The sequence below is a fragment of the Carassius gibelio genome, chromosome B13 (assembly GCF_023724105.1).
Source record: "Carassius gibelio isolate Cgi1373 ecotype wild population from Czech Republic chromosome B13, carGib1.2-hapl.c, whole genome shotgun sequence".
Classification (NCBI taxonomy): domain Eukaryota; kingdom Metazoa; phylum Chordata; class Actinopteri; order Cypriniformes; family Cyprinidae; genus Carassius; species Carassius gibelio.
The window spans coordinates 28,760,293-28,904,471 of NC_068408.1; positions in this window are offsets into that span (position 1 = coordinate 28,760,293).

The window sequence follows — 144,179 nt, forward strand, 5'->3', positions numbered from 1 at the left end:
CAACAATCTCTAACTGAGAGAGATGGTTTTTAGCATATTTGGGCTTGTTTCCACTTCATTTCAACAGAAACACTATTTCAGCATTAGTGATCTCAGAATGCTGTGAACTGACAAACCTGAGCATTGAGGCTCTAACACAAGTTTATGTGCATAGGAATTCTAAGACATTGAAAACTGTCTTTCTGTCTTGCAAAAAGCATTTCATTTCACAAGACAAAGGAATCTTTCATTTTGGCAAGATTTGTATTTAACATGGAATGAAGCAACATTCTCTAACTGAGAGAGATGGTTTTTAGCATATTTGGGCTTGTTTCCACTTCATTTCAACAGAAACACTATTTCAGCATTAGTGATCTCAGAACGCTGTGAACTGACAAACCTGAGCATTGAGGCTCTAACACAAGTTTATGTGCATAGGAATTCTAAGACATTGAAAACTGTCTTTCTGTCTTGCAAAAAGCATTTCATTTCACAAGACAAAGGAATCTTTCATTTTGGCAAGATTTGTATTTAACATGGAATGAAACAACATTCTCTAATTGAGAGAGATGGTTTTTAGCATATTTGGGCTTGTTTCCACTTCATTTCAACAGAAACACCATTTCAGCATTAGTGATCTCAGAATACTGTGAACTGACAAACCTGAGCATTCAGGCTCTAACACAAGTTTATGTGCATAGGAATTCTAACACATTGAAAACTGTCTTTCTGTCTTGCGAAAAGCATTTCTAATCACAAGACAGAGGAATCTTTCATTTTGCCAAGATTTGTATTTAACATGGAATAAAACAACATTCTCTAATTGAGAGAGATGGTTTTTAGCATATTTGGGTTTGTTTCCACTTCATTTCAAAAGAAACACTATTTCAGCATTAGTGATCTCAGAATGCTGTGAACTGACAAACCTGAGCATTGAGGCTCTAACACAAGTTTACGTGCATAGGAATTCTAACACATTGAAAGCTGTCTTTCTGTCTTGCAAAAAGCATTTCAATACACAAGACAGAGGAATCTTTTATTTTGGCAAGATTTGGATTTAACATGGAATGAAGCAACATTCTCTAACTGAGAGAGATGGTTTTTAAGCATATTTGGGCTTGTTTCCACTTCATTTCAACAGAAACACTATTTCAGCATTAGTGATCTCAGAATGCTGTGAACTGACAAACCTGAGCATTGAGGCTCTAACACAAGTTTATGTGCATAGGAATTCTAACACATTGAAAACTGTCTTTCTGTCTTGCAAAAAGCATTTCTAATCACAAGACAGAGGAATCTTTCATTTTGGCAAGATTTGTATTTAACATGGAATGAAGCAACATTCTCTAACTGAGAAAGATGGTTTTTAGCATATTTGGGCTTGTTTCCACTTCATTTCAACAGAAACACTCTTTCAGCATTAGTGACCTCAAAATGCTGTGAACTGACAAACCTGAGCATTGAGGCTCTAACACAAGTTTATGTGCATAGGAATTCTAACACATTGAAAACTGTCTTTCTGTCTTGCAAAAAGCATTTCTAATCACAAGACAGAGGAATCTTTCATTTTGGCAAGATTTGTATTTAACATGGAATGAAGCAACATTCTCTAACTGAGAAAGATGGTTTTTAGCATATTTGGGCTTGTTTCCACTTCATTTCAACAGAAACACTATTTCAGCATTAGTGATCTCAGAATCCTGTGAACTGACAAACCTGAGCATTGAGGCTCTAACACAAGTTTATGTGCATAGGAATTCTAACACATTGAAAACTGTCTTTCTGTCTTGCAAAAAGCATTTCTAATCACAAGACAGAGGAATCTTTCATTTTGGCAAGATTTGTATTTAACATGGAATGAAGCAACATTCTCTAACTGAGAGAGATGGTTTTTAGCATATTTGGGCTTGTTTCCACTTCATTTCAACAGAAACACCATTTTCAGCAATAGTGATCTCAGAATGCTGTGAACTGACAAACCTGAGCATTGAGGCTCTAACACAAGTTTATGTGCATAGGAATTCTAACACATTGAAAACTGTCTTTCTGTCTTGCAAAAAGCATTTCTAATCACAAGACAGAGTCATCTATCATTTTGGCAAGATTTAACATGGAATGAAGCAACAATCTCTAACTGAGAGAGATGGTTTTTAGCATATTTGGGCTTGTTTCCACTTCATTTCAACAGAAACACTATTTCAGCATTAGTGATCTCAGAATGCTGTGAACTGACAAACCTGAGCATTGAGGCTCTAACACAAGTTTATGTGCATAGGAATTCTAAGACATTGAAAACTGTCTTTCTGTCTTGCAAAAAGCATTTCATTTCACAAGACAAAGGAATCTTTCATTTTGGCAAGATTTGTATTTAACATGGAATGAAGCAACATTCTCTAACTGAGAGAGATGGTTTTTAGCATATTTGGGCTTGTTTCCACTTCATTTCAACAGAAACACTATTTCAGCATTAGTGATCTCAGAATGCTGTGAACTGACAAACCTGAGCATTGAGGCTCTAACACAAGTTTATGTGCATAGGAATTCTAACACATTGAAAACTGTCTTTCTGTCTTGTAAAAAGCATTTCTAATCACAAGACAGAGGAATCTTTCATTTTGGCAAGATTTGTATTTAACATGGAATGAAGCAACATTCTCTAACTGAGAAAGATGGTTTTTAGCATATTTGGGCTTGTTTCCACTTCATTTCAACAGAAACACTCTTTCAGCATTAGTGACCTCAAAATGCTGTGTATTGACAAACCTGAGCATTGAGGCTCTAACACAAGTTTATGTGCATAGGAATTCTAACACATTGAAAACTGTCTTTCTGTCTTGCAAAAAAGCATTTCTAATCACAAGACAGAGGAATCTTTCATTTTGGCAAGATTTGTATTTAACATGGAATGAAGCAACATTCTCTAACTGAGAAAGATGGTTTTTAGCATATTTGGGCTTGTTTCCACTTCATTTCAACAGAAACACTATTTCAGCATTAGTGATCTAAGAATGCTGTGAACTGACAAACCTGAGCATTGAGGCTCTAACACAAGTTTATGTGCATAGGAATTCTAAGACATTGAAAACTGTCTTTCTGTCTTGCGAAAAGCATTTCTAATCACAAGACAGAAGAATCTTTCATTTTGCCAAGATTTGTATTTAACATGGAATGAAACAACATTCTCTAATTGAGAGAGATGGTTTTTAGCATATTTGGGTTTGTTTCCACTTCATTTCAAAAGAAACTCTATTTCAGCATTAGTGATCTCAGAATGCTGTGAACTGACAAACCTGAGCATTGAGGCTCTAACACAAGTTTACGTGCATAGGAATTCTAACACATTGAAAACTGTCTTTCTGTCTTGCAAAAAGCATTTCTAATCACAAGACAGAAGAATCTTTCATTTTGCCAAGATTTGTATTTAACATGGAATGAAACAACATTCTCTAACTGAGAGAGATGGTTTTTAAGCATATTTGGGCTTGTTTCCACTTCATTTCAACAGAAACACTATTTCAGCATTAGTGATCTCAGAATGCTGTGAACTGACAAACCTGAGCATTGAGGCTCTAACACAAGTTTATGTGCATAGGAATTCTAACACATTGAAAACTGTCTTTCTGTCTTGCAAAAAGCATTTCTAATCACAAGACAGAGGAATCTTTCATTTTGGCAAGATTTGTATTTAACATGGAATGAAGCAACATTCTCTAACTGAGAAAGATGGTTTTTAGCATATTTGGGCTTGTTTCCACTTCATTTCAACAGAAACACTATTTCAGCATTAGTGATCTCAGAATCCTGTGAACTGACAAACCTGAGCATTGAGGCTCTAACACAAGTTTATGTGCATAGGAATTCTAACACATTGAAAACTGTCTTTCTGTCTTGCAAAAAGCATTTCTAATCACAAGAAAGATTCATCTAACATTTTGGCAAGATTTGTATTTAACATGGAATGAAGCAACATTCTCTAACTGAGAGAGATGGTTTTTAGCATATTTGGGCTTGTTTCCACTTCATTTCAACAGAAACACCATTTTCAGCATTAGTGATCTCAGATTACTGTGAACTGACAAACCTGAGCATTGAGGCTCTAACACAAGTTTATGTGCATAAGGAATTCTAAGACATTGAAAACTGTCTTTCTGTCTTGCAAAAAGCATTTCTAATCACAAGACAGAGGAATCTTTCATTTTTGCAAGATTTGTATTTAACATGGAATGAAGCAACATTCTCTAACTGAGAAAGATGGTTTTTAGCATATTTGGGCTTGTTTCCACTTAATTTCAACAGAAACACTATTTCAGCATTAGTGATCTCAGAATGCTGTGAACTGACAAACCTGAGCATTGAGGCTCTAACACAAGTTTATGTGCATAGGAATTCTAACACATTGAAAACTGTCTTTCTGTCTTGCAAAAAGCATTTCTAATCACAAGACAGAGGAATCTTTCATTTTGGCAAAATTTATATTTAACATGGAATGAAGCAACATTCTCTAACTGAGAAAGATGGTTTTTAGCATATTTGGGCTTGTTTCCACTTCATTTCAACGGAAATACTATTTCAGCATTAGTGATCTCAGAATGCTGTGAACTGACAAACCTGAGCATTGAGGCTCTAACACAAGTTTATGTGCATAGGAATTCTAAAACATTAAAAAATGTCTTTCTGTCTTGCAAAAAGCATTTCAATTCACAAGACAGAGTCATCTATCATTTTGGCAAGATTTGTATTTAACATGGAATGAAGCAACATTCTCCAACTGTTAAAGATGGTTTTTAATATATTTGGGCTTGTTTCCACTTCATTTCAACAGAAACACTATTTCAGCATTAGCGATCTCAGAATGCTGTGAACTGACAAACCTGAGCATTGAGGCTCTAACACAAGTTTACGTGCATAGGAATTCTAACACATTGAAAACTGTCTTTCTGTCTTGCAAAAAAGCATTTCAATACACAAGACAGAGGAATCTTTCATTTTGGCAAGATTTGTATTTAACATGGAATGAAGCAACATTCTCTAACTGAGAGAGATGGTTTTTAATGTCAAATGCAGAAATGTTAATCCATGCATTTATGACTTCAAGGTTAGACTATTGTAATGCTTTATTGGGTGGTTGTTCTGCACGCTTGGTAAACAAACTACAGCTAGTCCAAAATGCAGCAGCAAGAGTTCTTACTAGAACCAGGAAGTATGACCATATTAGCCCGGTCCTGTCCACACTGCACTGGCTCCCTATCAAATATCGTATAGATTTTAAAATATTGCTTATTACTTATAAAGCCCTGAATGGTTTAGCACCTCAGTATTTGAATGAGCTCCTTTTACATTATACTCCTCTACGTCCGCTACGTTCTCAAAACTCAGGCAATTTGATAATACCTAGAATATCAAAATCAACTGCGGGCGGCAGATCCTTTTCCTATTTGGCGCCTAAACTCTGGAATAACCTGCCTAACATTGTTCGGGAGGCAGACACACTCTTGCAGTTTAAATCTAGATTAAAGACCCATCTCTTTAACCTGGCATACACATAACATACTAATATGCTTTTAATATCCAAATCCGTTAAAGGATTTTTAGGCTGCATTAATTAGGTAAACTGGAACCGGAACACTTCACATAACACCGTACTTTCTACATCATTAGAAGAATGGCAATCTACGCTAATATTTGTCTGTTTCTCTCTTGTTCCGAGGTCACCGTGGCCACCAGATCCAGTCTGTGTCCAGATCAGAGGGTCACTGCAGTCACCCGGATCCAGTACGTATCCAGACCAGATGGTGGATCAGCACCTAGAAAGGACCTCTACTGCCCTGAAAGACAGCGGAGACCAGGACAACTAGAGCCCAGATACAGATCCCCTGTAAAGACCTCGTCTCAGACGACCACCAGGACAAGACCACAGGAAACAGATGATTCTTCTGCACAATCTGACTTTGCTGCAGCCTGGAATTGAACTACTGGTTTCGTCTGGTCAGAGGAGAACTGGCCCCCCAACTGAGCCTGGTTTCTCCCAAGGTTTTTTTCTCCATTCTGTCACCGATGGAGTTTCGGTTCCTTGCCGCTGTCGCCTCTGGCTTGCTTAGTTGGGGTCACTTCATCTACAGCGATATCATTGACTTGATTGCAAATTAAAACAGACACTATTTCAACTGAACAGAGATGACATAACTAAATTCAATGATGAACTGCCTTTAACTATCATTTTGCATTATTGAGACACTGTTTTCCAAATGAATGTTGTTCAGTGCTTTGGGGCAATGTATTTTGTTTAAAGCACTATATAAATAAAGGTGATTGATTGATTGATTTAAGCATATTTGGGCTTGTTTCCACTTCATTTCAACAGAAACACTATTTCAGCATTAGTGATCTCAGAATGCTGTGAACTGACAAACCTGAGCATTGAGGCTCTAACACAAGTTTATGTGCATAGGAATTCTAACACATTGAAAACTGTCTTTCTGTCTTGCAAAAAGCATTTCTAATCACAAGACAGAGGAATCTTTCATTTTGGCAAGATTTGTATTTAACATGGAATGAAGCAACATTCTCTAACTGAGAAAGATGGTTTTTAGCATATTTGGGCTTGTTTCCACTTCATTTCAACAGAAACACTCTTTCAGCATTAGTGACCTCAAAATGCTGTGAACTGACAAACCTGAGCATTGAGGCTCTAACACAAGTTTATGTGCATAGGAATTCTAACACATTGGAAACTGTCTTTCTGTCTTGCAAAAAGCATTTCTAATCACAAGACAGAGGAATCTTTCATTTTGGCAAGATTTGTATTTAACATGGAATGAAGCAACATTCTCTAACTGAGAAAGATGGTTTTTAGCATATTTGGGCTTGTTTCCACTTCATTTCAACAGAAACACTATTTCAGCATTAGTGATCTCAGAATCCTGTGAACTGACAAACCTGAGCATTGAGGCTCTAACACAAGTTTATGTGCATAGGAATTCTAACACATTGAAAACTGTCTTTCTGTCTTGCAAAAAGCATTTCTAATCACAAGACAGAGGAATCTTTCATTTTGGCAAGATTTGTATTTAACATGGAATGAAGCAACATTCTCTAACTGAGAGAGATGGTTTTTAGCATATTTGGGCTTGTTTCCACTTCATTTCAACAGAAACACCATTTTCAGCAATAGTGATCTCAGAATGCTGTGAACTGACAAACCTGAGCATTGAGGCTCTAACACAAGTTTATGTGCATAGGAATTCTAACACATTGAAAACTGTCTTTCTGTCTTGCAAAAAGCATTTCTAATCACAAGACAAAGGAATCTTTCATTTTGGCAAGATTTGTATTTAACATGGAATGAAGCAACATTCTCTAACTGAGAGAGATGGTTTTTAGCATATTTGGGCTTGTTTCCACTTCATTTCAACAGAAACACTATTTCAGCATTAGTGATCTCAGAATGCTGTGAACTGACAAACCTGAGCATTGAGGCTCTAACACAAGTTTATGTGCATAGGAATTCTAAGACATTGAAAACTGTCTTTCTGTCTTGCAAAAAGCATTTCATTTCACAAGACAAAGGAATCTTTCATTTTGGCAAGATTTGTATTTAACATGGAATGAAACAACATTCTCTAATTGAGAGAGATGGTTTTTAGCATATTTGGGCTTGTTTCCACTTCATTTCAACAGAAACACCATTTCAGCATTAGTGATCTCAGAATACTGTGAACTGACAAACCTGAGCATTGAGGCTCTAACACAAGTTTATGTGCATAGGAATTCTAACACATTGAAAACTGTCTTTCTGTCTTGCAAAAAGCATTTCAATACACAAGACAGAGGAATCTTTTATTTTGGCAAGATTTGGATTTAACATGGAATGAAGCAACATTCTCTAACTGAGAGAGATGGTTTTTAGCATATTTGGGCTTGTTTCCACTTCATTTCAACAGAAACACTCTTTCAGCATTAGTGACCTCAAAATGCTGTGTATTGACAAACCTGAGCATTGAGGCTCTAACACAAGTTTATGTGCATAGGAATTCTAACACATTGAAAACTGTCTTTCTGTCTTGCAAAAAAGCATTTCTAATCACAAGACAGAGGAATCTTTCATTTTGGCAAGATTTGTATTTAACATGGAATGAAGCAACATTCTCTAACTGAGAAAGATGGTTTTTAGCATATTTGGGCTTGTTTCCACTTCATTTCAACAGAAACACTATTTTAGCATTAGTGATCTAAGAATGCTGTGAACTGACAAACCTGAGCATTGAGGCTCTAACACAAGTTTATGTGCATAGGAATTCTAAGACATTGAAAACTGTCTTTCTGTCTTGCGAAAAGCATTTCTAATCACAAGACAGAGGAATCTTTCATTTTGCCAAGATTTGTATTTAACATGGAATGAAACAACATTCTCTAACTGAGAGAGATGGTTTTTAGCATATTTGGGTTTGTTTCCACTTCATTTCAAAAGAAACACTATTTCAGCATTAGTGATCTCAGAATGCTGTGAACTGACAAACCTGAGCATTGAGGCTCTAACACAAGTTTACGTGCATAGGAATTCTAACACATTGAAAACTGTCTTTCTGTCTTGCAAAAAGCATTTCAATACACAAGACAGAGGAATCTTTTATTTTGGCAAGATTTGGATTTAACATGGAATGAAGCAACATTCTCTAACTGAGAGAGATGGTTTTTAAGCATATTTGGGCTTGTTTCCACTTCATTTCAACAGAAACACTATTTCAGCATTAGTGATCTCAGAATGCTGTGAACTGACAAACCTGAGCATTGAGGCTCTAACACAAGTTTATGTGCATAGGAATTCTAACACATTGAAAACTGTCTTTCTGTCTTGCAAAAAGCATTTCTAATCACAAGACAGAGGAATCTTTCATTTTGGCAAGATTTGTATTTAACATGGAATGAAGCAACATTCTCTAACTGAGAAAGATGGTTTTTAGCATATTTGGGCTTGTTTCCACTTCATTTCAACAGAAACACTATTTCAGCATTAGTGATCTCAGAATGCTGTGAACTGACAAACCTGAGCATTGAGGCTCTAACACAAGTTTATGTGCATAGGAATTCTAACACATTGAAAACTGTCTTTCTGTCTTGCAAAAAGCATTTCAATACACAAGACAGAGGAATGTTTTATTTTGGCAAGATTTGGATTTAACATGGAATGAAGCAACATTCTCTAACTGAGAGAGATGGTTTTTAAGCATATTTGGGCTTGTTTCCACTTCATTTCAACAGAAACACTATTTCAGCATTAGTGATCTCAGAATGCTGTGAACTGACAAACCTGAGCATTGAGGCTCTAACACAAGTTTATGTGCATAGGAATTCTAACACATTGAAAACTGTCTTTCTGTCTTGTAAAAAGCATTTCTAATCACAAGACAGAGGAATCTTTCATTTTGGCAAGATTTGTATTTAACATGGAATGAAGCAACATTCTCTAACTGAGAAAGATGGTTTTTAGCATATTTGGGCTTGTTTCCACTTCATTTCAACAGAAACACTCTTTCAGCATTAGTGACCTCAAAATGCTGTGTATTGACAAACCTGAGCATTGAGGCTCTAACACAAGTTTATGTGCATAGGAATTCCAACACATTGAAAACTGCCTTTCTGTCTTGCAAAAAAGCATTTCTAATCACAAGACAGAGGAATCTTTCATTTTGGCAAGATTTGTATTTAACATGGAATGAAGCAACATTCTCTAACTGAGAAAGATGGTTTTTAGCATATTTGGGCTTGTTTCCACTTCATTTCAACAGAAACACTATTTCAGCATTAGTTTTCTAAGAATGCTGTGAACTGACAAACCTGAGCATTGAGGCTCTAACACAAGTTTATGTGCATAGGAATTCTAAGACATTGAAAACTGTCTTTCTGTCTTGCAAAAAGCATTTCTAATCACAAGACAGATTAATCTAACATTTTGGCAAGATTTGTATTTAACATGGAATGAAGCAACATTCTCTAACTGAGAGAGATGGTTTTTAGCATATTTGGGCTTGTTTCCACTTCATTTCAACAGAAACACCATTTTCAGCATTAGTGATCTCAGATTACTGTGAACTGACAAACCTGAGCATTGAGGCTCTAACACAAGTTTATGTGCATAAGGAATTCTAAGACATTGAAAACTGTCTTTCTGTCTTGCAAAAAGCATTTCTAATCACAAGACAGAGGAATCTTTCATTTTTGCAAGATTTGTATTTAACATGGAATGAAGCAACATTCTCTAACTGAGAAAGATGGTTTTTAGCATATTTGGGCTTGTTTCCACTTCATTTCAACAGAAACACTATTTCAGCATTAGTGATCTCAGAATGCTGTGAACTGACAAACCTGAGCATTGAGGCTCTAACACAAGTTTATGTGCATAGGAATTCTAACACATTGAAAACTGTCTTTCTGTCTTGCAAAAAGCATTTCTAATCACAAGACAGAGGAATCTTTCATTTTGGCAAGATTTGTATTTAACATGGAATGAAGCAACATTCTCTAACTGAGAAAGATGGTTTTTAGCATATTTGGGCTTGTTTCCACTTCATTTCAACAGAAACACTATTTCAGCATTAGTGATCTCAGAATGCTGTGAACTGACAAACCTGAGCATTGAGGCTCTAACACAAGTTTATGTGCATAGGAATTCTAAAACATTAAAAACTGTCTTTCTGTCTTGCAAAAAGCATTTCAATTCACAAGACAGAGTCATCTATCATTTTGGCAAGATTTGTATTTAACATGGAATGAAGCAACATTCTCTAACTGAGAAAGATGGTTTTTAATATATTTGGGCTTGTTTCCACTTCATTTCAACAGAAACACTATTTCAGCATTAGCGATCTCAGAATGCTGTGAACTGACAAACCTGAGCATTGAGGCTCTAACACAAGTTTACGTGCATAGGAATTCTAACACATTGAAAACTGTCTTTCTGTCTTGCAAAAAGCATTTCAATACACAAGACAGAGGAATCTTTCATTTTGGCAAGATTTGTATTTAACATGGAATGAAGCAACATTCTCTAACTGAGAGAGATGGTTTTTAATGTCAAATGCAGAAATGTTAATCCATGCATTTATGACTTCAAGGTTAGACTATTGTAATGCTTTATTGGGTGGTTGTTCTGCACGCTTGGTAAACAAACTACAGCTAGTCCAAAATGCAGCAGCAAGAGTTCTTACTAGAACCAGGAAGTATGACCATATTAGCCCGGTCCTGTCCACACTGCACTGGCTCCCTATCAAATATCGTATAGATTTTAAAATATTGCTTATTACTTATAAAGCCCTGAATGGTTTAGCACCTCAGTATTTGAATGAGCTCCTTTTACATTATACTCCTCTACGTCCGCTACGTTCTCAAAACTCAGGCAATTTGATAATACCTAGAATATCAAAATCAACTGCGGGCGGCAGATCCTTTTCCTATTTGGCGCCTAAACTCTGGAATAACCTGCCTAACATTGTTCGGGAGGCAGACACACTCTTGCAGTTTAAATCTAGATTAAAGACCCATCTCTTTAACCTGGCATACACATAACATACTAATATGCTTTTAATATCCAAATCCGTTAAAGGATTTTTAGGCTGCATTAATTAGGTAAACTGGAACCGGAACACTTCACATAACACCGTACTTTCTACATCATTAGAAGAATGGCATCTACGCTAATATTTGTCTGTTTCTCTCTTGTTCCGAGGTCACCGTGGCCACCAGATCCAGTCTGTGTCCAGATCAGAGGGTCACTGCAGTCACCCGGATCCAGTACGTATCCAGACCAGATGGTGGATCAGCACCTAGAAAGGACCTCTACTGCCCTGAAAGACAGCGGAGACCAGGACAACTAGAGCCCAGATACAGATCCCCTGTAAAGACCTCGTCTCAGATGACCACCAGGACAAGACCACAGGAAACAGATGATTCTTCTGCACAATCTGACTTTGCTGCAGCCTGGAATTGAACTACTGGTTTCGTCTGGTCAGAGGAGAACTGGCCCCCCAACTGAGCCTGGTTTCTCCCAAGGTTTTTTTCTCCATTCTGTCACAGATGGAGTTTCGGTTCCTTGCCGCTGTCGCCTCTGGCTTGCTTAGTTGGGGTCACTTCATCTACAGCGATATCATTGACTTGATTGCAAATTAAAACAGACACTATTTCAACTGAACAGAGATGACATAACTAAATTCAATGATGAACTGCCTTTAACTATCATTTTGCATTATTGAGACACTGTTTTCCAAATGAATGTTGTTCAGTGCTTTGGGGCAATGTATTTTGTTTAAAGCACTATATAAATAAAGGTGATTGATTGATTGATTTAAGCATATTTGGGCTTGTTTCCACTTCATTTCAACAGAAACACTATTTCAGCATTAGTGATCTCAGAATGCTGTGAACTGACAAACCTGAGCATTGAGGCTCTAACACAAGTTTATGTGCATAGGAATTCTAACACATTGAAAACTGTCTTTCTGTCTTGCAAAAAGCATTTCTAATCACAAGACAGAGGAATCTTTCATTTTGGCAAGATTTGTATTTAACATGGAATGAAGCAACATTCTCTAACTGAGAAAGATGGTTTTTAGCATATTTGGGCTTGTTTCCACTTCATTTCAACAGAAACACTCTTTCAGCATTAGTGACCTCAAAATGCTGTGAATTGACAAACCTGAGCATTGAGGCTTTAACACAAGTTTATGTGCATAGGAATTCTAACACATTGAAAACTGTCTTTCTGTCTTGCAAAAAGCATTTCTAATCACAAGACAGAGGAATCTTTCATTTTGGCAAGATTTGTATTTAACATGGAATGAAGCAACATTCTCTAACTGAGAAAGATGGTTTTTAGCATATTTGGGCTTGTTTCCACTTCATTTCAACAGAAACACTCTTTCAGCATTAGTGACCTCAAAATGCTGTGAATTGACAAACCTGAGCATTGAGGCTCTAACACAAGTTTATGTGCATAGGAATTCTAACACATTGAAAACTGTCTTTCTGTCTTGCAAAAAGCATTTCTAATCACAAGACAGAGGAATCTTTCATTTTGGCAAGATTTGTATTTAACATGGAATGAAGCAACATTCTCTAACTGAGAAAGATGGTTTTTAGCATATTTGGGCTTGTTTCCACTTCATTTCAACAGAAACACTATTTCAGCATTAGTGATCTCAGAATGCTGTGAACTGACAAACCTGAGCATTGAGGCTCTAACACAAGTTTATGTGCATAGGAATTCTAACACATTGAAAACTGTCTTTCTGTCTTGCAAAAAGCATTTCTAATCACAAGACAGAGGTATCTTTCATTTTGGCGAGATTTGTATTTAACATGGAATGAAGCAACATTCTCTAACTGAGAAAGATGGTTTTTAGCATATTTGGGCTTGTTTCCACTTCATTTCAACAGAAACACTATTTCAGCATTAGTGATCTCAGAATCCTGTGAACTGACAAACCTGAGCATTGAGGCTCTAACACAAGTTTATGTGCATAAGAATTCTAACACATTGAAAACTGTCTTTCTGTCTTGCAAAAAGCATTTCTAATCACAAGACAGAGGAATCTTTCATTTTGGCAAGATTTGTATTTAACATGGAATGAAGCAACATTCTCTAACTGAGAGAGATGGTTTTTAGCATATTTGGGCTTGTTTCCACTTCATTTCAACAGAAACACCATTTTCAGCAATAGTGATCTCAGAATGCTGTGAACTGACAAACCTGAGCATTGAGGCTCTAACACAAGTTTATGTGCATAGGAATTCTAACACATTGAAAACTGTCTTTCTGTCTTGCAAAAAGCATTTCTAATCACAAGACAGAGTCATCTATCATTTTGGCAAGATTTAACATGGAATGAAGCAACAATCTCTAACTGAGAGAGATGGTTTTTAGCATATTTGGGCTTGTTTCCACTTCATTTCAACAGAAACACTATTTCAGCATTAGTGATCTCAGAATGCTGTGAACTGACAAACCTGAGCATTGAGGCTCTAACACAAGTTTATGTGCATAGGAATTCTAAGACATTGAAAACTGTCTTTCTGTCTTGCAAAAAGCATTTCATTTCACAAGACAAAGGAATCTTTCATTTTGGCAAGATTTGTATTTAACATGGAATGAAACAACATTCTCTAATTGAGAGAGATGGTTTTTAGCATATTTGGGCTTGTTTCCACTTCATTTCAACAGAAACACCATTTCAGCATTAGTGATCTCAGAATACTGTGAACTGACAAACCTGAGCATTGAGGCTCTAACACAAGTTTATGTGCATAGGAATTCTAACACATTGAAAACTGCCTTTCTGTCTTGCAAAAAAGCATTTCTAATCACAAGACAGAGGAATCTTTCATTTTGGCAAGATTTGTATTTAACATGGAATGAAGCAACATTCTCTAACTGAGAAAGATGGTTTTTAGCATATTTGGGCTTGTTTCCACTTCATTTCAACAGAAACACTATTTCAGCATTAGTTTTCTAAGAATGCTGTGAACTGACAAACCTGAGCATTGAGGCTCTAACACAAGTTTATGTGCATAGGAATTCTAAGACATTGAAAACTGTCTTTCTGTCTTGCAAAAAGCATTTCTAATCACAAGACAGATTAATCTAACATTTTGGCAAGATTTGTATTTAACATGGAATGAAGCAACATTCTCTAACTGAGAGAGATGGTTTTTAGCATATTTGGGCTTGTTTCCACTTCATTTCAACAGAAACACCATTTTCAGCATTAGTGATCTCAGATTACTGTGAACTGACAAACCTGAGCATTGAGGCTCTAACACAAGTTTATGTGCATAAGGAATTCTAAGACATTGAAAACTGTCTTTCTGTCTTGCAAAAAGCATTTCTAATCACAAGACAGAGGAATCTTTCATTTTTGCAAGATTTGTATTTAACATGGAATGAAGCAACATTCTCTAACTGAGAAAGATGGTTTTTAGCATATTTGGGCTTGTTTCCACTTCATTTCAACAGAAACACTATTTCAGCATTAGTGATCTCAGAATGCTGTGAACTGACAAACCTGAGCATTGAGGCTCTAACACAAGTTTATGTGCATAGGAATTCTAACACATTGAAAACTGTCTTTCTGTCTTGCAAAAAGCATTTCTAATCACAAGACAGAGGAATCTTTCATTTTGGCAAGATTTGTATTTAACATGGAATGAAGCAACATTCTCTAACTGAGAAAGATGGTTTTTAGCATATTTGGGCTTGTTTCCACTTCATTTCAACAGAAACACTATTTCAGCATTAGTGATCTCAGAATGCTGTGAACTGACAAACCTGAGCATTGAGGCTCTAACACAAGTTTATGTGCATAGGAATTCTAAAACATTAAAAACTGTCTTTCTGTCTTGCAAAAAGCATTTCAATTCACAAGACAGAGTCATCTATCATTTTGGCAAGATTTGTATTTAACATGGAATGAAGCAACATTCTCTAACTGAGAAAGATGGTTTTTAATATATTTGGGCTTGTTTCCACTTCATTTCAACAGAAACACTATTTCAGCATTAGCGATCTCAGAATGCTGTGAACTGACAAACCTGAGCATTGAGGCTCTAACACAAGTTTACGTGCATAGGAATTCTAACACATTGAAAACTGTCTTTCTGTCTTGCAAAAAGCATTTCAATACACAAGACAGAGGAATCTTTCATTTTGGCAAGATTTGTATTTAACATGGAATGAAGCAACATTCTCTAACTGAGAGAGATGGTTTTTAATGTCAAATGCAGAAATGTTAATCCATGCATTTATGACTTCAAGGTTAGACTATTGTAATGCTTTATTGGGTGGTTGTTCTGCACGCTTGGTAAACAAACTACAGCTAGTCCAAAATGCAGCAGCAAGAGTTCTTACTAGAACCAGGAAGTATGACCATATTAGCCCGGTCCTGTCCACACTGCACTGGCTCCCTATCAAATATCGTATAGATTTTAAAATATTGCTTATTACTTATAAAGCCCTGAATGGTTTAGCACCTCAGTATTTGAATGAGCTCCTTTTACATTATACTCCTCTACGTCCGCTACGTTCTCAAAACTCAGGCAATTTGATAATACCTAGAATATCAAAATCAACTGCGGGCGGCAGATCCTTTTCCTATTTGGCGCCTAAACTCTGGAATAACCTGCCTAACATTGTTCGGGAGGCAGACACACTCTTGCAGTTTAAATCTAGATTAAAGACCCATCTCTTTAACCTGGCATACACATAACATACTAATATGCTTTTAATATCCAAATCCGTTAAAGGATTTTTAGGCTGCATTAATTAGGTAAACTGGAACCGGAACACTTCACATAACACCGTACTTTCTACATCATTAGAAGAATGGCATCTACGCTAATATTTGTCTGTTTCTCTCTTGTTCCGAGGTCACCGTGGCCACCAGATCCAGTCTGTGTCCAGATCAGAGGGTCACTGCAGTCACCCGGATCCAGTACGTATCCAGACCAGATGGTGGATCAGCACCTAGAAAGGACCTCTACTGCCCTGAAAGACAGCGGAGACCAGGACAACTAGAGCCCAGATACAGATCCCCTGTAAAGACCTCGTCTCAGATGACCACCAGGACAAGACCACAGGAAACAGATGATTCTTCTGCACAATCTGACTTTGCTGCAGCCTGGAATTGAACTACTGGTTTCGTCTGGTCAGAGGAGAACTGGCCCCCCAACTGAGCCTGGTTTCTCCCAAGGTTTTTTTCTCCATTCTGTCACAGATGGAGTTTCGGTTCCTTGCCACTGTCGCCTCTGGCTTGCTTAGTTGGGGTCACTTCATCTACAGCGATATCATTGACTTGATTGCAAATTAAAACAGACACTATTTCAACTGAACAGAGATGACATAACTAAATTCAATGATGAACTGCCTTTAACTATCATTTTGCATTATTGAGACACTGTTTTCCAAATGAATGTTGTTCAGTGCTTTGGGGCAATGTATTTTGTTTAAAGCACTATATAAATAAAGGTGATTGATTGATTGATTTAAGCATATTTGGGCTTGTTTCCACTTCATTTCAACACAAACACTATTTCAGCATTAGTGATCTCAGAATGCTGTGAACTGACAAACCTGAGCATTGAGGCTCTAACACAAGTTTATGTGCATAGGAGTTCTAACACATTGAAAACTGTCTTTCTGTCTTGCAAAAAGCATTTCTAATCACAAGACAGAGGAATCTTTCATTTTGGCAAGATTTGTATTTAACATGGAATGAAGCAACATTCTCTAACTGAGAAAGATGGTTTTTAGCATATTTGGGCTTGTTTCCACTTCATTTCAACAGAAACACTCTTTCAGCATTAGTGACCTCAAAATGCTGTGAATTGACAAACCTGAGCATTGAGGCTTTAACACAAGTTTATGTGCATAGGAATTCTAACACATTGAAAACTGTCTTTCTGTCTTGCAAAAAGCATTTCTAATCACAAGACAGAGGAATCTTTCATTTTGGCAAGATTTGTATTTAACATGGAATGAAGCAACATTCTCTAACTGAGAAAGATGGTTTTTAGCATATTTGGGCTTGTTTCCACTTCATTTCAACAGAAACACTCTTTCAGCATTAGTGACCTCAAAATGCTGTGAATTGACAAACCTGAGCATTGAGGCTCTAACACAAGTTTATGTGCATAGGAATTCTAACACATTGAAAACTGTCTTTCTGTCTTGCAAAAAGCATTTCTAATCACAAGACAGAGGAATCTTTCATTTTGGCAAGATTTGTATTTAACATGGAATGAAGCAACATTCTCTAACTGAGAAAGATGGTTTTTAGCATATTTGGGCTTGTTTCCACTTCATTTCAACAGAAACACTATTTCAGCATTAGTGATCTCAGAATGCTGTGAACTGACAAACCTGAGCATTGAGGCTCTAACACAAGTTTATGTGCATAGGAATTCTAACACATTGAAAACTGTCTTTCTGTCTTGCAAAAAGCATTTCTAATCACAAGACAGAGGTATCTTTCATTTTGGCGAGATTTGTATTTAACATGGAATGAAGCAACATTCTCTAACTGAGAAAGATGGTTTTTAGCATATTTGGGCTTGTTTCCACTTCATTTCAACAGAAACACTATTTCAGCATTAGTGATCTCAGAATCTTGTGAACTGACAAACCTGAGCATTGAGGCTCTAACACAAGTTTATGTGCATAAGAATTCTAACACATTGAAAACTGTCTTTCTGTCTTGCAAAAAGCATTTCTAATCACAAGACAGAGGAATCTTTCATTTTGGCAAGATTTGTATTTAACATGGAATGAAGCAACATTCTCTAACTGAGAGAGATGGTTTTTAGCATATTTGGGCTTGTTTCCACTTCATTTCAACAGAAACACCATTTTCAGCAATAGTGATCTCAGAATGCTGTGAACTGACAAACCTGAGCATTGAGGCTCTAACACAAGTTTATGTGCATAGGAATTCTAACACATTGAAAACTGTCTTTCTGTCTTGCAAAAAGCATTTCTAATCACAAGACAGAGTCATCTATCATTTTGGCAAGATTTAACATGGAATGAAGCAACAATCTCTAACTGAGAGAGATGGTTTTTAGCATATTTGGGCTTGTTTCCACTTCATTTCAACAGAAACACTATTTCAGCATTAGTGATCTCAGAATGCTGTGAACTGACAAACCTGAGCATTGAGGCTCTAACACAAGTTTATGTGCATAGGAATTCTAAGACATTGAAAACTGTCTTTCTGTCTTGCAAAAAGCATTTCATTTCACAAGACAAAGGAATCTTTCATTTTGGCAAGATTTGTATTTAACATGGAATGAAGCAACATTCTCTAACTGAGAGAGATGGTTTTTAGCATATTTGGGCTTGTTTCCACTTCATTTCAACAGAAACACTATTTCAGCATTAGTGATCTCAGAATGCTGTGAACTGACAAACCTGAGCATTGAGGCTCTAACACAAGTTTATGTGCATAGGAATTCTAAGACATTGAAAACTGTCTTTCTGTCTTGCAAAAAGCATTTCATTTCACAAGACAAAGGAATCTTTCATTTTGGCAAGATTTGTATTTAACATGGAATGAAACAACATTCTCTAATTGAGAGAGATGGTTTTTAGCATATTTGGGCTTGTTTCCACTTCATTTCAACAGAAACACCATTTCAGCATTAGTGATCTCAGAATACTGTGAACTGACAAACCTGAGCATTGAGGCTCTAACACAAGTTTATGTGCATAGGAATTCTAACACATTGAAAACTGTCTTTCTGTCTTGCGAAAAGCATTTCTAATCACAAGACAGAGGAATCTTTCATTTTGCCAAGATTTGTATTTAACATGGAATAAAACAACATTCTCTAATTGAGAGAGATGGTTTTTAGCATATTTGGGTTTGTTTCCACTTCATTTCAAAAGAAACACTATTTCAGCATTAGTGATCTCAGAATGCTGTGAACTGACAAACCTGAGCATTGAGGCTCTAACACAAGTTTACGTGCATAGGAATTCTAACACATTGAAAGCTGTCTTTCTGTCTTGCAAAAAGCATTTCAATACACAAGACAGAGGAATCTTTTATTTTGGCAAGATTTGGATTTAACATGGAATGAAGCAACATTCTCTAACTGAGAGAGATGGTTTTTAAGCATATTTGGGCTTGTTTCCACTTCATTTCAACAGAAACACTATTTCAGCATTAGTGATCTCAGAATGCTGTGAACTGACAAACCTGAGCATTGAGGCTCTAACACAAGTTTATGTGCATAGGAATTCTAACACATTGAAAACTGTCTTTCTGTCTTGCAAAAAGCATTTCTAATCACAAGACAGAGGAATCTTTCATTTTGGCAAGATTTGTATTTAACATGGAATGAAGCAACATTCTCTAACTGAGAAAGATGGTTTTTAGCATATTTGGGCTTGTTTCCACTTCATTTCAACAGAAACACTCTTTCAGCATTAGTGACCTCAAAATGCTGTGAACTGACAAACCTGAGCATTGAGGCTCTAACACAAGTTTATGTGCATAGGAATTCTAACACATTGAAAACTGTCTTTCTGTCTTGCAAAAAGCATTTCAATACACAAGACAGAGGAATCTTTCATTTTGGCAAGATTTGTATTTAACATGGAATGAAGCAACATTCTCTAACTGAGAGAGATGGTTTTTAATGTCAAATGCAGAAATGTTAATCCATGCATTTATGACTTCAAGGTTAGACTATTGTAATGCTTTATTGGGTGGTTGTTCTGCACGCTTGGTAAACAAACTACAGCTAGTCCAAAATGCAGCAGCAAGAGTTCTTACTAGAACCAGGAAGTATGACCATATTAGCCCGGTCCTGTCCACACTGCACTGGCTCCCTATCAAATATCGTATAGATTTTAAAATATTGCTTATTACTTATAAAGCCCTGAATGGTTTAGCACCTCAGTATTTGAATGAGCTCCTTTTACATTATACTCCTCTACGTCCGCTACGTTCTCAAAACTCAGGCAATTTGATAATACCTAGAATATCAAAATCAACTGCGGGCGGCAGATCCTTTTCCTATTTGGCGCCTAAACTCTGGAATAACCTGCCTAACATTGTTCGGGAGGCAGACACACTCTTGCAGTTTAAATCTAGATAAAAGACCCATCTCTTTAACCTGGCATACACATAACATACTAATATGCTTTTAATATCCAAATCCGTTAAAGGATTTTTAGGCTGCATTAATTAGGTAAACTGGAACCGGAACACTTCACATAACACCGTACTTTCTACATCATTAGAAGAATGGCATCTACGCTAATATTTGTCTGTTTCTCTCTTGTTCCGAGGTCACCGTGGCCACCAGATCCAGTCTGTGTCCAGATCAGAGGGTCACTGCAGTCACCCGGATCCAGTACGTATCCAGACCAGATGGTGGATCAGCACCTAGAAAGGACCTCTACTGCCCTGAAAGACAGCGGAGACCAGGACAACTAGAGCCCAGATACAGATCCCCTGTAAAGACATCGTCTCAGATGACCACCAGGACAAGACCACAGGAAACAGATGATTCTTCTGCACAATCTGACTTTGCTGCAGCCTGGAATTGAACTACTGGTTTCGTCTGGTCAGAGGAGAACTGGCCCCCCAACTGAGCCTGGTTTCTCCCAAGGTTTTTTTCTCCATTCTGTCACCGATGGAGTTTCGGTTCCTTGCCGCTGTCGCCTCTGGCTTGCTTAGTTGGGGTCACTTCATCTACAGCGATATCATTGACTTGATTGCAAATTAAAACAGACACTATTTCAACTGAACAGAGATGACATAACTAAATTCAATGATGAACTGCCTTTAACTATCATTTTGCATTATTGAGACACTGTTTTCCAAATGAATGTTGTTCAGTGCTTTGGGGCAATGTATTTTGTTTAAAGCACTATATAAATAAAGGTGATTGATTGATTGATTTAAGCATATTTGGGCTTGTTTCCACTTCATTTCAACACAAACACTATTTCAGCATTAGTGATCTCAGAATGCTGTGAACTGACAAACCTGAGCATTGAGGCTCTAACACAAGTTTATGTGCATAGGAATTCTAACACATTGAAAACTGTCTTTCTGTCTTGCAAAAAGCATTTCTAATCACAAGACAGAGGAATCTTTCATTTTGGCAAGATTTGTATTTAACATGGAATGAAGCAACATTCTCTAACTGAGAAAGATGGTTTTTAGCATATTTGGGCTTGTTTCCACTTCATTTCAACAGAAACACTCTTTCAGCATTAGTGACCTCAAAATGCTGTGAATTGACAAACCTGAGCATTGAGGCTCTAACACAAGTTTATGTGCATAGGAATTCTAACACATTGAAAACTGTCTTTCTGTCTTGCAAAAAGCATTTCTAATCACAAGACAGAGGAATCTTTCATTTTGGCAAGATTTGTATTTAACATGGAATGAAACAACATTCTCTAACTGAGAAAGATGGTTTTTAGCATATTTGGGCTTGTTTCCACTTCATTTCAACAGAAACACTCTTTCAGCATTAGTGACCTCAAAATGCTGTGAATTGACAAACCTGAGCATTGAGGCTCTAACACAAGTTTATGTGCATAGGAATTCTAACACATTGAAAACTGTCTTTCTGTCTTGCAAAAAGCATTTCTAATCACAAGACAGAGGAATCTTTCATTTTGGCAAGATTTGTATTTAACATGGAATGAAGCAACATTCTCTAACTGAGAAAGATGGTTTTTAGCATATTTGGGCTTGTTTCCACTTCATTTCAACAGAAACACTATTTCAGCATTAGTGATCTCAGAATCCTGTGAACTGATAAACCTGAGCATTGAGGCTCTAACACAAGTTTATGTGCATAGGAATTCTAACACATTGAAAACTGTCTTTCTGTCTTGCAAAAAGCATTTCTAATCACAAGACAGAGGTATCTTTCATTTTGGCGAGATTTGTATTTAACATGGAATGAAGCAACATTCTCTAACTGAGAAAGATGGTTTTTAGCATATTTGGGCTTGTTTCCACTTCATTTCAACAGAAACACTATTTCAGCATTAGTGATCTCAGAATCCTGTGAACTGACAAACCTGAGCATTGAGGCTCTAACACAAGTTTATGTGCATAGGAATTCTAACACATTGAAAACTGTCTTTCTGTCTTGCAAAAAGCATTTCATTTCACAAGACAAAGGAATCTTTCATTTTGGCAAAATTTGTATTTAACATGGAATGAAGCAACATTCTCTAACTGAGAGAGATGGTTTTTAGCATATTTGGGCTTGTTTCCACTTCATTTCAACAGAAACACCATTTCAGCATTAGTGATCTCAGAATACTGTGAACTGACAAACCTGAGCATTGAGGCTCTAACACAAGTTTATGTGCATAGGAATTCTAACACATTGAAAACTGTCTTTCTGTCTTGCAAAAAGCATTTCTAATCACAAGACAGAGGAATCTTTCATTTTGCCAAGATTTGTATTTAACATGGAATGAAACAACATTCTCTAATTGAGAGAGATGGTTTTTAGCATATTTGGGTTAGTTTCCACTTCATTTCAAAAGAAACACTATTTCAGCATTAGTGATCTCAGAATGCTGTGAACTGACAAACCTGAGCATTGAGGCTCTAACACAAGTTTATGTGCATAGGAATTCTAACACATTGAAAACTGTCTTTCTGTCTTGCAAAAAGCATTTCTAATCACAAGACAGAGGAATCTTTCATTTTGGCAAGATTTGTATTTAACATGGAATGAAGCAACATTCTCTAACTGAGAAAGATGGTTTTTAGCATATTTGGGCTTGTTTCCTCTTCATTTCAACAGAAACACTCTTTCAGCATTAGTGACCTCAAAATGCTGTGTATTGACAAACCTGAGCATTGAGGCTCTAACACAAGTTTATGTGCATAGGAATTCTAACACATTGAAAACTGTCTTTCTGTCTTGCAAAAAGCATTTCTAATCACAAGACAGAGGAATCTTTCATTTTGGCAGGATTTGTATTTAACATGGAATGAAGCAACATTCTCTAACTGAGAAAGATGGTTTTTAGCATATTTGTGTTTGTTTCCACTTCATTTCAACAGAAACACTATTTCAGCATTAGTGATCTCAGAATGCTGTGAACTGACAAACCTGAGCATTGAGGCTCTAACACAAGTTTATGTGCATAGGAATTCTAAGACATTGAAAACTGTCTTTCTGTCTTGCAAAAAGCAATTCTAATCACAAGACAGATTCATCTAACATTTTGGCAAGATTTGTATTTAACATGGAATGAAGCAACATTCTCAAACTGAGAGAGATGGTTTTTAGCATATTTGGGCTTGTTTCCACTTCATTTCAACAGAAACACCATTTTCAGCATTAGTGATCTCAGATTACTTTGAACTGACAAACCTGAGCATTGAGGCTCTAACACAAGTTTATGTGCACAAGGAATTCTAAGACATTGAAAACTGTCTTTCTGTCTTGCAAAAAGCATTTCTAATCACAAGACAGAGGAATCTTTCATTTTTGCAAGATTTGTATTTAACATGGAATGAAGCAACATTCTCTAACTGAGAAAGATGGTTTTTATTATATTTGGGCTTGTTTCCACTTCATTTCAACAGAAACACTATTTCAGCATTAGTGATCTCAGAATGCTGTGAACTGACAAACCTGAGCATTGAGGCTCTAACACAAGTTTATGTGCATAGGAATTCTAACACATTGAAAACTGTCTTTCTGTCTTGCAAAAAGCAATTCTAATCACAAGACAGATTCATCTAACATTTTGGCAAGATTTGTATTTAACATGGAATGAAGCAACATTCTCTAACTGAGAAAGATGGTTTTTATTATATTTGGGCTTGTTTCCACTTCATTTCAACAGAAACACTATTTCAGCATTAGTGATCTCAGAATGCTGTGAACTGACAAACCTGAGCATTGAGGCTCTAACACAAGTTTATGTGCATAGGAATTCTAACACATTGAAAACTGTCTTTCTGTCTTGCAAAAAGCATTTCTAATCACAAGACAGAGGAATCTTTCATTTTGGCAAGATTTGTATTTAACATGGAATGAAGCAACATTCTCTAACTGAGAAAGATGGTTTTTAGCATATTTGGGCTTGTTTCCACTTCATTTCAACAGAAACACTATTTCAGCATTAGTGATCTCAGAATGCTGTGAACTGACAAACCTGAGCATTGAGGCTCTAACACAAGTTTATGTGCATAGGAATTCTAAAACATTAAAAACTGTCTTTCTGTCTTGCAAAAAGCATTTCAATTCACAAGACAGAGTCATCTATCATTTTGGCAACATTTGTATTTAACATGGAATGAAGCAACATTCTCTAACTGAGAAAGATGGTTTTTAATATATTTGGGCTTGTTTCCACTTCATTTCAACAGAAACACTATTTTAGCATTAGCGATCTCAGAATGCTGTGAACTGACAAACCTGAGCATTGAGGCTCTAACACAAGTTTACGTGCATAGGAATTCTAACACATTGAAAACTGTCGTTCTGTCTTGCAAAAAGCATTTCAATACACAAGACAGAGGAATCTTTCATTTTGGCAAGATTTGTATTTAACATGGAATGAAGCAACATTCTCTAACTGAGAGAGATGGTTTTTAATGTCAAATGCAGAAATGTTAATCCATGCATTTATGACTTCAAGGTTAGACTATTGTATTGCTTTATTGGGTGGTTGTTCTGCACGCTTGGTAAACAAACTACAGCTAGTCCAAAATGCAGCAGCAAGAGTTCTTACTAGAACCAGGAAGTATGACCATATTAGCCCGGTCCTGTCCACACTGCACTGGCTCCCTATCAAATATTGTATAGATTTTAAAATATTGCTTATTACTTATAAAGCCCTGAATGGTTTAGCACCTCAGTATTTGAATGAGCTCCTTTTACATTATACTCCTCTACGTCCGCTACGTTCTCAAAACTCAGGCAATTTGATAATACCTAGAATATCAAAATCAACTGCGGGCGGCAGATCCTTTTCCTATTTGGCGCCTAAACTCTGGAATAACCTGCCTAACATTGTTCGGGAGGCAGACACACTCTTGCAGTTTAAATCTAGATTAAAGACCCATCTCTTTAACCTGGCATACACATAACATAACATTAAATGCTTTTAATATCCAAATCCGTTAAAGGATTTTTAGGCTGCATTAATTAGGTAAACTGGAACCGGAACACTTCACATAACACCGTACTTTCTACATCATTAGAAGAATGGCATCTACGCTAATATTTGTCTGTTTCTCTCTTGTTCCGAGGTCACCGTGGCCACCAGATCCAGTCTGTGTCCAGATCAGAGGGTCACTGCAGTCACCCGGATCCAGTACGTATCCAGACCAGATGGTGGATCAGCACCTAGAAAGGACCTCTACTGCCCTGAAAGACAGCGGAGACCAGGACAACTAGAGCCCAGATACAGATCCCCTGTAAAGACCTCGTCTCAGACGACCACCAGGACAAGACCACAGGAAACAGATGATTCTTCTGCACAATCTGACTTTGCTGCAGCCTGGAATTGAACTACTGGTTTCGTCTGGTCAGAGGAGAACTGGCCCCCCAACTGAGCCTGGTTTCTCCCAAGGTTTTTTTCTCCATTCTGTCACCGATGGAGTTTCGGTTCCTTGCCGCTGTCGCCTCTGGCTTGCTTAGTTGGGGTCACTTCATCTACAGCGATATCATTGACTTGATTGCAAATTAAAACAGACACTATTTCAACTGAACAGAGATGACATAACTAAATTCAATGATGAACTGCCTTTAACTATCATTTTGCATTATTGAGACACTGTTTCCCAAATGAATGTTGTCCAGTGCTTTGGGGCAATGTATTTTGTTTAAAGCACTATATAAATAAAGGTGATTGATTGATTGATTTAAGCATATTTGGGCTTGTTTCCACTTCATTTCAACAGAAACACTATTTCAGCATTAGTGATCTCAGAATGCTGTGAACTGACAAACCTGAGCATTGAGGCTCTAACACAAGTTTATGTGCATAGGAATTCTAACACATTGAAAACTGTCTTTCTGTCTTGCAAAAAGCATTTCTAATCACAAGACAGAGGAATCTTTCATTTTGGCAAGATTTGTATTTAACATGGAATGAAGCAACATTCTCTAACTGAGAAAGATAGTTTTTAGCATATTTGGGCTTGTTTCCACTTCATTTCAACAGAAACACTCTTTCAGCATTAGTGACCTCAAAATGCTGTGAATTGACAAACCTGAGCATTGAGGCTCTAACACAAGTTTATGTGCATAGGAATTCTAACACATTGAAAACTGTCTTTCTGTCTTGCAAAAAGCATTTCTAATCACAAGACAGAGGAATCTTTCATTTTGGCAAGATTTGTATTTAACATGGAATGAAGCAACATTCTGTAACTGAGAAAGATGGTTTTTAGCATATTTGGGCTTGTTTCCACTTCATTTCAACAGAAACACTCTTTCAGCATTAGTGACCTCAAAATGCTGTGAATTGACAAACCTGAGCATTGAGGCTCTAACACAAGTTTATGTGCATAGGAATTCTAACACATTGAAAACTGTCTTTCTGTCTTGCAAAAAGCATTTCTAATCACAAGACAGAGGAATCTTTCATTTTGGCAAGATTTGTATTTAACATGGAATGAAGCAACATTCTCTAACTGAGAGAGATGGTTTTTAGCATATTTGGGCTTGTTTCCACTTCATTTCAACAGAAACACCATTTTCAGCAATAGTGATCTCAGAATACTGTGAACTGACAAACCTGAGCATTGAGGCTCTAACACAAGTTTATGTGCATAGGAATTCTAACACATTGAAAACTGTCTTTCTGTCTTGCAAAAAGCATTTCTAATCACAAGACAGAGTCATCTATCATTTTGGCAAGATTTAACATGGAATGAAGCAACAATCTCTAACTGAGAGAGATGGTTTTTAGCATATTTGGGCTTGTTTCCACTTCATTTCAACAGAAACACTATTTCAGCATTAGTGATCTCAGAATGCTGTGAACTGACAAACCTGAGCATTGAGGCTCTAACACAAGTTTATGTGCATAGGAATTCTAAGACATTGAAAACTGTCTTTCTGTCTTGCAAAAAGCATTTCATTTCACAAGACAAAGGAATCTTTCATTTTGGCAAGATTTGTATTTAACATGGAATGAAGCAACATTCTCTAACTGAGAGAGATGGTTTTTAGCATATTTGGGCTTGTTTCCACTTCATTTCAACAGAAACACTATTTCAGCATTAGTGATCTCAGAATGCTGTGAACTGACAAACCTGAGCATTGAGGCTCTAACACAAGTTTATGTGCATAGGAATTCTAAGACATTGAAAACTGTCTTTCTGTCTTGCAAAAAGCATTTCATTTCACAAGACAAAGGAATCTTTCATTTTGGCAAGATTTGTATTTAACATGGAATGAAACAACATTCTCTAATTGAGAGAGATGGTTTTTAGCATATTTGGGCTTGTTTCCACTTCATTTCAACAGAAACACCATTTCAGCATTAGTGATCTCAGAATACTGTGAACTGACAAACCTGAGCATTGAGGCTCTAACACAAGTTTATGTGCATAGGAATTCTAACACATTGAAAACTGTCTTTCTGTCTTGCGAAAAGCATTTCTAATCACAAGACAGAGGAATCTTTCATTTTGCCAAGATTTGTATTTAACATGGAATGAAACAACATTCTCTAATTGAGAGAGATGGTTTTTAGCATATTTGGGTTTGTTTCCACTTCATTTCAAAAGAAACACTATTTCAGCATTAGTGATCTCAGAATGCTGTGAACTGACAAACCTGAGCATTGAGGCTCTAACACAAGTTTACGTGCATAGGAATTCTAACACATTGAAAACTGTCTTTCTGTCTTGCAAAAAGCATTTCAATACACAAGACAGAGGAATCTTTTATTTTGGCAAGATTTGGATTTAACATGGAATGAAGCAACATTCTCTAACTGAGAGAGATGGTTTTTAAGCATATTTGGGCTTGTTTCCACTTCATTTCAACAGAAACACTATTTCAGCATTAGTGATCTCAGAATGCTGTGAACTGACAAACCTGAGCATTGAGGCTCTAACACAAGTTTATGTGCATAGGAATTCTAACACATTGAAAACTGTCTTTCTGTCTTGTAAAAAGCATTTCTAATCACAAGACAGAGGAATCTTTCATTTTGGCAAGATTTGTATTTAACATGGAATGAAGCAACATTCTCTAACTGAGAAAGATGGTTTTTAGCATATTTGGGCTTGTTTCCACTTCATTTCAACAGAAACACTCTTTCAGCATTAGTGACCTCAAAATGCTGTGTATTGACAAACCTGAGCATTGAGGCTCTAACACAAGTTTATGTGCATAGGAATTCTAACACATTGAAAACTGTCTTTCTGTCTTGCAAAAAAGCATTTCTAATCACAAGACAGAGGAATCTTTCATTTTGGCAAGATTTGTATTTAACATGGAATGAAGCAACATTCTCTAACTGAGAAAGATGGTTTTTAGCATATTTGGGCTTGTTTCCACTTCATTTCAACAGAAACACTATTTCAGCATTAGTGATCTAAGAATGCTGTGAACTGACAAACCTGAGCATTGAGGCTCTAACACAAGTTTATGTGCATAGGAATTCTAAGACATTGAAAACTGTCTTTCTGTCTTGCAAAAAGCATTTCTAATCACAAGACAGAGGAATCTTTCATTTTGGCGAGATTTGTATTTAACATGGAATGAAGCGACATTCTCTAACTGAGAAAGATGGTTTTTAGCATATTTGGGCTTGTTTCCACTTCATTTCAACAGAAACACTATTTCAGCATTAGTGATCTCAGAATCCTGTGAACTGACAAACCTGAGCATTGAGGCTCTAACACAAGTTTATGTGCATAGGAATTCTAACACATTGAAAACTGTCTTTCTGTCTTGCAAAAAGCATTTCTAATCACAAGACAGATTCATCTAACATTTTGGCAAGATTTGTATTTAACATGGAATGAAGCAACATTCTCTAACTGAGAGAGATGGTTTTTAGCATATTTGGGCTTGTTTCCACTTCATTTCAACAGAAACACCATTTTCAGCATTAGTGATCTCAGATTACTGTGAACTGACAAACCTGAGCATTGAGGCTCTAACACAAGTTTATGTGCATAAGGAATTCTAAGACATTGAAAACTGTCTTTCTGTCTTGCAAAAAGCATTTCTAATCACAAGACAGAGGAATCTTTCATTTTTGCAAGATTTGTATTTAACATGGAATGAAGCAACATTCTCTAACTGAGAAAGATGGTTTTTATTATATTTGGGCTTGTTTCCACTTCATTTCAACAGAAACACTATTTCAGCATTAGTGATCTCAGAATGCTGTGAACTGACAAACCTGAGCATTGAGGCTCTAACACAAGTTTATGTGCATAGGAATTCTAACACATTGAAAACTGTCTTTCTGTCTTGCAAAAAGCAATTCTAATCACAAGACAGATTCATCTAACATTTTGGCAAGATTTGTATTTAACATGGAATGAAGCAACATTCTCTAACTGAGAAAGATGGTTTTTATTATATTTGGGCTTGTTTCCACTTCATTTCAACAGAAACACTATTTCAGCATTAGTGATCTCAGAATGCTGTGAACTGACAAACCTGAGCATTGAGGCTCTAACACAAGTTTATGTGCATAGGAATTCTAACACATTGAAAACTGTCTTTCTGTCTTGCAAAAAGCATTTCTAATCACAAGACAGAGGAATCTTTCATTTTGGCAAGATTTGTATTTAACATGGAATGAAGCAACATTCTCTAACTGAGAAAGATGGTTTTTAGCATATTTGGGCTTGTTTCCACTTCATTTCAACAGAAACACTATTTCAGCATTAGTGATCTCAGAATGCTGTGAACTGACAAACCTGAGCATTGAGGCTCTAACACAAGTTTATGTGCATAGGAATTCTAAAACATTAAAAACTGTCTTTCTGTCTTGCAAAAAGCATTTCAATTCACAAGACAGAGTCATCTATCATTTTGGCAACATTTGTATTTAACATGGAATGAAGCAACATTCTCTAACTGAGAAAGATGGTTTTTAATATATTTGGGCTTGTTTCCACTTCATTTCAACAGAAACACTATTTTAGCATTAGCGATCTCAGAATGCTGTGAACTGACAAACCTGAGCATTGAGGCTCTAACACAAGTTTACGTGCATAGGAATTCTAACACATTGAAAACTGTCGTTCTGTCTTGCAAAAAGCATTTCAATACACAAGACAGAGGAATCTTTCATTTTGGCAAGATTTGTATTTAACATGGAATGAAGCAACATTCTCTAACTGAGAGAGATGGTTTTTAATGTCAAATGCAGAAATGTTAATCCATGCATTTATGACTTCAAGGTTAGACTATTGTATTGCTTTATTGGGTGGTTGTTCTGCACGCTTGGTAAACAAACTACAGCTAGTCCAAAATGCAGCAGCAAGAGTTCTTACTAGAACCAGGAAGTATGACCATATTAGCCCGGTCCTGTCCACACTGCACTGGCTCCCTATCAAATATTGTATAGATTTTAAAATATTGCTTATTACTTATAAAGCCCTGAATGGTTTAGCACCTCAGTATTTGAATGAGCTCCTTTTACATTATACTCCTCTACGTCCGCTACGTTCTCAAAACTCAGGCAATTTGATAATACCTAGAATATCAAAATCAACTGCGGGCGGCAGATCCTTTTCCTATTTGGCGCCTAAACTCTGGAATAACCTGCCTAACATTGTTCGGGAGGCAGACACACTCTTGCAGTTTAAATCTAGATTAAAGACCCATCTCTTTAACCTGGCATACACATAACATAACATTAAATGCTTTTAATATCCAAATCCGTTAAAGGATTTTTAGGCTGCATTAATTAGGTAAACTGGAACCGGAACACTTCACATAACACCGTACTTTCTACATCATTAGAAGAATGGCATCTACGCTAATATTTGTCTGTTTCTCTCTTGTTCCGAGGTCACCGTGGCCACCAGATCCAGTCTGTGTCCAGATCAGAGGGTCACTGCAGTCACCCGGATCCAGTACGTATCCAGACCAGATGGTGGATCAGCACCTAGAAAGGACCTCTACTGCCCTGAAAGACAGCGGAGACCAGGACAACTAGAGCCCAGATACAGATCCCCTGTAAAGACCTCGTCTCAGACGACCACCAGGACAAGACCACAGGAAACAGATGATTCTTCTGCACAATCTGACTTTGCTGCAGCCTGGAATTGAACTACTGGTTTCGTCTGGTCAGAGGAGAACTGGCCCCCCAACTGAGCCTGGTTTCTCCCAAGGTTTTTTTCTCCATTCTGTCACCGATGGAGTTTCGGTTCCTTGCCGCTGTCGCCTCTGGCTTGCTTAGTTGGGGTCACTTCATCTACAGCGATATCATTGACTTGATTGCAAATTAAAACAGACACTATTTCAACTGAACAGAGATGACATAACTAAATTCAATGATGAACTGCCTTTAACTATCATTTTGCATTATTGAGACACTGTTTCCCAAATGAATGTTGTCCAGTGCTTTGGGGCAATGTATTTTGTTTAAAGCACTATATAAATAAAGGTGATTGATTGATTGATTTAAGCATATTTGGGCTTGTTTCCACTTCATTTCAACAGAAACACTATTTCAGCATTAGTGATCTCAGAATGCTGTGAACTGACAAACCTGAGCATTGAGGCTCTAACACAAGTTTATGTGCATAGGAATTCTAACACATTGAAAACTGTCTTTCTGTCTTGCAAAAAGCATTTCATTTCACAAGACAAAGGAATCTTTCATTTTGGCAAGATTTGTATTTAACATGGAATGAAGCAACATTCTCTAACTGAGAAAGATGGTTTTTAGCATATTTGGGCTTGTTTCCACTTCATTTCAACAGAAACACCATTTCAGCATTAGTGATCTCAGAATACTGTGAACTGACAAACCTGAGCATTGAGGCTCTAACACAAGTTTATGTGCATAGGAATTCTAACACATTGAAAACTGTCTTTCTGTCTTGCGAAAAGCATTTCTAATCACAAGACAGAGGAATCTTTCATTTTGCCAAGATTTGTATTTAACATGGAATGAAACAACATTCTCTAATTGAGAGAGATGGTTTTTAGCATATTTGGGTTTGTTTCCACTTCATTTCAAAAGAAACACTATTTCAGCATTAGTGATCTCAGAATGCTGTGAACTGACGAACCTGAGCATTGAGGCTCTAACACAAGTTTACGTGCATAGGAATTCTAACACATTGAAAACTGTCTTTCTGTCTTGCAAAAAGCATTTCAATACACAAGACAGAGGAATCTTTTATTTTGGCAAGATTTGGATTTAACATGGAATGAAGCAACATTCTCTAACTGAGAGAGATGGTTTTTAAGCATATTTGGGCTTGTTTCCACTTCATTTCAACAGAAACACTATTTCAGCATTAGTGATCTCAGAATGCTGTGAACTGACAAACCTGAGCATTGAGGCTCTAACACAAGTTTATGTGCATAGGAATTCTAACACATTGAAAACTGTCTTTCTGTCTTGTAAAAAGCATTTCTAATCACAAGACAGAGGAATCTTTCATTTTGGCAAGATTTGTATTTAACATGGAATGAAGCAACATTCTCTAACTGAGAAAGATGGTTTTTAGCATATTTGGGCTTGTTTCCACTTCATTTCAACAGAAACACTTTTTCAGCATTAGTGACCTCAAAATGCTGTGTATTGACAAACCTGAGCATTGAGGCTCTAACACAAGTTTATGTGCATAGGAATTCTAACACATTGAAAACTGTCTTTCTGTCTTGCAAAAAAGCATTTCTAATCACAAGACAGAGGAATCTTTCATTTTGGCAAGATTTGTATTTAACATGGAATGAAGCAACATTCTCTAACTGAGAAAGATGGTTTTTAGCATATTTGGGCTTGTTTCCACTTCATTTCAACAGAAACACTATTTCAGCATTAGTGATCTAAGAATGCTGTGAACTGACAAACCTGAGCATTGAGGCTCTAACACAAGTTTATGTGCATAGGAATTCTAAGACATTGAAAACTGTCTTTCTGTCTTGCAAAAAGCATTTCTAATCACAAGACAGAGGAATCTTTCATTTTGGCGAGATTTGTATTTAACATGGAATGAAGCGACATTCTCTAACTGAGAAAGATGGTTTTTAGCATATTTGGGCTTGTTTCCACTTCATTTCAACAGAAACACTATTTCAGCATTAGTGATCTCAGAATCCTGTGAACTGACAAACCTGAGCATTGAGGCTCTAACACAAGTTTATGTGCATAGGAATTCTAACACATTGAAAACTGTCTTTCTGTCTTGCAAAAAGCATTTCTAATCACAAGACAGATTCATCTAACATTTTGGCAAGATTTGTATTTAACATGGAATGAAGCAACATTCTCTAACTGAGAGAGATGGTTTTTAGCATATTTGGGCTTGTTTCCACTTCATTTCAACAGAAACACCATTTTCAGCATTAGTGATCTCAGATTACTGTGAACTGACAAACCTGAGCATTGAGGCGCTAACACAAGTTTATGTGCATAAGGAATTCTAAGACATTGAAAACTGTCTTTCTGTCTTGCAAAAAGCATTTCTAATCACAAGACAGAGGAATCTTTCATTTTTGCAAGATTTGTATTTAACATGGAATGAAGCAACATTCTCTAACTGAGAAAGATGGTTTTTAGCATATTTGGGCTTGTTTCCACTTCATTTCAACAGAAACACTATTTCAGCATTAGTGATCTCAGAATGCTGTGAACTGACAAACCTGAGCATTGAGGCTCTAACACAAGTTTATGTGCATAGGAATTCTAACACATTGAAAACTGTCTTTCTGTCTTGCAAAAAGCATTTCTAATCACAAGACAGAGGAATCTTTCATTTTGGCAAGATTTGTATTTAACATGGAATGAAGCAACATTCTCTAACTGAGAAAGATGGTTTTTAGCATATTTGGGCTTGTTTCCACTTCATTTCAACAGAAACACTATTTCAGCATTAGTGATCTCAGAATGCTGTGAACTGACAAACCTGAGCATTGAGGCTCTAACACAAGTTTATGTGCATAGGAATTCTAAAACATTAAAAACTGTCTTTCTGTCTTGCAAAAAGCATTTCAATTCACAAGACAGAGTCATCTATCATTTTGGCAAGATTTGTATATAACATGGAATGAAGCAACATTCTCTAACTGAGAAAGATGGTTTTTAATATATTTGGGCTTGTTTCCACTTCATTTCAACAGAAACACTATTTCAGCATTAGCGATCTCAGAATGCTGTGAACTGACAAACCTGAGCATTGAGGCTCTAACACAAGTTTATGTGCATAGGAATTCTAACACATTGAAAACTGTCTTTCTGTCTTGCAAAAAGCATTTCAATACACAAGACAGAGGAATCTTTCATTTTGGCAAGATTTGTATTTAACATGGAATGAAGCAACATTCTCTAACTGAGAGAGATGGTTTTTAATGTCAAATGCAGAAATGTTAATCCATGCATTTATGACTTCAAGGTTAGACTATTGTAATGCTTTATTGGGTGGTTGTTCTGCACGCTTGGTAAACAAACTACAGCTAGTCCAAAATGCAGCAGCAAGAGTTCTTACTAGAACCAGGAAGTATGACCATATTAGCCCGGTCCTGTCCACACTGCACTGGCTCCCTATCAAATATCGTATAGATTTTAAAATATTGCTTATTACTTATAAAGCCCTGAATGGTTTAGCACCTCAGTATTTGAATGAGCTCCTTTTACATTATACTCCTCTACGTCCGCTACGTTCTCAAAACTCAGGCAATTTGATAATACCTAGAATATCAAAATCAACTGCGGGCGGCAGATCCTTTTCCTATTTGGCGCCTAAACTCTGGAATAACCTGCCTAACATTGTTCGGGAGGCAGACACACTCTTGCAGTTTAAATCTAGATTAAAGACCCATCTCTTTAACCTGGCATACACATAACATACTAATATGCTTTTAATATCCAAATCCGTTAAAGGATTTTTAGGCTGCATTAATTAGGTAAACTGGAACCGGAACACTTCACATAACACCATACTTTCTACATCATTAGAAGAATGGCATCTACGCTAATATTTGTCTGTTTCTCTCTTGTTCCGAGGTCACCGTGGCCACCAGATCCAGTCTGTGTCCAGATCAGAGGGTCACTGCAGTCACCCGGATCCAGTACGTATCCAGACCAGATGGTGGATCAGCACCTAGAAAGGACCTCTACTGCCCTGAAAGACAGCGGAGACCAGGACAACTAGAGCCCAGATACAGATCCCCTGTAAAGACCTCGTCTCAGATGACCACCAGGACAAGACCACAGGAAACAGATGATTCTTCTGCACAATCTGACTTTGCTGCAGCCTGGAATTGAACTACTGGTTTCGTCTGGTCAGAGGAGAACTGGCCCCCCAACTGAGCCTGGTTTCTCCCAAGGTTTTTTTCTCCATTCTGTCACCGATGGAGTTTCGGTTCCTTGCCGCTGTCGCCTCTGGCTTGCTTAGTTGGGGTCACTTCATCTACAGCGATATCATTGACTTGATTGCAAATTAAAACAGACACTATTTCAACTGAACAGAGATGACATAACTAAATTCAATGATGAACTGCCTTTAACTATCATTTTGCATTATTGAGACACTGTTTTCCAAATGAATGTTGTTCAGTGCTTTGGGGCAATGTATTTTGTTTAAAGCACTATATAAATAAAGGTGATTGATTGATTGATTTAAGCATATTTGGGCTTGTTTCCACTTCATTTCAACAGAAACACTTTTTCAGCATTAGTGACCTCAAAATGCTGTGTATTGACAAACCTGAGCATTGAGGCTCTAACACAAGTTTATGTGCATAGGAATTCTAACACATTGAAAACTGTCTTTCTGTCTTGCAAAAAAGCATTTCTAATCACAAGACAGAGGAATCTTTCATTTTGGCAAGATTTGTATTTAACATGGAATGAAGCAACATTCTCTAACTGAGAAAGATGGTTTTTAGCATATTTGGGCTTGTTTCCACTTCATTTCAACAGAAACACTATTTCAGCATTAGTGATCTAAGAATGCTGTGAACTGACAAACCTGAGCATTGAGGCTCTAACACAAGTTTATGTGCATAGGAATTCTAAGACATTGAAAACTGTCTTTCTGTCTTGCAAAAAGCATTTCTAATCACAAGACAGAGGAATCTTTCATTTTGGCGAGATTTGTATTTAACATGGAATGAAGCGACATTCTCTAACTGAGAAAGATGGTTTTTAGCATATTTGGGCTTGTTTCCACTTCATTTCAACAGAAACACTATTTCAGCATTAGTGATCTCAGAATCCTGTGAACTGACAAACCTGAGCATTGAGGCTCTAACACAAGTTTATGTGCATAGGAATTCTAACACATTGAAAACTGTCTTTCTGTCTTGCAAAAAGCATTTCTAATCACAAGACAGATTCATCTAACATTTTGGCAAGATTTGTATTTAACATGGAATGAAGCAACATTCTCTAACTGAGAGAGATGGTTTTTAGCATATTTGGGCTTGTTTCCACTTCATTTCAACAGAAACACCATTTTCAGCATTAGTGATCTCAGATTACTGTGAACTGACAAACCTGAGCATTGAGGCGCTAACACAAGTTTATGTGCATAAGGAATTCTAAGACATTGAAAACTGTCTTTCTGTCTTGCAAAAAGCATTTCTAATCACAAGACAGAGGAATCTTTCATTTTTGCAAGATTTGTATTTAACATGGAATGAAGCAACATTCTCTAACTGAGAAAGATGGTTTTTAGCATATTTGGGCTTGTTTCCACTTCATTTCAACAGAAACACTATTTCAGCATTAGTGATCTCAGAATGCTGTGAACTGACAAACCTGAGCATTGAGGCTCTAACACAAGTTTATGTGCATAGGAATTCTAACACATTGAAAACTGTCTTTCTGTCTTGCAAAAAGCATTTCTAATCACAAGACAGAGGAATCTTTCATTTTGGCAAGATTTGTATTTAACATGGAATGAAGCAACATTCTCTAACTGAGAAAGATGGTTTTTAGCATATTTGGGCTTGTTTCCACTTCATTTCAACAGAAACACTATTTCAGCATTAGTGATCTCAGAATGCTGTGAACTGACAAACCTGAGCATTGAGGCTCTAACACAAGTTTATGTGCATAGGAATTCTAAAACATTAAAAACTGTCTTTCTGTCTTGCAAAAAGCATTTCAATTCACAAGACAGAGTCATCTATCATTTTGGCAAGATTTGTATATAACATGGAATGAAGCAACATTCTCTAACTGAGAAAGATGGTTTTTAATATATTTGGGCTTGTTTCCACTTCATTTCAACAGAAACACTATTTCAGCATTAGCGATCTCAGAATGCTGTGAACTGACAAACCTGAGCATTGAGGCTCTAACACAAGTTTATGTGCATAGGAATTCTAACACATTGAAAACTGTCTTTCTGTCTTGCAAAAAGCATTTCAATACACAAGACAGAGGAATCTTTCATTTTGGCAAGATTTGTATTTAACATGGAATGAAGCAACATTCTCTAACTGAGAGAGATGGTTTTTAATGTCAAATGCAGAAATGTTAATCCATGCATTTATGACTTCAAGGTTAGACTATTGTAATGCTTTATTGGGTGGTTGTTCTGCACGCTTGGTAAACAAACTACAGCTAGTCCAAAATGCAGCAGCAAGAGTTCTTACTAGAACCAGGAAGTATGACCATATTAGCCCGGTCCTGTCCACACTGCACTGGCTCCCTATCAAATATCGTATAGATTTTAAAATATTGCTTATTACTTATAAAGCCCTGAATGGTTTAGCACCTCAGTATTTGAATGAGCTCCTTTTACATTATACTCCTCTACGTCCGCTACGTTCTCAAAACTCAGGCAATTTGATAATACCTAGAATATCAAAATCAACTGCGGGCGGCAGATCCTTTTCCTATTTGGCGCCTAAACTCTGGAATAACCTGCCTAACATTGTTCGTGAGGCAGACACACTCTTGCAGTTTAAATCTAGATTAAAGACCCATCTCTTTAACCTGGCATACACATAACATACTAATATGCTTTTAATATCCAAATCCGTTAAAGGATTTTTAGGCTGCATTAATTAGGTAAACTGGAACCGGAACACTTCACATAACACCATACTTTCTACATCATTAGAAGAATGGCATCTACGCTAATATTTGTCTGTTTCTCTCTTGTTCCGAGGTCACCGTGGCCACCAGATCCAGTCTGTGTCCAGATCAGAGGGTCACTGCAGTCACCCGGATCCAGTACGTATCCAGACCAGATGGTGGATCAGCACCTAGAAAGGACCTCTACTGCCCTGAAAGACAGCGGAGACCAGGACAACTAGAGCCCAGATACAGATCCCCTGTAAAGACCTCGTCTCAGATGACCACCAGGACAAGACCACAGGAAACAGATGATTCTTCTGCACAATCTGACTTTGCTGCAGCCTGGAATTGAACTACTGGTTTCGTCTGGTCAGAGGAGAACTGGCCCCCCAACTGAGCCTGGTTTCTCCCAAGGTTTTTTTCTCCATTCTGTCACCGATGGAGTTTCGGTTCCTTGCCGCTGTCGCCTCTGGCTTGCTTAGTTGGGGTCACTTCATCTACAGCGATATCATTGACTTGATTGCAAATTAAAACAGACACTATTTCAACTGAACAGAGATGACATAACTAAATTCAATGATGAACTGCCTTTAACTATCATTTTGCATTATTGAGACACTGTTTTCCAAATGAATGTTGTTCAGTGCTTTGGGGCAATGTATTTTGTTTAAAGCACTATATAAATAAAGGTGATTGATTGATTGATTTAAGCATATTTGGGCTTGTTTCCACTTCATTTCAACACAAACACTATTTCAGCATTAGTGATCTCAGAATGCTGTGAACTGACAAACCTGAGCATTGAGGCTCTAACACAAGTTTATGTGCATAGGAATTCTAACACATTGAAAACTGTCTTTCTGTCTTGCAAAAAGCATTTCTAATCACAAGACAGAGGAATCTTTCATTTTGGCAAGATTTGTATTTAACATGGAATGAAGCAACATTCTCTAACTGAGAAAGATGGTTTTTAGCATATTTGGGCTTGTTTCCACTTCATTTCAACAGAAACACTCTTTCAGCATTAGTGACCTCAAAATGCTGTGAATTGACAAACCTGAGCATTGAGGCTCTAACACAAGTTTATGTGCATAGGAATTCTAACACATTGAAAACTGTCTTTCTGTCTTGCAAAAAGCATTTCTAATCACAAGACAGAGGAATCTTTCATTTTGGCAAGATTTGTATTTAACATGGAATGAAGCAACATTCTCTAACTGAGAAAGATGGTTTTTAGCATATTTGGGCTTGTTTCCACTTCATTTCAACAGAAACACTCTTTCAGCATTAGTGACCTCAAAATGCTGTGAATTGACAAACCTGAGCATTGAGGCTCTAACACAAGTTTATGTGCATAGGAATTCTAACACATTGAAAACTGTCTTTCTGTCTTGCAAAAAGCATTTCTAATCACAAGACAGAGGAATCTTTCATTTTGGCAAGATTTGTATTTAACATGGAATGAAGCAACATTCTCTAACTGAGAAAGATGGTTTTTAGCATATTTGGGCTTGTTTCCACTTCATTTCAACAGAAACACTATTTCAGCATTAGTGATCTCAGAATCCTGTGAACTGACAAACCTGAGCATTGAGGCTCTAACACAAGTTTATGTGCATAGGAATTCTAACACATTGAAAACTGTCTTTCTGTCTTGCAAAAAGCATTTCTAATCACAAGACAGAGGTATCTTTCATTTTGGCGAGATTTGTATTTAACATGGAATGAAGCAACATTCTCTAACTGAGAAAGATGGTTTTTAGCATATTTGGGCTTGTTTCCACTTCATTTCAACAGAAACACTATTTCAGCATTAGTGATCTCAGAATCCTGTGAACTGACAAACCTGAGCATTGAGGCTCTAACACAAGTTTATGTGCATAGGAATTCTAACACATTGAAAACTGTCTTTCTGTCTTGCAAAAAGCATTTCATTTCACAAGACAAAGGAATCTTTCATTTTGGCAAGATTTGTATTTAACATGGAATGAAGCAACATTCTCTAACTGAGAGAGATGGTTTTTAGCATATTTGGGCTTGTTTCCACTTCATTTCAACAGAAACACCATTTCAGCATTAGTGATCTCAGAATACTGTGAACTGACAAACCTGAGCATTGAGGCTCTAACACAAGTTTATGTGCATAGGAATTCTAACACATTGAAAACTGTCTTTCTGTCTTGCGCAAAGCAATTCTAATCACAAGACAGAGGAATCTTTCATTTTGCCAAGATTTGTATTTAACATGGAATGAAACAACATTCTCTAATTGAGAGAGATGGTTTTTAGCATATTTGGGTTAGTTTCCACTTCATTTCAAAAGAAACACTATTTCAGCATTAGTGATCTCAGAATGCTGTGAACTGACAAACCTGAGCATTGAGGCTCTAACACAAGTTTACGTGCATAGGAATTCTAACACATTGAAAACTGTCTTTCTGTCTTGCAAAAAGCATTTCAATACACAAGACAGAGGAATCTTTTATTTTGGCAAGATTTGGATTTAACATGGAATGAAGCAACATTCTCTAACTGAGAGAGATGGTTTTTAAGCATATTTGGGCTTGTTTCCGCTTCATTTCAACAGAAACACTATTTCAGCATTAGTGATCTCAGAATGCTGTGAACTGACAAACCTGAGCATTGAGGCTCTAACACAAGTTTATGTGCATAGGAATTCTAACACATTGAAAACTGTCTTTCTGTCTTGCAAAAAGCATTTCTAATCACAAGACAGAGGAATCTTTCATTTTGGCAAGATTTGTATTTAACATGGAATGAAGCAACATTCTCTAACTGAGAAAGATGGTTTTTAGCATATTTGGGCTTGTTTCCTCTTCATTTCAACAGAAACACTCTTTCAGCATTAGTGACCTCAAAATGCTGTGTATTGACAAACCTGAGCATTGAGGCTCTAACACAAGTTTATGTGCATAGGAATTCTAACACATTGAAAACTGTCTTTCTGTCTTGCAAAAAGCATTTCTAATCACAAGACAGAGGAATCTTTCATTTTGGCAAGATTTGTATTTAACATGGAATGAAGCAACATTCTCTAACTGAGAAAGATGGTTTTTAGCATATTTGGGTTTGTTTCCACTTCATTTCAACAGAAACACTATTTCAGCATTAGTGATCTCAGAATGCTGTGAACTGACAAACCTGAGCATTGAGGCTCTAACACAAGTTTATGTGCATAGGAATTCTAAGACATTGAAAACTGTCTTTCTGTCTTGCAAAAAGCAATTCTAATCACAAGACAGATTCATCTAACATTTTGGCAAGATTTGTATTTAACATGGAATGAAGCAACATTCTCAAACTGAGAGAGATGGTTTTTAGCATATTTGGGCTTGTTTCCACTTCATTTCAACAGAAACACCATTTTCAGCATTAGTGATCTCAGATTACTTTGAACTGACAAACCTGAGCATTGAGGCTCTAACACAAGTTTATGTGCACAAGGAATTCTAAGACATTGAAAACTGTCTTTCTGTCTTGCAAAAAGCATTTCTAATCACAAGACAGAGGAATCTTTCATTTTTGCAAGATTTGTATTTAACATGGAATGAAGCAACATTCTCTAACTGAGAAAGATGGTTTTTATTATATTTGGGCTTGTTTCCACTTCATTTCAACAGAAACACTATTTCAGCATTAGTGATCTCAGAATGCTGTGAACTGACAAACCTGAGCATTGAGGCTCTAACACAAGTTTATGTCCATAGGAATTCTAACACATTGAAAACTGTCTTTCTGTCTTGCAAAAAGCATTTCTAATCACAAGACAGAGGAATCTTTCATTTTGGCAAGATTTGTATTTAACATGGAATGAAGCAACATTCTCTAACTGAGAAAGATGGTTTTTAGCATATTTGGGCTTGTTTCCACTTCATTTCAACAGAAACACTATTTCAGCATTAGTGATCTCAGAATGCTGTGAACTGACAAACCTGAGCATTGAGGCTCTAACACAAGTTTATGTGCATAGGAATTCTAAAACATTAAAAACTGTCTTTCTGTCTTGCAAAAAGCATTTCAATTCACAAGACAGAGTCATCTATCATTTTGGCAAGATTTGTATTTAACATGGAATGAAGCAACATTCTCTAACTGAGAAAGATGGTTTTTAATATATTTGGGCTTGTTTCCACTTCATTTCAACAGAAACACTATTTTAGCATTAGCGATCTCAGAATGCTGTGAACTGACAAACCTGAGCATTGAGGCTCTAACACAAGTTTACGTGCATAGGAATTCTAATACATTGAAAACTGTCGTTCTGTCTTGCAAAAAGCATTTCAATACACAAGACAGAGGAATCTTTCATTTTGGCAAGATTTGTATTTAACATGGAATGAAGCAACATTCTCTAACTGAGAGAGATGGTTTTTAATGTCAAATGCAGAAATGTTAATCCATGCATTTATGACTTCAAGGTTAGACTATTGTATTGCTTTATTGGGTGGTTGTTCTGCACGCTTGGTAAACAAACTACAGCTAGTCCAAAATGCAGCAGCAAGAGTTCTTACTAGAACCAGGAAGTATGACCATATTAGCCCGGTCCTGTCCACACTGCACTGGCTCCCTATCAAATATTGTATAGATTTTAAAATATTGCTTATTACTTATAAAGCCCTGAATGGTTTAGCACCTCAGTATTTGAATGAGCTCCTTTTACATTATACTCCTCTACGTCCGCTACGTTCTCAAAACTCAGGCAATTTGATAATACCTAGAATATCAAAATCAACTGCGGGCGGCAGATCCTTTTCCTATTTGGCGCCTAAACTCTGGAATAACCTGCCTAACATTGTTCGGGAGGCAGACACACTCTTGCAGTTTAAATCTAGATTAAAGACCCATCTCTTTAACCTGGCATACACATAACATAACATTAAATGCTTTTAATATCCAAATCCGTTAAAGGATTTTTAGGCTGCATTAATTAGGTAAACTGGAACCGGAACACTTCACATAACACCGTACTTTCTACATCATTAGAAGAATGGCATCTACGCTAATATTTGTCTGTTTCTCTCTTGTTCCGAGGTCACCGTGGCCACCAGATCCAGTCTGTGTCCAGATCAGAGGGTCACTGCAGTCACCCGGATCCAGTACGTATCCAGACCAGATGGTGGATCAGCACCTAGAAAGGACCTCTACTGCCCTGAAAGACAGCGGAGACCAGGACAACTAGAGCCCAGATACAGATCCCCTGTAAAGACCTCGTCTCAGACGACCACCAGGACAAGACCACAGGAAACAGATGATTCTTCTGCACAATCTGACTTTGCTGCAGCCTGGAATTGAACTACTGGTTTCGTCTGGTCAGAGGAGAACTGGCCCCCCAACTGAGCCTGGTTTCTCCCAAGGTTTTTTTCTCCATTCTGTCACCGATGGAGTTTCGGTTCCTTGCCGCTGTCGCCTCTGGCTTGCTTAGTTGGGGTCACTTCATCTACAGCGATATCATTGACTTGATTGCAAATTAAAACAGACACTATTTCAACTGAACAGAGATGACATAACTAAATTCAATGATGAACTGCCTTTAACTATCATTTTGCATTATTGAGACACTGTTTTCCAAATGAATGTTGTCCAGTGCTTTGGGGCAATGTATTTTGTTTAAAGCACTATATAAATAAAGGTGATTGATTGATTGATTTAAGCATATTTGGGCTTGTTTCCACTTCATTTCAACAGAAACACTATTTCAGCATTAGTGATCTCAGAATGCTGTGAACTGACAAACCTGAGCATTGAGGCTCTAACACAAGTTTATGTGCATAGGAATTCTAACACATTGAAAACTGTCTTTCTGTCTTGCAAAAAGCATTTCTAATCACAAGACAGAGGAATCTTTCATTTTGGCAAGATTTGTATTTAACATGGAATGAAGCAACATTCTCTAACTGAGAAAGATGGTTTTTAGCATATTTGGGCTTGTTTCCACTTCATTTCAACAGAAACACTCTTTCAGCATTAGTGACCTCAAAATGCTGTGAATTGACAAACCTGAGCATTGAGGCTCTAACACAAGTTTATGTGCATAGGAATTCTAACACATTGAAAACTGTCTTTCTGTCTTGCAAAAAGCATTTCTAATCACAAGACAGAGGAATCTTTCATTTTGGCAAGATTTGTATTTAACATGGAATGAAGCAACATTCTGTAACTGAGAAAGATGGTTTTTAGCATATTTGGGCTTGTTTCCACTTCATTTCAACAGAAACACTCTTTCAGCATTAGTGACCTCAAAATGCTGTGAATTGACAAACCTGAGCATTGAGGCTCTAACACAAGTTTATGTGCATAGGAATTCTAACACATTGAAAACTGTCTTTCTGTCTTGCAAAAAGCATTTCTAATCACAAGACAGAGGAATCTTTCATTTTGGCAAGATTTGTATTTAACATGGAATGAAGCAACATTCTCTAACTGAGAGAGATGGTTTTTAGCATATTTGGGCTTGTTTCCACTTCATTTCAACAGAAACACCATTTTCAGCAATAGTGATCTCAGAATACTGTGAACTGACAAACCTGAGCATTGAGGCTCTAACACAAGTTTATGTGCATAGGAATTCTAACACATTGAAAACTGTCTTTCTGTCTTGCAAAAAGCATTTCTAATCACAAGACAGAGTCATCTATCATTTTGGCAAGATTTAACATGGAATGAAGCAACAATCTCTAACTGAGAGAGATGGTTTTTAGCATATTTGGGCTTGTTTCCACTTCATTTCAACAGAAACACTATTTCAGCATTAGTGATCTCAGAATGCTGTGAACTGACAAACCTGAGCATTGAGGCTCTAACACAAGTTTATGTGCATAGGAATTCTAAGACATTGAAAACTGTCTTTCTGTCTTGCAAAAAGCATTTCATTTCACAAGACAAAGGAATCTTTCATTTTGGCAAGATTTGTATTTAACATGGAATGAAGCAACATTCTCTAACTGAGAGAGATGGTTTTTAGCATATTTGGGCTTGTTTCCACTTCATTTCAACAGAAACACTATTTCAGCATTAGTGATCTCAGAATGCTGTGAACTGACAAACCTGAGCATTGAGGCTCTAACACAAGTTTATGTGCATAGGAATTCTAAGACATTGAAAACTGTCTTTCTGTCTTGCAAAAAGCATTTCATTTCACAAGACAAAGGAATCTTTCATTTTGGCAAGATTTGTATTTAACATGGAATGAAGCAACATTCTCTAACTGAGAAAGATGGTTTTTAGCATATTTGGGCTTGTTTCCACTTCATTTCAACAGAAACACCATTTCAGCATTAGTGATCTCAGAATACTGTGAACTGACAAACCTGAGCATTGAGGCTCTAACACAAGTTTATGTGCATAGGAATTCTAACACATTGAAAACTGTCTTTCTGTCTTGCGAAAAGCATTTCTAATCACAAGACAGAGGAATCTTTCATTTTGCCAAGATTTGTATTTAACATGGAATGAAACAACATTCTCTAATTGAGAGAGATGGTTTTTAGCATATTTGGGTTTGTTTCCACTTCATTTCAAAAGAAACACTATTTCAGCATTAGTGATCTCAGAATGCTGTGAACTGACGAACCTGAGCATTGAGGCTCTAACACAAGTTTACGTGCATAGGAATTCTAACACATTGAAAACTGTCTTTCTGTCTTGCAAAAAGCATTTCAATACACAAGACAGAGGAATCTTTTATTTTGGCAAGATTTGGATTTAACATGGAATGAAGCAACATTCTCTAACTGAGAGAGATGGTTTTTAAGCATATTTGGGCTTGTTTCCACTTCATTTCAACAGAAACACTATTTCAGCATTAGTGATCTCAGAATGCTGTGAACTGACAAACCTGAGCATTGAGGCTCTAACACAAGTTTATGTGCATAGGAATTCTAACACATTGAAAACTGTCTTTCTGTCTTGTAAAAAGCATTTCTAATCACAAGACAGAGGAATCTTTCATTTTGGCAAGATTTGTATTTAACATGGAATGAAGCAACATTCTCTAACTGAGAAAGATGGTTTTTAGCATATTTGGGCTTGTTTCCACTTCATTTCAACAGAAACACTTTTTCAGCATTAGTGACCTCAAAATGCTGTGTATTGACAAACCTGAGCATTGAGGCTCTAACACAAGTTTATGTGCATAGGAATTCTAACACATTGAAAACTGTCTTTCTGTCTTGCAAAAAAGCATTTCTAATCACAAGACAGAGGAATCTTTCATTTTGGCAAGATTTGTATTTAACATGGAATGAAGCAACATTCTCTAACTGAGAAAGATGGTTTTTAGCATATTTGGGCTTGTTTCCACTTCATTTCAACAGAAACACTATTTCAGCATTAGTGATCTAAGAATGCTGTGAACTGACAAACCTGAGCATTGAGGCTCTAACACAAGTTTATGTGCATAGGAATTCTAAGACATTGAAAACTGTCTTTCTGTCTTGCAAAAAGCATTTCTAATCACAAGACAGAGGAATCTTTCATTTTGGCGAGATTTGTATTTAACATGGAATGAAGCGACATTCTCTAACTGAGAAAGATGGTTTTTAGCATATTTGGGCTTGTTTCCACTTCATTTCAACAGAAACACTATTTCAGCATTAGTGATCTCAGAATCCTGTGAACTGACAAACCTGAGCATTGAGGCTCTAACACAAGTTTATGTGCATAGGAATTCTAACACATTGAAAACTGTCTTTCTGTCTTGCAAAAAGCATTTCTAATCACAAGACAGATTCATCTAACATTTTGGCAAGATTTGTATTTAACATGGAATGAAGCAACATTCTCTAACTGAGAGAGATGGTTTTTAGCATATTTGGGCTTGTTTCCACTTCATTTCAACAGAAACACCATTTTCAGCATTAGTGATCTCAGATTACTGTGAACTGACAAACCTGAGCATTGAGGCGCTAACACAAGTTTATGTGCATAAGGAATTCTAAGACATTGAAAACTGTCTTTCTGTCTTGCAAAAAGCATTTCTAATCACAAGACAGAGGAATCTTTCATTTTGGCAAGATTTGTATTTAACATGGAATGAAGCAACATTCTCTAACTGAGAAAGATGGTTTTTAGCATATTTGGGCTTGTTTCCACTTCATTTCAACAGAAACACTATTTCAGCATTAGTGATCTCAGAATGCTGTGAACTGACAAACCTGAGCATTGAGGCTCTAACACAAGTTTATGTGCATAGGAATTCTAAAACATTAAAAACTGTCTTTCTGTCTTGCAAAAAGCATTTCAATTCACAAGACAGAGTCATCTATCATTTTGGCAAGATTTGTATATAACATGGAATGAAGCAACATTCTCTAACTGAGAAAGATGGTTTTTAATATATTTGGGCTTGTTTCCACTTCATTTCAACAGAAACACTATTTCAGCATTAGCGATCTCAGAATGCTGTGAACTGACAAACCTGAGCATTGAGGCTCTAACACAAGTTTATGTGCATAGGAATTCTAACACATTGAAAACTGTCTTTCTGTCTTGCAAAAAGCATTTCAATACACAAGACAGAGGAATCTTTCATTTTGGCAAGATTTGTATTTAACATGGAATGAAGCAACATTCTCTAACTGAGAGAGATGGTTTTTAATGTCAAATGCAGAAATGTTAATCCATGCATTTATGACTTCAAGGTTAGACTATTGTAATGCTTTATTGGGTGGTTGTTCTGCACGCTTGGTAAACAAACTACAGCTAGTCCAAAATGCAGCAGCAAGAGTTCTTACTAGAACCAGGAAGTATGACCATATTAGCCCGGTCCTGTCCACACTGCACTGGCTCCCTATCAAATATCGTATAGATTTTAAAATATTGCTTATTACTTATAAAGCCCTGAATGGTTTAGCACCTCAGTATTTGAATGAGCTCCTTTTACATTATACTCCTCTACGTCCGCTACGTTCTCAAAACTCAGGCAATTTGATAATACCTAGAATATCAAAATCAACTGCGGGCGGCAGATCCTTTTCCTATTTGGCGCCTAAACTCTGGAATAACCTGCCTAACATTGTTCGGGAGGCAGACACACTCTTGCAGTTTAAATCTAGATTAAAGACCCATCTCTTTAACCTGGCATACACATAACATACTAATATGCTTTTAATATCCAAATCCGTTAAAGGATTTTTAGGCTGCATTAATTAGGTAAACTGGAACCGGAACACTTCACATAACACCATACTTTCTACATCATTAGAAGAATGGCATCTACGCTAATATTTGTCTGTTTCTCTCTTGTTCCGAGGTCACCGTGGCCACCAGATCCAGTCTGTGTCCAGATCAGAGGGTCACTGCAGTCACCCGGATCCAGTACGTATCCAGACCAGATGGTGGATCAGCACCTAGAAAGGACCTCTACTGCCCTGAAAGACAGCGGAGACCAGGACAACTAGAGCCCAGATACAGATCCCCTGTAAAGACCTCGTCTCAGATGACCACCAGGACAAGACCACAGGAAACAGATGATTCTTCTGCACAATCTGACTTTGCTGCAGCCTGGAATTGAACTACTGGTTTCGTCTGGTCAGAGGAGAACTGGCCCCCCAACTGAGCCTGGTTTCTCCCAAGGTTTTTTTCTCCATTCTGTCACCGATGGAGTTTCGGTTCCTTGCCGCTGTCGCCTCTGGCTTGCTTAGTTGGGGTCACTTCATCTACAGCGATATCATTGACTTGATTGCAAATTAAAACAGACACTATTTCAACTGAACAGAGATGACATAACTAAATTCAATGATGAACTGCCTTTAACTATCATTTTGCATTATTGAGACACTGTTTTCCAAATGAATGTTGTTCAGTGCTTTGGGGCAATGTATTTTGTTTAAAGCACTATATAAATAAAGGTGATTGATTGATTGATTTAAGCATATTTGGGCTTGTTTCCACTTCATTTCAACAGAAACACTTTTTCAGCATTAGTGACCTCAAAATGCTGTGTATTGACAAACCTGAGCATTGAGGCTCTAACACAAGTTTATGTGCATAGGAATTCTAACACATTGAAAACTGTCTTTCTGTCTTGCAAAAAAGCATTTCTAATCACAAGACAGAGGAATCTTTCATTTTGGCAAGATTTGTATTTAACATGGAATGAAGCAACATTCTCTAACTGAGAAAGATGGTTTTTAGCATATTTGGGCTTGTTTCCACTTCATTTCAACAGAAACACTATTTCAGCATTAGTGATCTAAGAATGCTGTGAACTGACAAACCTGAGCATTGAGGCTCTAACACAAGTTTATGTGCATAGGAATTCTAAGACATTGAAAACTGTCTTTCTGTCTTGCAAAAAGCATTTCTAATCACAAGACAGAGGAATCTTTCATTTTGGCGAGATTTGTATTTAACATGGAATGAAGCGACATTCTCTAACTGAGAAAGATGGTTTTTAGCATATTTGGGCTTGTTTCCACTTCATTTCAACAGAAACACTATTTCAGCATTAGTGATCTCAGAATCCTGTGAACTGACAAACCTGAGCATTGAGGCTCTAACACAAGTTTATGTGCATAGGAATTCTAACACATTGAAAACTGTCTTTCTGTCTTGCAAAAAGCATTTCTAATCACAAGACAGATTCATCTAACATTTTGGCAAGATTTGTATTTAACATGGAATGAAGCAACATTCTCTAACTGAGAGAGATGGTTTTTAGCATATTTGGGCTTGTTTCCACTTCATTTCAACAGAAACACCATTTTCAGCATTAGTGATCTCAGATTACTGTGAACTGACAAACCTGAGCATTGAGGCGCTAACACAAGTTTATGTGCATAAGGAATTCTAAGACATTGAAAACTGTCTTTCTGTCTTGCAAAAAGCATTTCTAATCACAAGACAGAGGAATCTTTCATTTTTGCAAGATTTGTATTTAACATGGAATGAAGCAACATTCTCTAACTGAGAAAGATGGTTTTTAGCATATTTGGGCTTGTTTCCACTTCATTTCAACAGAAACACTATTTCAGCATTAGTGATCTCAGAATGCTGTGAACTGACAAACCTGAGCATTGAGGCTCTAACACAAGTTTATGTGCATAGGAATTCTAACACATTGAAAACTGTCTTTCTGTCTTGCAAAAAGCATTTCTAATCACAAGACAGAGGAATCTTTCATTTTGGCAAGATTTGTATTTAACATGGAATGAAGCAACATTCTCTAACTGAGAAAGATGGTTTTTAGCATATTTGGGCTTGTTTCCACTTCATTTCAACAGAAACACTATTTCAGCATTAGTGATCTCAGAATGCTGTGAACTGACAAACCTGAGCATTGAGGCTCTAACACAAGTTTATGTGCATAGGAATTCTAAAACATTAAAAACTGTCTTTCTGTCTTGCAAAAAGCATTTCAATTCACAAGACAGAGTCATCTATCATTTTGGCAAGATTTGTATATAACATGGAATGAAGCAACATTCTCTAACTGAGAAAGATGGTTTTTAATATATTTGGGCTTGTTTCCACTTCATTTCAACAGAAACACTATTTCAGCATTAGCGATCTCAGAATGCTGTGAACTGACAAACCTGAGCATTGAGGCTCTAACACAAGTTTATGTGCATAGGAATTCTAACACATTGAAAACTGTCTTTCTGTCTTGCAAAAAGCATTTCAATACACAAGACAGAGGAATCTTTCATTTTGGCAAGATTTGTATTTAACATGGAATGAAGCAACATTCTCTAACTGAGAGAGATGGTTTTTAATGTCAAATGCAGAAATGTTAATCCATGCATTTATGACTTCAAGGTTAGACTATTGTAATGCTTTATTGGGTGGTTGTTCTGCACGCTTGGTAAACAAACTACAGCTAGTCCAAAATGCAGCAGCAAGAGTTCTTACTAGAACCAGGAAGTATGACCATATTAGCCCGGTCCTGTCCACACTGCACTGGCTCCCTATCAAATATCGTATAGATTTTAAAATATTGCTTATTACTTATAAAGCCCTGAATGGTTTAGCACCTCAGTATTTGAATGAGCTCCTTTTACATTATACTCCTCTACGTCCGCTACGTTCTCAAAACTCAGGCAATTTGATAATACCTAGAATATCAAAATCAACTGCGGGCGGCAGATCCTTTTCCTATTTGGCGCCTAAACTCTGGAATAACCTGCCTAACATTGTTCGGGAGGCAGACACACTCTTGCAGTTTAAATCTAGATTAAAGACCCATCTCTTTAACCTGGCATACACATAACATACTAATATGCTTTTAATATCCAAATCCGTTAAAGGATTTTTAGGCTGCATTAATTAGGTAAACTGGAACCGGAACACTTCACATAACACCATACTTTCTACATCATTAGAAGAATGGCATCTACGCTAATATTTGTCTGTTTCTCTCTTGTTCCGAGGTCACCGTGGCCACCAGATCCAGTCTGTGTCCAGATCAGAGGGTCACTGCAGTCACCCGGATCCAGTACGTATCCAGACCAGATGGTGGATCAGCACCTAGAAAGGACCTCTACTGCCCTGAAAGACAGCGGAGACCAGGACAACTAGAGCCCAGATACAGATCCCCTGTAAAGACCTCGTCTCAGATGACCACCAGGACAAGACCACAGGAAACAGATGATTCTTCTGCACAATCTGACTTTGCTGCAGCCTGGAATTGAACTACTGGTTTCGTCTGGTCAGAGGAGAACTGGCCCCCCAACTGAGCCTGGTTTCTCCCAAGGTTTTTTTCTCCATTCTGTCACCGATGGAGTTTCGGTTCCTTGCCGCTGTCGCCTCTGGCTTGCTTAGTTGGGGTCACTTCATCTACAGCGATATCATTGACTTGATTGCAAATTAAAACAGACACTATTTCAACTGAACAGAGATGACATAACTAAATTCAATGATGAACTGCCTTTAACTATCATTTTGCATTATTGAGACACTGTTTTCCAAATGAATGTTGTTCAGTGCTTTGGGGCAATGTATTTTGTTTAAAGCACTATATAAATAAAGGTGATTGATTGATTGATTTAAGCATATTTGGGCTTGTTTCCACTTCATTTCAACACAAACACTATTTCAGCATTAGTGATCTCAGAATGCTGTGAACTGACAAACCTGAGCATTGAGGCTCTAACACAAGTTTATGTGCATAGGAATTCTAACACATTGAAAACTGTCTTTCTGTCTTGCAAAAAGCATTTCTAATCACAAGACAGAGGAATCTTTCATTTTGGCAAGATTTGTATTTAACATGGAATGAAGCAACATTCTCTAACTGAGAAAGATGGTTTTTAGCATATTTGGGCTTGTTTCCACTTCATTTCAACAGAAACACTCTTTCAGCATTAGTGACCTCAAAATGCTGTGAATTGACAAACCTGAGCATTGAGGCTCTAACACAAGTTTATGTGCATAGGAATTCTAACACATTGAAAACTGTCTTTCTGTCTTGCAAAAAGCATTTCTAATCACAAGACAGAGGAATCTTTCATTTTGGCAAGATTTGTATTTAACATGGAATGAAGCAACATTCTCTAACTGAGAAAGATGGTTTTTAGCATATTTGGGCTTGTTTCCACTTCATTTCAACAGAAACACTCTTTCAGCATTAGTGACCTCAAAATGCTGTGAATTGACAAACCTGAGCATTGAGGCTCTAACACAAGTTTATGTGCATAGGAATTCTAACACATTGAAAACTGTCTTTCTGTCTTGCAAAAAGCATTTCTAATCACAAGACAGAGGAATCTTTCATTTTGGCAAGATTTGTATTTAACATGGAATGAAGCAACATTCTCTAACTGAGAAAGATGGTTTTTAGCATATTTGGGCTTGTTTCCACTTCATTTCAACAGAAACACTATTTCAGCATTAGTGATCTCAGAATCCTGTGAACTGACAAACCTGAGCATTGAGGCTCTAACACAAGTTTATGTGCATAGGAATTCTAACACATTGAAAACTGTCTTTCTGTCTTGCAAAAAGCATTTCTAATCACAAGACAGAGGTATCTTTCATTTTGGCGAGATTTGTATTTAACATGGAATGAAGCAACATTCTCTAACTGAGAAAGATGGTTTTTAGCATATTTGGGCTTGTTTCCACTTCATTTCAACAGAAACACTATTTCAGCATTAGTGATCTCAGAATCCTGTGAACTGACAAACCTGAGCATTGAGGCTCTAACACAAGTTTATGTGCATAGGAATTCTAACACATTGAAAACTGTCTTTCTGTCTTGCAAAAAGCATTTCATTTCACAAGACAAAGGAATCTTTCATTTTGGCAAGATTTGTATTTAACATGGAATGAAGCAACATTCTCTAACTGAGAGAGATGGTTTTTAGCATATTTGGGCTTGTTTCCACTTCATTTCAACAGAAACACCATTTCAGCATTAGTGATCTCAGAATACTGTGAACTGACAAACCTGAGCATTGAGGCTCTAACACAAGTTTATGTGCATAGGAATTCTAACACATTGAAAACTGTCTTTCTGTCTTGCGCAAAGCAATTCTAATCACAAGACAGAGGAATCTTTCATTTTGCCAAGATTTGTATTTAACATGGAATGAAACAACATTCTCTAATTGAGAGAGATGGTTTTTAGCATATTTGGGTTAGTTTCCACTTCATTTCAAAAGAAACACTATTTCAGCATTAGTGATCTCAGAATGCTGTGAACTGACAAACCTGAGCATTGAGGCTCTAACACAAGTTTACGTGCATAGGAATTCTAACACATTGAAAACTGTCTTTCTGTCTTGCAAAAAGCATTTCAATACACAAGACAGAGGAATCTTTTATTTTGGCAAGATTTGGATTTAACATGGAATGAAGCAACATTCTCTAACTGAGAGAGATGGTTTTTAAGCATATTTGGGCTTGTTTCCGCTTCATTTCAACAGAAACACTATTTCAGCATTAGTGATCTCAGAATGCTGTGAACTGACAAACCTGAGCATTGAGGCTCTAACACAAGTTTATGTGCATAGGAATTCTAACACATTGAAAACTGTCTTTCTGTCTTGCAAAAAGCATTTCTAATCACAAGACAGAGGAATCTTTCATTTTGGCAAGATTTGTATTTAACATGGAATGAAGCAACATTCTCTAACTGAGAAAGATGGTTTTTAGCATATTTGGGCTTGTTTCCTCTTCATTTCAACAGAAACACTCTTTCAGCATTAGTGACCTCAAAATGCTGTGTATTGACAAACCTGAGCATTGAGGCTCTAACACAAGTTTATGTGCATAGGAATTCTAACACATTGAAAACTGTCTTTCTGTCTTGCAAAAAGCATTTCTAATCACAAGACAGAGGAATCTTTCATTTTGGCAAGATTTGTATTTAACATGGAATGAAGCAACATTCTCTAACTGAGAAAGATGGTTTTTAGCATATTTGGGTTTGTTTCCACTTCATTTCAACAGAAACACTATTTCAGCATTAGTGATCTCAGAATGCTGTGAACTGACAAACCTGAGCATTGAGGCTCTAACACAAGTTTATGTGCATAGGAATTCTAAGACATTGAAAACTGTCTTTCTGTCTTGCAAAAAGCAATTCTAATCACAAGACAGATTCATCTAACATTTTGGCAAGATTTGTATTTAACATGGAATGAAGCAACATTCTCAAACTGAGAGAGATGGTTTTTAGCATATTTGGGCTTGTTTCCACTTCATTTCAACAGAAACACCATTTTCAGCATTAGTGATCTCAGATTACTTTGAACTGACAAACCTGAGCATTGAGGCTCTAACACAAGTTTATGTGCACAAGGAATTCTAAGACATTGAAAACTGTCTTTCTGTCTTGCAAAAAGCATTTCTAATCACAAGACAGAGGAATCTTTCATTTTTGCAAGATTTGTATTTAACATGGAATGAAGCAACATTCTCTAACTGAGAAAGATGGTTTTTATTATATTTGGGCTTGTTTCCACTTCATTTCAACAGAAACACTATTTCAGCATTAGTGATCTCAGAATGCTGTGAACTGACAAACCTGAGCATTGAGGCTCTAACACAAGTTTATGTCCATAGGAATTCTAACACATTGAAAACTGTCTTTCTGTCTTGCAAAAAGCATTTCTAATCACAAGACAGAGGAATCTTTCATTTTGGCAAGATTTGTATTTAACATGGAATGAAGCAACATTCTCTAACTGAGAAAGATGGTTTTTAGCATATTTGGGCTTGTTTCCACTTCATTTCAACAGAAACACTATTTCAGCATTAGTGATCTCAGAATGCTGTGAACTGACAAACCTGAGCATTGAGGCTCTAACACAAGTTTATGTGCATAGGAATTCTAAAACATTAAAAACTGTCTTTCTGTCTTGCAAAAAGCATTTCAATTCACAAGACAGAGTCATCTATCATTTTGGCAAGATTTGTATTTAACATGGAATGAAGCAACATTCTCTAACTGAGAAAGATGGTTTTTAATATATTTGGGCTTGTTTCCACTTCATTTCAACAGAAACACTATTTTAGCATTAGCGATCTCAGAATGCTGTGAACTGACAAACCTGAGCATTGAGGCTCTAACACAAGTTTACGTGCATAGGAATTCTAATACATTGAAAACTGTCGTTCTGTCTTGCAAAAAGCATTTCAATACACAAGACAGAGGAATCTTTCATTTTGGCAAGATTTGTATTTAACATGGAATGAAGCAACATTCTCTAACTGAGAGAGATGGTTTTTAATGTCAAATGCAGAAATGTTAATCCATGCATTTATGACTTCAAGGTTAGACTATTGTATTGCTTTATTGGGTGGTTGTTCTGCACGCTTGGTAAACAAACTACAGCTAGTCCAAAATGCAGCAGCAAGAGTTCTTACTAGAACCAGGAAGTATGACCATATTAGCCCGGTCCTGTCCACACTGCACTGGCTCCCTATCAAATATTGTATAGATTTTAAAATATTGCTTATTACTTATAAAGCCCTGAATGGTTTAGCACCTCAGTATTTGAATGAGCTCCTTTTACATTATACTCCTCTACGTCCGCTACGTTCTCAAAACTCAGGCAATTTGATAATACCTAGAATATCAAAATCAACTGCGGGCGGCAGATCCTTTTCCTATTTGGCGCCTAAACTCTGGAATAACCTGCCTAACATTGTTCGGGAGGCAGACACACTCTTGCAGTTTAAATCTAGATTAAAGACCCATCTCTTTAACCTGGCATACACATAACATAACATTAAATGCTTTTAATATCCAAATCCGTTAAAGGATTTTTAGGCTGCATTAATTAGGTAAACTGGAACCGGAACACTTCACATAACACCGTACTTTCTACATCATTAGAAGAATGGCATCTACGCTAATATTTGTCTGTTTCTCTCTTGTTCCGAGGTCACCGTGGCCACCAGATCCAGTCTGTGTCCAGATCAGAGGGTCACTGCAGTCACCCGGATCCAGTACGTATCCAGACCAGATGGTGGATCAGCACCTAGAAAGGACCTCTACTGCCCTGAAAGACAGCGGAGACCAGGACAACTAGAGCCCAGATACAGATCCCCTGTAAAGACCTCGTCTCAGACGACCACCAGGACAAGACCACAGGAAACAGATGATTCTTCTGCACAATCTGACTTTGCTGCAGCCTGGAATTGAACTACTGGTTTCGTCTGGTCAGAGGAGAACTGGCCCCCCAACTGAGCCTGGTTTCTCCCAAGGTTTTTTTCTCCATTCTGTCACCGATGGAGTTTCGGTTCCTTGCCGCTGTCGCCTCTGGCTTGCTTAGTTGGGGTCACTTCATCTACAGCGATATCATTGACTTGATTGCAAATTAAAACAGACACTATTTCAACTGAACAGAGATGACATAACTAAATTCAATGATGAACTGCCTTTAACTATCATTTTGCATTATTGAGACACTGTTTTCCAAATGAATGTTGTCCAGTGCTTTGGGGCAATGTATTTTGTTTAAAGCACTATATAAATAAAGGTGATTGATTGATTGATTTAAGCATATTTGGGCTTGTTTCCACTTCATTTCAACAGAAACACTATTTCAGCATTAGTGATCTCAGAATGCTGTGAACTGACAAACCTGAGCATTGAGGCTCTAACACAAGTTTATGTGCATAGGAATTCTAACACATTGAAAACTGTCTTTCTGTCTTGCAAAAAGCATTTCTAATCACAAGACAGAGGAATCTTTCATTTTGGCAAGATTTGTATTTAACATGGAATGAAGCAACATTCTCTAACTGAGAAAGATGGTTTTTAGCATATTTGGGCTTGTTTCCACTTCATTTCAACAGAAACACTCTTTCAGCATTAGTGACCTCAAAATGCTGTGAATTGACAAACCTGAGCATTGAGGCTCTAACACAAGTTTATGTGCATAGGAATTCTAACACATTGAAAACTGTCTTTCTGTCTTGCAAAAAGCATTTCTAATCACAAGACAGAGGAATCTTTCATTTTGGCAAGATTTGTATTTAACATGGAATGAAGCAACATTCTGTAACTGAGAAAGATGGTTTTTAGCATATTTGGGCTTGTTTCCACTTCATTTCAACAGAAACACTCTTTCAGCATTAGTGACCTCAAAATGCTGTGAATTGACAAACCTGAGCATTGAGGCTCTAACACAAGTTTATGTGCATAGGAATTCTAACACATTGAAAACTGTCTTTCTGTCTTGCAAAAAGCATTTCTAATCACAAGACAGAGGAATCTTTCATTTTGGCAAGATTTGTATTTAACATGGAATGAAGCAACATTCTCTAACTGAGAGAGATGGTTTTTAGCATATTTGGGCTTGTTTCCACTTCATTTCAACAGAAACACCATTTTCAGCAATAGTGATCTCAGAATACTGTGAACTGACAAACCTGAGCATTGAGGCTCTAACACAAGTTTATGTGCATAGGAATTCTAACACATTGAAAACTGTCTTTCTGTCTTGCAAAAAGCATTTCTAATCACAAGACAGAGTCATCTATCATTTTGGCAAGATTTAACATGGAATGAAGCAACAATCTCTAACTGAGAGAGATGGTTTTTAGCATATTTGGGCTTGTTTCCACTTCATTTCAACAGAAACACTATTTCAGCATTAGTGATCTCAGAATGCTGTGAACTGACAAACCTGAGCATTGAGGCTCTAACACAAGTTTATGTGCATAGGAATTCTAAGACATTGAAAACTGTCTTTCTGTCTTGCAAAAAGCATTTCATTTCACAAGACAGAGGAATCTTTCATTTTGGCAAGATTTGTATTTAACATGGAATGAAGCAACATTCTCTAACTGAGAGAGATGGTTTTTAGCATATTTGGGCTTGTTTCCACTTCATTTCAACAGAAACACCATTTTCAGCAATAGTGATCTCAGAATACTGTGAACTGACAAACCTGAGCATTGAGGCTCTAACACAAGTTTATGTGCATAGGAATTCTAACACATTGAAAACTGTCTTTCTGTCTTGCAAAAAGCATTTCATTTCACAAGACAAAGGAATCTTTCATTTTGGCAAGATTTAACATGGAATGAAGCAACAATCTCTAATTGAGAGAGATGGTTTTTAGCATATTTGGGCTTGTTTCCACTTCATTTCAACAGAAACACCATTTCAGCATTAGTGATCTCAGAATACTGTGAACTGACAAACCTGAGCATTGAGGCTCTAACACAAGTTTATGTGCATAGGAATTCTAACACATTGAAAACTGTCTTTCTGTCTTGCGAAAAGCATTTCTAATCACAAGACAGAGGAATCTTTCATTTTGCCAAGATTTGTATTTAACATGGAATGAAACAACATTCTCTAATTGAGAGAGATGGTTTTTAGCATATTTGGGTTTGTTTCCACTTCATTTCAAAAGAAACACTATTTCAGCATTAGTGATCTCAGAATGCTGTGAACTGACGAACCTGAGCATTGAGGCTCTAACACAAGTTTACGTGCATAGGAATTCTAACACATTGAAAACTGTCTTTCTGTCTTGCAAAAAGCATTTCAATACACAAGACAGAGGAATCTTTTATTTTGGCAAGATTTGGATTTAACATGGAATGAAGCAACATTCTCTAACTGAGAGAGATGGTTTTTAAGCATATTTGGGCTTGTTTCCACTTCATTTCAACAGAAACACTATTTCAGCATTAGTGATCTCAGAATGCTGTGAACTGACAAACCTGAGCATTGAGGCTCTAACACAAGTTTATGTGCATAGGAATTCTAACACATTGAAAACTGTCTTTCTGTCTTGTAAAAAGCATTTCTAATCACAAGACAGAGGAATCTTTCATTTTGGCAAGATTTGTATTTAACATGGAATGAAGCAACATTCTCTAACTGAGAAAGATGGTTTTTAGCATATTTGGGCTTGTTTCCACTTCATTTCAACAGAAACACTTTTTCAGCATTAGTGACCTCAAAATGCTGTGTATTGACAAACCTGAGCATTGAGGCTCTAACACAAGTTTATGTGCATAGGAATTCTAACACATTGAAAACTGTCTTTCTGTCTTGCAAAAAAGCATTTCTAATCACAAGACAGAGGAATCTTTCATTTTGGCAAGATTTGTATTTAACATGGAATGAAGCAACATTCTCTAACTGAGAAAGATGGTTTTTAGCATATTTGGGCTTGTTTCCACTTCATTTCAACAGAAACACTATTTCAGCATTAGTGATCTAAGAATGCTGTGAACTGACAAACCTGAGCATTGAGGCTCTAACACAAGTTTATGTGCATAGGAATTCTAAGACATTGAAAACTGTCTTTCTGTCTTGCAAAAAGCATTTCTAATCACAAGACAGAGGAATCTTTCATTTTGGCGAGATTTGTATTTAACATGGAATGAAGCGACATTCTCTAACTGAGAAAGATGGTTTTTAGCATATTTGGGCTTGTTTCCACTTCATTTCAACAGAAACACTATTTCAGCATTAGTGATCTCAGAATCCTGTGAACTGACAAACCTGAGCATTGAGGCTCTAACACAAGTTTATGTGCATAGGAATTCTAACACATTGAAAACTGTCTTTCTGTCTTGCAAAAAGCATTTCTAATCACAAGACAGATTCATCTAACATTTTGGCAAGATTTGTATTTAACATGGAATGAAGCAACATTCTCTAACTGAGAGAGATGGTTTTTAGCATATTTGGGCTTGTTTCCACTTCATTTCAACAGAAACACCATTTTCAGCATTAGTGATCTCAGATTACTGTGAACTGACAAACCTGAGCATTGAGGCTCTAACACAAGTTTATGTGCATAAGGAATTCTAAGACATTGAAAACTGTCTTTCTGTCTTGCAAAAAGCATTTCTAATCACAAGACAGAGGAATCTTTCATTTTTGCAAGATTTGTATTTAACATGGAATGAAGCAACATTCTCTAACTGAGAAAGATGGTTTTTAGTATATTTGGGCTTGTTTCCACTTCATTTCAACAGAAACACTATTTCAGCATTAGTGATCTCAGAATGCTGTGAACTGACAAACCTGAGCATTGAGGCTCTAACACAAGTTTATGTGCATAGGAATTCTAACACATTGAAAACTGTCTTTCTGTCTTGCAAAAAGCATTTCTAATCACAAGACAGAGGAATCTTTCATTTTGGCAAGATTTGTATTTAACATGGAATGAAGCAACATTCTCTAACTGAGAAAGATGGTTTTTAGCATATTTGGGCTTGTTTCCACTTCATTTCAACAGAAACACTATTTCAGCATTAGTGATCTCAGAATGCTGTGAACTGACAAACCTGAGCATTGAGGCTCTAACACAAGTTTATGTGCATAGGAATTCTAAAACATTAAAAACTGTCTTTCTGTCTTGCAAAAAGCATTTCAATTCACAAGACAGAGTCATCTATCATTTTGGCAAGATTTGTATTTAACATGGAATGAAGCAACATTCTCTAACTGAGAAAGATGGTTTTTAATATATTTGGGCTTGTTTCCACTTCATTTCAACAGAAACACTATTTCAGCATTAGCGATCTCAGAATGCTGTGAACTGACAAACCTGAGCATTGAGGCTCTAACACAAGTTTATGTGCATAGGAATTCTAACACATTGAAAACTGTCTTTCTGTCTTGCAAAAAGCATTTCAATACACAAGACAGAGGAATCTTTCATTTTGGCAAGATTTGTATTTAACATGGAATGAAGCAACATTCTCTAACTGAGAGAGATGGTTTTTAATGTCAAATGCAGAAATGTTAATCCATGCATTTATGACTTCAAGGTTAGACTATTGTAATGCTTTATTGGGTGGTTGTTCTGCACGCTTGGTAAACAAACTACAGCTAGTCCAAAATGCAGCAGCAAGAGTTCTTACTAGAACCAGGAAGTATGACCATATTAGCCCGGTCCTGTCCACACTGCACTGGCTCCCTATCAAATATCGTATATATTTTAAAATATTGCTTATTACTTATAAAGCCCTGAATGGTTTAGCACCTCAGTATTTGAATGAGCTCCTTTTACATTATACTCCTCTACGTCCGCTACGTTCTCAAAACTCAGGCAATTTGATAATACCTAGAATATCAAAATCAACTGCGGGCGGCAGATCCTTTTCCTATTTGGCGCCTAAACTCTGGAATAACCTGCCAAACATTGTTCGGGAGGCAGACACACTCTTGCAGTTTAAATCTAGATTAAAGACCCATCTCTTTAACCTGGCATACACATAACATACTAATATGCTTTTAATATCCAAATCCGTTAAAGGATTTTTAGGCTGCATTAATTAGGTAAACTGGAACCGGAACACTTCACATAACACCATACTTTCTACATCATTAGAAGAATGGCATCTACGCTAATATTTGTCTGTTTCTCTCTTGTTCCGAGGTCACCGTGGCCACCAGATCCAGTCTGTGTCCAGATCAGAGGGTCACTGCAGTCACCCGGATCCAGTACGTATCCAGACCAGATGGTGGATCAGCACCTAGAAAGGACCTCTACTGCCCTGAAAGACAGCGGAGACCAGGACAACTAGAGCCCAGATACAGATCCCCTGTAAAGACCTCGTCTCAGATGACCACCAGGACAAGACCACAGGAAACAGATGATTCTTCTGCACAATCTGACTTTGCTGCAGCCTGGAATTGAACTACTGGTTTCGTCTGGTCAGAGGAGAACTGGCCCCCCAACTGAGCCTGGTTTCTCCCAAGGTTTTTTTCTCCATTCTGTCACCGATGGAGTTTCGGTTCCTTGCCGCTGTCGCCTCTGGCTTGCTTAGTTGGGGTCACTTCATCTACAGCGATATCATTGACTTGATTGCAAATTAAAACAGACACTATTTCAACTGAACAGAGATGACATAACTAAATTCAATGATGAACTGCCTTTAACTATCATTTTGCATTATTGAGACACTGTTTTCCAAATGAATGTTGTTCAGTGCTTTGGGGCAATGTATTTTGTTTAAAGCACTATATAAATAAAGGTGATTGATTGATTGATTTAAGCATATTTGGGCTTGTTTCCACTTCATTTCAACACAAACACTATTTCAGCATTAGTGATCTCAGAATGCTGTGAACTGACAAACCTGAGCATTGAGGCTCTAACACAAGTTTATGTGCATAGGAATTCTAACACATTGAAAACTGTCTTTCTGTCTTGCAAAAAGCATTTCTAATCACAAGACAGAGGAATCTTTCATTTTGGCAAGATTTGTATTTAACATGGAATGAAGCAACATTCTCTAACTGAGAAAGATGGTTTTTAGCATATTTGGGCTTGTTTCCACTTCATTTCAACAGAAACACTCTTTCAGCATTAGTGACCTCAAAATGCTGTGAATTGACAAACCTGAGCATTGAGGCTCTAACACAAGTTTATGTGCATAGGAATTCTAACACATTGAAAACTGTCTTTCTGTCTTGCAAAAAGCATTTCTAATCACAAGACAGAGGAATCTTTCATTTTGGCAAGATTTGTATTTAACATGGAATGAAGCAACATTCTCTAACTGAGAAAGATGGTTTTTAGCATATTTGGGCTTGTTTCCACTTCATTTCAACAGAAACACTCTTTCAGCATTAGTGACCTCAAAATGCTGTGAATTGACAAACCTGAGCATTGAGGCTCTAACACAAGTTTATGTGCATAGGAATTCTAACACATTGAAAACTGTCTTTCTGTCTTGCAAAAAGCATTTCTAATCACAAGACAGAGGAATCTTTCATTTTGGCAAGATTTGTATTTAACATGGAATGAAGCAACATTCTCTAACTGAGAAAGATGGTTTTTAGCATATTTGGGCTTGTTTCCACTTCATTTCAACAGAAACACTATTTCAGCATTAGTGATCTCAGAATCCTGTGAACTGACAAACCTGAGCATTGAGGCTCTAACACAAGTTTATGTGCATAGGAATTCTAACACATTGAAAACTGTCTTTCTGTCTTGCAAAAAGCATTTCTAATCACAAGACAGAGGTATCTTTCATTTTGGCGAGATTTGTATTTAACATGGAATGAAGCAACATTCTCTAACTGAGAAAGATGGTTTTTAGCATATTTGGGCTTGTTTCCACTTCATTTCAACAGAAACACTATTTCAGCATTAGTGATCTCAGAATCCTGTGAACTGACAAACCTGAGCATTGAGGCTCTAACACAAGTTTATGTGCATAGGAATTCTAACACATTGAAAACTGTCTTTCTGTCTTGCAAAAAGCATTTCATTTCACAAGACAAAGGAATCTTTCATTTTGGCAAGATTTGTATTTAACATGGAATGAAGCAACATTCTCTAACTGAGAGAGATGGTTTTTAGCATATTTGGGCTTGTTTCCACTTCATTTCAACAGAAACACCATTTCAGCATTAGTGATCTCAGAATACTGTGAACTGACAAACCTGAGCATTGAGGCTCTAACACAAGTTTATGTGCATAGGAATTCTAACACATTGAAAACTGTCTTTCTGTCTTGCGCAAAGCATTTCTAATCACAAGACAGAGGAATCTTTCATTTTGCCAAGATTTGTATTTAACATGGAATGAAACAACATTCTCTAATTGAGAGAGATGGTTTTTAGCATATTTGGGTTAGTTTCCACTTCATTTCAAAAGAAACACTATTTCAGCATTAGTGATCTCAGAATGCTGTGAACTGACAAACCTGAGCATTGAGGCTCTAACACAAGTTTACGTGCATAGGAATTCTAACACATTGAAAACTGTCTTTCTGTCTTGCAAAAAGCATTTCAATACACAAGACAGAGGAATCTTTTATTTTGGCAAGATTTGGATTTAACATGGAATGAAGCAACATTCTCTAACTGAGAGAGATGGTTTTTAAGCATATTTGGGCTTGTTTCCACTTCATTTCAACAGAAACACTATTTCAGCATTAGTGATCTCAGAATGCTGTGAACTGACAAACCTGAGCATTGAGGCTCTAACACAAGTTTATGTGCATAGGAATTCTAACACATTGAAAACTATCTTTCTGTTTTGCAAAAAGCATTTCTAATCACAAGACAGAGGAATCTTTCATTTTGGCAAGATTTGTATTTAACATGGAATGAAGCAACATTCTCTAACTGAGAAAGATGGTTTTTAGCATATTTGGGCTTGTTTCCTCTTCATTTCAACAGACCACTCTTTCAGCATTAGTGACCTCAAAATGCTGTGTATTGACAAACCTGAGCATTGAGGCTCTAACACAAGTTTATGTGCATAGGAATTCTAACACATTGAAAACTGTCTTTCTGTCTTGCAAAAAGCATTTCTAATCACAAGACAGAGGAATCTTTCATTTTGGCAAGATTTGTATTTAACATGGAATGAAGCAACATTCTCTAACTGAGAAAGATGGTTTTTAGCATATTTGGGTTTGTTTCCACTTCATTTCAACAGAAACACTATTTCAGCATTAGTGATCTCAGAATGCTGTGAACTGACAAACCTGAGCATTGAGGCTCTAACACAAGTTTATGTGCATAGGAATTCTAAGACATTGAAAACTGTCTTTCTGTCTTGCAAAAAGCAATTCTAATCACAAGACAGATTCATCTAACATTTTGGCAAGATTTGTATTTAACATGGAATGAAGCAACATTCTCAAACTGATAGAGATGGTTTTTAGCATATTTGGGCTTGTTTCCACTTCATTTCAACAGAAACACCATTTTCAGCATTAGTGATCTCAGATTACTTTGAACTGACAAACCTGAGCATTGAGGCTCTAACACAAGTTTATGTGCACAAGGAATTCTAAGACATTGAAAACTGTCTTTCTGTCTTGCAAAAAGCATTTCTAATCACAAGACAGAGGAATCTTTCATTTTTGCAAGATTTGTATTTAACATGGAATGAAGCAACATTCTCTAACTGAGAAAGATGGTTTTTATTATATTTGGGCTTGTTTCCACTTCATTTCAACAGAAACACTATTTCAGCATTAGTGATCTCAGAATGCTGTGAACTGACAAACCTGAGCATTGAGGCTCTAACACAAGTTTATGTGCATAGGAATTCTAACACATTGAAAACTGTCTTTCTGTCTTGCAAAAAGCATTTCTAATCACAAGACAGAGGAATCTTTCATTTTGGCAAGATTTGTATTTAACATGGAATGAAGCAACATTCTCTAACTGAGAAAGATGGTTTTTAGCATATTTGGGCTTGTTTCCACTTCATTTCAACAGAAACACTATTTCAGCATTAGTGATCTCAGAATGCTGTGAACTGACAAACCTGAGCATTGAGGCTCTAACACAAGTTTATGTGCATAGGAATTCTAAAACATTAAAAACTGTCTTTCTGTCTTGCAAAAAGCATTTCAATTCACAAGACAGAGTCATCTATCATTTTGGCAAGATTTGTATTTAACATGGAATGAAGCAACATTCTCTAACTGAGAAAGATGGTTTTTAATATATTTGGGCTTGTTTCCACTTCATTTCAACAGAAACACTATTTTAGCATTAGCGATCTCAGAATGCTGTGAACTGACAAACCTGAGCATTGAGGCTCTAACACAAGTTTACGTGCATAGGAATTCTAACACATTGAAAACTGTCGTTCTGTCTTGCAAAAAGCATTTCAATACACAAGACAGAGGAATCTTTCATTTTGGCAAGATTTGTATTTAACATGGAATGAAGCAACATTCTCTAACTGAGAGAGATGGTTTTTAATGTCAAATGCAGAAATGTTAATCCATGCATTTATGACTTCAAGGTTAGACTATTGTATTGCTTTATTGGGTGGTTGTTCTGCACGCTTGGTAAACAAACTACAGCTAGTCCAAAATGCAGCAGCAAGAGTTCTTACTAGAACCAGGAAGTATGACCATATTAGCCCGGTCCTGTCCACACTGCACTGGCTCCCTATCAAATATTGTATAGATTTTAAAATATTGCTTATTACTTATAAAGCCCTGAATGGTTTAGCACCTCAGTATTTGAATGAGCTCCTTTTACATTATACTCCTCTACGTCCGCTACGTTCTCAAAACTCAGGCAATTTGATAATACCTAGAATATCAAAATCAACTGCGGGCGGCAGATCCTTTTCCTATTTGGCGCCTAAACTCTGGAATAACCTGCCTAACATTGTTCGGGAGGCAGACACACTCTTGCAGTTTAAATCTAGATTAAAGACCCATCTCTTTAACCTGGCATACACATAACATAACATTAAATGCTTTTAATATCCAAATCCGTTAAAGGATTTTTAGGCTGCATTAATTAGGTAAACTGGAACCGGAACACTTCACATAACACCGTACTTTCTACATCATTAGAAGAATGGCATCTACGCTAATATTTGTCTGTTTCTCTCTTGTTCCGAGGTCACCGTGGCCACCAGATCCAGTCTGTGTCCAGATCAGAGGGTCACTGCAGTCACCCGGATCCAGTACGTATCCAGACCAGATGGTGGATCAGCACCTAGAAAGGACCTCTACTGCCCTGAAAGACAGCGGAGACCAGGACAACTAGAGCCCAGATACAGATCCCCTGTAAAGACCTCGTCTCAGACGACCACCAGGACAAGACCACAGGAAACAGATGATTCTTCTGCACAATCTGACTTTGCTGCAGCCTGGAATTGAACTACTGGTTTCGTCTGGTCAGAGGAGAACTGGCCCCCCAACTGAGCCTGGTTTCTCCCAAGGTTTTTTTCTCCATTCTGTCACCGATGGAGTTTCGGTTCCTTGCCGCTGTCGCCTCTGGCTTGCTTAGTTGGGGTCACTTCATCTACAGCGATATCATTGACTTGATTGCAAATTAAAACAGACACTATTTCAACTGAACAGAGATGACATAACTAAATTCAATGATGAACTGCCTTTAACTATCATTTTGCATTATTGAGACACTGTTTTCCAAATGAATGTTGTCCAGTGCTTTGGGGCAATGTATTTTGTTTAAAGCACTATATAAATAAAGGTGATTGATTGATTGATTTAAGCATATTTGGGCTTGTTTCCACTTCATTTCAACAGAAACACTATTTCAGCATTAGTGATCTCAGAATGCTGTGAACTGACAAACCTGAGCATTGAGGCTCTAACACAAGTTTATGTGCATAGGAATTCTAACACATTGAAAACTGTCTTTCTGTCTTGCAAAAAGCATTTCTAATCACAAGACAGAGGAATCTTTCATTTTGGCAAGATTTGTATTTAACATGGAATGAAGCAACATTCTCTAACTGAGAAAGATGGTTTTTAGCATATTTGGGCTTGTTTCCACTTCATTTCAACAGAAACACTCTTTCAGCATTAGTGACCTCAAAATGCTGTGAATTGACAAACCTGAGCATTGAGGCTCTAACACAAGTTTATGTGCATAGGAATTCTAACACATTAAAAACTGTCTTTCTGTCTTGCAAAAAGCATTTCTAATCACAAGACAGAGGAATCTTTCATTTTGGCAAGATTTGTATTTAACATGGAATGAAGCAACATTCTGTAACTGAGAAAGATGGTTTTTAGCATATTTGGGCTTGTTTCCACTTCATTTCAACAGAATCACTCTTTCAGCATTAGTGACCTCAAAATGCTGTGAATTGACAAACCTGAGCATTGAGGCTCTAACACAAGTTTATGTGCATAGGAATTCTAACACATTGAAAACTGTCTTTCTGACTTGCAAAAAGCATTTCTAATCACAAGACAGAGGAATATTTCATTTTGGCAAGATTTGTATTTAACATGGAATGAAGCAACATTCTCTAACTGAGAAAGATGGTTTTTAGCATATTTGGGCTTGTTTCCACTTCATTTCAACAGAAACACTATTTCAGCATTAGTGATCTCAGAATCCTGTGAACTGACAAACCTGAGCATTGAGGCTCTAACACAAGTTTATGTGCATAGGAATTCTAACACATTGAAAACTGTCTTTCTGTCTTGCAAAAAGCATTTCTAATCACAAGACAGATTCATCTAACATTTTGGCAAGATTTGTATTTAACATGGAATGAAGCAACACTCTCTAACTGAGAGAGATGGTTTTTAGCATATTTGGGCTTGTTTCCACTTCATTTCAACAGAAACACCATTTTCAGCAATAGTGATCTCAGAATACTGTGAACTGACAAACCTGAGCATTGAGGCTCTAACACAAGTTTATGTGCATAGGAATTCTAACACATTGAAAACTGTCTTTCTGTCTTGCAAAAAGCATTTCTAATCACAAGACAGAGTCATCTATCATTTTGGCAAGATTTAACATGGAATGAAGCAACAATCTCTAACTGAGAGAGATGGTTTTTAGCATATTTGGGCTTGTTTCCACTTCATTTCAACAGAAACACTATTTCAGCATTAGTGATCTCAGAATGCTGTGAACTGACAAACCTGAGCATTGAGGCTCTAACACAAGTTTATGTGCATAGGAATTCTAAGACATTGAAAACTGTCTTTCTGTCTTGCAAAAAGCATTTCATTTCACAAGACAAAGGAATCTTTCATTTTGGCAAGATTTGTATTTAACATGGAATGAAGCAACATTCTCTAATTGAGAGAGATGGTTTTTAGCATATTTGGGCTTGTTTCCACTTCATTTCAACAGAAACACCATTTCAGCATTAGTGATCTCAGAATACTGTGAACTGACAAACATGAGCATTGAGGCTCTAACACAAGTTTATGTGCACAAGGAATTCTAAGACATTGAAAACTGTCTTTCTGTCTTGCAAAAAGCATTTCTAATCACAAGACAGAGGAATCTTTCATTTTTGCAAGATTTGTATTTAACATGGAATGAAGCAACATTCTCTAACTGAGAAAGATGGTTTTTATTATATTTGGGCTTGTTTCCACTTCATTTCAACAGAAACACTATTTCAGCATTAGTGATCTCAGAATGCTGTGAACTGACAAACCTGAGCATTGAGGCTCTAACACAAGTTTATGTCCATAGGAATTCTAACACATTGAAAACTGTCTTTCTGTCTTGCAAAAAGCATTTCCAATCACAAGACAGAGGAATCTTTCATTTTGGCAAGATTTGTATTTAACATGGAATGAAGCAACATTCTCTAACTGAGAAAGATGGTTTTTAGCATATTTGGGCTTGTTTCCACTTCATTTCAACAGAAACACTATTTCAGCATTAGTGATCTCAGAATGCTGTGAACTGACAAACCTGAGCATTGAGGCTCTAACACAAGTTTATGTGCATAGGAATTCTAAAACATTAAAAACTGTCTTTCTGTCTTGCAAAAAGCATTTCAATTCACAAGACAGAGTCATCTATCATTTTGGCAAGATTTGTATTTAACATGGAATGAAGCAACATTCTCTAACTGAGAAAGATGGTTTTTAATATATTTGGGCTTGTTTCCACTTCATTTCAACAGAAACACTATTTTAGCATTAGCGATCTCAGAATGCTGTGAACTGACAAACCTGAGCATTGAGGCTCTAACACAAGTTTACGTGCATAGGAATTCTAACACATTGAAAACTGTCGTTCTGTCTTGCAAAAAGCATTTCAATACACAAGACAGAGGAATCTTTCATTTTGGCAAGATTTGTATTTAACATGGAATGAAGCAACATTCTCTAACTGAGAGAGATGGTTTTTAATGTCAAATGCAGAAATGTTAATCCATGCATTTATGACTTCAAGGTTAGACTATTGTATTGCTTTATTGGGTGGTTGTTCTGCACGCTTGGTAAACAAACTACAGCTAGTCCAAAATGCAGCAGCAAGAGTTCTTACTAGAACCAGGAAGTATGACCATATTAGCCCGGTCCTGTCCACACTGCACTGGCTCCCTATCAAATATTGTATAGATTTTAAAATATTGCTTATTACTTATAAAGCCCTGAATGGTTTAGCACCTCAGTATTTGAATGAGCTCCTTTTACATTATACTCCTCTACGTCCGCTACGTTCTCAAAACTCAGGCAATTTGATAATACCTAGAATATCAAAATCAACTGCGGGCGGCAGATCCTTTTCCTATTTGGCGCCTAAACTCTGGAATAACCTGCCTAACATTGTTCGGGAGGCAGACACACTCTTGCAGTTTAAATCTAGATTAAAGACCCATCTCTTTAACCTGGCATACACATAACATAACATTAAATGCTTTTAATATCCAAATCCGTTAAAGGATTTTTAGGCTGCATTAATTAGGTAAACTGGAACCGGAACACTTCACATAACACCGTACTTTCTACATCATTAGAAGAATGGCATCTACGCTAATATTTGTCTGTTTCTCTCTTGTTCCGAGGTCACCGTGGCCACCAGATCCAGTCTGTGTCCAGATCAGAGGGTCACTGCAGTCACCCGGATCCAGTACGTATCCAGACCAGATGGTGGATCAGCACCTAGAAAGGACCTCTACTGCCCTGAAAGACAGCGGAGACCAGGACAACTAGAGCCCAGATACAGATCCCCTGTAAAGACCTCGTCTCAGACGACCACCAGGACAAGACCACAGGAAACAGATGATTCTTCTGCACAATCTGACTTTGCTGCAGCCTGGAATTGAACTACTGGTTTCGTCTGGTCAGAGGAGAACTGGCCCCCCAACTGAGCCTGGTTTCTCCCAAGGTTTTTTTCTCCATTCTGTCACCGATGGAGTTTCGGTTCCTTGCCGCTGTCGCCTCTGGCTTGCTTAGTTGGGGTCACTTCATCTACAGCGATATCATTGACTTGATTGCAAATTAAAACAGACACTATTTCAACTGAACAGAGATGACATAACTAAATTCAATGATGAACTGCCTTTAACTATCATTTTGCATTATTGAGACACTGTTTTCCAAATGAATGTTGTCCAGTGCTTTGGGGCAATGTATTTTGTTTAAAGCACTATATAAATAAAGGTGATTGATTGATTGATTTAAGCATATTTGGGCTTGTTTCCACTTCATTTCAACAGAAACACTATTTCAGCATTAGTGATCTCAGAATGCTGTGAACTGACAAACCTGAGCATTGAGGCTCTAACACAAGTTTATGTGCATAGGAATTCTAACACATTGAAAACTGTCTTTCTGTCTTGCAAAAAGCATTTCTAATCACAAGACAGAGGAATCTTTCATTTTGGCAAGATTTGTATTTAACATGGAATGAAGCAACATTCTCTAACTGAGAAAGATGGTTTTTAGCATATTTGGGCTTGTTTCCACTTCATTTCAACAGAAACACTCTTTCAGCATTAGTGACCTCAAAATGCTGTGAATTGGCAAACCTGAGCATTGAGGCTCTAACACAAGTTTATGTGCATAGGAATTCTAACACATTGAAAACTGTCTTTCTGTCTTGCAAAAAGCATTTCTAATCACAAGACAGAGGAATCTTTCATTTTGGCAAGATTTGTATTTAACATGGAATGAAGCAACATTCTGTAACTGAGAAAGATGGTTTTTAGCATATTTGGGCTTGTTTCCACTTCATTTCAACAGAAACACTCTTTCAGCATTAGTGACCTCAAAATGCTGTGAATTGACAAACCTGAGCATTGAGGCTCTAACACAAGTTTATGTGCATAGGAATTCTAACACATTGAAAACTGTCTTTCTGTCTTGCAAAAAGCATTTCTAATCACAAGACAGAGGAATCTTTCATTTTGGCAAGATTTGTATTTAACATGGAATGAAGCAACATTCTCTAACTGAGAGAGATGGTTTTTAGCATATTTGGGCTTGTTTCCACTTCATTTCAACAGAAACACCATTTTCAGCAATAGTGATCTCAGAATACTGTGAACTGACAAACCTGAGCATTGAGGCTCTAACACAAGTTTATGTGCATAGGAATTCTAACACATTGAAAACTGTCTTTCTGTCTTGCAAAAAGCATTTCTTATCACAAGACAGAGTCATCTATCATTTTGGCAAGATTTAACATGGAATGAAGCAACAATCTCTAACTGAGAGAGATGGTTTTTAGCATATTTGGGCTTGTTTCCACTTCATTTCAACAGAAACACTATTTCAGCATTAGTGATCTCAGAATGCTGTGAACTGACAAACCTGAGCATTGAGGCTCTAACACAAGTTTATGTGCATAGGAATTCTAAGACATTGAAAACTGTCTTTCTGTCTTGCAAAAAGCATTTCATTTCACAAGACAAAGGAATCTTTCATTTTGGCAAGATTTGTATTTAACATGGAATGAAGCAACATTCTCTAACTGAGAGAGATGGTTTTTAGCATATTTGGGCTTGTTTCCACTTCATTTCAACAGAAACACTATTTCAGCATTAGTGATCTCAGAATGCTGTGAACTGACAAACCTGAGCATTGAGGCTCTAACACAAGTTTATGTGCATAGGAATTCTAAGACATTGAAAACTGTCTTTCTGTCTTGCAAAAAGCATTTCATTTCACAAGACAAAGGAATCTTTCATTTTGGCAAGATTTGTATTTAACATGGAATGAAACAACATTCTCTAATTGAGAGAGATGGTTTTTAGCATATTTGGGCTTGTTTCCACTTCATTTCAACAGAAACACCATTTCAGCATTAGTGATCTCAGAATACTGTGAACTGACAAACCTGAGCATTGAGGCTCTAACACAAGTTTATGTGCATAGGAATTCTAACACATTGAAAACTGTCTTTCTGTCTTGCGAAAAGCATTTCTAATCACAAGACAGAGGAATCTTTCATTTTGCCAAGATTTGTATTTAACATGGAATGAAACAACATTCTCTAATTGAGAGAGATGGTTTTTAGCATATTTGGGTTTGTTTCCACTTCATTTCAAAAGAAACACTATTTCAGCATTAGTGATCTCAGAATGCTGTGAACTGACGAACCTGAGCATTGAGGCTCTAACACAAGTTTACGTGCATAGGAATTCTAACACATTGAAAACTGTCTTTCTGTCTTGCAAAAAGCATTTCAATACACAAGACAGAGGAATCTTTTATTTTGGCAAGATTTGGATTTAACATGGAATGAAGCAACATTCTCTAACTGAGAGAGATGGTTTTTAAGCATATTTGGGCTTGTTTCCACTTCATTTCAACACAAACACTATTTCAGCATTAGTGATCTCAGAATGCTGTGAACTGACAAACCTGAGCATTGAGGCTCTAACACAAGTTTATGTGCATAGGAATTCTAACACATTGAAAACTGTCTTTCTGTCTTGCAAAAAGCATTTCTAATCACAAGACAGAGGAATCTTTCATTTTGGCAAGATTTGTATTTAACATGGAATGAAGCAACATTCTCTAACTGAGAAAGATGGTTTTTAGCATATTTGGGCTTGTTTCCACTTCATTTCAACAGAAACACTCTTTCAGCATTAGTGACCTCAAAATGCTGTGAATTGACAAACCTGAGCATTGAGGCTCTAACACAAGTTTATGTGCATAGGAATTCTAACACATTGAAAACTGTCTTTCTGTCTTGCAAAAAGCATTTCTAATCACAAGACAGAGGAATCTTTCATTTTGGCAAGATTTGTATTTAACATGGAATGAAGCAACATTCTCTAACTGAGAAAGATGGTTTTTAGCATATTTGGGCTTGTTTCCACTTCATTTCAACAGAAACACTCTTTCAGCATTAGTGACCTCAAAATGCTGTGAATTGACAAACCTGAGCATTGAGGCTCTAACACAAGTTTATGTGCATAGGAATTCTAACACATTGAAAACTGTCTTTCTGTCTTGCAAAAAGCATTTCTAATCACAAGACAGAGGAATCTTTCATTTTGGCAAGATTTGTATTTAACATGGAATGAAGCAACATTCTCTAACTGAGAAAGATGGTTTTTAGCATATTTGGGCTTGTTTCCACTTCATTTCAACAGAAACACTATTTCAGCATTAGTGATCTCAGAATCCTGTGAACTGACAAACCTGAGCATTGAGGCTCTAACACAAGTTTATGTGCATAGGAATTCTAACACATTGAAAACTGTCTTTCTGTCTTGCAAAAAGCATTTCTAATCACAAGACAGAGGTATCTTTCATTTTGGCGAGATTTGTATTTAACATGGAATGAAGCAACATTCTCTAACTGAGAAAGATGGTTTTTAGCATATTTGGGCTTGTTTCCACTTCATTTCAACAGAAACACTATTTCAGCATTAGTGATCTCAGAATCCTGTGAACTGACAAACCTGAGCATTGAGGCTCTAACACAAGTTTATGTGCATAGGAATTCTAACACATTGAAAACTGTCTTTCTGTCTTGCAAAAAGCATTTCTAATCACAAGACAGAGGAATCTTTCATTTTGCCAAGATTTGTATTTAACATGGAATGAAGCAACATTCTCTAACTGAGAAAGATGGTTTTTAGCATATTTGGGCTTGTTTCCACTTCATTTCAACAGAAACACTATTTCAGCATTAGTGATCTCAGAATCCTGTGAACTGACAAACCTGAGCATTGAGGCTCTAACACAAGTTTATGTGCATAGGAATTCTAACACATTGAAAACTGTCTTTCTGTCTTGCAAAAAGCATTTCTAATCACAAGACAGATTCATCTAACATTTTGGCAAGATTTGTATTTAACATGGAATGAAGCAACATTCTCTAACTGAGAGAGATGGTTTTTAGCATATTTGGGCTTGTTTCCACTTCATTTCAACAGAAACACCATTTTCAGCAATAGTGATCTCAGAATACTGTGAACTGACAAACCTGAGCATTGAGGCTCTAACACAAGTTTATGTGCATAGGAATTCTAACACATTGAAAACTGTCTTTCTGTCTTGCAAAAAGCATTTCTAATCACAAGACAGAGTCATCTATCATTTTGGCAAGATTTAACATGGAATGAAGCAACAATCTCTAACTGAGAGAGATGGTTTTTAGCATATTTGGGCTTGTTTCCACTTCATTTCAACAGAAACACTATTTCAGCATTAGTGATCTCAGAATGCTGTGAACTGACAAACCTGAGCATTGAGGCTCTAACACAAGTTTATGTGCATAGGAATTCTAACACATTGAAAACTGTCTTTCTGTCTTGCAAAAAGCATTTCAATACACAAGACAGAGGAATCTTTTATTTTGGCAAGATTTGGATTTAACATGGAATGAAGCAACATTCTCTAACTGAGAGAGATGGTTTTTAAGCATATTTGGGCTTGTTTCCACTTCATTTCAACACAAACACTATTTCAGCATTAGTGATCTCAGAATGCTGTGAACTGACAAACCTGAGCATTGAGGCTCTAACACAAGTTTATGTGCATAGGAATTCTAACACATTGAAAACTGTCTTTCTGTCTTGCAAAAAGCATTTCTAATCACAAGACAGAGGAATCTTTCATTTTGGCAAGATTTGTATTTAACATGGAATGAAGCAACATTCTCTAACTGAGAAAGATGGTTTTTAGCATATTTGGGCTTGTTTCCACTTCATTTCAACAGAAACACTCTTTCAGCATTAGTGACCTCAAAATGCTGTGAATTGACAAACCTGAGCATTGAGGCTCTAACACAAGTTTATGTGCATAGGAATTCTAACACATTGAAAACTGTCTTTCTGTCTTGCAAAAAGCATTTCTAATCACAAGACAGAGGAATCTTTCATTTTGGCAAGATTTGTATTTAACATGGAATGAAGCAACATTCTCTAACTGAGAAAGATGGTTTTTAGCATATTTGGGCTTGTTTCCACTTAATTTCAACAGAAACATTCTTTCAGCATTAGTGACCTCAAAATGCTGTGAATTGACAAACCTGAGCATTGAGGCTCTAACACAAGTTTATGTGCATAGGAATTCTAACACATTGAAAACTGTCTTTCTGTCTTGCAAAAAGCATTTCTAATCACAAGACAGAGGAATCTTTCATTTTGGCAAGATTTGTATTTAACATGGAATGAAGCAACATTCTCTAACTGAGAAAGATGGTTTTTAGCATATTTGGGCTTGTTTCCACTTCATTTCAACAGAAACACTATTTCAGCATTAGTGATCTCAGAATCCTGTGAACTGACAAACCTGAGCATTGAGGCTCTAACACAAGTTTATGTGCATAGGAATTCTAACACATTGAAAACTGTCTTTCTGTCTTGCAAAAAGCATTTCTAATCACAAGACAGAGGTATCTTTCATTTTGGCGAGATTTGTATTTAACATGGAATGAAGCAACATTCTCTAACTGAGAAAGATGGTTTTTAGCATATTTGGGCTTGTTTCCACTTCATTTCAACAGAAACACTATTTCAGCATTAGTGATCTCAGAATCCTGTGAACTGACAAACCTGAGCATTGAGGCTCTAACACAAGTTTATGTGCATAGGAATTCTAACACATTGAAAACTGTCTTTCTGTCTTGCAAAAAGCATTTCATTTCACAAGACAAAGGAATCTTTCATTTTGGCAAGATTTGTATTTAACATGGAATGAAGCAACATTCTCTAACTGAGAGAGATGGTTTTTAGCATATTTGGGCTTGTTTCCACTTCATTTCAACAGAAACACCATTTCAGCATTAGTGATCTCAGAATACTGTGAACTGACAAACCTGAGCATTGAGGCTCTAACACAAGTTTATGTGCATAGGAATTCTAACACATTGAAAACTGTCTTTCTGTCTTGCGCAAAGCATTTCTAATCACAAGACAGAGGAATCTTTCATTTTGCCAAGATTTGTATTTAACATGGAATGAAGCAACATTCTCTAACTGAGAAAGATGGTTTTTAGCATATTTGGGCTTGTTTCCACTTCATTTCAACAGAAACACTATTTCAGCATTAGTGATCTCAGAATCCTGTGAACTGACAAACCTGAGCATTGAGGCTCTAACACAAGTTTATGTGCATAGGAATTCTAACACATTGAAAACTGTCTTTCTGTCTTGCAAAAAGCATTTCTAATCACAAGACAGATTCATCTAACATTTTGGCAAGATTTGTATTTAACATGGAATGAAGCAACATTCTCTAACTGAGAGAGATGGTTTTTAGCATATTTGGGCTTGTTTCCACTTCATTTCAACAGAAACACCATTTTCAGCAATAGTGATCTCAGAATACTGTGAACTGACAAACCTGAGCATTGAGGCTCTAACACAAGTTTATGTGCATAGGAATTCTAACACATTGAAAACTGTCTTTCTGTCTTGCAAAAAGCATTTCTAATCACAAGACAGAGTCATCTATCATTTTGGCAAGATTTAACATGGAATGAAGCAACAATCTCTAACTGAGAGAGATGGTTTTTAGCATATTTGGGCTTGTTTCCACTTCATTTCAACAGAAACACTATTTCAGCATTAGTGATCTCAGAATGCTGTGAACTGACAAACCTGAGCATTGAGGCTCTAACACAAGTTTATGTGCATAGGAATTCTAACACATTGAAAACTGTCTTTCTGTCTTGCAAAAAGCATTTCTAATCACAAGACAGAGTCATCTATCATTTTGGCAAGATTTAACATGGAATGAAGCAACAATCTCTAACTGAGAGAGATGGTTTTTAGCATATTTGGGCTTGTTTCCACTTCATTTCAACAGAAACACTATTTCAGCATTAGTGATCTCAGAATGCTGTGAACTGACAAACCTGAGCATTGAGGCTCTAACACAAGTTTATGTGCATAGGAATTCTAACACATTGAAAACTGTCTTTCTGTCTTGCAAAAAGCATTTCTAATCACAAGACAGAGTCATCTATCATTTTGGCAAGATTTAACATGGAATGAAGCAACAATCTCTAACTGAGAGAGATGGTTTTTAGCATATTTGGGCTTGTTTCCACTTCATTTCAACAGAAACACTATTTCAGCATTAGTGATCTCAGAATGCTGTGAACTGACAAACCTGAGCATTGAGGCTCTAACACAAGTTTATGTGCATAGGAATTCTAAGACATTGAAAACTGTCTTTCTGTCTTGCAAAAAGCATTTCATTTCACAAGACAAAGGAATCTTTCATTTTGGCAAGATTTGTATTTAACATGGAATGAAGCAACATTCTCTAACTGAGAGAGATGGTTTTTAGCATATTTGGGCTTGTTTCCACTTCATTTCAACAGAAACACTATTTCAGCATTAGTGATCTCAGAATGCTGTGAACTGACAAACCTGAGCATTGAGGCTCTAACACAAGTTTATGTGCATAGGAATTCTAAGACATTGAAAACTGTCTTTCTGTCTTGCAAAAAGCATTTCATTTCACAAGACAAAGGAATCTTTCATTTTGGCAAGATTTGTATTTAACATGGAATGAAACAACATTCTCTAATTGAGAGAGATGGTTTTTAGCATATTTGGGCTTGTTTCCACTTCATTTCAACAGAAACACCATTTCAGCATTAGTGATCTCAGAATACTGTGAACTGACAAACCTGAGCATTGAGGCTCTAACACAAGTTTATGTGCATAGGAATTCTAACACATTGAAAACTGTCTTTCTGTCTTGCGAAAAGCATTTCTAATCACAAGACAGAGGAATCTTTCATTTTGCCAAGATTTGTATTTAACATGGAATGAAACAACATTCTCTAATTGAGAGAGATGGTTTTTAGCATATTTGGGTTTGTTTCCACTTCATTTCAAAAGAAACACTATTTCAGCATTAGTGATCTCAGAATGCTGTGAACTGACAAACCTGAGCATTGAGGCTCTAACACAAGTTTACGTGCATAGGAATTCTAACACATTGAAAACTGTCTTTCTGTCTTGCAAAAAGCATTTCAATACACAAGACAGAGGAATCTTTTATTTTGGCAAGATTTGGATTTAACATGGAATGAAGCAACATTCTCTAACTGAGAGAGATGGTTTTTAAGCATATTTGGGCTTGTTTCCACTTCATTTCAACAGAAACACTATTTCAGCATTAGTGATCTCAGAATGCTGTGAACTGACAAACCTGAGCATTGAGGCTCTAACACAAGTTTATGTGCATAGGAATTCTAACACATTGAAAACTGTCTTTCTGTCTTGTAAAAAGCATTTCTAATCACAAGACAGAGGAATCTTTCATTTTGGCAAGATTTGTATTTAACATGGAATGAAGCAACATTCTCTAACTGAGAAAGATGGTTTTTAGCATATTTGGGCTTGTTTCCACTTCATTTCAACAGAAACACTCTTTCAGCATTAGTGACCTCAAAATGCTGTGTATTGACAAACCTGAGCATTGAGGCTCTAACACAAGTTTATGTGCATAGGAATTCTAACACATTGAAAACTGTCTTTCTGTCTTGCAAAAAAGCATTTCTAATCACAAGACAGAGGAATCTTTCATTTTGGCAAGATTTGTATTTAACATGGAATGAAGCAACATTCTCTAACTGAGAAAGATGGTTTTTAGCATATTTGGGCTTGTTTCCACTTCATTTCAACAGAAACACTATTTCAGCATTAGTGATCTAAGAATGCTGTGAACTGACAAACCTGAGCATTGAGGCTCTAACACAAGTTTATGTGCATAGGAATTCTAAGACATTGAAAACTGTCTTTCTGTCTTGCAAAAAGCATTTCTAATCACAAGACAGAGGAATCTTTCATTTTGGCGAGATTTGTATTTAACATGGAATGAAGCGACATTCTCTAACTGAGAAAGATGGTTTTTAGCATATTTGGGCTTGTTTCCACTTCATTTCAACAGAAACACTATTTCAGCATTAGTGATCTCAGAATCCTGTGAACTGACAAACCTGAGCATTGAGGCTCTAACACAAGTTTATGTGCATAGGAATTCTAACACATTGAAAACTGTCTTTCTGTCTTGTGCAAAGCATTTCTAATCACAAGACAGATTCATCTAACATTTTGGCAAGATTTGTATTTAACATGGAATGAAGCAACATTCTCTAACTGAGAGAGATGGTTTTTAGCATATTTGGGCTTGTTTCCACTTCATTTCAACAGAAACACCATTTTCAGCATTAGTGATCTCAGATTACTGTGAACTGACAAACCTGAGCATTGAGGCTCTAACACAAGTTTATGTGCATAAGGAATTCTAAGACATTGAAAACTGTCTTTCTGTCTTGCAAAAAGCATTTCTAATCACAAGACAGAGGAATCTTTCATTTTTGCAAGATTTGTATTTAACATGGAATGAAGCAACATTCTCTAACTGAGAAAGATGGTTTTTAGCATATTTGGGCTTGTTTCCACTTCATTTCAACAGAAACACTATTTCAGCATTAGTGATCTCAGAATGCTGTGAACTGACAAACCTGAGCATTGAGGCTCTAACACAAGTTTATGTGCATAGGAATTCTAACACATTGAAAACTGTCTTTCTGTCTTGCAAAAAGCATTTCTAATCACAAGACAGAGGAATCTTTCATTTTGGCAAGATTTGTATTTAACATGGAATGAAGCAACATTCTCTAACTGAGAAAGATGGTTTTTAGCATATTTGGGCTTGTTTCCACTTCATTTCAACAGAAACACTATTTCAGCATTAGTGATCTCAGAATGCTGTGAACTGACAAACCTGAGCATTGAGGCTCTAACACAAGTTTATGTGCATAGGAATTCTAAAACATTAAAAACTGTCTTTCTGTCTTGCAAAAAGCATTTCAATTCACAAGACAGAGTCATCTATCATTTTGGCAAGATTTGTATTTAACATGGAATGAAGCAACATTCTCTAACTGAGAAAGATGGTTTTTAATATATTTGGGCTTGTTTCCACTTCATTTCAACAGAAACACTATTTCAGCATTAGCGATCTCAGAATGCTGTGAACTGACAAACCTGAGCATTGAGGCTCTAACACAAGTTTATGTGCATAGGAATTCTAACACATTGAAAACTGTCTTTCTGTCTTGCAAAAAGCATTTCAATACACAAAACAGAGGAATCTTTCATTTTGGCAAGATTTGTATTTAACATGGAATGAAGCAACATTCTCTAACTGAGAGAGATGGTTTTTAATGTCAAATGCAGAAATGTTAATCCATGCATTTATGACTTCAAGGTTAGACTATTGTAATGCTTTATTGGGTGGTTGTTCTGCACGCTTGGTAAACAAACTACAGCTAGTCCAAAATGCAGCAGCAAGAGTTCTTACTAGAACCAGGAAGTATGACCATATTAGCCCGGTCCTGTCCACACTGCACTGGCTCCCTATCAAATATCGTATAGATTTTAAAATATTGCTTATTACTTATAAAGCCCTGAATGGTTTAGCACCTCAGTATTTGAATGAGCTCCTTTTACATTATACTCCTCTACGTCCGCTACGTTCTCAAAACTCAGGCAATTTGATAATACCTAGAATATCAAAATCAACTGCGGGCGGCAGATCCTTTTCCTATTTGGCGCCTAAACTCTGGAATAACCTGCCTAACATTGTTCGGGAGGCAGACACACTCTTGCAGTTTAAATCTAGATTAAAGACCCATCTCTTTAACCTGGCATACACATAACATACTAATATGCTTTTAATATCCAAATCCGTTAAAGGATTTTTAGGCTGCATTAATTAGGTAAACTGGAACCGGAACACTTCACATAACACCATACTTTCTACATCATTAGAAGAATGGCATCTACGCTAATATTTGTCTGTTTCTCTCTTGTTCCGAGGTCACCGTGGCCACCAGATCCAGTCTGTGTCCAGATCAGAGGGTCACTGCAGTCACCCGGATCCAGTACGTATCCAGACCAGATGGTGGATCAGCACCTAGAAAGGACCTCTACTGCCCTGAAAGACAGCGGAGACCAGGACAACTAGAGCCCAGATACAGATCCCCTGTAAAGACCTCGTCTCAGATGACCACCAGGACAAGACCACAGGAAACAGATGATTCTTCTGCACAATCTGACTTTGCTGCAGCCTGGAATTGAACTACTGGTTTCGTCTGGTCAGAGGAGAACTGGCCCCCCAACTGAGCCTGGTTTCTCCCAAGGTTTTTTTCTCCATTCTGTCACCGATGGAGTTTCGGTTCCTTGCCGCTGTCGCCTCTGGCTTGCTTAGTTGGGGTCACTTCATCTACAGCGATATCATTGACTTGATTGCAAATTAAAACAGACACTATTTCAACTGAACAGAGATGACATAACTAAATTCAATGATGAACTGCCTTTAACTATCATTTTGCATTATTGAGACACTGTTTTCCAAATGAATGTTGTTCAGTGCTTTGGGGCAATGTATTTTGTTTAAAGCACTATATAAATAAAGGTGATTGATTGATTGATTTAAGCATATTTGGGCTTGTTTCCACTTCATTTCAACACAAACACTATTTCAGCATTAGTGATCTCAGAATGCTGTGAACTGACAAACCTGAGCATTGAGGCTCTAACACAAGTTTATGTGCATAGGAATTCTAACACATTGAAAACTGTCTTTCTGTCTTGCAAAAAGCATTTCTAATCACAAGACAGAGGAATCTTTCATTTTGGCAAGATTTGTATTTAACATGGAATGAAGCAACATTCTCTAACTGAGAAAGATGGTTTTTAGCATATTTGGGCTTGTTTCCACTTCATTTCAACAGAAACACTCTTTCAGCATTAGTGACCTCAAAATGCTGTGAATTGACAAACCTGAGCATTGAGGCTCTAACACAAGTTTATGTGCATAGGAATTCTAACACATTGAAAACTGTCTTTCTGTCTTGCAAAAAGCATTTCTAATCACAAGACAGAGGAATCTTTCATTTTGGCAAGATTTGTATTTAACATGGAATGAAGCAACATTCTCTAACTGAGAAAGATGGTTTTTAGCATATTTGGGCTTGTTTCCACTTCATTTCAACAGAAACACTATTTCAGCATTAGTGATCTCAGAATCCTGTGAACTGACAAACCTGAGCATTGAGGCTCTAACACAAGTTTATGTGCATAGGAATTCTAACACATTGAAAACTGTCTTTCTGTCTTGCAAAAAGCATTTCTAATCACAAGACAGAGGTATCTTTCATTTTGGCGAGATTTGTATTTAACATGGAATGAAGCAACATTCTCTAACTGAGAAAGATGGTTTTTAGCATATTTGGGCTTGTTTCCACTTCATTTCAACAGAAACACTATTTCAGCATTAGTGATCTCAGAATCCTGTGAACTGACAAACCTGAGCATTGAGGCTCTAACACAAGTTTATGTGCATAGGAATTCTAACACATTGAAAACTGTCTTTCTGTCTTGCAAAAAGCATTTCATTTCACAAGACAAAGGAATCTTTCATTTTGGCAAGATTTGTATTTAACATGGAATGAAGCAACATTCTCTAACTGAGAGAGATGGTTTTTAGCATATTTGGGCTTGTTTCCACTTCATTTCAACAGAAACACCATTTCAGCATTAGTGATCTCAGAATACTGTGAACTGACAAACCTGAGCATTGAGGCTCTAACACAAGTTTATGTGCATAGGAATTCTAACACATTGAAAACTGTCTTTCTGTCTTGCGCAAAGCATTTCTAATCACAAGACAGAGGAATCTTTCATTTTGCCAAGATTTGTATTTAACATGGAATGAAACAACATTCTCTAATTGAGAGAGATGGTTTTTAGCATATTTGGGTTAGTTTCCACTTCATTTCAAAAGAAACACTATTTCAGCATTAGTGATCTCAGAATGCTGTGAACTGACAAACCTGAGCATTGAGGCTCTAACACAAGTTTACGTGCATAGGAATTCTAACACATTGAAAACTGTCTTTCTGTCTTGCAAAAAGCATTTCAATACACAAGACAGAGGAATCTTTTATTTTGGCAAGATTTGGATTTAACATGGAATGAAGCAACATTCTCTAACTGAGAGAGATGGTTTTTAAGCATATTTGGGCTTGTTTCCGCTTCATTTCAACAGAAACACTATTTCAGCATTAGTGATCTCAGAATGCTGTGAACTGACAAACCTGAGCATTGAGGCTCTAACACAAGTTTATGTGCATAGGAATTCTAACACATTGAAAACTGTCTTTCTGTCTTGCAAAAAGCATTTCTAATCACAAGACAGAGGAATCTTTCATTTTGGCAAGATTTGTATTTAACATGGAATGAAGCAACATTCTCTAACTGAGAAAGATGGTTTTTAGCATATTTGGGTTTGTTTCCACTTCATTTCAACAGAAACACTATTTCAGCATTAGTGACCTCAAAATGCTGTGTATTGACAAACCTGAGCATTGAGGCTCTAACACAAGTTTATGTGCATAGGAATTCTAACACATTGAAAACTGTCTTTCTGTCTTGCAAAAAGCATTTCTAATCACAAGACAGAGGAATCTTTCATTTTGGCAAGATTTGTATTTAACATGGAATGAAGCAACATTCTCTAACTGAGAAAGATGGTTTTTAGCATATTTGGGTTTGTTTCCACTTCATTTCAACAGAAACACTATTTCAGCATTAGTGATCTCAGAATGCTGTGAACTGACAAACCTGAGCATTGAGGCTCTAACACAAGTTTATGTGCATAGGAATTCTAAGACATTGAAAACTGTCTTTCTGTCTTGCAAAAAGCAATTCTAATCACAAGACAGATTCATCTAACATTTTGGCAAGATTTGTATTTAACATGGAATGAAGCAACATTCTCAAACTGAGAGAGATGGTTTTTAGCATATTTGGGCTTGTTTCCACTTCATTTCAACAGAAACACCATTTTCAGCATTAGTGATCTCAGATTACTTTGAACTGACAAACCTGAGCATTGAGGCTCTAACACAAGTTTATGTGCACAAGGAATTCTAAGACATTGAAAACTGTCTTTCTGTCTTGCAAAAAGCATTTCTAATCACAAGACAGAGGAATCTTTCATTTTTGCAAGATTTGTATTTAACATGGAATGAAGCAACATTCTCTAACTGAGAAAGATGGTTTTTATTATATTTGGGCTTGTTTCCACTTCATTTCAACAGAAACACTATTTCAGCATTAGTGATCTCAGAATGCTGTGAACTGACAAACCTGAGCATTGAGGCTCTAACACAAGTTTATGTCCATAGGAATTCTAACACATTGAAAACTGTCTTTCTGTCTTGCAAAAAGCATTTCTAATCACAAGACAGAGGAATCTTTCATTTTGGCAAGATTTGTATTTAACATGGAATGAAGCAACATTCTCTAACTGAGAAAGATGGTTTTTAGCATATTTGGGCTTGTTTCCACTTCATTTCAACAGAAACACTATTTCAGCATTAGTGATCTCAGAATGCTGTGAACTGACAAACCTGAGCATTGAGGCTCTAACACAAGTTTATGTGCATAGGAATTCTAAAACATTAAAAACTGTCTTTCTGTCTTGCAAAAAGCATTTCAATTCACAAGACAGAGTCATCTATCATTTTGGCAAGATTTGTATTTAACATGGAATGAAGCAACATTCTCTAACTGAGAAAGATGGTTTTTAATATATTTGGGCTTGTTTCCACTTCATTTCAACAGAAACACTATTTTAGCATTAGCGATCTCAGAATGCTGTGAACTGACAAACCTGAGCATTGAGGCTCTAACACAAGTTTACGTGCATAGGAATTCTAACACATTGAAAACTGTCGTTCTGTCTTGCAAAAAGCATTTCAATACACAAGACAGAGGAATCTTTCATTTTGGCAAGATTTGTATTTAACATGGAATGAAGCAACATTCTCTAACTGAGAGAGATGGTTTTTAATGTCAAATGCAGAAATGTTAATCCATGCATTTATGACTTCAAGGTTAGACTATTGTATTGCTTTATTGGGTGGTTGTTCTGCACGCTTGGTAAACAAACTACAGCTAGTCCAATATGCAGCAGCAAGAGTTCTTACTAGAACCAGGAAGTATGACCATATTAGCCCGGTCCTGTCCACACTGCACTGGCTCCCTATCAAATATTGTATAGATTTTAAAATATTGCTTATTACTTATAAAGCCCTGAATGGTTTAGCACCTCAGTATTTGAATGAGCTCCTTTTACATTATACTCCTCTACGTCCGCTACGTTCTCAAAACTCAGGCAATTTGATAATACCTAGAATATCAAAATCAACTGTGGGCGGCAGATCCTTTTCCTATTTGGCGCCTAAACTCTGGAATAACCTGCCTAACATTGTTCGGGAGGCAGACACACTCTTGCAGTTTAAATCTAGATTAAAGACCCATCTCTTTAACCTGGCATACACATAACATAACATTAAATGCTTTTAATATCCAAATCCGTTAAAGGATTTTTAGGCTGCATTAATTAGGTAAACTGGAACCGGAACACTTCACATAACACCGTACTTTCTACATCATTAGAAGAATGGCATCTACGCTAATATTTGTCTGTTTCTCTCTTGTTCCGAGGTCACCGTGGCCACCAGATCCAGTCTGTGTCCAGATCAGAGGGTCACTGCAGTCACCCGGATCCAGTACGTATCCAGACCAGATGGTGGATCAGCACCTAGAAAGGACCTCTACTGCCCTGAAAGACAGCGGAGACCAGGACAACTAGAGCCCAGATACAGATCCCCTGTAAAGACCTCGTCTCAGACGACCACCAGGACAAGACCACAGGAAACAGATGATTCTTCTGCACAATCTGACTTTGCTGCAGCCTGGAATTGAACTACTGGTTTCGTCTGGTCAGAGGAGAACTGGCCCCCCAACTGAGCCTGGTTTCTCCCAAGGTTTTTTTCTCCATTCTGTCACCGATGGAGTTTCGGTTCCTTGCCGCTGTCGCCTCTGGCTTGCTTAGTTGGGGTCACTTCATCTACAGCGATATCATTGACTTGATTGCAAATTAAAACAGACACTATTTCAACTGAACAGAGATGACATAACTAAATTCAATGATGAACTGCCTTTAACTATCATTTTGCATTATTGAGACACTGTTTTCCAAATGAATGTTGTCCAGTGCTTTGGGGCAATGTATTTTGTTTAAAGCACTATATAAATAAAGGTGATTGATTGATTGATTTAAGCATATTTGGGCTTGTTTCCACTTCATTTCAACAGAAACACTATTTCAGCATTAGTGATCTCAGAATGCTGTGAACTGACAAACCTGAGCATTGAGGCTCTAACACAAGTTTATGTGCATAGGAATTCTAACACATTGAAAACTGTCTTTCTGTCTTGCAAAAAGCATTTCTAATCACAAGACAGAGGAATCTTTCATTTTGGCAAGATTTGTATTTAACATGGAATGAAGCAACATTCTCTAACTGAGAAAGATGGTTTTTAGCATATTTGGGCTTGTTTCCACTTCATTTCAACAGAAACACTCTTTCAGCATTAGTGACCTCAAAATGCTCTGAATTGACAAACCTGAGCATTGAGGCTCTAACATAAGTTTATGTGCATAGGAATTCTAACACATTAAAAACTGTCTTTCTGTCTTGCAAAAAGCATTTCTAATCACAAGACAGAGGGATCTTTCATTTTGGCAAGATTTGTATTTAACATGGAATGAAGCAACATTCTGTAACTGAGAAAGATGGTTTTTAGCATATTTGGGCTTGTTTCCACTTCATTTCAACAGAATCACTCTTTCAGCATTAGTGACCTCAAAATGCTGTGAATTGACAAACCTGAGCATTGAGGCTCTAACACAAGTTTATGTGCATAGGAATTCTAACACATTGAAAACTGTCTTTCTGTCTTGCAAAAAGCATTTCTAATCACAAGACAGAGGAATCTTTCATTTTGGCAAGATTTGTATTTAACATGGAATGAAGCAACATTCTCTAACTGAGAAAGATGGTTTTTAGCATATTTGGGCTTGTTTCCACTTCATTTCAACAGAAACACTATTTCAGCATTAGTGATCTCAGAATCCTGTGAACTGACAAACCTGAGCATTGAGGCTCTAACACAAGTTTATGTGCATAGGAATTCTAACACATTGAAAACTGTCTTTCTGTCTTGCAAAAAGCATTTCTAATCACAAGACAGATTCATCTAACATTTTGGCAAGATTTGTATTTAACATGGAATGAAGCAACATTCTCTAACTGAGAGAGATGGTTTTTAGCATATTTGGGCTTGTTTCCACTTCATTTCAACAGAAACACCATTTTCAGCAATAGTGATCTCAGAATACTGTGAACTGACAAACCTGAGCATTGAGGCTCTAACACAAGTTTATGTGCATAGGAATTCTAACACATTGAAAACTGTCTTTCTGTCTTGCAAAAAGCATTTCTAATCACAAGACAGAGTCATCTATCATTTTGGCAAGATTTAACATGGAATGAAGCAACAATCTCTAACTGAGAGAGATGGTTTTTAGCATATTTGGGCTTGTTTCCACTTCATTTCAACAGAAACACTATTTCAGCATTAGTGATCTCAGAATGCTGTGAACTGACAAACCTGAGCATTGAGGCTCTAACACAAGTTTATGTGCATAGGAATTCTAACACATTGAAAACTGTCTTTCTGTCTTGCAAAAAGCATTTCTAATCACAAGACAGAGTCATCTATCATTTTGGCAAGATTTAACATGGAATGAAGCAACAATCTCTAACTGAGAGAGATGGTTTTTAGCATATTTGGGCTTGTTTCCACTTCATTTCAACAGAAACACTATTTCAGCATTAGTGATCTCAGAATGCTGTGAACTGACAAACCTGAGCATTGAGGCTCTAACACAAGTTTATGTGCATAGGAATTCTAAGACATTGAAAACTGTCTTTCTGTCTTGCAAAAAGCATTTCATTTCACAAGACAAAGGAATCTTTCATTTTGGCAAGATTTGTATTTAACATGGAATGAAGCAACATTCTCTAACTGAGAGAGATGGTTTTTAGCATATTTGGGCTTGTTTCCACTTCATTTCAACAGAAACACTATTTCAGCATTAGTGATCTCAGAATGCTGTGAACTGACAAACCTGAGCATTGAGGCTCTAACACAAGTTTATGTGCATAGGAATTCTAAGACATTGAAAACTGTCTTTCTGTCTTGCAAAAAGCATTTCATTTCACAAGACAAAGGAATCTTTCATTTTGGCAAGATTTGTATTTAACATGGAATGAAACAACATTCTCTAATTGAGAGAGATGGTTTTTAGCATATTTGGGCTTGTTTCCACTTCATTTCAACAGAAACACCATTTCAGCATTAGTGATCTCAGAATACTGTGAACTGACAAACCTGAGCATTGAGGCTCTAACACAAGTTTATGTGCATAGGAATTCTAACACATTGAAAACTGTCTTTCTGTCTTGCGAAAAGCATTTCTAATCACAAGACAGAGGAATCTTTCATTTTGCCAAGATTTGTATTTAACATGGAATGAAACAGCATTCTCTAATTGAGAGAGATGGTTTTTAGCATATTTGGGTTTGTTTCCACTTCATTTCAAAAGAAACACTATTTCAGCATTAGTGATCTCAGAATGCTGTGAACTGACGAACCTGAGCATTGAGGCTCTAACACAAGTTTACGTGCATAGGAATTCTAACACATTGAAAACTGTCTTTCTGTCTTGCAAAAAGCATTTCAATACACAAGACAGAGGAATCTTTTATTTTGGCAAGATTTGGATTTAACATGGAATGAAGCAACATTCTCTAACTGAGAGAGATGGTTTTTAAGCATATTTGGGCTTGTTTCCACTTCATTTCAACAGAAACACTATTTCAGCATTAGTGATCTCAGAATGCTGTGAACTGACAAACCTGAGCATTGAGGCTCTAACACAAGTTTATGTGCATAGGAATTCTAACACATTGAAAACTGTCTTTCTGTCTTGTAAAAAGCATTTCTAATCACAAGACAGAGGAATCTTTCATTTTGGCAAGATTTGTATTTAACATGGAATGAAGCAACATTCTCTAACTGAGAAAGATGGTTTTTAGCATATTTGGGCTTGTTTCCACTTCATTTCAACAGAAACACTTTTTCAGCATTAGTGACCTCAAAATGCTGTGTATTGACAAACCTGAGCATTGAGGCTCTAACACAAGTTTATGTGCATAGGAATTCTAACACATTGAAAACTGTCTTTCTGTCTTGCAAAAAAGCATTTCTAATCACAAGACAGAGGAATCTTTCATTTTGGCAAGATTTGTATTTAACATGGAATGAAGCAACATTCTCTAACTGAGAAAGATGGTTTTTAGCATATTTGGGCTTGTTTCCACTTCATTTCAACAGAAACACTATTTCAGCATTAGTGATCTAAGAATGCTGTGAACTGACAAACCTGAGCATTGAGGCTCTAACACAAGTTTATGTGCATAGGAATTCTAAGACATTGAAAACTGTCTTTCTGTCTTGCAAAAAGCATTTCTAATCACAAGACAGAGGAATCTTTCATTTTGGCGAGATTTGTATTTAACATGGAATGAAGCGACATTCTCTAACTGAGAAAGATGGTTTTTAGCATATTTGGGCTTGTTTCCACTTCATTTCAACAGAAACACTATTTCAGCATTAGTGATCTCAGAATCCTGTGAACTGACAAACCTGAGCATTGAGGCTCTAACACAAGTTTATGTGCATAGGAATTCTAACACATTGAAAACTGTCTTTCTGTCTTGCAAAAAGCATTTCTAATCACAAGACAGATTCATCTAACATTTTGGCAAGATTTGTATTTAACATGGAATGAAGCAACATTCTCTAACTGAGAGAGATGGTTTTTAGCATATTTGGGCTTGTTTCCACTTCATTTCAACAGAAACACCATTTTCAGCATTAGTGATCTCAGATTACTGTGAACTGACAAACCTGAGCATTGAGGCTCTAACACAAGTTTATGTGCATAAGGAATTCTAAGACATTGAAAACTGTCTTTCTGTCTTGCAAAAAGCATTTCTAATCACAAGACAGAGGAATCTTTCATTTTTGCAAGATTTGTATTTAACATGGAATGAAGCAACATTCTCTAACTGAGAAAGATGGTTTTTAGCATATTTGGGCTTGTTTCCACTTCATTTCAACAGAAACACTATTTCAGCATTAGTGATCTCAGAATGCTGTGAACTGACAAACCTGAGCATTGAGGCTCTAACACAAGTTTATGTGCATAGGAATTCTAACACATTGAAAACTGTCTTTCTGTCTTGCAAAAAGCATTTCTAATCACAAGACAGAGGAATCTTTCATTTTGGCAAGATTTGTATTTAACATGGAATGAAGCAACATTCTCTAACTGAGAAAGATGGTTTTTAGCATATTTGGGCTTGTTTCCACTTCATTTCAACAGAAACACTATTTCAGCATTAGTGATCTCAGAATGCTGTGAACTGACAAACCTGAGCATTGAGGCTCTAACACAAGTTTATGTGCATAGGAATTCTAAAACATTAAAAACTGTCTTTCTGTCTTGCAAAAAGCATTTCAATTCACAAGACAGAGTCATCTATCATTTTGGCAAGATTTGTATTTAACATGGAATGAAGCAACATTCTCTAACTGAGAAAGATGGTTTTTAATATATTTGGGCTTGTTTCCACTTCATTTCAACAGAAACACTATTTCAGCATTAGCGATCTCAGAATGCTGTGAACTGACAAACCTGAGCATTGAGGCTCTAACACAAGTTTATGTGCATAGGAATTCTAACACATTGAAAACTGTCTTTCTGTCTTGCAAAAAGCATTTCAATACACAAGACAGAGGAATCTTTCATTTTGGCAAGATTTGTATTTAACATGGAATGAAGCAACATTCTCTAACTGAGAGAGATGGTTTTTAATGTCAAATGCAGAAATGTTAATCCATGCATTTATGACTTCAAGGTTAGACTATTGTAATGCTTTATTGGGTGGTTGTTCTGCACGCTTGGTAAACAAACTACAGCTAGTCCAAAATGCAGCAGCAAGAGTTCTTACTAGAACCAGGAAGTATGACCATATTAGCCCGGTCCTGTCCACACTGCACTGGCTCCCTATCAAATATCGTATAGATTTTAAAATATTGCTTATTACTTATAAAGCCCTGAATGGTTTAGCACCTCAGTATTTGAATGAGCTCCTTTTACATTATACTCCTCTACGTCCGCTACGTTCTCAAAACTCAGGCAATTTGATAATACCTAGAATATCAAAATCAACTGCGGGCGGCAGATCCTTTTCCTATTTGGCGCCTAAACTCTGGAATAACCTGCCTAACATTGTTCGGGAGGCAGACACACTCTTGCAGTTTAAATCTAGATTAAAGACCCATCTCTTTAACCTGGCATACACATAACATACTAATATGCTTTTAATATCCAAATCCGTTAAAGGATTTTTAGGCTGCATTAATTAGGTAAACTGGAACCGGAACACTTCACATAACACCATACTTTCTACATCATTAGAAGAATGGCATCTACGCTAATATTTGTCTGTTTCTCTCTTGTTCCGAGGTCACCGTGGCCACCAGATCCAGTCTGTGTCCAGATCAGAGGGTCACTGCAGTCACCCGGATCCAGTACGTATCCAGACCAGATGGTGGATCAGCACCTAGAAAGGACCTCTACTGCCCTGAAAGACAGCGGAGACCAGGACAACTAGAGCCCAGATACAGATCCCCTGTAAAGACCTCGTCTCAGATGACCACCAGGACAAGACCACAGGAAACAGATGATTCTTCTGCACAATCTGACTTTGCTGCAGCCTGGAATTGAACTACTGGTTTCGTCTGGTCAGAGGAGAACTGGCCCCCCAACTGAGCCTGGTTTCTCCCAAGGTTTTTTTCTCCATTCTGTCACCGATGGAGTTTCGGTTCCTTGCCGCTGTCGCCTCTGGCTTGCTTAGTTGGGGTCACTTCATCTACAGCGATATCATTGACTTGATTGCAAATTAAAACAGACACTATTTCAACTGAACAGAGATGACATAACTAAATTCAATGATGAACTGCCTTTAACTATCATTTTGCATTATTGAGACACTGTTTTCCAAATGAATGTTGTTCAGTGCTTTGGGGCAATGTATTTTGTTTAAAGCACTATATAAATAAAGGTGATTGATTGATTGATTTAAGCATATTTGGGCTTGTTTCCACTTCATTTCAACACAAACACTATTTCAGCATTATTGATCTCAGAATGCTGTGAACTGACAAACCTGAGCATTGAGGCTCTAACACAAGTTTATGTGCATAGGAATTCTAACACATTGAAAACTGTCTTTCTGTCTTGCAAAAAGCATTTCTAATCACAAGACAGAGGAATCTTTCATTTTGGCAAGATTTGTATTTAACATGGAATGAAGCAACATTCTCTAACTGAGAAAGATGGTTTTTAGCATATTTGGGCTTGTTTCCACTTCATTTCAACAGAAACACTCTTTCAGCATTAGTGACCTCAAAATGCTGTGAATTGACAAACCTGAGCATTGAGGCTCTAACACAAGTTTATGTGCATAGGAATTCTAACACATTGAAAACTGTCTTTCTGTCTTGCAAAAAGCATTTCTAATCACAAGACAGAGGAATCTTTCATTTTGGCAAGATTTGTATTTAACATGGAATGAAGCAACATTCTCTAACTGAGAAAGATGGTTTTTAGCATATTTGGGCTTGTTTCCACTTCATTTCAACAGAAACACTCTTTCAGCATTAGTGACCTCAAAATGCTGTGAATTGACAAACCTGAGCATTGAGGCTCTAACACAAGTTTATGTGCATAGGAATTCTAACACATTGAAAACTGTCTTTCTGTCTTGCAAAAAGCATTTCTAATCACAAGACAGAGGAATCTTTCATTTTGGCAAGATTTGTATTTAACATGGAATGAAGCAACATTCTCTAACTGAGAAAGATGGTTTTTAGCATATTTGGGCTTGTTTCCACTTCATTTCAACAGAAACACTATTTCAGCATTAGTGATCTCAGAATCCTGTGAACTGACAAACCTGAGCATTGAGGCTCTAACACAAGTTTATGTGCATAGGAATTCTAACACATTGAAAACTGTCTTTCTGTCTTGCAAAAAGCATTTCTAATCACAAGACAGAGGTATCTTTCATTTTGGCGAGATTTGTATTTAACATGGAATGAAGCAACATTCTCTAACTGAGAAAGATGGTTTTTAGCATATTTGGGCTTGTTTCCACTTCATTTCAACAGAAACACTATTTCAGCATTAGTGATCTCAGAATCCTGTGAACTGACAAACCTGAGCATTGAGGCTCTAACACAAGTTTATGTGCATAGGAATTCTAACACATTGAAAACTGTCTTTCTGTCTTGCAAAAAGCATTTCATTTCACAAGACAAAGGAATCTTTCATTTTGGCAAGATTTGTATTTAACATGGAATGAAGCAACATTCTCTAACTGAGAGAGATGGTTTTTAGCATATTTGGGCTTGTTTCCACTTCATTTCAACAGAAACACCATTTCAGCATTAGTGATCTCAGAATACTGTGAACTGACAAACCTGAGCATTGAGGCTCTAACACAAGTTTATGTGCATAGGAATTCTAACACATTGAAAACTGTCTTTCTGTCTTGCGCAAAGCAATTCTAATCACAAGACAGAGGAATCTTTCATTTTGCCAAGATTTGTATTTAACATGGAATGAAACAACATTCTCTAATTGAGAGAGATGGTTTTTAGCATATTTGGGTTAGTTTCCACTTCATTTCAAAAGAAACACTATTTCAGCATTAGTGATCTCAGAATGCTGTGAACTGACAAACCTGAGCATTGAGGCTCTAACACAAGTTTACGTGCATAGGAATTCTAACACATTGAAAACTGTCTTTCTGTCTTGCAAAAAGCATTTCAATACACAAGACAGAGGAATCTTTTATTTTGGCAAGATTTGGATTTAACATGGAATGAAGCAACATTCTCTAACTGAGAGAGATGGTTTTTAAGCATATTTGGGCTTGTTTCCGCTTCATTTCAACAGAAACACTATTTCAGCATTAGTGATCTCAGAATGCTGTGAACTGACAAACCTGAGCATTGAGGCTCTAACACAAGTTTATGTGCATAGGAATTCTAACACATTGAAAACTGTCTTTCTGTCTTGCAAAAAGCATTTCTAATCACAAGACAGAGGAATCTTTCATTTTGGCAAGATTTGTATTTAACATGGAATGAAGCAACATTCTCTAACTGAGAAAGATGGTTTTTAGCATATTTGGGCTTGTTTCCTCTTCATTTCAACAGAAACACTCTTTCAGCATTAGTGACCTCAAAATGCTGTGTATTGACAAACCTGAGCATTGAGGCTCTAACACAAGTTTATGTGCATAGGAATTCTAACACATTGAAAACTGTCTTTCTGTCTTGCAAAAAGCATTTCTAATCACAAGACAGAGGAATCTTTCATTTTGGCAAGATTTGTATTTAACATGGAATGAAGCAACATTCTCTAACTGAGAAAGATGGTTTTTAGCATATTTGGGTTTGTTTCCACTTCATTTCAACAGAAACACTATTTCAGCATTAGTGATCTCAGAATGCTGTGAACTGACAAACCTGAGCATTGAGGCTCTAACACAAGTTTATGTGCATAGGAATTCTAAGACATTGAAAACTGTCTTTCTGTCTTGCAAAAAGCAATTCTAATCACAAGACAGATTCATCTAACATTTTGGCAAGATTTGTATTTAACATGGAATGAAGCAACATTCTCAAACTGAGAGAGATGGTTTTTAGCATATTTGGGCTTGTTTCCACTTCATTTCAACAGAAACACCATTTTCAGCATTAGTGATCTCAGATTACTTTGAACTGACAAACCTGAGCATTGAGGCTCTAACACAAGTTTATGTGCACAAGGAATTCTAAGACATTGAAAACTGTCTTTCTGTCTTGCAAAAAGCATTTCTAATCACAAGACAGAGGAATCTTTCATTTTTGCAAGATTTGTATTTAACATGGAATGAAGCAACATTCTCTAACTGAGAAAGATGGTTTTTATTATATTTGGGCTTGTTTCCACTTCATTTCAACAGAAACACTATTTCAGCATTAGTGATCTCAGAATGCTGTGAACTGACAAACCTGAGCATTGAGGCTCTAACACAAGTTTATGTCCATAGGAATTCTAACACATTGAAAACTGTCTTTCTGTCTTGCAAAAAGCATTTCTAATCACAAGACAGAGGAATCTTTCATTTTGGCAAGATTTGTATTTAACATGGAATGAAGCAACATTCTCTAACTGAGAAAGATGGTTTTTAGCATATTTGGGCTTGTTTCCACTTCATTTCAACAGAAACACTATTTCAGCATTAGTGATCTCAGAATGCTGTGAACTGACAAACCTGAGCATTGAGGCTCTAACACAAGTTTATGTGCATAGGAATTCTAAAACATTAAAAACTGTCTTTCTGTCTTGCAAAAAGCATTTCAATTCACAAGACAGAGTCATCTATCATTTTGGCAAGATTTGTATTTAACATGGAATGAAGCAACATTCTCTAACTGAGAAAGATGGTTTTTAATATATTTGGGCTTGTTTCCACTTCATTTCAACAGAAACACTATTTTAGCATTAGCGATCTCAGAATGCTGTGAACTGACAAACCTGAGCATTGAGGCTCTAACACAAGTTTACGTGCATAGGAATTCTAACACATTGAAAACTGTCGTTCTGTCTTGCAAAAAGCATTTCAATACACAAGACAGAGGAATCTTTCATTTTGGCAAGATTTGTATTTAACATGGAATGAAGCAACATTCTCTAACTGAGAGAGATGGTTTTTAATGTCAAATGCAGAAATGTTAATCCATGCATTTATGACTTCAAGGTTAGACTATTGTATTGCTTTATTGGGTGGTTGTTCTGCACGCTTGGTAAACAAACTACAGCTAGTCCAAAATGCAGCAGCAAGAGTTCTTACTAGAACCAGGAAGTATGACCATATTAGCCCGGTCCTGTCCACACTGCACTGGCTCCCTATCAAATATTGTATAGATTTTAAAATATTGCTTATTACTTATAAAGCCCTGAATGGTTTAGCACCTCAGTATTTGAATGAGCTCCTTTTACATTATACTCCTCTACGTCCGCTACGTTCTCAAAACTCAGGCAATTTGATAATACCTAGAATATCAAAATCAACTGCGGGCGGCAGATCCTTTTCCTATTTGGCGCCTAAACTCTGGAATAACCTGCCTAACATTGTTCGGGAGGCAGACACACTCTTGCAGTTTAAATCTAGATTAAAGACCCATCTCTTTAACCTGGCATACACATAACATAACATTAAATGCTTTTAATATCCAAATCCGTTAAAGGATTTTTAGGCTGCATTAATTAGGTAAACTGGAACCGGAACACTTCACATAACACCGTACTTTCTACATCATTAGAAGAATGGCATCTACGCTAATATTTGTCTGTTTCTCTCTTGTTCCGAGGTCACCGTGGCCACCAGATCCAGTCTGTGTCCAGATCAGAGGGTCACTGCAGTCACCCGGATCCAGTACGTATCCAGACCAGATGGTGGATCAGCACCTAGAAAGGACCTCTACTGCCCTGAAAGACAGCGGAGACCAGGACAACTAGAGCCCAGATACAGATCCCCTGTAAAGACCTCGTCTCAGACGACCACCAGGACAAGACCACAGGAAACAGATGATTCTTCTGCACAATCTGACTTTGCTGCAGCCTGGAATTGAACTACTGGTTTCGTCTGGTCAGAGGAGAACTGGCCCCCCAACTGAGCCTGGTTTCTCCCAAGGTTTTTTTCTCCATTCTGTCACCGATGGAGTTTCGGTTCCTTGCCGCTGTCGCCTCTGGCTTGCTTAGTTGGGGTCACTTCATCTACAGCGATATCATTGACTTGATTGCAAATTAAAACAGACACTATTTCAACTGAACAGAGATGACATAACTAAATTCAATGATGAACTGCCTTTAACTATCATTTTGCATTATTGAGACACTGTTTTCCAAATGAATGTTGTCCAGTGCTTTGGGGCAATGTATTTTGTTTAAAGCACTATATAAATAAAGGTGATTGATTGATTGATTTAAGCATATTTGGGCTTGTTTCCACTTCATTTCAACAGAAACACTATTTCAGCATTAGTGATCTCAGAATGCTGTGAACTGACAAACCTGAGCATTGAGGCTCTAACACAAGTTTATGTGCATAGGAATTCTAACACATTGAAAACTGTCTTTCTGTCTTGCAAAAAGCATTTCTAATCACAAGACAGAGGAATCTTTCATTTTGGCAAGATTTGTATTTAACATGGAATGAAGCAACATTCTCTAACTGAGAAAGATGGTTTTTAGCATATTTGGGCTTGTTTCCACTTCATTTCAACAGAAACACTCTTTCAGCATTAGTGACCTCAAAATGCTGTGAATTGACAAACCTGAGCATTGAGGCTCTAACACAAGTTTATGTGCATAGGAATTCTAACACATTGAAAACTGTCTTTCTGTCTTGCAAAAAGCATTTCTAATCACAAGACAGAGGAATCTTTCATTTTGGCAAGATTTGTATTTAACATGGAATGAAGCAACATTCTGTAACTGAGAAAGATGGTTTTTAGCATATTTGGGCTTGTTTCCACTTCATTTCAACAGAAACACTCTTTCAGCATTAGTGACCTCAAAATGCTGTGAATTGACAAACCTGAGCATTGAGGCTCTAACACAAGTTTATGTGCATAGGAATTCTAACACATTGAAAACTGTCTTTCTGTCTTGCAAAAAGCATTTCTAATCACAAGACAGAGGAATCTTTCATTTTGGCAAGATTTGTATTTAACATGGAATGAAGCAACATTCTCTAACTGAGAGAGATGGTTTTTAGCATATTTGGGCTTGTTTCCACTTCATTTCAACAGAAACACCATTTTCAGCAATAGTGATCTCAGAATACTGTGAACTGACAAACCTGAGCATTGAGGCTCTAACACAAGTTTATGTGCATAGGAATTCTAACACATTGAAAACTGTCTTTCTGTCTTGCAAAAAGCATTTCTAATCACAAGACAGAGTCATCTATCATTTTGGCAAGATTTAACATGGAATGAAGCAACAATCTCTAACTGAGAGAGATGGTTTTTAGCATATTTGGGCTTGTTTCCACTTCATTTCAACAGAAACACTATTTCAGCATTAGTGATCTCAGAATGCTGTGAACTGACAAACCTGAGCATTGAGGCTCTAACACAAGTTTATGTGCATAGGAATTCTAAGACATTGAAAACTGTCTTTCTGTCTTGCAAAAAGCATTTCATTTCACAAGACAAAGGAATCTTTCATTTTGGCAAGATTTGTATTTAACATGGAATGAAGCAACATTCTCTAACTGAGAGAGATGGTTTTTAGCATATTTGGGCTTGTTTCCACTTCATTTCAACAGAAACACTATTTCAGCATTAGTGATCTCAGAATGCTGTGAACTGACAAACCTGAGCATTGAGGCTCTAACACAAGTTTATGTGCATAGGAATTCTAAGACATTGAAAACTGTCTTTCTGTCTTGCAAAAAGCATTTCATTTCACAAGACAAAGGAATCTTTCATTTTGGCAAGATTTGTATTTAACATGGAATGAAACAACATTCTCTAATTGAGAGAGATGGTTTTTAGCATATTTGGGCTTGTTTCCACTTCATTTCAACAGAAACACCATTTCAGCATTAGTGATCTCAGAATACTGTGAACTGACAAACCTGAGCATTGAGGCTCTAACACAAGTTTATGTGCATAGGAATTCTAACACATTGAAAACTGTCTTTCTGTCTTGCGAAAAGCATTTCTAATCACAAGACAGAGGAATCTTTCATTTTGCCAAGATTTGTATTTAACATGGAATGAAACAACATTCTCTAATTGAGAGAGATGGTTTTTAGCATATTTGGGTTTGTTTCCACTTCATTTCAAAAGAAACACTATTTCAGCATTAGTGATCTCAGAATGCTGTGAACTGACGAACCTGAGCATTGAGGCTCTAACACAAGTTTACGTGCATAGGAATTCTAACACATTGAAAACTGTCTTTCTGTCTTGCAAAAAGCATTTCAATACACAAGACAGAGGAATCTTTTATTTTGGCAAGATTTGGATTTAACATGGAATGAAGCAACATTCTCTAACTGAGAGAGATGGTTTTTAAGCATATTTGGGCTTGTTTCCACTTCATTTCAACAGAAACACTATTTCAGCATTAGTGATCTCAGAATGCTGTGAACTGACAAACCTGAGCATTGAGGCTCTAACACAAGTTTATGTGCATAGGAATTCTAAGACATTGAAAACTGTCTTTCTGTCTTGTAAAAAGCATTTCTAATCACAAGACAGAGGAATCTTTCATTTTGGCAAGATTTGTATTTAACATGGAATGAAGCAACATTCTCTAACTGAGAGAGATGGTTTTTAGCATATTTGGGCTTGTTTCCACTTCATTTCAACAGAAACACTATTTCAGCATTAGTGATCTCAGAATGCTGTGAACTGACAAACCTGAGCATTGAGGCTCTAACACAAGTTTATGTGCATAGGAATTCTAAGACATTGAAAACTGTCTTTCTGTCTTGCAAAAAGCATTTCATTTCACAAGACAAAGGAATCTTTCATTTTGGCAAGATTTGTATTTAACATGGAATGAAACAACATTCTCTAATTGAGAGAGATGGTTTTTAGCATATTTGGGCTTGTTTCCACTTCATTTCAACAGAAACACCATTTCAGCATTAGTGATCTCAGAATACTGTGAACTGACAAACCTGAGCATTGAGGCTCTAACACAAGTTTATGTGCATAGGAATTCTAACACATTGAAAACTGTCTTTCTGTCTTGCGAAAAGCATTTCTAATCACAAGACAGAGGAATCTTTCATTTTGCCAAGATTTGTATTTAACATGGAATGAAACAACATTCTCTAATTGAGAGAGATGGTTTTTAGCATATTTGGGTTTGTTTCCACTTCATTTCAAAAGAAACACTATTTCAGCATTAGTGATCTCAGAATGCTGTGAACTGACGAACCTGAGCATTGAGGCTCTAACACAAGTTTACGTGCATAGGAATTCTAACACATTGAAAACTGTCTTTCTGTCTTGCAAAAAGCATTTCAATACACAAGACAGAGGAATCTTTTATTTTGGCAAGATTTGGATTTAACATGGAATGAAGCAACATTCTCTAACTGAGAGAGATGGTTTTTAAGCATATTTGGGCTTGTTTCCACTTCATTTCAACAGAAACACTATTTCAGCATTAGTGATCTCAGAATGCTGTGAACTGACAAACCTGAGCATTGAGGCTCTAACACAAGTTTATGTGCATAGGAATTCTAACACATTGAAAACTGTCTTTCTGTCTTGTAAAAAGCATTTCTAATCACAAGACAGAGGAATCTTTCATTTTGGCAAGATTTGTATTTAACATGGAATGAAGCAACATTCTCTAACTGAGAAAGATGGTTTTTAGCATATTTGGGCTTGTTTCCACTTCATTTCAACAGAAACACTTTTTCAGCATTAGTGACCTCAAAATGCTGTGTATTGACAAACCTGAGCATTGAGGCTCTAACACAAGTTTATGTGCATAGGAATTCTAACACATTGAAAACTGTCTTTCTGTCTTGCAAAAAAGCATTTCTAATCACAAGACAGAGGAATCTTTCATTTTGGCAAGATTTGTATTTAACATGGAATGAAGCAACATTCTCTAACTGAGAAAGATGGTTTTTAGCATATTTGGGCTTGTTTCCACTTCATTTCAACAGAAACACTATTTCAGCATTAGTGATCTAAGAATGCTGTGAACTGACAAACCTGAGCATTGAGGCTCTAACACAAGTTTATGTGCATAGGAATTCTAAGACATTGAAAACTGTCTTTCTGTCTTGCAAAAAGCATTTCTAATCACAAGACAGAGGAATCTTTCATTTTGGCGAGATTTGTATTTAACATGGAATGAAGCGACATTCTCTAACTGAGAAAGATGGTTTTTAGCATATTTGGGCTTGTTTCCACTTCATTTCAACAGAAACACTATTTCAGCATTAGTGATCTCAGAATCCTGTGAACTGACAAACCTGAGCATTGAGGCTCTAACACAAGTTTATGTGCATAGGAATTCTAACACATTGAAAACTGTCTTTCTGTCTTGCAAAAAGCATTTCTAATCACAAGACAGATTCATCTAACATTTTGGCAAGATTTGTATTTAACATGGAATGAAGCAACATTCTCTAACTGAGAGAGATGGTTTTTAGCATATTTGGGCTTGTTTCCACTTCATTTCAACAGAAACACCATTTTCAGCATTAGTGATCTCAGATTACTGTGAACTGACAAACCTGAGCATTGAGGCTCTAACACAAGTTTATGTGCATAAGGAATTCTAAGACATTGAAAACTGTCTTTCTGTCTTGCAAAAAGCATTTCTAATCACAAGACAGAGGAATCTTTCATTTTTGCAAGATTTGTATTTAACATGGAATGAAGCAACATTCTCTAACTGAGAAAGATGGTTTTTAGCATATTTGGGCTTGTTTCCACTTCATTTCAACAGAAACACTATTTCAGCATTAGTGATCTCAGAATGCTGTGAACTGACAAACCTGAGCATTGAGGCTCTAACACAAGTTTATGTGCATAGGAATTCTAACACATTGAAAACTGTCTTTCTGTCTTGCAAAAAGCATTTCTAATCACAAGACAGAGGAATCTTTCATTTTGGCAAGATTTGTATTTAACATGGAATGAAGCAACATTCTCTAACTGAGAAAGATGGTTTTTAGCATATTTGGGCTTGTTTCCACTTCATTTCAACAGAAACACTATTTCAGCATTAGTGATCTCAGAATGCTGTGAACTGACAAACCTGAGCATTGAGGCTCTAACACAAGTTTATGTGCATAGGAATTCTAAAACATTAAAAACTGTCTTTCTGTCTTGCAAAAAGCATTTCAATTCACAAGACAGAGTCATCTATCATTTTGGCAAGATTTGTATTTAACATGGAATGAAGCAACATTCTCTAACTGAGAAAGATGGTTTTTAATATATTTGGGCTTGTTTCCACTTCATTTCAACAGAAACACTATTTCAGCATTAGCGATCTCAGAATGCTGTGAACTGACAAACCTGAGCATTGAGGCTCTAACACAAGTTTATGTGCATAGGAATTCTAACACATTGAAAACTGTCTTTCTGTCTTGCAAAAAGCATTTCAATACACAAGACAGAGGAATCTTTCATTTTGGCAAGATTTGTATTTAACATGGAATGAAGCAACATTCTCTAACTGAGAGAGATGGTTTTTAATGTCAAATGCAGAAATGTTAATCCATGCATTTATGACTTCAAGGTTAGACTATTGTAATGCTTTATTGGGTGGTTGTTCTGCACGCTTGGTAAACAAACTACAGCTAGTCCAAAATGCAGCAGCAAGAGTTCTTACTAGAACCAGGAAGTATGACCATATTAGCCCGGTCCTGTCCACACTGCACTGGCTCCCTATCAAATATCGTATAGATTTTAAAATATTGCTTATTACTTATAAAGCCCTGAATGGTTTAGCACCTCAGTATTTGAATGAGCTCCTTTTACATTATACTCCTCTACGTCCGCTACGTTCTCAAAACTCAGGCAATTTGATAATACCTAGAATATCAAAATCAACTGCGGGCGGCAGATCCTTTTCCTATTTGGCGCCTAAACTCTGGAATAACCTGCCAAACATTGTTCGGGAGGCAGACACACTCTTGCAGTTTAAATCTAGATTAAAGACCCATCTCTTTAACCTGGCATACACATAACATACTAATATGCTTTTAATATCCAAATCCGTTAAAGGATTTTTAGGCTGCATTAATTAGGTAAACTGGAACCGGAACACTTCACATAACACCATACTTTCTACATCATTAGAAGAATGGCATCTACGCTAATATTTGTCTGTTTCTCTCTTGTTCCGAGGTCACCGTGGCCACCAGATCCAGTCTGTGTCCAGATCAGAGGGTCACTGCAGTCACCCGGATCCAGTACGTATCCAGACCAGATGGTGGATCAGCACCTAGAAAGGACCTCTACTGCCCTGAAAGACAGCGGAGACCAGGACAACTAGAGCCCAGATACAGATCCCCTGTAAAGACCTCGTCTCAGATGACCACCAGGACAAGACCACAGGAAACAGATGATTCTTCTGCACAATCTGACTTTGCTGCAGCCTGGAACTGAACTACTGGTTTCGTCTGGTCAGAGGAGAACTGGCCCCCCAACTGAGCCTGGTTTCTCCCAAGGTTTTTTTCTCCATTCTGTCACCGATGGAGTTTCGGTTCCTTGCCGCTGTCGCCTCTGGCTTGCTTAGTTGGGGTCACTTCATCTACAGCGATATCATTGACTTGATTGCAAATTAAAACAGACACTATTTCAACTGAACAGAGATGACATAACTAAATTCAATGATGAACTGCCTTTAACTATCATTTTGCATTATTGAGACACTGTTTTCCAAATGAATGTTGTTCAGTGCTTTGGGGCAATGTATTTTGTTTAAAGCACTATATAAATAAAGGTGATTGATTGATTGATTTAAGCATATTTGGGCTTGTTTCCACTTCATTTCAACACAAACACTATTTCAGCATTAGTGATCTCAGAATGCTGTGAACTGACAAACCTGAGCATTGAGGCTCTAACACAAGTTTATGTGCATAGGAATTCTAACACATTGAAAACTGTCTTTCTGTCTTGCAAAAAGCATTTCTAATCACAAGACAGAGGAATCTTTCATTTTGGCAAGATTTGTATTTAACATGGAATGAAGCAACATTCTCTAACTGAGAAAGATGGTTTTTAGCATATTTGGGCTTGTTTCCACTTCATTTCAACAGAAACACTCTTTCAGCATTAGTGACCTCAAAATGCTGTGAATTGACAAACCTGAGCATTGAGGCTCTAACACAAGTTTATGTGCATAGGAATTCTAACACATTGAAAACTGTCTTTCTGTCTTGCAAAAAGCATTTCTAATCACAAGACAGAGGAATCTTTCATTTTGGCAAGATTTGTATTTAACATGGAATGAAGCAACATTCTCTAACTGAGAAAGATGGTTTTTAGCATATTTGGGCTTGTTTCCACTTCATTTCAACAGAAACACTCTTTCAGCATTAGTGACCTCAAAATGCTGTGAATTGACAAACCTGAGCATTGAGGCTCTAACACAAGTTTATGTGCATAGGAATTCTAACACATTGAAAACTGTCTTTCTGTCTTGCAAAAAGCATTTCTAATCACAAGACAGAGGAATCTTTCATTTTGGCAAGATTTGTATTTAACATGGAATGAAGCAACATTCTCTAACTGAGAAAGATGGTTTTTAGCATATTTGGGCTTGTTTCCACTTCATTTCAACAGAAACACTATTTCAGCATTAGTGATCTCAGAATCCTGTGAACTGACAAACCTGAGCATTGAGGCTCTAACACAAGTTTATGTGCATAGGAATTCTAACACATTGAAAACTGTCTTTCTGTCTTGCAAAAAGCATTTATAATCACAAGACAGAGGTATCTTTCATTTTGGCGAGATTTGTATTTAACATGGAATGAAGCAACATTCTCTAACTGAGAAAGATGGTTTTTAGCATATTTGGGCTTGTTTCCACTTCATTTCAACAGAAACACTATTTCAGCATTAGTGATCTCAGAATCCTGTGAACTGACAAACCTGAGCATTGAGGCTCTAACACAAGTTTATGTGCATAGGAATTCTAACACATTGAAAACTGTCTTTCTGTCTTGCAAAAAGCATTTCATTTCACAAGACAAAGGAATCTTTCATTTTGGCAAGATTTGTATTTAACATGGAATGAAGCAACATTCTCTAACTGAGAGAGATGGTTTTTAGCATATTTGGGCTTGTTTCCACTTCATTTCAACAGAAACACCATTTCAGCATTAGTGATCTCAGAATACTGTGAACTGACAAACCTGAGCATTGAGGCTCTAACACAAGTTTATGTGCATAGGAATTCTAACACATTGAAAACTGTCTTTCTGTCTTGCGCAAAGCATTTCTAATCACAAGACAGAGGAATCTTTCATTTTGCCAAGATTTGTATTTAACATGGAATGAAACAACATTCTCTAATTGAGAGAGATGGTTTTTAGCATATTTGGGTTAGTTTCCACTTCATTTCAAAAGAAACACTATTTCAGCATTAGTGATCTCAGAATGCTGTGAACTGACAAACCTGAGCATTGAGGCTCTAACACAAGTTTACGTGCATAGGAATTCTAACACCTCTCCTTGAACTGTCACCTTATCGTGGTGGAGAGGTTTGAGTACCCGAATGATCCTGGGAGCTATGTTGTCTGGGGCTATATGCTCCTGGTAGGGTCTCCCAAGGCAAACAGGTCCTTGGTGACGGGCCAGACTAAGAACAGTTCATAAAACCCCTTATGGCGAAATTAAAATCAAGGACCGTGACGTCGCCCGGCATGGCGCAGCCGGGGCCCCACCCTGGAGCCAGGCCCGGGGTTGGGGCTCGTATGCGAGCGCCTGGTGGCCGGGCCTTCCCCCATGGGGTCCGGCCGGGCTTAGCCCGAAGGAGTGACGTGGGGCCGCCCTCCTGTGGGCTCACCACCTGCAGGAGGGAGCGTAAGGGGCCGGTGCATAGAGGATCGGGCGACAGTCGAAGGCGAGACCCCCGACGACCCGATCTCTGGACACGGAATCTGGCTTTAGGGACGTGGAATGTCACCTCGTTGGCGGGGAAGGAGCCTGAGCTTGTGCGGGAGGTCGAGAGGTACCGACTAGAGATAGTCGGGCTCACCTCAACGCACAGCTTGGGCTCTGGAACCACACTTCTTGAGAGAGGCTGGACTCTCTACCACTCTGGAGTTGCCCATGGTGAGAGGCGGAGGGCTGGAGTGGGTTTGCTAATAGCCCCCCAGCTCAGCCGCCATGTGTTGGAGTTTACCCCGGTGAACGAGAGGGTCGCTTCCCTGCGCCTTCGAGTCGGGGATAGGTCTCTCACTGTCGTTTGTGCCTACGGGCCGAACGGCAGTGCGGACTACCCGGCCTTCTTGGAGTCTCTGGGAGGGGTGCTGGAAAGTGCTCCGACTGGAGACTCCGTTGTTCTACTGGGGGACTTCAACGCTCACGTGGGCAGTGACAGTGACACCTGGAGGGGCGTGATTGGGAGGAACGGCCCCCCTGACCTGAATCCGAGCGGTGTTCTGTTATTGGATTTCTGTGCTAACCACGGTTTGTCCATAACGAACACCATGTTCAAGCATAAGGGTGTCCACCAGTGCACGTGGCACCAGGACACCCTTGGCCGGAGGTCGATGATCGACTTTGTGGTCGTGTCATCAGACCTTCGGCCATATGTCTTGGACACTCGGGTGAAGAGAGGGGCGGAGCTGTCAACTGATCACCACCTGGTGGTGAGTTGGATCCGATGGCGGGGGAGGAAGCTGGACAGACTCGGCAGACCCAAACGTACTGTGAGGGTCTGTTGGGAACGTTTGGCCGAGCCCCCTGTCAGAGAGATCTTCAACTCCCACCTCCGGCAGAGCTTCGACCGGATCCCGAGGGAGTCTGGAGATATTGAGTCCGAGTGGACCATGTTCTCCACCTCCATTGTCGCTGCGGCTGCTCGGAGCTGTGGCCGTAAGGTCTCCGGTGCCTGTCGAGGCGGCAATCCCCGAACCCGGTGGTGGACACCGGAAGTAAGGGATGCTGTCAAGCTGAAGAAGGAGTCCTATCGGGCCTGGATGGCTTGTGGGACTCCGGAGGCAGCTGACAGGTACCGGCAGGCCAAGCGGACTGCAGCCCGGGTAGTCGTGGAGGCAAAAACTCGGGCCTGGGAGGAGTTCGGTGAGGCCATGGAGAAGGACTATCGGTTGGCCTCGAAGAGATTCTGGCAAACTGTTCGACGCCTCAGGAGGGGGAAGCAGTGCCCTACCAACACTGTTTACAGTAGAGATGGGCACCTGTTGACCTCAACTGGGGATATCGTCGGGCGGTGGAAGGAATACTTCGAGGATCTTCTCAATCCCACCGACTTGTGTTCCGTTGAGGAAGCAGTGGCTGGGGACTCGGAGGGGCACTCGTCCATCACCCGGGCTGAAGTCATCGAGGTAGTTAAAAAGCTCCTCGGTGGCAAGGCACCGGGGTGGACGAGATCCGCCCCGAGTACCTCAAGTCTCTGGATGTTGTGGGGCTGTCTTGGCTGGCACGCCTCTGCAACATCGCATGGCGGTTGGGGACAGTACCTCTGGACTGGCAGACCGGGGTGGTGGTCCCTCTTTTCAAGAAGGGGGACCGGAGAGTGTGTTCCAACTATAGGGGGATCACACTTCTCAGCCTCCCTGGAAAAGTCTATGCCAGGGTACTGGAGAGGAGAATTCGGCCGATAGTGGAACCTCGGATCCAGGAGGAACAGTGTGGTTTTCGTCCCGGTCGTGGAACACTGGACCAGCTCTATACCCTTTCCAGGGTGCTGGAGGGTTCATGGGAGTTTGCCCAACCAGTCCACATGTGTTTTGTGGACTTGGAGAAGGCATTCGACCGTGTTCCTCGCAACATCCTGTGGAGGGTGCTCCGGGAGTATGGGGTCGGCGGCTCCCTACTTAGGGCTGTTCGGTCCCTGTACGACCGGAGCAAGAGCTTGGTTCGCATTGCCGGCAGTAAGTCAGACCTGTTCCCGGTGCATGTTGGACTCCGGCAGGGCTGCCCTTTGTCACCGGTTCTGTTCATAATTTTTATGGACAGAATTTCTAGGCGCAGCCAAGGGCCGGAGAGTGTCCGGTTTGGGGACCATACGATTTCGTCGCTGCTTTTGCGGATGATGTTGTCGTGTTGGCATCCTCAGACCAGGACCTTCAGTGTGCATTGGGACGGTTTGCAGCCGAGTGTGAATCGGCTGGGATGAGAATCAGCACCTCCAAGTCCGAGGCCATGGTTCTCAGTCGGAAAAGGGTGGATTGCCCACTTCAGGTTGGTGGAGAGTTCCTGCCTCAAGTGGAGGAGTTCAGGTATCTTGGAGTCTTGTTCACGAGTGAGGGAAGGATGGAACGTGAGATTGACAGACGGATCGGTGCAGCTTCTGCAGTAATGCGGTCACTGTACCGGTCTGTCGTGGTGAAGAAGGAGCTGAGCTGTAAGGCAAAGCTCTCGATTTACCGGTCAATCTACGTTCCTACTCTCACCTATGGTCATGAGCTGTGGGTCATGACCGAAAGGACAAGATCCCGGATACAGGCGGCCGAAATGAGCTTTCTCCGTCGGGTGGCTGGGCGCTCCCTTAGAGATAGGGTGAGAAGCTCGGTCACTCGGGAGGAGCTCAGAGTAGAGCCGTTGCTCCTCCACATCGAGAGGAGCCAGCTGAGGTGGCTCGGGCATCTATTTCGGATGCCTCCTGGACGCCTTCCCAGGGAGGTGTTCCAGGCATGTCTCACCGGGAGGAGGCCCCGGGGAAGACCTAGGACACGCTGGAGGGACTATGTCTCCCGGCTGGCCTGGGAACGCCTCGGGGTCCCCCCGGAAGAGCTGGAGGAAGTGGCTAGGGAGAGGGAAGTCTGGGCGTCTCTGCTTAGACTGTTGCCCCCGCGACCCGGCCCCGGATAAGCGGAAGATGATGGATGGATGGATGGATGGAATTCTAACACATTGAAAACTGTCTTTCTGTCTTGCAAAAAGCATTTCAATACACAAGACAGAGGAATCTTTTATTTTGGCAAGATTTGGATTTAACATGGAATGAAGCAACATTCTCTAACTGAGAGAGATGGTTTTTAAGCATATTTGGGCTTGTTTCCACTTCATTTCAACAGAAACACTATTTCAGCATTAGTGATCTCAGAATGCTGTGAACTGACAAACCTGAGCATTGAGGCTCTAACACAAGTTTATGTGCATAGGAATTCTAACACATTGAAAACTATCTTTCTGTTTTGCAAAAAGCATTTCTAATCACAAGACAGAGGAATCTTTCATTTTGGCAAGATTTGTATTTAACATGGAATGAAGCAACATTCTCTAACTGAGAAAGATGGTTTTTAGCATATTTGGGCTTGTTTCCTCTTCATTTCAACAGACCACTCTTTCAGCATTAGTGACCTCAAAATGCTGTGTATTGACAAACCTGAGCATTGAGGCTCTAACACAAGTTTATGTGCATAGGAATTCTAACACATTGAAAACTGTCTTTCTGTCTTGCAAAAAGCATTTCTAATCACAAGACAGAGGAATCTTTCATTTTGGCAAGATTTGTATTTAACATGGAATGAAGCAACATTCTCTAACTGAGAAAGATGGTTTTTAGCATATTTGGGTTTGTTTCCACTTCATTTCAACAGAAACACTATTTCAGCATTAGTGATCTCAGAATGCTGTGAACTGACAAACCTGAGCATTGAGGCTCTAACACAAGTTTATGTGCATAGGAATTCTAAGACATTGAAAACTGTCTTTCTGTCTTGCAAAAAGCAATTCTAATCACAAGACAGATTCATCTAACATTTTGGCAAGATTTGTATTTAACATGGAATGAAGCAACATTCTCAAACTGATAGAGATGGTTTTTAGCATATTTGGGCTTGTTTCCACTTCATTTCAACAGAAACACCATTTTCAGCATTAGTGATCTCAGATTACTTTGAACTGACAAACCTGAGCATTGAGGCTCTAACACAAGTTTATGTGCACAAGGAATTCTAAGACATTGAAAACTGTCTTTCTGTCTTGCAAAAAGCATTTCTAATCACAAGACAGAGGAATCTTTCATTTTTGCAAGATTTGTATTTAACATGGAATGAAGCAACATTCTCTAACTGAGAAAGATGGTTTTTATTATATTTGGGCTTGTTTCCACTTCATTTCAACAGAAACACTATTTCAGCATTAGTGATCTCAGAATGCTGTGAACTGACAAACCTGAGCATTGAGGCTCTAACACAAGTTTATGTGCATAGGAATTCTAACACATTGAAAACTGTCTTTCTGTCTTGCAAAAAGCATTTCTAATCACAAGACAGAGGAATCTTTCATTTTGGCAAGATTTGTATTTAACATGGAATGAAGCAACATTCTCTAACTGAGAAAGATGGTTTTTAGCATATTTGGGCTTGTTTCCACTTCATTTCAACAGAAACACTATTTCAGCATTAGTGATCTCAGAATGCTGTGAACTGACAAACCTGAGCATTGAGGCTCTAACACAAGTTTATGTGCATATGAATTCTAAAACATTAAAAACTGTCTTTCTGTCTTGCAAAAAGCATTTCAATTCACAAGACAGAGTCATCTATCATTTTGGCAAGATTTGTATTTAACATGGAATGAAGCAACATTCTCTAACTGAGAGAGATGGTTTTTAGCATATTTGGGCTTGTTTCCACTTCATTTCAACAGAAACACTATTTCAGCATTAGTGATCTCAGAATGTTGTGAACTGACAAACCTGAGCATTGAGGCTCTAACACAAGTTTATGTGCATAGGAATTCTAAGACATTGAAAACTGTCTTTCTGTCTTGCAAAAAGCATTTCATTTCACAAGACAAAGGAATCTTTCATTTTGGCAAGATTTGTATTTAACATGGAATGAAACAACATTCTCTAATTGAGAGAGATGGTTTTTAGCATATTTGGGCTTGTTTCCACTTCATTTCAACAGAAACACCATTTCAGCATTAGTGATCTCAGAATACTGTGAACTGACAAACCTGAGCATTGAGGCTCTAACACAAGTTTATGTGCATAGGAATTCTAACACATTGAAAACTGTCTTTCTGTCTTGCGAAAAGCATTTCTAATCACAAGACAGAGGAATCTTTCATTTTGCCAAGATTTGTATTTAACATGGAATGAAACAACATTCTCTAATTGAGAGAGATGGTTTTTAGCATATTTGGGTTTGTTTCCACTTCATTTCAAAAGAAACACTATTTCAGCATTAGTGATCTCAGAATGCTGTGAACTGACGAACCTGAGCATTGAGGCTCTAACACAAGTTTACGTGCATAGGAATTCTAACACATTGAAAACTGTCTTTCTGTCTTGCAAAAAGCATTTCAATACACAAGACAGAGGAATCTTTTATTTTGGCAAGATTTGGATTTAACATGGAATGAAGCAACATTCTCTAACTGAGAGAGATGGTTTTTAGCATATTTGGGCTTGTTTCCACTTCATTTCAACAGAAACACCATTTTCAGCATTAGTGATCTCAGATTACTGTGAACTGACAAACCTGAGCATTGAGGCTCTAACACAAGTTTATGTGCATAAGGAATTCTAAGACATTGAAAACTGTCTTTCTGTCTTGCAAAAAGCATTTCTAATCACAAGACAGAGGAATCTTTCATTTTTGCAAGATTTGTATTTAACATGGAATGAAGCAACATTCTCTAACTGAGAAAGATGGTTTTTAGCATATTTGGGCTTGTTTCCACTTCATTTCAACAGAAACACTATTTCAGCATTAGTGATCTCAGAATGCTGTGAACTGACAAACCTGAGCATTGAGGCTCTAACACAAGTTTATGTGCATAGGAATTCTAACACATTGAAAACTGTCTTTCTGTCTTGCAAAAAGCATTTCTAATCACAAGACAGAGGAATCTTTCATTTTGGCAAGATTTGTATTTAACATGGAATGAAGCAACATTCTCTAACTGAGAAAGATGGTTTTTAGCATATTTGGGCTTGTTTCCACTTCATTTCAACAGAAACACTATTTCAGCATTAGTGATCTCAGAATGCTGTGAACTGACAAACCTGAGCATTGAGGCTCTAACACAAGTTTATGTGCATAGGAATTCTAAAACATTAAAAACTGTCTTTCTGTCTTGCAAAAAGCATTTCAATTCACAAGACAGAGTCATCTATCATTTTGGCAAGATTTGTATTTAACATGGAATGAAGCAACATTCTCTAACTGAGAAAGATGGTTTTTAATATATTTGGGCTTGTTTCCACTTCATTTCAACAGAAACACTATTTCAGCATTAGCGATCTCAGAATGCTGTGAACTGACAAACCTGAGCATTGAGGCTCTAACACAAGTTTATGTGCATAGGAATTCTAACACAATGAAAACTGTCTTTCTGTCTTGCAAAAAGCATTTCAATACACAAGACAGAGGAATCTTTCATTTTGGCAAGATTTGTATTTAACATGGAATGAAGCAACATTCTCTAACTGAGAGAGATGGTTTTTAATGTCAAATGCAGAAATGTTAATCCATGCATTTATGACTTCAAGGTTAGACTATTGTAATGCTTTATTGGGTGGTTGTTCTGCACGCTTGGTAAACAAACTACAGCTAGTCCAAAATGCAGCAGCAAGAGTTCTTACTAGAACCAGGAAGTATGACCATATTAGCCCGGTCCTGTCCACACTGCACTGGCTCCCTATCAAATATCGTATAGATTTTAAAATATTGCTTATTACTTATAAAGCCCTGAATGGTTTAGCACCTCAGTATTTGAATGAGCTCCTTTTACATTATACTCCTCTACGTCCGCTACGTTCTCAAAACTCAGGCAATTTGATAATACCTAGAATATCAAAATCAACTGCGGGCGGCAGATCCTTTTCCTATTTGGCGCCTAAACTCTGGAATAACCTGCCTAACATTGTTCGGGAGGCAGACACACTCTTGCAGTTTAAATCTAGATTAAAGACCCATCTCTTTAACCTGGCATACACATAACATACTAATATGCTTTTAATATCCAAATCCGTTAAAGGATTTTTATGCTGCATTAATTAGGTAAACTGGAACCGGAACACTTCACATAACACCATACTTTCTACATCATTAGAAGAATGGCATCTACGCTAATATTTGTCTGTTTCTCTCTTGTTCCGAGGTCACCGTGGCCACCAGATCCAGTCTGTGTCCAGATCAGAGGGTCACTGCAGTCACCCGGATCCAGTACGTATCCAGACCAGATGGTGGATCAGCACCTAGAAAGGACCTCTACTGCCCTGAAAGACAGCGGAGACCAGGACAACTAGAGCCCAGATACAGATCCCCTGTAAAGACCTCGTCTCAGATGACCACCAGGACAAGACCACAGGAAACAGATGATTCTTCTGCACAATCTGACTTTGCTGCAGCCTGGAATTGAACTACTGGTTTCGTCTGGTCAGAGGAGAACTGGCCCCCCAACTGAGCCTGGTTTCTCCCAAGGTTTTTTTCTCCATTCTGTCACCGATGGAGTTTCGGTTCCTTGCCGCTGTCGCCTCTGGCTTGCTTAGTTGGGGTCACTTCATCTACAGCGATATCATTGACTTGATTGCAAATTAAAACAGACACTATTTCAACTGAACAGAGATGACATAACTAAATTCAATGATGAACTGCCTTTAACTATCATTTTGCATTATTGAGACACTGTTTTCCAAATGAATGTTGTTCAGTGCTTTGGGGCAATGTATTTTGTTTAAAGCACTATATAAATAAAGGTGATTGATTGATTGATTTAAGCATATTTGGGCTTGTTTCCACTTCATTTCAACACAAACACTATTTCAGCATTAGTGATCTCAGAATGCTGTGAACTGGCAAACCTGAGCATTGAGGCTCTAACACAAGTTTATGTGCATAGGAATTCTAACACATTGAAAACTGTCTTTCTGTCTTGCAAAAAGCATTTCTAATCACAAGACAGAGGAATCTTTCATTTTGGCAAGATTTGTATTTAACATGGAATGAAGCAACATTCTCTAACTGAGAAAGATGGTTTTTAGCATATTTGGGCTTGTTTCCACTTCATTTCAACAGAAACACTCTTTCAGCATTAGTGACCTCAAAATGCTGTGAATTGACAAACCTGAGCATTGAGGCTCTAACACAAGTTTATGTGCATAGGAATTCTAACACATTGAAAACTGTCTTTCTGTCTTGCAAAAAGCATTTCTAATCACAAGACAGAGGAATCTTTCATTTTGGCAAGATTTGTATTTAACATGGAATGAAGCAACATTCTCTAACTGAGAAAGATGGTTTTTAGCATATTTGGGCTTGTTTCCACTTCATTTCAACAGAAACACTCTTTCAGCATTAGTGACCTCAAAATGCTGTGAATTGACAAACCTGAGCATTGAGGCTCTAACACAAGTTTATGTGCATAGGAATTCTAACACATTGAAAACTGTCTTTCTGTCTTGCAAAAAGCATTTCTAATCACAAGACAGAGGAATCTTTCATTTTGGCAAGATTTGTATTTAACATGGAATGAAGCAACATTCTCTAACTGAGAAAGATGGTTTTTAGCATATTTGGGCTTGTTTCCACTTCATTTCAACAGAAACACTATTTCAGCATTAGTGATCTCAGAATCCTGTGAACTGACAAACCTGAGCATTGAGGCTCTAACACAAGTTTATGTGCATAGGAATTCTAACACATTGAAAACTGTCTTTCTGTCTTGCAAAAAGCATTTCTAATCACAAGACAGAGGTATCTTTCATTTTGGCGAGATTTGTATTTAACATGGAATGAAGCAACATTCTCTAACTGAGAAAGATGGTTTTTAGCATATTTGGGCTTGTTTCCACTTCATTTCAACAGAAACACTATTTCAGCATTAGTGATCTCAGAATCCTGTGAACTGACAAACCTGAGCATTGAGGCTCTAACACAAGTTTATGTGCATAGGAATTCTAACACATTGAAAACTGTCTTTCTGTCTTGCAAAAAGCATTTCATTTCACAAGACAAAGGAATCTTTCATTTTGGCAAGATTTGTATTTAACATGGAATGAAGCAACATTCTCTAACTGAGAGAGATGGTTTTTAGCATATTTGGGCTTGTTTCCACTTCATTTCAACAGAAACACCATTTCAGCATTAGTGATCTCAGAATACTGTGAACTGACAAACCTGAGCATTGAGGCTCTAACACAAGTTTATGTGCATAGGAATTCTAACACATTGAAAACTGTCTTTCTGTCTTGCGCAAAGCATTTCTAATCACAAGACAGAGGAATCTTTCATTTTGCCAAGATTTGTATTTAACATGGAATGAAACAACATTCTCTAATTGAGAGAGATGGTTTTTAGCATATTTGGGTTAGTTTCCACTTCATTTCAAAAGAAACACTATTTCAGCATTAGTGATCTCAGAATGCTGTGAACTGACAAACCTGAGCATTGAGGCTCTAACACAAGTTTACGTGCATAGGAATTCTAACACATTGAAAACTGTCTTTCTGTCTTGCAAAAAGCATTTCAATACACAAGACAGAGGAATCTTTTATTTTGGCAAGATTTGGATTTAACATGGAATGAAGCAACATTCTCTAACTGAGAGAGATGGTTTTTAAGCATATTTGGGCTTGTTTCCACTTCATTTCAACAGAAACACTATTTCAGCATTAGTGATCTCAGAATGCTGTGAACTGACAAACCTGAGCATTGAGGCTCTAACACAAGTTTATGTGCATAGGAATTCTAACACATTGAAAACTATCTTTCTGTTTTGCAAAAAGCATTTCTAATCACAAGACAGAGGAATCTTTCATTTTGGCAAGATTTGTATTTAACATGGAATGAAGCAACATTCTCTAACTGAGAAAGATGGTTTTTAGCATATTTGGGCTTGTTTCCTCTTCATTTCAACAGAAACACCATTTCAGCATTAGTGATCTCAGAATCCTGTGAACTGACAAACCTGAGCATTGAGGCTCTAACACAAGTTTATGTGCATAGGAATTCTAACACATTGAAAACTGTCTTTCTGTCTTGCAAAAAGCATTTCTAATCACAAGACAGAGGAATCTTTCATTTTGGCAAGATTTGTATTTAACATGGAATGAAGCAACATTCTCTAACTGAGAGAGATGGTTTTTAGCATATTTGGGCTTGTTTCCACTTCATTTCAACAGAAACACCATTTTCAGCAATAGTGATCTCAGAATACTGTGAACTGACAAACCTGAGCATTGAGGCTCTAACACAAGTTTATGTGCATAGGAATTCTAACACATTGAAAACTGTCTTTCTGTCTTGCAAAAAGCATTTCTAATCACAAGACAGAGTCATCTATCATTTTGGCAAGATTTGTATTTAACATGGAATGAAGCAACATTCTCTAATTGAGAGAGATGGTTTTTAGCATATTTGGGCTTGTTTCCACTTCATTTCAACAGAAACACCATTTCAGCATTAATGATCTCAGAATACTGTGAACTGACAAACCTGAGCATTGAGGCTCTAACACAAGTTTATGTGCATAGGAATTCTAACACATTGAAAACTGTCTTTCCGTCTTGCAAAAAGCATTTCTAATCACAAGACAGAGTCATCTATCATTTTGGCAAGATTTTTTATTTAACACTGAATGAAGCAACATTATCTAAATGAGAGAGATGGTTTTTAGCATATTTGGGCTTGTTTCCACTTCATTTAAACAGAAACACTATTTCAGCATTAGTGATCTCAGAATGCTGTGAACTGACAAACCTGAGCATTGAGGCTCTAACACAAGTTTATGTGCATAGGAATTCTAACACATTGAGAACTATCTTTCTGTCTTGCAAAAAGCATTTCAATTCACAAGACAGAGGAATCTTTCATTTTGGCAAGATTTGTATTTAACATGGATTGAAGCAACATTCTCTAACTGAGAAAGATGGTTTTTGCATATTTGGGCTTGTTTCCACTTCATTTCAACAGAAACACCATTTTCAGCAATAGTGATCTCAGAATACTGTGAACTGACAAACCTGAGCATTGAGGCTCTAACACAAGTTTATGTGCATAGGAATTCTAACACATTAAAAACTGTCTTTCTGTCTTGCAAAAAGCATTTCTAATCACAAGACAGAGTCATCTATCATTTTGGCAAGATTTGTATTTAACATGGAATGAAGCAACATTCTCTAATTGAGAGAGATGGTTTTTAGCATATTTGGGCTTGTTTCCACTTCATTTCAACAGAAACACCATTTCAGCATTAGTGATCTCAGAATACTGTGAACTGACAAACCTGAGCATTGAGGCTCTAACACAAGTTTATGTGCATAGGAATTCTAACACATTGAGAACTATCTTTCTGTCTTGCAAAAAGCATTTCAATTCACAAGACAGAGGAATCTTTCATTTTGGCAAGATTTGTATTTAACATGGATTGAAGCAACATTCTCTAACTGAGAAAGATGGTTTTTGCATATTTGGGCTTGTTTCCACTTCATTTCAACAGAAACACCATTTTCAGCAATAGTGATCTCAGAATACTGTGAACTGACAAACCTGAGCATTGAAGCTCTAACACAAGTTTATGTGCATAGGAATTCTAACACATTGAAAACTGTCTTTCTGTCTTGCAAAAAGCATTTCTAATCACAAGACAGAGTCATCTATCATTTTGGCAAGATTTAACATGGAATGAAGCAACAATCTCTAACTGAGAGAGATGGTTTTTAGCATATTTGGGCTTGTTTCCACTTCATTTCAACAGAAACACTATTTCAGCATTAGTGATCTCAGAATGCTGTGAACTGACAAACCTGAGTATTGAGGCTCTAACACAAGTTTATGTGCATAGGAATTCTAAGACATTGAAAACTGTCTTTCTGTCTTGCAAAAAGCATTTCATTTCACAAGACAAAGGAATCTTTCATTTTGGCAAGATTTGTATTTAACATGGAATGAAGCAACATTCTCTAACTGAGAGGGATGGTTTTTAGCATATTTGGGCTTGTTTCCACTTCATTTCAACAGAAACACCATTTCAGCATTAGTGATCTCAGAATACTGTGAACTGACAAACCTGAGCATTGAGGCTCTAACACAAGTTTATGTGCATAGGAATTCTAACACATTGAAAACTGTCTTTCTGTCTTGCGAAAAGCATTTCTAATCACAAGACAGAGGAATCTTTCATTTTGCCAAGATTTGTATTTAACATGGAATGAAACAACATTCTCTAATTGAGAGAGATGGTTTTTAGCATATTTGGGTTTGTTTCCACTTCATTTCAACAGAAACACCATTTCAGCATTAGTGATCTCAGAATACTGTGAACTGACAAACCTGAGCATTGAGGCTCTAACACAAGTTTATGTGCATAGGAATTCTAAGACATTGAAAACTGTCTTTCTGTCTTGCAAAAAGCATTTCTAATCACAAGACAGAGGAATCTTTCGTTTTGGCAAGATATGTATTTAACATGGAATGAAGCAAGATTCTCTAACTGAGAAAGATGGTTTTTAGCATATTTGGGCTTGTTTCCACTTCATTTCAACAGAAACACTATTTCAGCATTAGAGATCTCAGAATGCTGTGAACTGACAAACCTGAGCATTGAGGCTCTAACACAAGTTTATGTGCATAGGAATTCTAACACATTGAAAACTGTCTTTCTGTCTTGAAAAAAGCATTTCTAATCACAAGACAGAGTCATCTATCATTTTGGCAAGATTTGTATTTAACATGTAATGAAGCAACATTCTCTAACTGAGAGAGATGGTTTTTAGCATATTTGGGCTTGTTTCCACTTCATTTCAACAGAAACACTATTTCAGCATTAGTGATCTCAGAATGCTGTGAACTGACAAACCTGAGCATTGAGACTCTAACACAAGTTTATGTGCATAGGAATTCTAACACATTGAAAACTGTCTTTCTGTCTTGCAAAAGTATTTCTAATCACAAGACAGAGTCATCTATCATTTTGGCAAGATTTAACATGGAATGAAGCAACATTCTCTAACTGAGAGAGATGGTTTTTAGCATATTTGGGCTTGTTTCCACTTCATTTCAACAGAAACACCATTTTCAGCAATAGTGATCTCAGAATACTGTGAACTGACAAACCTGAGCATTGAGGCTCTAACACAAGTTTATGTGCATAGGAATTCTAACACATTGAAAACTCTCTTTCTGTCTTGCAAAAAGCATTTCTAATCACAAGACAGAGTCATCTATCATTTTGGCAAGATTTAACATGGAATGAAGCAACAATCTCTAACTGAGAGAGATGGTTTTTAGCATATTTGGGCTTGTTTCCACTTAATTTCAACAGAAACACTATTTCAGCATTAGTGATCTCAGAATGCTGTGAACTGACAAACCTGAGGATTGAGGCTCTAACACAAGTTTATGTGCATAGGAATTCTAAGACATTGAAAACTGTCTTTCTGTCTTGCAAAAAGCATTTCATTTCACAAGACAAAGGAATCTTTCATTTTGGCAAGATTTGTATTTAACATGGAATGAAGCAACATTCTCTAACTGAGAGAGATGGTTTTTAGCATATTTGGGCTTGTTTCCACTTTATTTCAACAGAAACACCATTTCAGCATTAGTGATCTCAGAATACTGTGAACTGACAAACCTGAGCATTGAGGCTCTAACACAAGTTTATGTGCATAGGAATTCTAACACATTGAAAACTGTCTTTCTGTCTTGCGAAAAGCATTTCTAATCACAAGACAGAGGAATCTTTCATTTTGCCAAGATTTGTATTTAACATGGAATGAAGCAACATTCTCTAATTGAGAGAGATGGTTTTTAGCATATTTGGGTTTGTTTCCACTTCATTTCAACAGAAACACCATTTCAGCATTAGTGATCTCAGAATACTGTGAACTGACAAACCTGAGCATTGAGGCTCTAACACAAGTTTATGTGCATAGGAATTCTAAGACATTGAAAACTGTCTTTCTGTCTTGCAAAAAGCATTTCTAATCACAAGACAGAGGAATCTTTCGTTTTGGCAAGATTTGTATTTAACATGGAATGAAGCAACATTCTCTAACTGAGAAAGATGGTTTTTAGCATATTTGGGCTTGTTTCCACTTCATTTCAACAGAAACACTATTTCAGCATTAGTGATCTCAGAATGCTGTGAACTGACAAACCTGAGCATTGAGGCTCTAACACAAGTTTATGTGCATAGGAATTTTAACACATTGAAAACTGTCTTTCTGTCTTGCAAAAAGCATTTCTAATCACAAGACAGAGTCATCTATCATTTTGGCAAGATTTGTATTTAACATGTAATGAAGCAACATTCTCTAACTGAGAGAGATGGTTTTTAGCATATTTGGGCTTGTTTCCACTTCATTTCAACAGAAACACTATTTCAGCATTAGTGATCTCAGAATGCTGTGAACTGACAAACCTGAGCATTGAGGCTCTAACACAAGTTTATGTGCATAGGAATTCTAACACATTGAAAACTGTCTTTCTGTCTTGCAAAAAGCATTTCTAATCACAAGACAGAGGAATCTTTCATTTTGGCAAGATTTGTATTTAACATGGAATGAAGCAAGATTCTCTAACTGAGAAAGATGGTTTTTAGCATATTTGGGCTTGTTTCCACTTCATTTCGACAGAAACACTCTTTCAGCATTAGTGACCTCAAAATGCTGTGAATTGACAAACCTGAGCATTGAGGCTCTAACACAAGTTTATGTGCATAGGAATTCTAACACATTGAAAACTGTCTTTCTGTCTTGCACAAAGCATTTCTAATCACAAGACAGAGGAATCTTTCATTTTGGCAAGATTTGTATTTAACATGGAATGAAGCAACATTCTCTAACTGAGAAAGATGGTTTTTAGCATATTTGGGCTTGTTTCCACTTCATTTCAACAGAAACACTCTTTCAGCATTAGTGACCTCAAAATGCTGTGAATTGACAAACCTGAGCATTGAGGCTCTAACACAAGTTTATGTGCATAGGAATTCTAACACATTGAAAACTGTCTTTCTGTCTTGCAAAAAGCATTTCTAATCACAAGACAGAGGAATCTTTCATTTTGGCAAGATTTGTATTTAATATGGAATGAAGCAACATTCTCTAACTGAGAAAGATGGTTTTTAGCATATTTGGGCTTGTTTCCACTTCATTTCAACAGAAACACTATTTCAGCATTAGTGATCTCAGAATGCTGTGAACTGACAAACCTGAACATTGATGCTCTAACACAAGTTTATGTGCATAGGAATTCTAAGACATTGAAAACTGTCTTTCTGTCTTGCAAAAAGCATTTCTAATCACAAGACAGATTCATCTAACATTTTGGCAAGATTTAACATGGAATGAAGCAACATTCTCTAACTGAGAAAGATGGGTTTTAGCATATTTGGGCTTGTTTCCACTTCATTTCAACAGAAACACTATTTCAGCATTAGTGATCTCAGAATGCTGTGAACTGACAAACCTGAGCATTGAGGCTCTAACACAAGTTTATGTGCATTGGAATTCTAACACATTGAAAACTGTCTTTCTGTCTTGCAAAAAGCATTTCTAATCACAAGACAGAGGAATCTTTCATTTTGGCAAGATTTGTATTTAACATGGAATGAAGCAACATTCTCTAACTGAGAAAGATGGTTTTTAGCATATTTGGGCTTGTTTCCACTTCATTTCAACAGAAACACTATTTCAGCATTAGTGATCTCAGAATGCTGTGAACTGACAAACCTGAGCATTGAGGCTCTAACACAAGTTTATGTGCATAGGAATTCTAAAACATTAAAAACTGTCTTTCTGTCTTGCAAAAAGCATTTCAATTCACAAGACAGAGTCATCTATCATTTTGGCAAGATTTGTATTTAACATGGAATGAAGCAACATTCTCTAACTGAGAAAGATGGTTTTTAATATATTTGGGCTTGTTTCCACTTCATTTCAACAGAAACACTATTTCAGCATTAGCGATCTCAGAATGCTGTGAACTGACAAACCTGAGCATTGAAGCTCTAACACAAGTTTACGTGCATAGGAATTCTAACACATTGAAAACTGTCGTTCTGTCTTGCAAAAAGCATTTCAATACACAAGACAGAGGAATCTTTCATTTTGGCAAGATTTGTATTTAACATGGAATGAAGCAACATTCTCTAACTGAGAGAGATGGTTTTTAATGTCAAATGCAGAAATGTTAATCCATGCATTTATGACTTCAAGGTTAGACTATTGTATTGCTTTATTGGGTGGTTGTTCTGCACGCTTGGTAAACAAACTACAGCTAGTCCAAAATGCAGCAGCAAGAGTTCTTACTAGAACCAGGAAGTATGACCATATTAGCCCGGTCCTGTCCACACTGCACTGGCTCCCTATCAAATATTGTATAGATTTTAAAATATTGCTTATTACTTATAAAGCCCTGAATGGTTTAGCACCTCAGTATTTGAATGAGCTCCTTTTACATTATACTCCTCTACGTCCGCTACGTTCTCAAAACTCAGGCAATTTGATAATACCTAGAATATCAAAATCAACTGCGGGCGGCAGATCCTTTTCCTATTTGGCGCCTAAACTCTGGAATAACCTGCCTAACATTGTTCGGGAGGCAGACACACTCTTGCAGTTTAAATCTAGATTAAAGACCCATCTCTTTAACCTGGCATACACATAACATACTAATATGCTTTTAATATCCAAATCCGTTAAAGGATTTTTAGGCTGCATTAATTAGGTAAACTGGAACCGGAACACTTCACATAACACCGTACTTTCTACATCATTAGAAGAATGGCATCTACGCTAATATTTGTCTGTTTCTCTCTTGTTCCGAGGTCACCGTGGCCACCAGATCCAGTCTGTGTCCAGATCAGAGGGTCACTGCAGTCACCCGGATCCAGTACGTATCCAGACCAGATGGTGGATCAGCACCTAGAAAGGACCTCTACTGCCCTGAAAGACAGCGGAGACCAGGACAACTAGAGCCCAGATACAGATCCCCTGTAAAGACCTCGTCTCAGACGACCACCAGGACAAGACCACAGGAAACAGATGATTCTTCTGCACAATCTGACTTTGCTGCAGCCTGGAATTGAACTACTGGTTTCGTCTGGTCAGAGGAGAACTGGCCCCCCAACTGAGCCTGGTTTCTCCCAAGGTTTTTTTCTCCATTCTGTCACCGATGGAGTTTCGGTTCCTTGCCGCTGTCGCCTCTGGCTTGCTTAGTTGGGGTCACTTCATCTACAGCGATATCATTGACTTGATTGCAAATTAAAACAGACACTATTTCAACTGAACAGAGATGACATAACTAAATTCAATGATGAACTGCCTTTAACTATCATTTTGCATTATTGAGACACTGTTTTCCAAATGAATGTTGTCCAGTGCTTTGGGGCAATGTATTTTGTTTAAAGCACTATATAAATAAAGGTGATTGATTGATTGATTTAAGCATATTTGGGCTTGTTTCCACTTCATTTCAACAGAAACACTATTTCAGCATTAGTGATCTCAGAATGCTGTGAACTGACAAACCTGAGCATTGAGGCTCTAACACAAGTTTATGTGCATAGGAATTCTAACACATTGAAAACTGTCTTTCTGTCTTGCAAAAAGCATTTCTAATCACAAGACAGAGGAATCTTTCATTTTGGCAAGATTTGTATTTAACATGGAATGAAGCAACATTCTCTAACTGAGAAAGATGGTTTTTAGCATATTTGGGCTTGTTTCCACTTCATTTCAACAGAAACACTCTTTCAGCATTAGTGACCTCAAAATGCTGTGAATTGACAAACCTGAGCATTGAGGCTCTAACACAAGTTTATGTGCATAGGAATTCTAACACATTGAAAACTGTCTTTCTGTCTTGCAAAAAGCATTTCTAATCACAAGACAGAGGAATCTTTCATTTTGGCAAGATTTGTATTTAACATGGAATGAAGCAACATTCTGTAACTGAGAAAGATGGTTTTTAGCATATTTGGGCTTGTTTCCACTTCATGTCAACAGAAACACTCTTTCAGCATTAGTGACCTCAAAATGCTGTGAATTGACAAACCTGAGCATTGAGGCTCTAAAACAAGTTTATGTGCATAGGAATTCTAACACATTGAAAACTGTCTTTCTGTCTTGCAAAAAGCATTTCTAATCACAAGACAGAGGAATCTTTCATTTTGGCAAGATTTGTATTTAACATGGAATGAAGCAACATTCTCTAACTGAGAAAGATGGTTTTTAGCATATTTGGGCTTGTTTCCACTTCATTTCAACAGAAACACTATTTCAGCATTAGTGATCTCAGAATCCTGTGAACTGACAAACCTGAGCATTGAGGCTCTAACACAAGTTTATGTGCATAGGAATTCTAACACATTGAAAACTGTCTTTCTGTCTTGCAAAAAGCATTTCTAATCACAAGACAGATTCATCTAACATTTTGGCAAGATTTGTATTTAACATGGAATGAAGCAACATTCTCTAACTGAGAGAGATGGTTTTTAGCATATTTGGGCTTGTTTCCACTTCATTTCAACAGAAACACCATTTTCAGCAATAGTGATCTCAGAATACTGTGAACTGACAAACCTGAGCATTGAGGCTCTAACACAAGTTTATGTGCATAGGAATTCTAACACATTGAAAACTGTCTTTCTGTCTTGCAAAAAGCATTTCTAATCACAAGACAGAGTCATCTATCATTTTGGCAAGATTTAACATGGAATGAAGCAACAATCTCTAACTGAGAGAGATGGTTTTTAGCATATTTGGGCTTGTTTCCACTTCATTTCAACAGAAACACTATTTCAGCATTAGTGATCTCAGAATGCTGTGAACTGACAAACCTGAGCATTGAGGCTCTAACACAAGTTTATGTGCATAGGAATTCTAAGACATTGAAAACTGTCTTTCTGTCTTGCAAAAAGCATTTCATTTCACAAGACAAAGGAATCTTTCATTTTGGCAAGATTTGTATTTAACATGGAATGAAGCAACATTCTCTAACTGAGAGAGATGGTCTTTAGCATATTTGGGCTTGTTTCCACTTCATTTCAACAGAAACACCATTTCAGCATTAGTGATCTCAGAATACTGTGAACTGACAAACCTGAGCATTGAGGCTCTAACACAAGTTTATGTGCATAGGAATTCTAACACATTGAAAACTGTCTTTCTGTCTTGCGAAAAGCATTTCATTTCACAAGACAGAGGAATCTTTCATTTTGCCAAGATTTGTATTTAACATGGAATGAAGAAACATTCTCTAATTGAGAGAGATGGTTTTTAGCATATTTGGGCTTGTTTCCACTTCATTTCAACAGAAACACCATTTCAGCATTAGTGATCTCAGAATACTGTGAACTGACAAACATGAGCATTGAGGCTCTAACACAAGTTTATGTGCATAGGAATTCTAAGACATTGAAAACTGTCTTTCTGTCTTGCAAAAAGCATTTCTAATCACAAGACAGAGGAATCTTTCGTTTTGGCAAGATTTGTATTTAACATGGAATGAAGCAACATTCTCTAACTGAGAAAAATGGTTTTTAGCATATTTGGGCTTGTTTCCACTTCATTTCAACAGAAACACTATTTCAGCATTAGTGATCTCAGAATGCTGTGAACTGACAAACCTGAGCATTGAGGCTCTAACACAAGTTTATGTGCATAGGAATTCTAAAACATTAAAAACTGTCTTTCTGTCTTGCAAAAAGCATTTCAATTCACAAGACAGAGTCATCTATCATTTTGGCAAGATTTGTATTTAACATGGAATGAAGCAACATTCTCTAACTGAGAAAGATGGTTTTTAATATATTTGGGCTTGTTTCCACTTCATTTCAACAGAAACACTATTTCAGCATTAGCGATCTCAGAATGCTGTGAACTGACAAACCTGAGCATTGAGGCTCTAACACAAGTTTACGTGCATAGGAATTCTAACACATTGAAAACTGTCGTTCTGTCTTGCAAAAAGCATTTCAATACACAAGACAGAGGAATCTTTCATTTTGGCAAGATTTGTATTTAACATGGAATGAAGCAACATTCTCTAACTGAGAGAGATGGTTTTTAATGTCAAATGCAGAAATGTTAATCCATGCATTTATGACTTCAAGGTTAGACTATTGTATTGCTTTATTGGGTGGTTGTTCTGCACGCTTGGTAAACAAACTACAGCTAGTCCAAAATGCAGCAGCAAGAGTTCTTACTAGAACCAGGAAGTATGACCATATTAGCCCGGTCCTGTCCACACTGCACTGGCTCCCTATCAAATATTGTATAGATTTTAAAATATTGCTTATTACTTATAAAGCCCTGAATGGTTTAGCACCTCAGTATTTGAATGAGCTCCTTTTACATTATACTCCTCTACGTCCGCTACGTTCTCAAAACTCAGGCAATTTGATAATACCTAGAATATCAAAATCAACTGCGGGCGGCAGATCCTTTTCCTATTTGGCGCCTAAACTCTGGAATAACCTGCCTAACATTGTTCGGGAGGCAGACACACTCTTGCAGTTTAAATCTAGATTAAAGACCCATCTCTTTAACCTGGCATACACATAACATACTAATATGCTTTTAATATCCAAATCCGTTAAAGGATTTTTAGGCTGCATTAATTAGGTAAACTGGAACCGGAACACTTCACATAACACCGTACTTTCTACATCATTAGAAGAATGGCATCTACGCTAATATTTGTCTGTTTCTCTCTTGTTCCGAGGTCACCGTGGCCACCAGATCCAGTCTGTGTCCAGATCAGAGGGTCACTGCAGTCACCCGGATCCAGTACGTATCCAGACCAGATGGTGGATCAGCACCTAGAAAGGACCTCTACTGCCCTGAAAGACAGCGGAGACCAGGACAACTAGAGCCCAGATACAGATCCCCTGTAAAGACCTCGTCTCAGACGACCACCAGGACAAGACCACAGGAAACAGATGATTCTTCTGCACAATCTGACTTTGCTGCAGCCTGGAATTGAACTACTGGTTTCGTCTGGTCAGAGGAGAACTGGCCCCCCAACTGAGCCTGGTTTCTCCCAAGGTTTTTTTCTCCATTCTGTCACCGATGGAGTTTCGGTTCCTTGCCGCTGTCGCCTCTGGCTTGCTTAGTTGGGGTCACTTCATCTACAGCGATATCATTGACTTGATTGCAAATTAAAACAGACACTATTTCAACTGAACAGAGATGACATAACTAAATTCAATGATGAACTGCCTTTAACTATCATTTTGCATTATTGAGACACTGTTTTCCAAATGAATGTTGTCCAGTGCTTTGGGGCAATGTATTTTGTTTAAAGCACTATATAAATAAAGGTGATTGATTGATTGATTTAAGCATATTTGGGCTTGTTTCCACTTCATTTCAACAGAAACACTATTTCAGCATTAGTGATCTCAGAATGCTGTGAACTGACAAACCTGAGCATTGAGGCTCTAACACAAGTTTATGTGCATAGGAATTCTAACACATTGAAAACTGTCTTTCTGTCTTGCAAAAAGCATTTCTAATCACAAGACAGAGGAATCTTTCATTTTGGCAAGATTTGTATTTAACATGGAATGAAGCAACATTCTCTAACTGAGAAAGATGGTTTTTAGCATATTTGGGCTTGTTTCCACTTCATTTCAACAGAAACACTCTTTCAGCATTAGTGACCTCAAAATGCTGTGAATTGACAAACCTGAGCATTGAGGCTCTAACACAAGTTTATGTGCATAGGAATTCTAACACATTGAAAACTGTCTTTCTGTCTTGCAAAAAGCATTTCTAATCACAAGACAGAGGAATCTTTCATTTTGGCAAGATTTGTATTTAACATGGAATGAAGCAACATTCTGTAACTGAGAAAGATGGTTTTTAGCATATTTGGGCTTGTTTCCACTTCATGTCAACAGAAACACTCTTTCAGCATTAGTGACCTCAAAATGCTGTGAATTGACAAACCTGAGCATTGAGGCTCTAACACAAGTTTATGTGCATAGGAATTCTAACACATTGAAAACTGTCTTTCTGTCTTGCAAAAAGCATTTCTAATCACAAGACAGAGGAATCTTTCATTTTGGCAAGATTTGTATTTAACATGGAATGAAGCAACATGCTCTAACTGAGAAAGATGGTTTTTAGCATATTTGGGCTTGTTTCCACTTCATTTCAACAGAAACACTATTTCAGCATTAGTGATCTCAGAATCCTGTGAACTGACAAACCTGAGCATTGAGGCTCTAACACAAGTTTATGTGCATAGGAATTCTAACACATTGAAAACTGTCTTTCTGTCTTGCAAAAAGCATTTCTAATCACAAGACAGATTCATCTAACATTTTGGCAAGATTTGTATTTAACATGGAATGAAGCAACATTCTCTAACTGAGAGAAATGGTTTTTAGCATATTTGGGCTTGTTTCCACTTCATTTCAACAGAAACACCATTTTCAGCAATAGTGATCTCAGAATACTGTGAACTGACAAACCTGAGCATTGAGGCTCTAACACAAGTTTATGTGCATAGGAATTCTAACACATTGAAAACTGTCTTTCTGTCTTGCAAAAAGCATTTCTAATCACAAGACAGAGTCATCTATCATTTTGGCAAGATTTAACATGGAATGAAGCAACAATCTCTAACTGAGAGAGATGGTTTTTAGCATATTTGGGCTTGTTTCCACTTCATTTCAACAGAAACACTATTTCAGCATTAGTGATCTCAGAATGCTGTGAACTGACAAACCTGAGCATTGAGGCTCTAACACAAGTTTATGTGCATAGGAATTCTAAGACATTGAAAACTGTCTTTCTGTCTTGCAAAAAGCATTTCATTTCACAAGACAAAGGAATCTTTCATTTTGGCAAGATTTGTATTTAACATGGAATGAAGCAACATTCTCTAACTGAGAGAGATGGTCTTTAGCATATTTGGGCTTGTTTCCACTTCATTTCAACAGAAACACCATTTCAGCATTAGTGATCTCAGAATACTGTGAACTGACAAACCTGAGCATTGAGGCTCTAACACAAGTTTATGTGCATAGGAATTCTAACACATTGAAAACTGTCTTTCTGTCTTGCGAAAAGCATTTCATTTCACAAGACAGAGGAATCTTTCATTTTGCCAAGATTTGTATTTAACATGGAATGAAGCAACATTCTCTAATTGAGAGAGATGGTTTTTAGCATATTTGGGCTTGTTTCCACTTCATTTCAACAGAAACACCATTTCAGCATTAGTGATCTCAGAATACTGTGAACTGACAAACATGAGCATTGAGGCTCTAACACAAGTTTATGTGCATAGGAATTCTAAGACATTGAAAACTGTCTTTCTGTCTTGCAAAAAGCATTTCTAATCACAAGACAGAGGAATCTTTCGTTTTGGCAAGATTTGTATTTAACATGGAATGAAGCAACATTCTCTAACTGAGAAAAATGGTTTTTAGCATATTTGGGCTTGTTTCCACTTCATTTCAACAGAAACACTATTTCAGCATTAGAGATCTCAGAATGCTGTGAACTGACAAACCTGAGCATTGAGGCTCTAACACAAGTTTATGTGCATAGGAATTCTAACACATTGAAAACTGTCTTTCTGTCTTGAAAAAAGCATTTCTAATCACAAGACAGAGTAATCTATCATTTTGGCAAGATTTGTATTTAACATGTAATGAAGCAACATTCTCTAACTGAGAGAGATGGTTTTTAGCATATTTGGGCTTGTTTCCACTTCATTTAAACAGAAACACTATTTCAGCATTAGTGATCTCAGAATGCTGTGAACTGACAAACCTGAGCATTGAGACTCTAACACAAGTTTATGTGCATAGGAATTCTAACACATTGAAAACTGTCTTTCTGTCTTGCAAAAGTATTTCTAATCACAAGACAGAGTCATCTATCATTTTGGCAAGATTTAACATGGAATGAAGCAACATTCTCTAACTGAGAGAGATGGTTTTTAGCATATTTGGGCTTGTTTCCACTTCATTTCAACAGAAACACCATTTTCAGCAATAGTGATCTCAGAATACTGTGAACTGACAAACCTGAGCATTGAGGCTCTAACACAAGTTTATGTGCATAGGAATTCTAACACATTGAAAACTCTCTTTCTGTCTTGCAAAAAGCATTTCTAATCACAAGACAGAGTCATCTATCATTTTGGCAAGATTTAACATGGAATGAAGCAACAATCTCTAACTGAGAGAGATGGTTTTTAGCATATTTGGGCTTGTTTCCACTTCATTTCAACAGAAACACTATTTCAGCATTAGTGATCTCAGAATGCTGTGAACTGACAAACCTGAGCATTGAGGCTCTAACACAAGTTTATGTGCATAGGAATTCTAAGACATTGAAAACTGTCTTTCTGTCTTGCAAAAAGCATTTCATTTCACAAGACAAAGGAATCTTTCATTTTGGCAAGATTTGTATTTAACATGGAATGAAGCAACATTCTCTAACTGAGAGAGATGGTTTTTAGCATATTTGGGCTTGTTTCCACTTCATTTCAACAGAAACACCATTTCAGCATTAGTGATCTCAGAATACTGTGAACTGACAAACCTGAGCATTGAGGCTCTAACACAAGTTTATGTGCATAGGAATTCTAAGACATTGAAAACTGTCTTTCTGTCTTGCAAAAAGCATTTCTAATCACAAGACAGAGGAATCTTTCGTTTTGGCAAGATTTGTATTTAACATGGAATGAAGCAACATTCTCTAACTGAGAAAGATGGTTTTTAGCATATTTGGGCTTGTTTCCACTTCATTTCAACAGAAACACTATTTCAGCATTAGTGATCTCAGAATGCTGTGAACTGACAAACCTGAGCATTGAGGCTCTAACACAAGTTTATGTGCATAGGAATTTTAACACATTGAAAACTGTCTTTCTGTCTTGCAAAAAGCATTTCTAATCACAAGACAGAGTCATCTATCATTTTGGCAAGATTTGTATTTAACATGTAATGAAGCAACATTCTCTAACTGAGAGAGATGGTTTTTAGCATATTTGGGCTTGTTTCCACTTCATTTCAACAGAAACACTATTTCAGCATTAGTGATCTCAGAATGCTGTGAACTGACAAACCTGAGCATTGAGGCTCTAACACAAGTTTATGTGCATAGGAATTCTAACACATTGAAAACTGTCTTTCTGTCTTGCAAAAAGCATTTCTAATCACAAGACAGAGGAATCTTTCATTTTGGCAAGATTTGTATTTAACATGGAATGAAGCAAGATTCTCTAACTGAGAAAGATGGTTTTTAGCATATTTGGGCTTGTTTCCACTTCATTTCGACAGAAACACTCTTTCAGCATTAGTGACCTCAAAATGCTGTGAATTGACAAACCTGAGCATTGAGGCTCTAACACAAGTTTATGTGCATAGGAATTCTAACACGTTGAAAACTGTCTTTCTGTCTTGCAAAAAGCATTTCTAATCACAAGACAGAGTCATCTAACATTTTGGCAAGATTTGTATTTAACATGGAATGAAGCAACATTCTCTAATTGAGAGAGATGGTTTTTAGCATATTTGGGCTTGTTTCCACTTCATTTCAACAGAAACACCATTTCAGCATTAGTGATCTCAGAATACTGTGAACTGACAAACCTGAGCATTGAGGCTCTAACACAAGTTTATGTGCATAGGAATTCTAACACATTGAAAACTGTCTTTCCGTCTTGCAAAAAGCATTTCTAATCACAAGACAGAGTCATCTATCATTTTGGCAAGATTTTTTATTTAACACTGAATGAAGCAACATTATCTAAATGAGAGAGATGGTTTTTAGCATATTTGGGCTTGTTTCCACTTCATTTAAACAGAAACACTATTTCAGCATTAGTGATCTCAGAATGCTGTGAACTGACAAACCTGAGCATTGAGGCTCTAACACAAGTTTATGTGCATAGGAATTCTAACACATTGAGAACTATCTTTCTGTCTTGCAAAAAGCATTTCAATTCACAAGACAGAGGAATCTTTCATTTTGGCAAGATTTGTATTTAACATGGATTGAAGCAACATTCTCTAACTGAGAAAGATGGTTTTTGCATATTTGGGCTTGTTTCCACTTCATTTCAACAGAAACACCATTTTCAGCAATAGTGATCTCAGAATACTGTGAACTGACAAACCTGAGCATTGAGGCTCTAACACAAGTTTATGTGCATAGGAATTCTAACACATTGAAAACTTTCTTTCTGTCTTGCAAAAAGCATTTCTAATCACAAGACAGAGTCATCTATCATTTTGGCAAGATTTGTATTTAACATGGAATGAAGCAACATTCTCTAATTGAGAGAGATGGTTTTTAGCATATTTGGGCTTGTTTCCACTTCATTTCAACAGAAACACCATTTCAGCATTAGTGATCTCAGAATACTGTGAACTGACAAACCTGAGCATTGAGGCTCTAACACAAGTTTATGTGCATAGGAATTCTAACACATTGAAAACTGTCTTTCCGTCTTGCAAAAAGCATTTCTAATCACAAGACAGAGTCATCTATCATTTTGGCAAGATTTTTTATTTAACACTGAATGAAGCAACATTATCTAAATGAGAGAGATGGTTTTTAGCATATTTGGGCTTGTTTCCACTTCATTTAAACAGAAACACTATTTCAGCATTAGTGATCTCAGAATGCTGTGAACTGACAAACCTGAGCATTGAGGCTCTAACACAAGTTTATGTGCATAGGAATTCTAACACATTGAGAACTATCTTTCTGTCTTGCAAAAAGCATTTCAATTCACAAGACAGAGGAATCTTTCATTTTGGCAAGATTTGTATTTAACATGGATTGAAGCAACATTCTCTAACTGAGAAAGATGGTTTTTGCATATTTGGGCTTGTTTCCACTTCACTTCAACAGAAACACCATTTTCAGCAATAGTGATCTCAGAATACTGTGAACTGACAAACCTGAGCATTGAGGCTCTAACACAAGTTTATGTGCATAGGAATTCTAACACATTGAAAACTGTCTTTCTGTCTTGCAAAAAGCATTTCTAATCACAAGACAGAGTCATCTATCATTTTGGCAAGATTTGTATTTAACATGGAATGAAGCAACATTCTCTAATTGAGAGAGATGGTTTTTAGCATATTTGGGCTTGTTTCCACTTCATTTCAACAGAAACACCATTTCAGCATTAGTGATCTCAGAATACTGTGAACTGACAAACCTGAGCATTGAGGCTCTAACACAAGTTTATGTGCATAGGAATTCTAACACATTGAAAACTGTCTTTCCGTCTTGCAAAAAGCATTTCTAATCACAAGACAGAGTCATCTATCATTTTGGCAAGATTTTTTATTTAACACTGAATGAAGCAACATTATCTAAATGAGAGAGATGGTTTTTAGCATATTTGGGCTTGTTTCCACTTCATTTAAACAGAAACACTATTTCAGCATTAGTGATCTCAGAATGCTGTGAACTGACAAACCTGAGCATTGAGGCTCTAACACAAGTTTATGTGCATAGGAATTCTAACACATTGAGAACTATCTTTCTGTCTTGCAAAAAGCATTTCAATTCACAAGACAGAGGAATCTTTCATTTTGGCAAGATTTGTATTTAACATGGATTGAAGCAACATTCTCTAACTGAGAAAGATGGTTTTTGCATATTTGGGCTTGTTTCCACTTCATTTCAACAGAAACACCATTTTCAGCAATAGTGATCTCAGAATACTGTGAACTGACAAACCTGAGCATTGAGGCTCTAACACAAGTTTATGTGCATAGGAATTCTAAGACATTGAAAACTGTCTTTCTGTCTTGCAAAAAGCATTTCTAATCACAAGACAGAGTCATCTATCATTTTGGCAAGATTTAACATGGAATGAAGCAACAATCTCTAACTGAGAGAGATGGTTTTTAGCATATTTGGGCTTGTTTCCACTTCATTTCAACAGAAACACTATTTCAGCATTAGTGATCTCAGAATGCTGTGAACTGACAAACCTGAGTATTGAGGCTCTAACACAAGTTTATGTGCATAGGAATTCTAAGACATTGAAAACTGTCTTTCTGTCTTGCAAAAAGCATTTCATTTCACAAGACAAAGGAATCTTTCATTTTGGCAAGATTTGTATTTAACATGGAATGAAGCAACATTCTCTAACTGAGAGGGATGGTTTTTAGCATATTTGGGCTTGTTTCCACTTCATTTCAACAGAAACACCATTTCAGCATTAGTGATCTCAGAATACTGTGAACTGACAAACCTGAGCATTGAGGCTCTAACACAAGTTTATGTGCATAGGAATTCTAACACATTGAAAACTGTCTTTCTGTCTTGCGAAAAGCATTTCTAATCACAAGACAGAGGAATCTTTCATTTTGCCAAGATTTGTATTTAACATGGAATGAAACAACATTCTCTAATTGAGAGAGATGGTTTTTAGCATATTTGGGTTTGTTTCCACTTCATTTCAACAGAAACACCATTTCAGCATTAGTGATCTCAGAATACTGTGAACTGACAAACCTGAGCATTGAGGCTCTAACACAAGTTTATGTGCATAGGAATTCTAAGACATTGAAAACTGTCTTTCTGTCCTGCAAAAAGCATTTCTAATCACAAGACAGAGGAATCTTTCGTTTTGGCAAGATTTGTATTTAACATGGAATGAAGCAAGATTCTCTAACTGAGAAAGATGGTTTTTAGCATATTTGGGCTTGTTTCCACTTCATTTCAACAGAAACACTATTTCAGCATTAGAGATCTCAGAATGCTGTGAACTGACAAACCTGAGCATTGAGGCTCTAACACAAGTTTATGTGCATAGGAATTCTAACACATTGAAAACTGTCTTTCTGTCTTGAAAAAAGCATTTCTAATCACAAGACAGAGTAATCTATCATTTTGGCAAGATTTGTATTTAACATGTAATGAAGCAACATTCTCTAACTTAGAGAGATGGTTTTTAGCATATTTGGGCTTGTTTCCACTTCATTTAAACAGAAACACTATTTCAGCATTAGTGATCTCAGAATGCTGTGAACTGACAAACCTGAGCATTGAGACTCTAACACAAGTTTATGTGCATAGGAATTCTAACACATTGAAAACTGTCTTTCTGTCTTGCAAAAGTATTTCTAATCACAAGACAGAGTCATCTATCATTTTGGCAAGATTTAACATGGAATGAAGCAACATTCTCTAACTGAGAGAGATGGTTTTTAGCATATTTGGGCTTGTTTCCACTTCATTTCAACAGAAACACCATTTTCAGCAATAGTGATCTCAGAATACTGTGAACTGACAAACCTGAGCATTGAGGCTCTAACACAAGTTTATGTGCATAGGAATTCTAACACATTGAAAACTCTCTTTCTGTCTTGCAAAAAGCATTTCTAATCACAAGACAGAGTCATCTATCATTTTGGCAAGATTTAACATGGAATGAAGCAACAATCTCTAACTGAGAGAGATGGTTTTTAGCATATTTGGGCTTGTTTCCACTTAATTTCAACAGAAACACTATTTCAGCATTAGTGATCTCAGAATGCTGTGAACTGACAAACCTGAGCATTGAGGCTCTAACACAAGTTTATGTGCATAGGAATTCTAAGACATTGAAAACTGTCTTTCTGTCTTGCAAAAAGCATTTCATTTCACAAGACAAAGGAATCTTTCATTTTGGCAAGATTTGTATTTAACATGGAATGAAGCAACATTCTCTAACTGAGAGAGATGGTTTTTAGCATATTTGGGCTTGTTTCCACTTCATTTCAACAGAAACACCATTTCAGCATTAGTGATCTCAGAATACTGTGAACTGACAAACCTGAGCATTGAGGCTCTAACACAAGTTTATGTGCATAGGAATTCTAACACATTGAAAACTGTCTTTCTGTCTTGCGAAAAGCATTTCTAATCACAAGACAGAGGAATCTTTCATTTTGCCAAGATTTGTATTTAACATGGAATGAAGCAACATTCTCTAATTGAGAGAGATGGTTTTTAGCATATTTGGGTTTGTTTCCACTTCATTTCAACAGAAACACCATTTCAGCATTAGTGATCTCAGAATACTGTGAACTGACAAACCTGAGCATTGAGGCTCTAACACAAGTTTATGTGCATAGGAATTCTAAGACATTGAAAACTGTCTTTCTGTCTTGCAAAAAGCATTTCTAATCACAAGACAGAGGAATCTTTCGTTTTGGCAAGATTTGTATTTAACATGGAATGAAGCAACATTCTCTAACTGAGAAAGATGGTTTTTAGCATATTTGGGCTTGTTTCCACTTCATTTCAACAGAAACACTATTTCAGCATTAGTGATCTCAGAATGCTGTGAACTGACAAACCTGAGCATTGAGGCTCTAACACAAGTTTATGTGCATAGGAATTTTAACACATTGAAAACTGTCTTTCTGTCTTGCAAAAAGCATTTCTAATCACAAGACAGAGTCATCTATCATTTTGGCAAGATTTGTATTTAACATGTAATGAAGCAACATTCTCTAACTGAGAGAGATGGTTTTTAGCATATTTGGGCTTGTTTCCACTTCATTTCAACAGAAACACTATTTCAGCATTAGTGATCTCAGAATGCTGTGAACTGACAAACCTGAGCATTGAGGCTCTAACACAAGTTTATGTGCATAGGAATTCTAACACATTGAAAACTGTCTTTCTGTCTTGCAAAAAGCATTTCTAATCACAAGACAGAGGAATCTTTCATTTTGGCAAGATTTGTATTTAACATGGAATGAAGCAAGATTCTCTAACTGAGAAAGATGGTTTTTAGCATATTTGGGCTTGTTTCCACTTCATTTCGACAGAAACACTCTTTCAGCATTAGTGACCTCAAAATGCTGTGAATTGACAAACCTGAGCATTGAGGCTCTAACACAAGTTTATGTGCATAGGAATTCTAACACATTGAAAACTGTCTTTCTGTCTTGCAAAAAGCATTTCTAATCACAAGACAGAGGAATCTTTCATTTTGGCAAGATTTGTATTTAACATGGAATGAAGCAACATTCTCTAACTGAGAAAGATGGTTTTTAGCATATTTGGGCTTGTTTCCACTTCATTTCAACAGAAACACTCTTTCAGCATTAGTGACCTCAAAATGCTGTGAATTGACAAACCTGAGCATTGAGGCTCTAACACAAGTTTATGTGCATAGGAATTCTAACACATTGAAAACTGTCTTTCTGTCTTGCAAAAAGCATTTCTAATCACAAGACAGAGGAATCTTTCATTTTGGCAAGATTTGTATTTAATATGGAATGAAGCAACATTCTCTAACTGAGAAAGATGGTTTTTAGCATATTTGGGCTTGTTTCCACTTCATTTCAACAGAAACACTATTTCAGCATTAGTGATCTCAGAATGCTGTGAACTGACAAACCTGAGCATTGAGGCTCTAACACAAGTTTATGTGCATAGGAATTCTAACACATTGAAAACTGTCTTTCTGTCTTGCGAAAAGCATTTCTAATCACAAGACAGAGTCATCTATCATTTTGGCAAGATTTTTTATTTAACACTGAATGAAGCAACATTATCTAAATGAGAGAGATGGTTTTTAGCATATTTGGGCTTGTTTCCACTTCATTTAAACAGAAACACTATTTCAGCATTAGTGATCTCAGAATGCTGTGAACTGACAAACCTGAGCATTGAGGCTCTAACACAAGTTTATGTGCATAGGAATTCTAACACATTGAGAACTATCTTTCTGTCTTGCAAAAAGCATTTCAATTCACAAGACAGAGGAATCTTTCATTTTGGCAAGATTTGTATTTAACATGGATTGAAGCAACATTCTCTAACTGAGAAAGATGGTTTTTGCATATTTGGGCTTGTTTCCACTTCATTTCAACAGAAACACCATTTTCAGCAATAGTGATCTCAGAATACTGTGAACTGACAAACCTGAGCATTGAGGCTCTAACACAAGTTTATGTGCATAGGAATTCTAACACATTGAAAACTGTCTTTCTGTCTTGCAAAAAGCATTTCTAATCACAAGACAGAGTCATCTATCATTTTGGCAAGATTTAACATGGAATGAAGCAACAATCTCTAACTGAGAGAGATGGTTTTTAGCATATTTGGGCTTGTTTCCACTTCATTTCAACAGAAACACTATTTCAGCATTAGTGATCTCAGAATGCTGTGAACTGACAAACCTGAGTATTGAGGCTCTAACACAAGTTTATGTGCATAGGAATTCTAAGACATTGAAAACTGTCTTTCTGTCTTGCAAAAAGCATTTCATTTCACAAGACAAAGGAATCTTTCATTTTGGCAAGATTTGTATTTAACATGGAATGAAGCAACATTCTCTAACTGAGAGGGATGGTTTTTAGCATATTTGGGCTTGTTTCCACTTCATTTCAACAGAAACACCATTTCAGCATTAGTGATCTCAGAATACTGTGAACTGACAAACCTGAGCATTGAGGCTCTAACACAAGTTTATGTGCATAGGAATTCTAACACATTGAAAACTGTCTTTCTGTCTTGCGAAAAGCATTTCTAATCACAAGACAGAGGAATCTTTCATTTTGCCAAGATTTGTATTTAACATGGAATGAAACAACATTCTCTAATTGAGAGAGATGGTTTTTAGCATATTTGGGTTTGTTTCCACTTCATTTCAACAGAAACACCATTTCAGCATTAGTGATCTCAGAATACTGTGAACTGACAAACCTGAGCATTGAGGCTCTAACACAAGTTTATGTGCATAGGAATTCTAAGACATTGAAAACTGTCTTTCTGTCCTGCAAAAAGCATTTCTAATCACAAGACAGAGGAATCTTTCGTTTTGGCAAGATTTGTATTTAACATGGAATGAAGCAAGATTCTCTAACTGAGAAAGATGGTTTTTAGCATATTTGGGCTTGTTTCCACTTCATTTCAACAGAAACACTATTTCAGCATTAGAGATCTCAGAATGCTGTGAACTGACAAACCTGAGCATTGAGGCTCTAACACAAGTTTATGTGCATAGGAATTCTAACACATTGAAAACTGTCTTTCTGTCTTGAAAAAAGCATTTCTAATCACAAGACAGAGTAATCTATCATTTTGGCAAGATTTGTATTTAACATGTAATGAAGCAACATTCTCTAACTGAGAGAGATGGTTTTTAGCATATTTGGGCTTGTTTCCACTTCATTTAAACAGAAACACTATTTCAGCATTAGTGATCTCAGAATGCTGTGAACTGACAAACCTGAGCATTGAGACTCTAACACAAGTTTATGTGCATAGGAATTCTAACACATTGAAAACTGTCTTTCTGTCTTGCAAAAGTATTTCTAATCACAAGACAGAGTCATCTATCATTTTGGCAAGATTTAACATGGAATGAAGCAACATTCTCTAACTGAGAGAGATGGTTTTTAGCATATTTGGGCTTGTTTCCACTTCATTTCAACAGAAACACCATTTTCAGCAATAGTGATCTCAGAATACTGTGAACTGACAAACCTGAGCATTGAGGCTCTAACACAAGTTTATGTGCATAGGAATTCTAACACATTGAAAACTCTCTTTCTGTCTTGCAAAAAGCATTTCTAATCACAAGACAGAGTCATCTATCATTTTGGCAAGATTTAACATGGAATGAAGCAACAATCTCTAACTGAGAGAGATGGTTTTTAGCATATTTGGGCTTGTTTCCACTTAATTTCAACAGAAACACTATTTCAGCATTAGTGATCTCAGAATGCTGTGAACTGACAAACCTGAGCATTGAGGCTCTAACACAAGTTTATGTGCATAGGAATTCTAAGACATTGAAAACTGTCTTTCTGTCTTGCAAAAAGCATTTCATTTCACAAGACAAAGGAATCTTTCATTTTGGCAAGATTTGTATTTAACATGGAATGAAGCAACATTCTCTAACTGAGAGAGATGGTTTTTAGCATATTTGGGCTTGTTTCCACTTCATTTCAACAGAAACACCATTTCAGCATTAGTGATCTCAGAATACTGTGAACTGACAAACCTGAGCATTGAGGCTCTAACACAAGTTTATGTGCATAGGAATTCTAACACATTGAAAACTGTCTTTCTGTCTTGCGAAAAGCATTTCTAATCACAAGACAGAGGAATCTTTCATTTTGCCAAGATTTGTATTTAACATGGAATGAAGCAACATTCTCTAATTGAGAGAGATGGTTTTTAGCATATTTGGGTTTGTTTCCACTTCATTTCAACAGAAACACCATTTCAGCATTAGTGATCTCAGAATACTGTGAACTGACAAACCTGAGCATTGAGGCTCTAACACAAGTTTATGTGCATAGGAATTCTAAGACATTGAAAACTGTCTTTCTGTCTTGCAAAAAGCATTTCTAATCACAAGACAGAGGAATCTTTCGTTTTGGCAAGATTTGTATTTAACATGGAATGAAGCAACATTCTCTAACTGAGAAAGATGGTTTTTAGCATATTTGGGCTTGTTTCCACTTCATTTCAACAGAAACACTATTTCAGCATTAGTGATCTCAGAATGCTGTGAACTGACAAACGTGAGCATTGAGGCTCTAACACAAGTTTATGTGCATAGGAATTTTAACACATTGAAAACTGTCTTTCTGTCTTGCAAAAAGCATTTCTAATCACAAGACAGAGTCATCTATCATTTTGGCAAGATTTGTATTTAACATGTAATGAAGCAACATTCTCTAACTGAGAGAGATGGTTTTTAGCATATTTGGGCTTGTTTCCACTTCATTTCAACAGAAACACTATTTCAGCATTAGTGATCTCAGAATGCTGTGAACTGACAAACCTGAGCATTGAGGCTCTAACACAAGTTTATGTGCATAGGAATTCTAACACATTGAAAACTGTCTTTCTGTCTTGCAAAAAGCATTTCTAATCACAAGACAGAGGAATCTTTCATTTTGGCAAGATTTGTATTTAACATGGAATGAAGCAAGATTCTCTAACTGAGAAAGATGGTTTTTAGCATATTTGGGCTTGTTTCCACTTCATTTCGACAGAAACACTCTTTCAGCATTAGTGACCTCAAAATGCTGTGAATTGACAAACCTGAGCATTGAGGCTCTAACACAAGTTTATGTGCATAGGAATTCTAACACATTGAAAACTGTCTTTCTGTCTTGCAAAAAGCATTTCTAATCACAAGACAGAGGAATCTTTCATTTTGGCAAGATTTGTATTTAACATGGAATGAAGCAACATTCTCTAACTGAGAAAGATGGTTTTTAGCATATTTGGGCTTGTTTCCACTTCATTTCAACAGAAACACTCTTTCAGCATTAGTGACCTCAAAATGCTGTGAATTGACAAACCTGAGCATTGAGGCTCTAACACAAGTTTATGTGCATAGGAATTCTAACACATTGAAAACTGTCTTTCTGTCTTGCAAAAAGCATTTCTAATCACAAGACAGAGGGATCTTTCATTTTGGCAAGATTTGTATTTAATATGGAATGAAGCAACATTCTCTAACTGAGAAAGATGGTTTTTAGCATATTTGGGCTTGTTTCCACTTCATTTCAACAGAAACACTATTTCAGCATTAGTGATCTCAGAATGCTGTGAACTGACAAACCTGAGCATTGAGGCTCTAACACAAGTTTATGTGCATAGGAATTCTAACACATTGAAAACTGTCTTTCTGTCTTGCGAAAAGCATTTCTAATCACAAGACAGAGGAATCTTTCATTTTGCCAAGATTTGTATTTAACATGGAATGAAGCAACATTCTCTAATTGAGAGAGATGGTTTTTAGCATATTTGGGTTTGTTTCCACTTCATTTCAACAGAAACACTATTTCAGCATTAGTAATCTCAGAATACTGTGAACTGACAAACCTGAGCATTGAGGCTCTAACACAAGTTTATGTGCATAGGAATTCTAAGACATTGAAAACTGTCTTTCTGTCTTGCAAAAAGCATTTCTAATCACAAGACAGATTCATCTAACATTTTGGCAAGATTTAACATGGAATGAAGCAACATTCTCTAACTGAGAAAGATGGGTTTTAGCATATTTGGGCTTGTTTCCACTTCATTTCAACAGAAACACTATTTCAGCATTAGTGATCTCAGAATGCTGTGAACTGACAAACCTGAGCATTGAGGCTCTAACACAAGTTTATGTGCATAGGAATTCTAAGACATTGAAAACTGTCTTTCTGTCTTGCGAAAAGCATTTCTAATCACAAGACAGAGTCATCTATCAAATTGGCAAGATTTGTATTTAACATGTAATGAAGCAACATTCTCTAACTGAGAGAGATGGTTTTTAGCAAATTTGGGCTTGTTTCCACTTCATTTCAACAGAAACACTATTTCAGCATTAGTGATCTCAGAATGCTGTGAACTGACAAACCTGAGCATTGAGGCTCTAACACAAGTTTATGTGCATAGGAATTCTAACACATTGAAAACTGTCTTTCTGTCTTGCAAAAGTATTTCTAATCACAAGACAGAGTCATCTATCATTTTGGCAAGATTTGTATTTAACATGGAATGAAGCAACATTCTCTAACTGAGAGAGATGGTTTTTAGCATATTTGGGCTTGTTTCCACTTCATTTCAA